This window comes from Carassius auratus, chromosome 15 (genome assembly GCF_003368295.1).
Source record: "Carassius auratus strain Wakin chromosome 15, ASM336829v1, whole genome shotgun sequence".
Classification (NCBI taxonomy): domain Eukaryota; kingdom Metazoa; phylum Chordata; class Actinopteri; order Cypriniformes; family Cyprinidae; genus Carassius; species Carassius auratus.
The window spans coordinates 1,870,226-2,002,724 of NC_039257.1; the positions used below are offsets into that span (position 1 = coordinate 1,870,226).

Sequence of the window (132,499 nt, forward strand, 5' to 3'; positions counted from 1 at the left end):
CCAATGTAAGACAATAACATCTTATGACATGCATTTAGAAAATAGGTTGAATTTTAATTTCATACCAACTAAAATAATTCTGATTACAGAATCTGATTACATAATATATAAGTATTTTTGTTAATCAAGAATAGTGTTAATCTGCATATAATTACTAATTACATTTGTAATAATTTTGTTATTATTTCATTTTGTTTTGATGTAAGATTACAAAAACAAGCATTAATGAATTAAGATATCTACAAATAAATTGTATAGCGCGTTAATTATATAATCAGATTTGCTCAAATTACTAACATTTAGCCATATTCACATCCACAATCTAGAACTCATTTTACACAACTGCTGTTACCTGTGTGTGACTTTTACTGGAGAAACGACTCCATTGTAAATGAAATGGAGCTCTTCATGCTGCCAGTCTGGGTCTGTGTAGCGCTGCATGACAAAATCTGCAAATCCGTGTTGTAATTATTTGTGTGTGTGTGTGTGAGACAATGTCTGAAATGCAACATTAATGAACAATAAAACACTCACATTACAAGAGCTGTGAGGTCACGCCACCGTCACCTGTGACCCTGAGCGATCTGTGAGAGTGCTGTTTAACACCCTCATAAAACATCAGCTCATCTGCTGTTACAGACCGAGTCCTGTTGTCATTCTGACCCCAACACAACAGATGCTCTCACGATGCAATTACATCAAATAACAATCCCGCTTATAGCTGCACGAGCAAAATGACCAATACAGGATTGTCGTTTTTTTAATGAAAACTTGTTTGGTAATAAAAATAAAGTTGAATAAATAATGAATTCTTTATGACAATTCTGATTATCTCTCACAATGGTGAGATTTTTTTCTTCTTCTATAAACTCAAGAGTTGAGATGTTAACTTGCAATCCTTAGATGAAAAGTGTAATGTTAACTCACCACTGCAAGAAAAAGTGCCAGAAGTTTTGAGAAATCTGAATTGAATCTTATTTTGAAATGAATTGTGATATGTAAACAGAATTATGAGAAGAAAAAAAAAATTACATTTGTGGAAATTTTAAGAGCTAAGAAGTTGCAATCACATTTTTTTAATTCCATGGTGGGAACAAAAAACAGAAATGTGGAATGTTAACTCAGAATTGAAAGTAAAAAGTAAAAATTGTGAGATATAAACTCTGAATTGCAAGAGAGAAAAAAGTTTATATGTTGGAATTCTTAGTTTTTTTCTCAAAATTGCACGTTTATGTCTCACAAATGTAATTTTATAACTTGCATTCAATTTTTTTTCAGAACTAAATATTTTTGGGGTGTTTTGTCTTCTATGCTTTTTTGCTTCTATGCTGTGTTTTTTTTAAAGCAGGTTTCTTTAAGAAACTTCATTTGCAACATAACAGTTGAATGTGCGTGTTCCTGAAAAGCAGCACAGCCTAAAATACAGCTATAATAACAAAATTGATTTCTCTTTCTTTCACTAAATTAATGGTAGGGCATAAACAACATCACCCCACAGTGTGCTCAACTGAGTGAACTCAAGGTCAGGTTCACAGGAAGGAGTGAGCGAGCGAGCGAGACGTCATCTAAACATAATCAGATTATAAAGCCAGAGCACATAATCAGCTGAGCAGCTGGAGGTCTTGTAATATTTTATTCAGAGTTTAATTGCTCAGGAAAACATGATTTACATCAACACTGGACGAGAGCAGGTATTATATTTAAGAAAACACCAAATATATTTTTAAAAAGAAGAAGCGTTTACCTAGATATGAAACATGCCAGGTTTAAATGCCTATTTTCGAAACATTTTACTTTAGAACTAGAGCCATTGACACAAGACAAGCCTCTAAAAATTACAATTCAATTATGTAAAAGTCTCGACAGAGTTGTCTAGCTATCGGTTTTAGTGCAGTCAAATTCTTTCCACCACTGAGCGAACATCAGAACTTTTTTACGCTGGTCGTCGAAATTCTCGCGTATGGGTTTCCGCCAGCGTCTCGGTTCCAGGTCCATCATCCCGCCCAGGATTTCCTGATACAGACAGATCAAATCTCCGTCAAAATGCTGATTTGTTATTCTGAAAACTTGACTCAAAGTGTGATTTTAAGGGTTAATGAACTGAGAAATCTAAATTCCCTTGATCTTTTAACATGTATGAGGTCACTGTTCTGTAAAACCACGATATATATATATATCCTGTGAGCCCTGGCCACTTATTCGCGCATGTAGTGTTTATGAGAGAGGAGCAGGTCTACGCAGAAACCAAATGATAAAGATGCTCTGAAGTCAACAAGTTGCTGTGCAGTGCCAAAGTTGTGGAAGAATAGTGTTTGCATTGCCTTCCTTTTGATCCCAACATTGGGAAGGATTACTGTTTACCGATACCGATACTTATCGATACTGTTATCGACACCATTTGGTGCAAAATGATATTAGGTTTTTGAAAATGTCCATTTATTTTATTACTGCGGAATATTAACAACTGTATTAATGTTCTTCAGTCGAGTTTTTTTTCTCTTTGTGTTTTATTTTATTAACATTAAAGGAATAGTTCACAAAAAATGAAAATCATGTCATCATTTACTCACTCTCAAGTTGTTTTAAAGCTGAATGAGTTTCTTCTTCTTTTGAAGTTATTTTGAAGAATCTGGGAAACTAAACAGTGTCTTTTATATATATTTTTTCCTACTATCAAAGTCAGTGGGGTCCAGCAACTGTTTGCTTACACATGTTCTTCAAAATATATTATTTTGTGTTCAGCACGAGAATAAATACAAAATAATACATGTTTGTGCAAAACATAAATTTTGGGGTGAACCAACCCTTTAATGGCAAGCTGCGTTATGTTTAGTACTGTCCCTTTAAGAGATGCACGCACCATTTCTCTCTTGCCTATTTACGTTCACTTTATAAATAATTAGAAACTAGAAATATAAAACTGTGTTAATATGTAAACCTTGTGTATTTTTGACACTATTAGTACAATCAGGGGGTTAAAACAGGACAGAAAATAGCCTATTACTTCTAAACTATGATGTTTTTTGATGTAAAAATAACATTATAAGTGGACCTCCGAGAACACTACAAAATAAAACCGAGGCAGTTCATGACCCCTTTAAAAATCCTGTTTTGCTCGGCTTGTTTGTAAAGCTTCACAATAAGACTACTGTCAGACTTACTTTGCCGAAATAGTGCGGGAACTTCTGCTCGTTCTCGATAACGTGCGCAAATCCACCCTGCAATCCAAAATCCACGGAGAAGTACGGCAACCCGCGAGGAACCTGAGAGAAAACACGAGTGATGTTAAACACTGAGAGAGAGGAGGAAGAATAAACGACATCAGGAGAAAACAGAAAACACTCACAGCTTGTCTGATGTCTCTGGATGACAGATCCACAACCTTTTTATTCATGGCCCATTCCTCGTCCGACTCCATTATGGCTTTCTGACAACAGTCGTACAAACATTTAAAATGTAACGTCTTCATTACAAAATTAACAATTTGTTTTCACAACAATATGTTGATCAAAACGCTCTTCTCAAAATAGGGTTTCTACAAAGATCTAAAGGGCAAATGAAGAGGAAAAGCACTTTCAGAATCAAAGCCGCTGAAGGACTGTTGTGACGCCAGTTTGAGGATTTTTGTTCAGTTACCTTAAAGTAAATGGGTGCCATGTCTCCGAGCTCTCTGGGCAGCGGCACACACTCATACACCATGTGCAGGTGCCTCTTCGGATTCATATGGGTCTCCAAAAACACACAGTCCAACTCCTGAGACTCGAACATGCGGACCAGAGCCCGTCTGAACATCTACGAGAGAGAGAGATAGAGAGAGAGAGAGAGAGAGAGACAGAGAGGGAGAGAGAGAGAGAGAGAGAGAGAGAGACAGAGAGGGAGAGAGAGAGAGAGAGAGAGAGAGAGAGAGAGAGACAAAAACTAAACTCCTGTTCTTCAGCAATGCTTTCTGTAAATATTTACCCTGTATTTACTAATTATTATTTTTTATGTGATTATATATGTACAATATTGGCATGAATAGTTTTTATTTTTTATTTTTTATTATTATTATTATTATTTTTATCTACATATCTGTACATCTATATATCTGTATAACTTGTTCACTGTTTATTGCTTTGGCAACATTGTGCTGTTTCACAGTCATGCCAATAAAGCTCATTTGAATTGAAAATTGAATTGAATTGAATTGAGACAGAGGGAGAGAGAGAGAGAGAGAGAGACAGAGAGAGAGAGAGAGAGGGAGAGAGAGACAGAGAGAGAGAGGGCAAATTAGTAGTGAATGATTTAATCCATTAATCAGCTAATCAAATGTTAATATTGATTTTTCTTAAAGGGATAGTTCACCAAAAATGAAAATGATGTCATTAATGACCCACCCTCATGTCGTTCCAAACCAGTAAGACCTCCATTTATCTTCTGAACACAGTTTAAGATATTTTAGATTTAGTCTGAGAGCTCTCAGTCCCTCCATTGAAGCTGTGTGTACGTATACTGTCTAATCCAGAAAGGTAAGAAAAACATCATCAAAGTAGTTCATGTGACATCAGAGGGTCAGTTAGAATATTTTGAAACATTTTGGTCCAAAAATAGCAAAAACGATGACTTTATTCAGCATCGTCTTTTCGTCCGTGTCTGTTGTGAGTGCGTTCACAACACTACACAACATGAACGGAGGTCTTCATTAATGACATAATTTTAATATTTGGCTGAACTAACCCTTTAAGTAATGGGAGTGGGTTGGAGACAAGACGACAGAAAGCACATCCTAATGGCCTTTTATTTGGGTGGCTGTTAAGGAGTTGCTAAAGTGTTCTGGGTGGTTCCTTACGCATTATTCATCCTGTAGCACAAACAGATGAGTATACATACACCAGCACATGTGTTTACATTGTTTGCACCTGTATTTCGCTCCAGATGTCCTCATCCAGACCCGTGGCCGCAGTGTGATGCTGGATCGGGACGATCAAACAGTGTCCTTCAGTCAGAGACACGCTGTTCGGCAGACACAAGTACACCTGCACAGAAGAAAACACACTCGTCATGTGATCAATGTGAAGAGTGCACTAAAATGCTGACGTGCAATAGTAATATATCGTGCCTTGTTCCCGACAGCAGCGATCAGATGTTTGGGCAGTTCAGGGCTATCAAAGCAGTGTCTGCACTTCTCCATCTGTCCGGCTAACCGCCGCGTCTCCTGCACCGCTTTGTTCCTCTGCCGCTCTTCATCTCGACCCGCTCTTTCCTTCTGAGCCGCGCTGGACACAAACATGTCATCCAGCGTGTAGTTATCGCCGTCTGTCCTCCCCATCATCTGCAAAGCACACAAATCCATTAATAACAGTGAAACAAACACACAGACACAGTTCTGTTTGCATGCAAGCTTTTATCAGTCACTTTATCTTGCATGCCTGCGAGTTTTATCTTGATTTAAGAGCTGAAAGCAGTTCAGGACAGAGGAATGAGAATCTTTTATGAGTCTAATAACTCATGCGCCAAAACAGAGGTAAGTTGATGAAAAGCTAGTGATTAGTTACACTGAAAGTGAAACTAAAATACTTGAATAAATGAGGCTGTGTGATAATCCGCTGTATTCAGTGCCTCGGTTCAAAGAGATCATAGATTTTCACTTCAACGCATTTGGGACACAGTAAGTGGTAATATAACTTTATTTACACATTTGCATTGTTTCCAAAATTGTTCTGGACAAAAGTTTACAGCATTTCACCAATGTTGGGACAAAATTTTGAGGACCTGAAATATAAAAAAAATATAAAAAAATTAAAAACAATTGAGGATTTGAACATTTGAAATTAATTAATTTTAATTTTGTTAATTTTGTAATCTGTAGTTTAATTAAAATAATTATTATAATTATTAAAAACTAAATTTTAATTTAATTTTGTACCACAGTATTATTGTAATAGATATAAAGATTATAAAAAATATATATATATATATATATTATTATTTTTTTAAAATTTTAGTTACTATAAAAATTACTTAATAGTAATGATAATAATAATAATCATCATATAAATACATTTTTATTTAAATATACATTTATTTTTAAATATATATATTTATTATTATTTATTATTAATAATTGTAAAATAAATGAATGTGAATGAATAAGTGAACAGATACATAAATAACCAAAAAAATTTAATAAAAATGTAACACCTGTGTCAATGTGGACTGCAACACTATTACAACTAAAAAGAGGTTCACTCGACTTTAAACCTTAAACTAGAAAGTCAAACCACTAAAACACTATTTAATAAAACATAAATAACCTTATAAAATAAATGTAATTAAAGATTAAGTATTTTATCTATTTACTTGCATGTCATGTGGCCTTGAAAATACATGAAAGATCTGAATTTTGGAAGCTTTACATACTATGACTTAAGGTGCCCTAATTATTAACTCGTATCCTATATAGGAATGATAATACCCAGATTAGGAAGAAACCATGCAGTTCTGCGAGAGAAACAGAGGTCAGGTGATCTGATTGGGTGGCAGGTGGTCATGTGATCTGACTGAGGGTCAGGTGCGGATTCACTGCTGATTGCAGGCAGACCTGCGGGTCATTATCTGAAGCAGAGTCCAGAAAGCAGTAGCAGATGCGACCGGGCCACAGAGATTACAGTAACAGAGCATGTGTGTTTCTCTCCAACACACACTAGAGAGCTTTAACAAGCAGACAAAGAGGCAATGTATCCGTAGCAACGGGTGATCTGTGTGGGAGGCGTGTCTGTTCACACTGGCATGTTTGATTGACAGATGGAGGGGAGCCAGGGTGACAGTGAGGGTGTTGGAGAGTCTGTCTGCACTTTCATTTCTAAGTTTATTCTCTGCTTTTATGCTTTCTGACTCCAGCTAATGCAAATAAAATCCTAGACAGAGCTGAGATTTTAAGGATAGCTTGTGTGCAGGTCTGTGGTTTATCTGACAGCTGTCTGGATTACATATACCAATCTACTAGATCTGCATTTTCGGGTTCATTTAAATGCAGGTTTTGTCAAATCTGGGTTACAGAAGACTTTTTAAGAATCAACACATAACACATGACTGTGTTTGCACAGTAAAAGTGGCTATTAAGCGGTTAAATAGATGCCAAGAATAATATCACACTGTTCAAATAGACCAATCAAAATATTACAATAACATCATGGTGGCTGGGTTTACATTCTATTTATGTCAAATCAAAATTAAAATGTAAATGAATTAATCAAATAAATAATAAATATACAAAGTTGCAAATTTTACAATAAAAATATTGCATTGTATTACTGTGAACCAAAGGAGATTTTCATATTCGAATTATACATTTACATTTTTTTCACATTTGAATTTAAAATAACAAAATTAATTAGTAAAAGAATCAAAAGGAGATTTTTTTTCCCATTTTTATTAAATTAATTTTTTTATAATTATAAAAAAATCACATTAAATAATTCAAATTAAATTAATTAATGCATTAAATTAATAATTAAAAATCAAATGAATTATTTAATTCATTAAATAAATAATAAATAAATAATAAGGTACAAGTTACAATAAGCTTTGATTTGTTAACTTGTTAACATAGTTAACTAAATTAATAATATTGATTAATTTGAACAATCAAAAATTCTCGAAAGAATGTATTAATTTTAGTCAATGTTTTTTTTTTACTTTTATTAGTATATTATTAAAATTCAAGTCACATCTGTTCGTATTATGTAATGGAACTGAATTAACAATGAACATCTGTATTTTTATTAATTAACAGTAAAGAGAAGAATAAATACTGTAACTTGTATTGCTCATTTTAAGTAACTTTTATTTAATTAAACAATTAACAATAACTAATGGAACCTTATTATAAAGAGTTACTATATGTAAAGTAAAATGATGAATCAGGAAACGAATCAGGAAATACCATCATGAAAATGTAATTATGCAAATAAACCCAAGTGAGAAAATCAACTGCATATTTAGCATGCAAATATTACAATAGCATGATTGCTGTTTGTGATATTTCAAATTGTGTATAGTCTATAAATGCTTGACCATGAGAAAGGCACAAACTTTACACTTTACAAATAAAATGTTATAAAACAAAGATGATAATGAGGAAATTAATGCTGAAAAAGACACCAAGCATATTTCAGCATGCAAACAATTTTTACATTCTACTTATTTTAATGTAAATGAATGAAACAAATAAATAATAAATGAATTAACAGTTGTAAATATTACAATAACAAATAATACATTGTATTACTGTGAACCAAAGGATATTTTTATAATTTAATTACATTTTAATTTAAAATAACCAAATAAATTTAAGAATCAAATGGAGATAATAATTTTTTTTCATATTTTAAATGTACATAAATACATAAATGTATTTTTAATAATTAAAATTCAAATAAATTGATTAAATTATTAAAAACAAATAAATTATTTAATTAACTGAATAAATACTTAATAAATAATTAATAAAAAGAAAAGGCAAAAGACACCAAGCATATTTCAGTATGCAAACAATTTTTGGGGAGCAAAGTAAACCAGCAAAATAATTGACTGTCAGTTAGATTTTAAACCGCGAACATTCTATAAATGTGACGTCAACATTCTAAAAATTCTCTACAAAGGTTTGAATGGAGAGGAACGTTCCGTAGTTCAGCTGAAACTGATACAATATACGATGCAGCCTTACACGCAATGCAATTACACAAACACACACAACACCAAACACGGCTACTGGTGAAACTGGTGACATAAATATATTAATAACACTCAGCTGCTATGCCATGGTAACTTGGCAGAGAGAGAGAGAGAGACGGAGAGTTGTGCCGCTAAAATGTGCAAATGTTTGTCACTTTCATATTTCTGTTCTCCATGGTAACCGTGACGTCTTAGTTTATCAGAACAGATTTTAGTAGCCCTGCCCGGGTTTAAAATCAGAGAAACACCAACTCACACGAGAGCCAGAGAGAAGAGGACAGACTGAGAGATTGATCACACCGCCACCATCTGCTGAACATAGACGAGCTCTGATTTATTAAAGTGGACGAACATTTCTATACGTCACACATGTGCTCTAGTGTCTTCAGGCTAAAAATAGCAATTACATTGATGCTCATTTGCATAAAAGCTAAAAAAAATTGATTGCAAAGCAACAGCACTTTTTTTCAGTTGTGGTTTTAGTTATTTTAACACATAAAATTTAACAAAAAAAGTTTAAGCTTTTTTATGTTATTTTATTTCAGTTTATGTTTATACTATTTCAATCAGTGTTATTTAGTATCATTAAGATATTATTATTATAGTTTTTATTAATATTTTCAATCAGTTTTTATTTTACATTTTTTCTTTTTCCTACACGTTTTTGTTTGTTTTAAAAAATTCTTTCTAGTTTTTATTGATTTATTAATATTTCAGTTTTACCTATTTCAGTACATCAAATTAAATTCAACTAAAATGAGAAATGTTACATTGGAAACTTACTGAAATAAAGTTTTTGATATTTAATTTCAGTTAAAGTTTATTTTATGTAAAGAAATTTTTTTTTTTTTTATTATTGAATTCAAGTAATGAAGTATTTAATAGTTTTAGTAAACAGTAATAACCCAACCCTGAATCAGTTTTTTTTTTAATGCATATTAAATCTTTGTGAACACTGTTTAGAAACACTAACAGACTGTTTTCTGCTGCCTGGCTAAACTCCACACAGTCATCGATCAGTGTTTGGTGTGTAAAGAGTCAGTAAAGGCTCACCTTGGCTGCCATGCGTGAATAAAGAGCGTTCTGATCTTCAGCGGAGCTCATCTTCTCCCGTCTGACCATCTCTCTCAGATCCATACCATCGTCATCATCAAAATAGCGCACACGCTCACCGTCCTGGTGCGTCTCGATCTAAAAATCACAGAAGAGGAGAAAATGTGACCTCGTTTGAAGTTTTAGATTACCAGGCTGAAAGTTAATGTTAATTAGAACTCCAATCAAATTCCCATATTTAGCCAAATCACATCATTTCAGGAAAAAGGTTTCAGTTACTACACAGTACAGCTAAACCTTTTAAAAAATATTTTTGTTATTTGAAATAAAGCTGATATAAAATATGAATACTAGCCTCTTAACGGTCACTGACGTTTTTGAAGATAGACTTGAATGTGCATGATACAAGCCTACATTTTTATAATTCATGACTGAAAACATTTTGTAACATGATTTTGATGTACCATTTACATGGTAATGCAATGTCTGATTTTAAAATGGGTTTTAAAGGATGTATTTTGAGATTTTATGTTTTCAGTTGATATATAATTTCTGATGATTCCTAAAATGTGATAGAAAAAAAGGCAACGAGGAAGTCTTTTTTTTTTTAACAAAGGTCAAAACTCCTGTTATAATGTAGATTTCTGAGGGTGCACTCTTGTCATAAATCAATCTATTACTTTTCATCAATTTTAACAAAAAAACATGGGTAAAATATATATTTGGGAGTCTAAGACCTTTCCAACGATATATAGTTTGTCTAGATTAGATTTGATTGTAATATAGTGAAGAAACCGTAGGTTATTATGTCAAGCAGCATTGTTTTTATGGTTTTAGTTCTAGTTAGCTCTAATATCAGTTCAGAGCAGTGTGTCTCACCGCTTTCTGCTTCCTCCGTCCTCCTCTTGGCTCCTGCGGTTGGGACGGGGCTTTGACCGGCCAGGCTCGTCCTGAAGGGTCAGTCCTGAACAGCACCACGTCCTTCTCTGAGTCTGTTGGTGCAGACACCGGCTTGTTCTGGGCTTTTCTTTGAGCTCGGTTCTCTTTGGCTCGCCGGGCCGCTTGCATCTGAGCCTTCAGTTTTTCCACCAACGGCTGTGATTATTCACACACGATCAGAACACACCATCAGTATCTGAGTCTACTTCTAGCACATGAAGACCAAGAGCTTCCCACTAAAGAATCATGTTTAGATCACATGGAGTGTTTTAATGAGCTCACCGTGTTTCCCATGAGTTCTGCTTTGACGAGTTTGGCTCCCAGTTTATTCATCTCTTCATCCGTCAGGATCACCTCTTCCTCTTCCTCTTCCTCTTCCTCGCTCTCTGAACTGGTCGAATGACAAACCAAATCAGTTTTAGCTTAAGTAACATTCACAAAAGCATACATTTTATGAAAAACTTGTATAGAATTTTTTTTTCCCTCACTTGATGACATTTCCAATGAATAAATTGTGATTACTTGATACAAATTTCTAAATGTTTTTGTTTTTATATTTACAATGCAATATTTTATACATTTTAAATGTTAATATGTGACCCTGGACCACAAAACTAGAGATTAATACATCATCTCAAAGTTAATAAATAATCTTTCCATTGATGTGTGGTTTGTAAAGATCAGACAATATTTGTTTGAGATACAACTATTTGAAAATCTAGAATCTGAGGGAGCAAAAAAAATCAAAATATTGAGAAAATCATCTTTAAAGTTGTTCAAATGAAGTTCTTAGCAATGCATATTACAAATCAAAAATTAAGGTTTGATATATTTACACTGGAAAATGTATTAAATATCTTTACTTAATATCCTAATGATTTTTGGCATAAAAGAAAAATCGATAATTTTGACCGATACAATGTTTTTTTGGCTATTGCTACAAATATACCCCAGAGACTTCAGACTGCTTTTGTGCTCCATGGACACATACATTTTAATTGCAAAATAAATATATTATTTTGTAATAACATATACGTACATTTACACACACATATACATACATGCATGCATACACAAATACATACCGAATTTTTCGGACTCTAAGTCACACCTGAGTATAAGTCGCATCAGTCCAAAAATACGTCGTGATGAGCAAAAAAACATATATATGTTGCACTGGACTATATGTCGTATTTATTTAGAACCAAGAACCAAGAGAAAACATTACCATCTACAGCCACGAGAGGGCGCTCTGTGTCTTCAGTGTAGACTACAGAAGAACTGAGCAGCATAGAGCGCCCTCTGGTGGCTGGAGACGGTAATGTTTTCTCTTGGTTCATGTCTCTTAGTTCATTTCTCTCGGTTCATGTCAAATTAATTTTGATAAATAAGTCGCACCTGACTATAAGTCGCAGGACCAGCCAAACTATGAAAAATACGGTACATATATATATATATATATATTAGACAGACACACACAGACACAGACACATATTAGACAGAAATATAAACCATACATTACAAAAAATTATAATAATATTGTATTCAAATAATATAATTAATTTTAATTAACAATAATTATAGTTTAGAGTAGGTAAATAAATATTCATTATAAAATGTATAAATGTACATGACACGATGGAAATCTTAGTTCTTCAAAGAAAAACAGCAGTTAAGGGGGTGAATTAAAGCAAGAAATATCAGAGAAATATCCTATTTTTTTAGTTGTTTTGTCTTATTTTAAACAAGTGAAATGTTGAAAAACTGTCTTCTACTGTGGGTGAAAAGGTCAGAATGACATATAGTGACATCTCTTCTAAAACCACATGATCCTTTATTCTGACCTGCTCACTGTTGTTGTAGTTTTGCTCTCTTCCAGCAGGGCGGCGCTCTTCTCTGTGTGTTTCGATGGGATCGGTGCCTCCTTTGGATCCTGCACAGCACTGCTCTTCCTCCAGGCAGGCACAACACCATCTTCATCATCAACAACAGGTTTCCGGAATCCTGCACTCTGATTGGACGTAGAGCCTTTCGGCCCCGCCTTCCTGAACCCCGCCCCTCCACTCACATCCTCAACAGGTTCTGAGGGTTTGAGGAACTTGAGTCTGGACAGAGAGGAAGTATTGTGTCTGTGCGAATGTCGATCCTCGTCTGGATCCGGCCGGGATCTCGGAGTGCGTTCGTCACGGCCTCGAGATCCTCTCTCATAGTCTCGCTCTCGTTCTCTCTCAGCGTGTGGAGATCGGTCTCTCCGTCTGTCCTCTCGGTCTCCTCTCCTCCATCTCTCCCTCCCTTCCTCTCTGTCGTCTCTCCTCCATCTCTCTCGCTCTCCTCTCCTCTCATCCCTCTCTCCATATGCTGCCTCTTCTGCCTCTCGCAGTTTCTTCTGGAACTCCTCCATCGACTGCAGTGAGAACAGAGAACCATCAGAACACATCATTAAAGCCTGTTTCCACTTGAAGCAGAATAAATTCAGTTTACACTCATTTAAAAAAAAAGTCAGGTTCCAGAGGTATTAACTGATGGTATACGAATCTGATAGTCATCATTCAGCATACATTTAAAAAATTAATTTTATTAATTTTTTTACATTTTTTTTTACAAAAGCATATTTACAAGCTGTACCACCCATGAATCCTGAAGATGAAAACACACACACACACACACACACACACACACACATATATATATATATATATATATATATATATATATACATACAATAACTAATACATAATAATAAGTATATATTATAATCAGTTATTATATATGGTATTTAAAACAATTGTTTTCCTCTCTCTCTCTCTCTTTTATATATATATATAAATAAAAGTACAATATTGCATTACATATCAATGACATTCATATTTTATTCATATACATTTATATACTAATATATGTTATAACATTATATTAAAATATATTTAATAATACACTATTGAAATAAATTATTTTGCAACAAATGTAAATATTTGTACAATTATTTTGGAATAAATGTTAAATATATTAATTTATATATGAATATACAACATATCACAATATATTAAAATAATAAATTCAAATATTATTTTGCAATAAATGTAAAATGTATTGTATTTTATACGTACAATCAATAGCTATGAATCATTCACTTCATATTATGCTTTTTTTTTTTACTATAAGACAAAATCTGTAATGTTTGATTCAAAAGTCTGATGTATTTCAGAGCGTATCTGTATGAAGACAGTGAAGAGCAAAACATTTTTCTACAAAATGCACTGCTACACAATCTGAAGCTGAAGAAAATCAGAAAATTTTCTATTTTAGATGAGTTCAGATCTTGCCGTCTAAACCGATTATCACTAGAGAGTAAAACTGGACAATGTGAAATAATACAACAACAGCGTCATCACATTGCATGTCCTTATTGGTGGCACAACAACAAAGATTTGATCAGTTTCATAAACAAATGACTATTATAAGCTAGTTCTTTAAATATGAATCAAATTAAGAAACATTGCCATAAACAAACAGTGTGTTGAAGTACAGAGAGATGCTATTGTTTACTGCTGTGTGTGTGTGTGTGTGTGTGTTCACCCCGTATCTCTCCGACACCACGCTCTCCAGACTGCGCTGTTCTCTGTCGGCCTGCTCTTTCATCCTCTGATATGACTTCCTGAGCCAGCTCACCCCTCCATCATTCACCACTCCAGCGGAGACAGAGAGAAATCAGTGTAAAACATCTGTCAAATAATCACTTCCCGCTCGGCCTGAACAGAGCTCAGATAAGAGCTGCGCTGTCAGCTTAACCTCAACGCCAAACGTCATGTGACAAGAGGAACACTATATTTAAATGACAAAGAAAATGCATTGAATGAAAATGAAAAACTCGCTCTACAAGAACAGTGGTTAAAAAATTAATAGTTCCACATAGTCCAACTTATGCATAACATCTGCAGCTTATTTTGTCACAAACAGCCAATTTAGCTTAAAAAAACCAACGTGTAAATGCTAATTTGACTTGTTTTTGACATTTAGGGTGAAACACATGAAATTTTACACAGCTCTGAACAGAGAACACAGACTGTGAAGATGGTTTTTATGGTCATGTTAATTTGATCTGACATTACAGATACCTGAATACATTCTAAACATTCTGCACATGAAATATAAATCAACAGGAGACAAAAATTGTTGTTTATCGCAACAAATGTCTGTGAAAGATGCTCACAAATGCAGTTTCTGCACAGGTAAAAATCATTGTGAAATGCTAGAACACTGTGAAATTATTATTATAATATTACAAATACTAAATAGTATATAATATATAGGACAAATGATCATTTTACAGAATATAATTTAAACTTCTTAAAGCAATCATAATAATCTGCAATATTAAACACATATATTAATAAGTGTTCCCATTTCATTTTATTTTTTCATAAGCTCCATGTTTTCTGTTTGAATTTTTCTCGCTTCTGTTTCTAATTTATTTATTTATTTATTTTATCCACTTTCCTAACTCAGCATCAAGGATATTTCATGGCGATCTCAGAATAAATTGCACAAGGTATACAATTAACAAAAAGTAATTCTGTTTCAGAAGGTTTAAGTAAATTTGAATAATCTAAAATGATGTATAATCAATCATACAAAAAAAAGAGGTAAAGAATAGTAAAAAAAACAATGTTGAACTCTTTTACACTGTTTACATTTATGTGTACAATTTCTGCTCAGAAATTGCTAGTAAATAACTACAAGAGTGACAAGTAACTATGAAGCTGAGACCAAGAAAGTAGTTTTGTGTAAAATGCACTCCAATAATCTTAGAAAAATCATTTTTTCCCACAGTGTTTAGGAACTGTATTTTTTCGGAGTCTTCTGGATCATCACACTTGGTTTCGGCATTTACCTTTTTTAACTGCGGTGCTGGAGGTGTCCTCTGGGGGCAGACCACTTCCTCCGTCCTTCCAGTAAGGGTTCAACTCTAACCTGTGAAGACCGGCCTGAGAGAAAGAGAGACACACACATGATAAACAAAAAAACCCACTACAAAGGTGCTTATTTTAACACTTGGTTGCATGGTCTAAACCCAGGTTTAATAGCTGTTTGCATCAAAATAATATATATTAAATAAGAATATTAAATTATGACACACTTGTACTGAACTACACAAATTGCTGTAGACGCTTTGCAAAAGAAAACGCTTAAAAGAGCAATTTCTGCAGAGATGCACAGCAATGAGAAACGCATTACGCTAAAACAGGCCACTTTTGTGTGTTAATAATAAAAGTTCAGTTTCACAAACTCTTTGCTTGTGTATTTTAATGCTATACCAGCATTCAAGGCCAAAAACATGTTAAAACAGGATCAAAAATATTTGTTAAAACAAACAAAAAATTTGCATTTGAATGCATTTGTTATTAGGATAAATTATGAAAATTCTTCATGTGTAATAGATTTTAATAGATATTTTTGAAAGCAGCATGCTCATTAAGAAATAATAAACCTTTTATTTTCTGGATAATTTTTTAAGATGCCCAACTTTGTCTTTTCCCAGTTTAACTACTGCTTTAACACTTATTACAAATGCACTGCCGTCTTCATGGGCCTTCTTGAGACAAAATGTGGCTCACCTGTTCAATAGACTCTGCTTTCTGTCTCTCCGCCTCTTTCTCTGCTTCCTTTTGTGCTCGTCTCTCCGCCTGAGAGGTCGTCTTCATCGCCAGGAAGTCAAAGGTCATCCATTCGTCTCTCTAGGAATGGTCAAATAGACAGAGGTTACAAAAAACAAAAATATTCTTCATCATAGTGGAAAATCTGGTCATAAATGAGAAAAAATAATTAAAAATTCCTATACTATTTTGACCCCACAAGCTATTTTATTGCTGCTAAAAATAACTACTCTAAAGGACAGAAGAGCATTCGTGTGCATCTCGGTTCATTCGTGCAAAGTTGAACCTTTCGTATCTTCGTCACATTGCTAGAAACACACACATGGCTTCAGATTGACTTCTGGTGGCTCTGAAAACAGACGTCAGTGTGAACGTCCTCACGGCTCAGAGAGAGCTCTTCAATTCAACTAATAACAGTATTGAAGTTTCCTCAAGTGGCTTTACTGTGTAGGACAACAATCACCCACTTTGAGACACACACACACACACACACACACACACACTCATGCTCTCTCATACTCTCAATGTCTTTCTGAAGACTGTGATTACGGCTCACAGCAAGGATAGTAATCAGATCGCATTACACTGCTGTATGACAAACCGCCTCCAGTAATTCTGGAGAAGACAGGTACTAGTATGTATAAATCTGTTCTCACTGAAAAGAGATTTTGGGGATATTGGGAGAGAGAGGTGATTTATCTAATATTGGAGCCCATTTCAGATAACCAACAAAACTCACTCTGCAACAATAGTGTCGGTTCTTACTTGGTTAGCACTGGCTGAGCTGACGGTGGGCGTGGCTTCATGCTCCGCCTTCCATGCCTTGTCTCCGCCCCCTGACAGAGCCGGGGCCTCCACCCATTCGTCCACAGAGTCCTGAAAAGAAAATATGATTTCATCCTAAAAAAAAATCACAATTTACTGCAACAAACTGAATAATGCAACCAGAAATACCTGGAGAACAGTTAAGTGTGGATTAAAGGAATGGTTCATGCAGTTGCTCTACAGTGAATGGGTGCCGTCAGAACGAGAGTCCAAACAGCTGATTAAAACATCACAATAATTCACAAGCAATAATCAGTTAACATCTTGAGAAGACAAAAGCTGGAGGAGGTATTATGGGTTTTAGCCAGAAGCGACATGTTGAAGTTAAAACGTTTTAATGCTGGATTTGTTTCATCTTTTGTCTTCTCCAGATGTTAACTGATGGACTGAAGTGGTGTGGATTATTGTGATGTTTTTATCAGACTCGCATTCTGACGGCACCCATTCACTGCAGTGTATCCACTGATGAGACACTGATACAATGTTACATTTCTCCAAATCTGATGAAGAAACAAACTCATCTTGGATGAACTGAGGGTGGGTAATATTTCAGTAAATTTTAATTTTTTTGTGAACTATTTCTTAAATGTGATTAAAAGGGCTAAACATAGCATCCAGGTACATACTTCAGAGCTGTCACAAGATGCACCTTCCTCATCATTTGACTCTTTCTTGGATTTCTTCTTCTTCTCTTTCTTACTCTTTTTGGCTTTCTTCTCTTTTTTCTTTTTCTTGTTTTTCACTGTATGCTCCTGTGTGCAAAAAAAATAAAATAAATAAAAATAATGTGAATCCAGTGTGAAGAGAGACCCAAGACAGGGTTCATCACATCTTGTTAAAAATAACATGAACTAGCTTTCAAGCATTTTAATTTCTACAGTATGATTTCTAAAGCATCGAGTGACACTGAAGACTGGAGTAATGAAGCTGAAAATTCAGCTTTGCATCACAGGAATAAATTACAATTTACACTATATTCAAATAAACAATAGTTGTTTTAAATCACAATAATATTTCACAATATAACTGTATTTTTTTATCAGATAAATGCAGCCTTGGTGAGCGGAAGAGATAAGTTAAATTATGATTAATCTTCAATAAACACATGCACATTTGTTTGGGTTTCTTGTCGTCCTCCGAGTTTGACAGTTTGACCTCTGACCTGGCCTATCTGCTGCAGTCGCAGGTCAACATCCGGAAGCATCCATGTGTCCTCGCCCCTGGCCTTCCTCTCGGCCTTCTTCCGCTCCTCTTTCTCATACTTCTCTTTAGCCTACAGAGAGATACAGAAGCGGGAGAAGTGGGGATTTCTGATTAATTAAGCAGATTAAGTATTTCAGGCTGTTTAAATTCTGATTTCATATTTGTCTGCTGCATCCGTTTGTGCACTGAGGTGATAAAGGTTTGTCAGTGTTATGTATGACTAAGGTAAATGTGTGCACAGAGAAAACCCAACACAGCTGGCAGAGAGATAACAGACAAAGCAAGATCTGGACACGTCAGAGATTACGGCTGGAATAGGAAACCACTTGTAATATTTCTGCAGCTTTTTAATTTTCTATGTGAAAACCACCCAGAATGACATTCTATATTTGCTCAAAATGCAACATCATAAGCATGTTTATTTCTGAGATGATTAAACATGCAGAGAAGTGAGATCGTCTAAAATAAAACATACATTTGTTTGAAATTTGTATCACTGTTTGCTGTTTCACATCGTATGTTTTTTAAATATTTATTATTTAGCATTAATATTCTATTAAAGTATTCATAAAATCTTTACATTAACATTTATTTATACATTTTTTATTTCCTTTTAATTTAATGTAATTTTATTCTTACATTATTTTATATATTTATATTTATCTTTCATTTTATAACAATTGTAATTTTAATATATATATTTTTTTATTTAATTTTAGAAAAATATGTGCTTGTGTCATTTTTAATGTCTTATAAATGTTTCTAATTAACTTAAATTTTATACCATTATTATGGTAAATGAACTTTTACTTTTATATTTATGGTAAAAATGTTGTGTTTTTTATGTGCTCATCATATATATAGTTTTTCCATATTTCTATTTAGCTTAAAAAACAATGCTTTAATACCAGATCATAGGAAAAACTTCAGCCAAAAATTCAAACATATTTGAAGGTCATGGCGCTTTCTTAAATCAGATACCATGAGAGTTTACTGTACAAAGGGAGGAAAAAAAATGTGTTTCACAAATACTCAAAAGCTTTTCTTCTTATTTGTACTTCTTACATAATATAACACATTCTATATAAATTGCAAATGTGAATTAATCATAACCATTATCATCCATGTTTGCACACCACCTTGTTCATCATCTAGAAGTTTTGTCCTAGGATGAATCGTGTTTTGTGGACTGTTAGCGACACCCGGAGGTAGTATGTGGGTATGATTTCATATATAGAAAAAAATCTCTCTTAAACAATTGGTATTTTGGACACGTATTTTTCTCGATTCAATGCTGATATAACATCGCATTTTATAACAGGATATAAAAGATGTTGTAAATTATTTTAATAATACTTTCGCAAGGACAATAACGTTATATTTTATTGATTACTTTTGTAAAATGAAACATATTTACATAGAAATAAACAACAAATATTGACAAACGACATATAAAGAATCTCAAAACACGCTTAAAGAGACAAAAGATTAGAAAATGACATTAATTAAGAGTCGAACTGTAACGTGAATGTAAACAAAACTGTCAAATACAGCATTCGCTTCTTATTCTGCTGGGTTTTAAAGACTTAATATGACTGAACATTAGTTTAAAGCGTTAATTTGTTTTACCTGTTGTAAAACGAGCTCTCTTTCTTCTCTTTTGGACTCTTTTCTTGATTTTATGCTGTTTGCGCTCTCAAAACTCCCTCCGTACGCTGCCATGATGCTGCCGCCAACGCGCCCCAACTGTCGCGAAGATCTACCGTAATGCGTCTGTCGCAGCGGATGCTACTCGCCTGTTTCCCTCCAGGGGGCGATTGATGCTGCTGAGCCCAATTGAGACGCATTGAAGCCTAAGGACGGATACATTTTTACAGCAAAATCATATATTCATGATTTTAAGACGAATCGAGATGTTCGTGCTTCATACACTGTTAAAGCGCATTTATTAAAAAGCATGCGCAGTACGGAAGGTGTTCACGACAGTGATGACGCGTTTGAGACAGCAATATGAAATCGCATGATGTGAGTTTTAATAACAAAAACATTAAATACACAAAAACGGGAGGGGAGAGGAGATAGAGACAGAAGGTAAAACAAATCAACACTCTAAATTGACATTTTCTATGCATGTTGGCTACATAGGTGGGTAACATGCAATGTAACACTTGGCTGTTTAAACTGCTTTAATTAAATGCCACGAGATGAATTTATGAATTATGCAGTTTTATTTATTATGATTAATGTGAAACCACACTGTGTTCGCTGTTGTCCCTTGAACATAAGCATCAGCGTTATAAGTGATGTATCACTTGCATCACGTGTACTGTTGTGTTGAAATATATAAATAAAAATAAATTAAAAGTAATATTATTAATTATTTGGCTTTGAGTCAAGGTGTGTTCTCAAATGCATGGGAGAAGAGAAACTTACAAACTGTGTAATAGAATCAGGCGAAATTAAAAAGACAGGTATAATAATTAGCATAAAACAAATACTAACTTATTATTTTTGTCTTTTAGGACAGAACTAGTCCTTTGGCCCATTCACAGCTCAGGCTGCTATCATATTCACATCATCCTACAAGAGAGGAACAATCTCCAGGTGTAACAAGTGAAATAAATGTAGAATGTATACTACGGTAAAGACAGAGTTTATTAAAGAGGAGATTGAAGACATGAGTGATCCAGAACCATCCAGAATGAAACATGAAGATACTGAGGAACAAACAGGTTGGTGTCCATTCATGATCGATTATTATGATTGCTAAGGAATATTAATAAAGCAAATCTCCAGTTGAAATCTTGTGGCTCTGTTTACAAAATCGTACACATTATAAGAATGTTTTTCCATTAAGTTATTAAAACATTCAAAATCTCCCATATTTAAACTGTTTTAAAAACGTGCTTTTATTAGTCATGTGAACATTCCATTTTAGAATTTTGTAAACATTAAGGGAATGTTACTTTTTGAATGTTCTCTGAATGTTCTGAAACGAGGAGTAACATTTAAAAAAAAACATTAAATGAACGTTCCACCAAAACTTTCCAAGAACAATGAAAGAATAATATTTTGAGAACATTATCAAAGACGTTCTACATTCTATTAACCTTACTAAAATAATTTCCAGAATGAATGTTGCATGAAATACATTTACATTTTTTTTACCCTTGTATAGTGATCAAATGGCATTGATTGAGCATGATAGAATTTAATTCTAGCATATCAAATATAATTTTAATTGACTTTGTGTGTACGTCTGTGTGTGTTCTTTGCAGACTTGACACACTTAAAAGAAGAAAGTGAAGAACTGGTGGAAATGGAGGAGAAACATCACAATCAGGACACTTTCAGAACTGAAGGAATGTGTTCGGAGACTGAGAAGAAATCTCAAAGAAGCGAAGCCAAAAACCCCTTCACATGTCCAAAGTGCGGGAAGAGCTTTACGCGTAGAGACAGCCTTAAGGAGCATCTACGAATTCACACGGGAGAGAAGCCCTTCAGCTGCCATCACTGCGGGAAGAGTTTCACGCGGAAAGAGAGCCTGAAGTATCACCTGCGGATTCACAGCGGAGAGAAACCATACACCTGCCATCAGTGCGGAAAGAGCTTCACCTTCAAAAACAACCTCAAGGTTCACCTGAGAATACACTCCAGGGAGAAGCTGTTCATCTGCCCTCAGTGCGGAAAGGGCTTAACGTGTAAAAAAGGTCTTAAGAATCACATAAGGGTTCACTCGGGAGAGAAGCCTTTCAAATGCCATCACTGCGCAAAGAGTTTTAAATGGGCGCACAGTCTCAATAATCACCTGCATTCTCATTCTGGCGTGAAGCCTTTTAATTGTGTTCACTGCGGAGAAGGTTTCACGTCGTCATCCATCCTGAAAAACCACCTGAAGGTCCACGCGAACGAGAGGCCGTACGTGTGCTCCTTGTGCGGAAAGAGCTTCATATGGCCGGGCAATTTTAAAGAGCACCAGAAAAGACACAGCGGGGAGAGAGACCACGTGTGCTTTGAGTGCGGCAAGACCTTCACCACAGCCAAACGTCTGAAGGAGCACCAGAGGATTCACACCGGAGAGAAACCCTACAAGTGCACGCTCTGTGACAAGAGCTTCACTCAGTCGGGATCGCTGAAGGTTCACGAGCGAGTGCACACTGGAGAGAAACCATATCACTGCCCTTCATGTGGGAGGAGTTTCTCACAGCTAACCAATCTTATTACTCATATTAAAAAACACTGCAAGAAATCATCACGCTCTTAAAGATGAACATGCTTTGAGATGCCGTAGAAGAACCGTTTTGTCTAAATGTTTTTTTGTGGTGGAAGAAGGTTCTTCAGATTCTAAAAAGTATTTTTATAAGGAAGTTTGACTGAATGGTTCTTCTATGGCATCGCTGTGAAGCACATTTATTTTTTAAGAGAGACGGTCAAGTGTTTTTTATGCTCAACCTTGACAAAACAATTCTATTATAATTCGAAATAACAGTTTTCTGTTAATATATTGTTGAATGTAATTTATTGCTGTGATCAAAGCTGAATTTTCAGCATCATTACTGCATTCATTCAATTATTTGGCTCTTGTGTATAATTCGCTGACTGTACATGAGAAATAAAAAAGTCCAATCTTGCACAATATTGTGTCAGGTGACCTGCTACATTTGAATTCATCAAAACATGAAATAAATCAATATCATGACAATCTGAAGATTATGTATCGATTGGAAAAAGCTATTTCATCAATTTGTTTGATAGTGTGAATTATAGGCGCCTATTTATCTGCAGACACTGTTTGGCTAAAAAGCATCTCATTATTATATAGAAAGATAAAGAGTTAAGGGAAATAAATGCAATAATATTTAAATGTAAAAAGAATAAACCCAAAGAAAAGGTTGCAATCAACAAACAGCTTGTTTTCAAAATCCTATAAAAGCTAAGCAAACGTAGACTACCAGTAATTAAACACATTTATTTAAAGTACACAGATTTTAAACGCATGCAATGAATAAAACGTCTTCCAGGATAATATCGGTCGATTGTTTTTAGTGAATTAATAACATAAACATGAGCTGTGTAACTCAGTTCATGACTCCAAAGCTGATTTGTTCAATCAGTCAGATCAAAATCCTATCAAATTTTGCATTTTTTGTTTTATTTAAATATGAATCCTATTGTTTTTTTTTTTATCTGTGGCAGAAAGGGGCTTCCATAGTCAAGTATTTATGTGAAGATAAATATAACTTAGCTATATTAGGTTATCATTATTGAAATTCATTTTTTAACCCATCTTTATATTAAAACAATTCCTATGATTTTATAATTATTATACTTTTTTAATGAATTGTATAATTATTGCATTATATGATTCTATAATTATTAATTACAGCCAGCACAAATGGTGAACGTATGTGTTTGTCACGTGTTTTGAATCATCAATGGACACCAAGCTGGACACCAATCTAAACCAAAACTCATTTGATGCGGATTCAAATCTCAAACTTGACTTTAACTGGAGACGTTTGCAAATATAATAATTTTAAATCATTTATAGTTTTATTACCATTGAGACAAAACAATGAAGATAATTTTAAATCAATGCAGGATTTCAAAGTAGCTATTGTCCTAATTGTGGGATGCAACGTTTTGTTTGACACGTGAAGATCACGAAGAAAGTTTTCTGTCTCTACTTGCGTCCTTACAACTCAATATTATATCTGAGACTCCTTCAGATATCAACCAAACATTAAAATGTTTGTTTACATGTATTTCTATTTAGTTAGTATCATATCTAAAATCCAGACAATATGCAAATTTAGGCATTACACTCAGGGTCACTGCACATATATTGTAGGCTATAGACAAAAGCAACTAAGTTACTAATTAGAAATACATTTCAGAATTTTAACTAACATTCTGGAAAGGTTCATTAACTGTAATTATAAAATATTCTTCTGGTAACAAAAATAAAACGATCAAAGTCTTTAATAACATTCATAACATGAATATTATTTTTCAGAAAGAAAAAAAAATAGTTGTTGATTATTTTTTTATAAAGTCCAAAATTAATAAACATTTAAAAATAATGTACACGTTTGCAAAATGATAAAATGGAACTTATACATATTTTCTCTAACGTTTGCACAACTAAGAAATATGTATAATAATTTTTTTTAATACTTAAAAAATGTAACTTAATGAGATTGTAAGCAAGACATTCTTAGAACCTGTTTTTGTTAGCTGGGTATGTTCCAACAGAGTTATAAACATTTAATTTCTCTGAATATTTAAAAATCTGATTATTAGATGAAGCTGGATGCCTCTACCAATGAAACATCGCTTTACAGAATCAATGCAGTTGGTTAATTAAACAGCTGACAAAATACACAGAAAAAAAATCTTTTTTAAAATAAATCATTTTATTAACATCAAACGCTCAGCAAATTCATCACCTTTGAAAGTGATTTTAAAATGCTCCTGTCTCTGAATTAGAAGAACAGATTAAAACATAAAAAAACTATAATAAGGGATTTATACATTGCATTACATAAGTGTCGAATAAATTTCCTTCTGTACAGAACCCATATACATTTAAAGGAATTAACCAAATTTATTTTAATTTATAAAGTCATATCCATGCATAAAAAAATAAAATGCAATGACAAACTTCATGCATGCATTATCTGAATCTCATATCGTGTAATTGATTTTAAAAGCATTCAATCTGTAGATAAGACCTGCTCACTGTGACAGTGTTTCTCCGTGTGACTCACCAGACTACGCACGCGTTTGAAACTCTCTCCACACCGAATACAGTGATACGGTTTCTCTCCAGTGTGAACTCGCTCGTGTATTCTCAGGTGTTCAGGCCGAATGAAACTCTTGTCACAGTATGAGCACTTGTTAGGTTTTTTTCCGATGTGAATTTTTAAGTGCCTTTTTAAATCACCAGCTGCAATAAAGCACTTTCCACACTCACGACACGCATGATCTCTCTTACCGGTGTGTATTATCTGGTGTTGTTTACAATGACCAAGCTGTCTAAAACTCTTTCCACAGTAAGAGCAGGAATAAGGCTTCTCATTTCTATGCAACTTCATGTGTCGACTGCGACCTGACAATGACTTTAAATCTTTTCCACACTGATCACAGTTATATGACTTTCTTTTAGCGTGCACGTTTAGGTGATTTTTAATACTGCCCGTGTTTTTTTTCTTCGGTTTCTCTTTATTATGTGTTCTCTGATGCCGTTTATAAGTGTCCGGTCGTGAATAACTCTTTCCACACTGAGTGCATGTGTACTGTTTCTCTCCAGCGTGGACTAACATGTGCCTTTTAAGGTATTCTTTGCGCTTGAAACTCTTTTCACACTGTGAGCAGGTGTGTTCAGTTTGTGTTTTCTGAGTGCTGGACTCGCGTTTCTCTTCCTCTTTGTTCGGTTCTTCGGGTTCCATCTGGTCTAAAATAAACAAGTTAGAATCAGTTGACATTCACACTGCATTTATCATCAATATTGGCCTAATACTTCATTTCTCATAGCTTCCAAAAAGTCAATAATGAAGAATCATGAATGAACACCGACCTGTTTGTTTCTCAGTATCTTCGTGTTTTATTCTGGATGGTTCTGGATCACGCGCGTCTTCAATCTCCTCTTTAATAAACTCCATCTTTACCACAGTATGACACAGACTTCAGCTGCTGCACCTGGAGTTTGTTCTTCTCTTGTAGGATGATATGAATATGAATATAAATTATATATATATGAATATATGAACCAATTTGGCTTCACTGATCATTTTCTGACAGGAAGACCCATAAAAAGGGGGGGGGGGGTGTACATTATTAGTATATAACAACAACAAAAAATTACAAAGGGTTAAATTATCAAATTATAAGTTGCATTGCACATAATTTCTTAAGCATCAAACAAAACAAAACAAAACAAAACAAAGAAGTATTCACATATTCAATACTAATATAAAAGCAGTGCGTATTTATTATTAGTTAAATACCTTTTCTATCAAGGTGGTCATGTCAAACTCTGTGAATCGGGAACATCTCTCACATGTTGCTACAAACAGATTAAAAATACACGAATTTATTCTTCCTCCTCTGCTTCTTCGTTTTCCAACAGCTGCTGCCAACCAATGTAAACAGGCGCATTAGCGCCCCCTTCTGCTCCGGAGTGTGGAACAGATTTACAGGCGCTTCTCAATACATTAGAATGTCAGGGAAAAGTTCATTTATTTCAGTGATTCAACTCAAATTGTGAAACTCATGTTTTAAATAAATGCAATGCACACAGACTGAATCACCAACAATTCAACCCTGACAGAGGATACTAATTGCGTCAATGCATAAGTCAACAAAATTCTGATAGGTTCCAAAACCTATAAACTTAGACGGTCTCCACGTATATGGACATAAACATCTCCAGCATATCTTCCAGTGATTGTAGCAGGCGTCAGCACTGGTGAAGAAGACACCTCACCTCATGGCCGGATGTACGCAGAAACTGTTCTTCTCACAGAGCATACGTGCTGACACACACACACACACACACACAGAGAGAGAGAGAGACTTTATCTACAATTCAAGGTTTTCTAGCACTGGCAAGTGTCTTATCATTACGGTTGGATACACACACATAATATGCAGACATTAATCTTGAGGAATAGAAATACAGGATAGAACAGGATTCTTAATGTCTAATAAGTGCACATAAGGTTACCCACATGGAAAGAACCTATATGTGGATATATGTGCATATATGAAACCTATATGTGGTGTATATGCACATATATGTACATATATGATAATATATATGCGTATATATGCCACATATAGGCAAAATTGAGGTGCATATATGTGCATATACAGGAAATATAGGTCTCCTGTATTGCTTCTTCATATCCACATATAAGCCCTATACATACAAGATATGTCTTCTATATAGCTAATGGCAGGATCTGGTCATTTTGTAGCTCATATCTCATTTTTCTTACAATATGCCTATCTCATATTTTCTATTATCAAGGCAAAAACTAAGAATTAACGGGAAAAAAAATATGTAAGAACTTATAAATGTTTGAACATGTGAAATTGATATCACATGTAATGGAATTTAACTATGGCAATATATTAACATGATATACAGAGCCGGACAGTAACAGAGTACGTTTACTCGAGTACAGTACTTTTTTACAATTTTAAGGGATCTGTACTTTACTCGAGTATCATTTTGGGGAGTACTCATGACTTTACTCAAGTACATTTGAGAGGCAATTATTGTACTTTTTACTTTGCTACATTTCTATCCATAACCGTAAGTACCCATTACTTCTTCGGCCCAGTCACACGGAGACAGACCCCCGATCATACAGTAATTTTGGAAAATGTGCTCATTTGGAACTGTGAAGTTCACAGACCGCAGCAGTTTGTAAATCAAGATATATGTGTGTGTGCATCAGAAATACATTTCTGAATCTTGTCCTGTGCATTTGTTGAATCTTGAGTGCATTTGTAAATGTTGTTTGCATTTCTGAATTGTGTGTGTATTTCTGAATTTTGTGTGCATTTCTGAATTTGGTATGCATTTGTGAATTTTATGCGCATTTGTGTATCCTGTGTGTGTATTTATGAATTGTGTGTGTGCATATATGAATCCTATCTGTGTATATGTGAATGTAGTGTGTGCATTTATCTTTATTGAGACTCTTTTGGCTCCATAGATCAGTGGCATAAAAGTAATCATAATGCAGCATAACAGAGCCTATTGATCTAATGGTGTTTTGAGTGCTCCAAATACATGCAACAATCAGGCACCAATTAACAGCGCTCTGATCAAATGTGCATACTACGTCAGAATAACAGTACTCTAGCCCAGTGATTTTGGGGGTGGGGGTCATATTTCAGGGTGGCCGTGCCACTATTTATCACAATCCTGATCACTGATACTGAGACCCACAGGGCCAGACCTGGAGAAATCAAAAACAGATGACTGAATTTGTATATGTTGTTATGCTGAAATTAATTAAACATATTTCCTGTTAGAAATACATAGCATTTTGGTAAATGTGGTATATTAACAGCACATGAAAAAAATTCTATAAGAAGCAATTCACCGTTATCAAACACTAGATTTTAGAGTTGTAAAGAAACATACCTTGAGTAGTTCTACTTTAACATCAGATTAAAATATAAGCATTTATATAAATCAATCATTATATGTACTCTAAATGTTGAAGGAGTTTTCCACAAGTCTGAAATATTATTCATTTGTTTATCATTTTGTTCAAAAACGTAAATAGAAATTATATTATAGTATTACTACTTAAAGAAATTGTGCACATGAAGTGCACCAAACCAAATCTAAGTGCTTTCCTAAGAACCAAAGTGAAAAACTTGCACCAATAATTTATTGCTATTTTATTTTTATTTCTGAAAGGTGGTAGAGAACACTTTTTTGCCCACTTCAGGCACTGCACATAAACAACAGGTGAACAGTCAAATCATTGGGTTACACAGATGATGTGGCATTATGCAATGGAATGATGTTTGGTTATAAGTCAGATAATCATATGCATTTTGATATGTTAGGACAGCCATTCTTTAAGCGAGACTTCTGTTCTCTGAGGAAGGTCAAAAGGTTTTTTGCTCTCTGTCCTCGGGGGGAAAAACCATGACATTCCTCATGAGTTATCTGCCTAAATTTAACGATCATCTTTTGTGTAGGAGATAGCCGGTATGTGGCTCCAGAGTTGTTGTCCATCAGTTTAGCTTTGATTATAGCTTGAACATCCTGCACTCTATTGTTCCTTAATCAGACTGAGAACAAGTCAAAATTCACAAAATCAAACTAAATGTTTGTGGGCTTTTGAGAGAAACTCAATATTTTGTTTATCTCACACTATGACTGTTCTAACATGAAAATGTTGCTCGTGACAACTTAGGACATTTTTTCATGTGAATGTCAAGGCTTCTTACAAATCTAAAGCTCTTCTCACAGGGAGGGCAGTAGTACGGTTTCTCTCCAGTGTGAACTTGCTTGTGTACTTTCAGCTGTCCAGACTGATTGAAACTCTTGTCACAATACGAACACTTGTAAGGTTTTTCTCCAGTGTGAATCCTTTGGTGCTGTTTCAGATTATCAGCTCTAATAAAACTCTTCCCGCACTCATGACACACATGATCTTTCTTACCCGTGTGTGTTTCCTGGTGACGTTTACAATGATCCAGCCGAGCAAAACCCTTTCCACAAAATGAACATGCATAAGGCCTTTCATTTGTGTGAATTCTCATGTGGTTTTTGAGATGAAGTGATGTTTTAAAATCTTTACCACACTGATCACAGGTGAATGGATTTTCTCCGGAGTGAACGAGGAGGTGAATATTGAGATTAGTTCTATATGTGAAACTCTTTCCACACTGAGTACAGTGATACGGTTTCTCTCTAGTGTGAACTCGCTCGTGTATTCTCATGGTTCCCGCCTGAGTGAAACTCTTGTCACAATATGAACACTTGTGAGGTTTTTCTCCAGTGTGAATGCTTTTGTGCTGTTGCAGAGTGTCAGCTCTAGTAAAGCACTTCCCACAATCACGACACACGTGTTCTTTCACTTCATTATGAGTTCTCTGGCGACGTTTACAATGTTCCACCAATGAGCGACTCTTGATGAGAGGTTTCTCTTTCATATGGTCATTCAGGTGTGATGAATCTTTACAAGTCTGCTGTGGCTTTTTGGCTTTTCTTCTTAGTGTTTTGAAGTCACGGTGTTGCTCCTCCTCTTCACTCAGTTCTTGCTCAGTCACTTTCATCTGGTCTAATTGAAAAAGTTAGAAATAGTTAAAAAATTTGAAATGAAAAAAAAAAGATGAACCTCAGCAGTCAGTAATGAAGAATCATGGATGGACACCAACCTTTTTTTATTCTTGATGGTTCTGGATCACTCATGTCTTCAATCTCCTCTTTAACAAACTCTGTCTTTGACAGTCACTGACTTCAGCTGCTGCACCCGGAGTTTGTTCTTCTCTTGTGGGATGATGTGAATGTTTCCCAAGTCTGTTTCAGCACAGAGACCTCAAAGTGGGTGGACCTCAGCGCCGTGTGGGCGGGGCTTGTGTCAGATGCGTAGCCAATCAAATCGTTGTGTTCTAAATAAGGGCGAAACAGGGGAAATTCTTCAACAAACACATAATCTAAACTTAAACTTAATACAGAAAACATAAAAGCATTTCATATACAAGGTAATCTCCGGAAACGAACAGAGTTAATGACTTAGCCTAATTAAATTCACCTAATGCTTTTCCTAAATCATTGCAAAGCAGCTTCACAGAAAATTAAGGTTTCTATATTATATTCAGGAGTAGCTTATCAGTAGTATTATATATTCATACGGCAGTACTTATTTTAGAAACGAACTACAACATAAACCCTACTGTTCATTATCACTCAGCTCTCTGTTAACACATTACTCTCCCACAATATTGAAACCTGTGCACAGAATGTGTAAAATAGCGCTTAAATACCTAAATACTTCCAGCATTTTCACTCATATGGAAACATCTGTATTGTTTGCTGCCACCTACTTGATATTCCTGGTCATTTATAAATGAAAAGACGAGGAAAGATGAACCAACGAGCTAAAAAACTATATTACTGTCTCTGAACATAATAAAATATGACCAATAATGGAAAATCACTCCGTGTTGCTTTTACAATAATGATTGTGCATCCACAAAATATATTCCCTGCTTCACTATTATTGTTTTAAGCTTATTATTGTGCGTTAGAGATTATTTCTGATAATTTATTTTACACTCAGAACAATAATACATTTGTGTGGCTTGTTGTATTCCTCATTTGTAAGTTGCTTTGGGTAAAAGCATCTGCCAAGTTATTAAAAGTAAATGATTAAGCAGATGACATCAATGCATCCTAGACCTCATCAGTGAAATAGTCAGTTATTTTTGTTATTGCACATAGACAGGGGCAGACATCATATATTTTTTTCTGATGCTGTTTATGCGTGTCCAGTCCTGAAAAACACTTTTCACAAAAAGTGAGATAGATCACAGTTAAATGGCTTTTCTCCCGAGTGAATGTGCAGATGATAAAAGCCTCTTTGTCTCATCCAAGTAGTTGACTGTTTTCAGCCCATTCATTATGATGATGAGATCTTTTGTAAATTGGCACATTAAACACATTTCATTGGTGTCAACGTGCTGAGACTTCTGTTTTCATACTGAAACGATACATTTGTTAACGGTTTATCTAATTGTTATCTGATTCCATCTTATTATGATCTCGAATTCAGGTCACCATGCCAGTTATTATTGATCATTCATGGTATAATTCATCTAGACATCTGGTATAAGCACATTTTGAGTTAATAATCTCAGAGTGCATAAGAAAACCAAAACCAAGTGTAACAATTTATCATAAGTCAGGTAAAAAGTAGCATGTTATTAACAGAGATATCAAATCAAATTTCTAAATACAAAGATATCAATTAAAAGTTAAACACTAAGAGCAAAGAATGCATATCTGACTTCAGAAAGATGAAATACGGAGTATTATGCAACATGTCCTTCAAGTAGGCTTTTACTCAGAGAAAGACAAACATCCTCCGAATGGAGATAGAAACTAACAACTTTAATTTGCATTGATTAAAGCCTAGACATTGAGAGTTTACCCAACAGTAAACAAACCAGCTCTAAACTCTTAGGATCCATTCTCTTTTATAAGATTGAGAGTCACACCTGTACATTTTAAATAAAATCAAACACTAATTTTATTCACTTGAATTGTCACAGAACATTTTATATTTATAAAATCATGCTGAGATTCTGAGTCAAGGGAAGAAAGGGTGGAGGGATTGAAGAAACAAAACCAGTTTTAAGTCTCTGGGGTTTATTAATAGCCAAAAACACATTGTATGGGTCAAAAGGATCATTTTAGTAAAGTTCATGTTCCATGAAGATATTTAGTCAATTTCCTACTGTAAATATATAAAAAATAAATTTTTAATTAGTAATGAGCTTTGCTAAGAACTTAATTTTGGACCAAATCTCAAAATTGCTTAGGATAGGTTTAATCGATTACCAGTATTTACCTCAGATATAATGTAAGTTTCATGTATGTTTTATATAACCTGTGGAATTCTTTCTGTGTGTTTAACTTTCATTACAGCCTATTCATAGGGTTTTCTACCGAGTCCGAACAGTGTGGAAGAGCGCAAGAATACGATGTTAATCGGCCCCGCCCCCAGAGCGATTTAGACCACGCCTACAACGCGAGGGTTGGGGCTTTAGGACAATCCTAAACTGTCCATTGACAGCTGCCTCCTTGTCATATCTGACTTATTACAAAAACCAGAGCAATGCCTACGTTTTTTATAAGCTGTTGGAAAAAAAACACACACACACACACACACACACACACACAAAAAACCAGCGTCTAGGACACAAAAGTATAGCAAAACTTGAAACAAATATTTAACAAATATGCTAGGCATGATTGTTGTTTTTGTTGAAATATTGTATAGTATATTAATACAGAAAATAATAGTATATTCATTAATTTTGAAATATAATAAACACAATTGTAGCTATTCATGAGAGAAAATTACTGTGCTAAAATGTCTTTGTGTGTGAGGATATAATGTGCTTTTTACATATTTTTATATAGCGCTTTTTTACAAAGCAGATTGTGTCAAAGCAAGAAAAACTGCAGGCCTGCAGCCTGACACATTTAGCAAATTAAACAGGAAAAAAGACACAAATGATTATTTACATTTTGTGCTGTCTCAGATTGGTAGCTGAAAGAATGGCAGAACATAAATTTCAGCCCTGCCCCGTTGGTATGTGCATAGAAATAACCCAGTGATAAAGTACAATGCTGTTTGTAATATAAACAACAAAAGATCGAAACAACAGAGCCATCATGTTTAACTGAGATGCTGAAAAACCTCTTTGTCTCCATCAAATAGTTCCCTGTTTTCACCTCGTTCATTATGATGATGTCTGAGATCTTGACACATTAAGCACATTTCATTGTATGTCAACAGACTGAGACAAACTACAAGAAATGTCTTTCTGAATTGAAATTGAAAACTTTTTTACAAACGTATTACACAGCTGGAAAGATACAAATTATTATTTATACTGAGAATGATTTTCTGGTGAAACTTCTATAGTTCCTTAAACCGACTACAAACACTAAACTATGTGAGATTGTGCTTTTGGGAGTAACTTCATGTTTTGTTTATCTCACACAATTTACTTGACTATTTGGACAAAATGTTGCTCACTGTGATGATGTGTGACATTTTTTCAAGTGCCTTTTTAGGGCTTTTAAGTATCTAAAGCTCTTGTCACTCTTTCATCTCAATCCGGTCTAAAATAAACAAGTTATAATCAGTTCCTGATCTAACAGCAGAAAACAACAAATATAAAACATCATATCTTAGATGTGCCAAAGATTAGTTAATTATCTTGTGGTTGTCAACAGTGTTATGCATTTCCATATCATTTATCATCCATATACTGTTTATAATTTCACAACGAAGAGAAACAATATATAATTAAGAATCAATAACCAACCTGTTTGTTCCTCAGTATCTTCTTGTTTTATTCTGGCTGGTTCTGGATCAAGCCTGTCTTCAATCTCCTCTTTAATAAACTCTTTAACAGTCACAGACTTCAGCTGCTGCACCTGGAGTTTGTTCTTCTCTTGTGGGATGTTGTGATTATTCACCAGTGTTTATATGTGAATTATGTGAAAAGAATTTTGCAGCTTGTATTTCTGAATTGCTTTGGCTGACAACAAATTAAACACTACTTTACTGTTTGGATTTTCCTATTTTATTAAAATCAAAGAAACGTGGTTTTTAATCGCACAGCCTGTCATGTATCAACGTGCAATACCTATTTTTAACACAGACAAAACATAAATTTGAAACAACCGGTATATAACATGTTTCTTTGTTTTCTCCTCATTCATTATGATGATGCTGAAATTTAATTCCATTCAGTTCTCGCCTTTGCTCTTTCTCTTCTATCTGGTCCAAAATAAACACAGTAAGTAGCTAGAAGCATTTCAAGGTGAGTATTAAGTATCAGGTCTTTGCAGTGTTGGGTGTACAAGCACATATTTTATAGTACAAACAGAGATGTTAAATTTTATAATCTGATGCTAAAGTAAAACTACATGGGGTGCGTTTTCTTTCAACTAAGCAACTCGCTGTTTAATATCCTGCCTTTCATAAATATTTATTGATTTAAGTGCTCATACAGTCTTACCTAAATACTCTGTTTTTCTAACAGCAAATGATGAAACTCAATAAATAAAACATGCACATGCCACCTCTTCCTGATAGCGGCCCCTTGTCTCCCAAAGATTATATAAAATATCCCAGAAATGTGCCTCTTGTTTCTACTTGGTACCTATGTTAAGATTAAGTTGGGCAGTCAGTCAAGATACATTACCATAAAAAGCTGGTATTAAAATGCATTCAAAAAACACATTACGTAAAATCACACATTAACAGATCTCGTCTTTTCATTGAAATGCTAATTTTATTCTAGTTATATATAGAGCCTACTTAAAGGCTATGTTCCAGAGAAATATGTACATTTATAAATAAATGTGCCTGATTTATTTGCAAACTCAAAATTAAAAATTGGCAAACGGAGTGAATTGTTTCTAACTTGTTACAGTTGTTTCCTGTCTGTTTTACTCCTTCAATGGATTTTCAACCAGAGAATAAAAATGCATAAATGCAAAATTAAAGTCACGATTTGCTGTTCCCCAACAAAATTACTTTATTTATTTTTAACTACATATGTGACCCTGGACCACAAAACCAATCTTAAGTGTCAATTTTTCGAAATTGAGATGTATACATCATCTGAAAGCTGAATAAATAAGCTTTCCTTTGATGTGTGTTTTATCTGGAATCTGAAGGTGCAAAAAAATCTAAATATTGAGAAATTCGCCTTTGATGTTGTCCAAATGAATTTCTTAGCAATGCATATTACTAATAAAAAATTAAGTTTTAATATATTCACGGTAGGAAGTTTACAAAATATCTTCATAGAACATGATCTTTAATTAATATCTAATGATTTTTGGCATAAAAGAAAAATCGATAATTTTGACCCACACAGTGTTTTTTTTGGCTATTGCTACAAATATACTCCAGAGACTTAAGACGGGTTTTGTGTGATCCAGGGTCACATATTTACTTTATCTGAATCTCACATACATTATAAAGTATTTGTATCTGAATAAAACATTTGCTCACTCTGACACAGAACAATGCTTTTCCATGTGGATCGCTACAGTCTTTGACTGAGTGAAACTCTTTCCACACTGAGTACAGTGATACGGTTTCTCTCCAGTGTGAACTCGCTCGTGTACTTTCAAATTTCCAGACACAGTGAAACTCTTGTCACAGAATGAACACTTGTGAGGTTTTTCTCCAGTGTGAACTCTTTTGTGCCGTCTCAACTGGCCAACAGCTGTAAAGCTCTTTCCACACTCATAGCACACATGATCTTTTACATCATCATGCATTTTCTGGTGCAGCTTACAACTGTTCAGTCTTGAAAAACTCTTTCCACACAAAGAACACAAGTGAGGCTTTTCATCTGAATGAACATTCATGTGACATTTTAGATTTGATGCGGATTTAAACTTTTTACCACACTGGTCACAGTCAAACGGCCTTTCTCCAGAGTGAACGTGCAGATGATAACTGAGATTTTTGGTACTTATGAAACCCTCTCCACACTGCATACAGTGATACGGTTTCTCTCCAGTGTGAACTCGCTCGTGTACTTTCAGGTTTCCAGAAAGAGTGAAACTCTTGTCACAGTAGGAGCACTTGTAAGGTTTTTCTCCACTGTGAATTCTTCGATGCTGTCTTAGTTGACTCGCTGTAGTAAAGCTCTTCCCGCACTCACAACACACATGATCTCTCACTTCATCGTGTATTTTCTGATGCTGTTTACAACTGTCCAGTCGTGAAAACCTCTTTCCACAGTAAGGACACACATGAGGCCTCTCATCCGAATGAACTTTCTGGTGCGTTTTTAGTTTTGATGACGAAATGAAATGTTTCCCACACTGATCACAGATAAAAGGCTTGACTCCAGAGTGACAGAGCAGATGTTTACTGAGACCTGATGAACGAGTAAAGCTCTTTCCACATTGATCGCATGTGTATGGTTTCTCTCCAGTGTGCATTCTTGCATGTGTGTTAAAATTCCCTTTGTGTGTGAAACCTTTTCCACATTGAGAGCAGGTGTGCAGCTTTTTGGCTGTTGTTCTTTGAGCTTGAAAGGTGCAATGTTCATCCTCCGCTTCATTTAGTTCATTTATTTGCTGATTCACTTCCATCAAGTCTAAAATATAAATATTATGTGGTTGTAATCAGTTCAGCTGAACCTTGATTTAATAACAAGATATATTTGTATACAGTATCAGCTGTCTGATTTGCTAAAGGTTAGTTCTGTCATTCTCATGATAATTAAAATAATTGTGGATGAAAGCTGCTATGCAACAAGGTTTTGATCATTTAAATGCTTTGTATGTATCGTGCATCATCTAAATATTACTAAAAAACAAGAATGGACACCAACCTGTGTGTTCCTCAGTATCTTCATGTTTAATTCTGCATGCATCTGGATCACTAATGTCATCAACCTCCACTTTAACAAACTCCATTTCTCATATTTTCATATTTCAATCGATTTCTCCTGTTATTTATTTTCAGGACGGTCTTCTTCTTTCATATTTTGTGTGGCAGCGTTCAGTAATCCTCTTTAAGGTGCATTTGCGCCATCTACTGTAGTGTAGAGCACTGTGTTTGTGAAAAAGGGAATGAATGATCCAAATCTTGAAGTCATGGTCTTAATTTAGACATGCATTATAAAATCAGACTGTATATAAACATATATAAATTTGTATATTGCAGAAAAAATGCATGGATGCATAGTAATTAAATCTTTATTTGCATAAAAATAATAATATGAAACAAAACATGAACAATATAAGTCAAATTGAGATTAATTGCATGCAGAAAAAAACATTGGTTGTTAGTTATATTCTCTTATATTTATTCTTTAATCAGCTGTTTGTGTTCGTAGTGGTAAGACATTTCCAAAATATTAATAAGAGATTCAGAATAGCATCTCTATCAATCATTAAGAAAAAAAAAAAACATAAATTGTCACTAGTGCCTTTTAGATTTGGCAACATTTCTAGTCCCGTCTATACACAGTCACAACATTGTTTATCGAATCTTCCTACAACCTTTACAGCATAATCTGATTGTTGTCTTATATAGGTAATGCTTTGTAACTCTACATTCGATTGGTTGACAACAAATTGCAAATTAAAAACAGTATTATTTTACCTAATTTTTAATTCCAAAAACTAGTCCGATGGGAATAAATAAAAAAACCCATAAAAGAAAGAAAGTTTGCTATAAATCACTTCTGGGTTTCAAACCCATAAATGTTGAAAGGACACTTTTAGACACAGAAACTGATAGTTAAAACTTGGAAATGGACAATGGTTGTTCATAAGAGCAAGTAAACTCTTCTCACACAGTACAGTGGTAAAGCTTTTCTCCGTTGTGAGCTTGCTTGTGCATATTTAGTGATACTCCATAAGCAAAACTCAGTTTCCAGTGTGAACACTATTACGTTTTTCTCCAATATGAATGTGCATATGACGTAAGAGACCCGATGCCTCCACAAAACTCTTTTCACACTGCGAACACCTGAACGGTTTCTCACCAGTGTGGAGCATTATGTGCCTGTCAAGATGTACCTTTTGCGTGAAACCATTTTCACAATGAGGACACGTGTAAGGTCTCTCTCCAGTATGAATTATTAAGTGTCTCTTAAGATTCCGTCTTTCTGTGAAACTCTTTCCACACTGAGAGCAGCTCAAAGATCTGATCTTTAAAGACCGATGATAAAACTTGATGTGCTTGATAAGATGTGCTTTTTCTGCAAAACTCTTGCCACAATCAGAACAGGTGTTTGGTTTCTCTCCGGTGTGACGTCTTAGGTGTATCTTAAGTCTGTATTCGTTTGGACAAACCTCTCCGCACTCAGTGCAGCTGCAAGACTTTCGTCTGATATGCATTCTTATGTGTTTGGCAAGATGTTGTTTTTCTGTAAAACTCTTTCCACACTGAGGGCAAGTGTACGGTTTCTCTCCTGTATGAGTTTTTAAGTGTCTTTTCAGTCTGTATTTAAATGCATAGCTCTTCTCACAATGAGAGCAGGTGAAACGCAGCTTTTCTCCAGAGTGAGTTTTTGCATGGTTCTTCATGCTCTCTCTACTCGCAAAACCACGTCCACACCGATCACATTCGAAAGGCTTTTCTCCGGTGTGAATTCTTATGTGGCATTTAAGGTGTTTGTTTAGTATGAAACTCTTTCCGCAAACATGGCAGGTGTACGGTTTGTCTCCAGTGTGAGTTTTTAAGTGATACTCCAGGTTCTCTTGACGTGTAAAACTCTTTTGACACCGATGACATTTTAAAGACTTTCTGGCTTTTGTTCTTTGAGTTCTGCTTCGTGAGACACTCTCTTCATTAAAGGTTTCTTCTCCATTTAAAAGACTTTGAGGTTTCTCACAACACTCAACTCTATCCGGTTCTTGGTTTTCCTCTTTCACCTCCATCGAATCTGGAAAAAAAGCTAAATGTATTAAAAGTCAAATGCAATCTTATACAAAAAGTAATAAAAGAAAACAACTGAGATCAAACATCTATTTGTATGTGGTGTTTGATTGGATAAAGTTGATTCTGATGTTAATACACTCTAATCACACTATTACTGTAAACTGTATATTACTGCTTCTTGTTTTCTAATGGAAATAAAATCTGGCCGAACTGCCAGACGCTTTGTTGTCACAATGTTCCTCAGCAGTAAATAATCAAAATAATGAAAAGTGGTGACCAAATCTGCTGAGCAAAACATCAAACATAAGTCACTGAATGGATAGTTTCTATAAAAACATTTTTGTTTTATTTGCTGACAAGACTTTCTTGCCATAAACAGTTACATCTTGAGGAATCTGCAAAATGTTAATTATTTTACCAAAGTAAGAGGGATCATGCAAAATGCATGTTATTTTTATTTAGTACTGAACTGAATAAGATTTCACACGAAAGAGATTTACGTATAGTGCACAAGAGAGAATAATAGTTCAAATTTATAAAATGACTCAAGGGGGAATCAAGGGGAGTGTAAACTTTTGAACATTTTAATAAATCCAGCTATATTTTTTCTCTTGTGGGCTACATGTTAACATCTTTAATGTGAAATATCTTATTCAGGTCAGTACTAAATAACAAATAACATGCATTTTGTATAATTCCTCTTATTTTGCTAAAATAATTTACATTTTGCAGATTCTGCAGTGTGAGTCATAAACTTTCGACTTCAACTGTATGTAGTTTTATTCATATATACCCAATCACATATGAAGACAATAACTAAAAACCGAAAAGAACACAAAATACATCGGATACCCGTTTGTATAAACACTAGAGCACCAAACAATACATTTGATCATTTATTATAACTCAGATTACAGATTCCTCTGAAACACCAAATATATATTCTATGATATTAAAAAAGTAGGCTTATTTGCTGTTGCAAATGATAAAATATACATTCATACAACTGACTTTTAACATCTGAACACTTATTAGTTATATATCACGTATATTCTTATCTTAAAGAAGAGATGTCTTACCAGTTGTTTTCATCCCGCATATGTACAAATACCACACTCTGCCGTAAACGCGCTCTCACTGTCGTAAACATCCACCGTCTGCTGCTGTCACATTGCGCACAACACGCTTATCTTCCTACAGATGGCGCAAGATATATATATACCAATAAACCATTTTTGTCATTTCTAGACAAATTTATTTTCAATTAAAGTGCTCCATTCCTTATTTATAAAAATATTAGACTGCATCTTAATTTAAAACATATCATATATTAACGGATATGATCAGACGAAGGCATTTATCAAGCCCAAAACATACTAAGGTTATGAGTTAAATAAATAATGTCAATCTCAAACCATGTGTGGAATTCCAAAAAACTAAAAGAACATTTTGTGTTGACATTACATTTAATGGAATCTGAATTTTCAGAAATCAGAATATTGACAAAAAAGAACTCTGCAATACATTAAAGATATGACTATAATAACACAAGCAACAATAAATAAGCTAAAAATGATAACTACATCAACATGTTTTTCTGTCAGTGGTCTTAACACTTTAAACAATTGAATTGTGTCCATTTTTAAAGCTTTATATTCTACATTCTTCACCCCACAGACTGAACATGCCTTGTCTTCCTTTCTGTTCTCTCTTTCCTTTCTACCATCTCTGACACTGTCTTTTAAATAAAAGCCATTGTAATGCTTTGAAAGGGTAAACCCTACGAGCACAGTACAGTTAAGCTTAAATGGGCCACTTTAACTGAATTCACCCTATTTAAGAATGATCTGTAATATGTCACAAAATAAGGCTCACTAGCAATATTTTCTCATGAGTGAGGAGGTTTGATGATTGTGTGAAAGATTATAGGAAACAAGCAAGAGCAGAGATCAAATGCAAAGACATCCATTTTTATATACACACGACATAAACACTCAATGAAGGCTGGTAGGAATGAACAAACAAAAAAAACAAAACAAACATTATAAAAGAAACATTAAAGCCATTAAATCAGAAGTGCTCACACTCACTCATTCAGAAAAACTCTCTTCCGACACATTACACTCTAATTAATAATTAATCAAAACATGCAAACTCTGAAAAAACTTTTTTTAGCTTAAAGTCACATAGTGTCCTGATCATATTCTTATGGTAAGAACTGTTTACAGTCTGTTAGTGCCTGATAAAGTGCCTTTGTATCAATATACAGAGACTACAACTTTAATACTTCAGAGAAACAGATCAATAATATCTCAGAAAATCTCTTTGATTTATGCAACAAAATGATCAGAGACTCACTGGTGAGGCATTAAAGGATAAAAACAGAACATAACATTTGCTCACTTTGACACAGGACAATGATTTTTAATACGAGTCACTAGATTTGAATGAAACTCTTTCCACACTGAGTACATCGATTATTTTTCTCTCGAGTGTGAACTCACTCGTGTACTTTCAAATTTCCAGCCACAGCGCAAGTCTTGTCACAGTATGAACACTTGTGAGGTTTTTCTCCAGTGTGAATGTGTAGATGATAAGCAAGATCTATCGCTGCATTAAAACTCTTTCCACACTGAGGGCATGTGTGCAGCTGCTTGGCTTTTTTTAGACAACATTTTGATTTTACAACACACCTCCTCTTCTTTCAGCTTCATTCTTTGCTGTTTTACTTCAGTCGAGTCTAAAATAAACAAAACAAGTGTTGAAAATCAAGTGAACTGATGCTTTGTTACATTAATGTCATGAGTGGACACCAACTTGTTTGTTCCTCAGCATCTTCTTTTATTCTAGATGGTTCTGGATAACTCATGTCTTCAATCTCCTCTTTAATAAACTCCATCTTTGTCTGATACTGAGACCCACAGACCTGGAGAAATCTCAAATAAGTTACTGAATTTATACAGCATGACATTAAACACACGTCTGAGCTTGCTGTGTTTAAAATATAAAGCACACCAGCCACAAGACATTCGTCACACATCCAGCAATACTCACAATGGCAACTTTATTAAAAAGCTGTAAAATGCAAAGAGATACATTTTAGATATACACCATATAAAACACACTGAATACAGTCTGATCAAATCACATTTGCACAATATAAAAAAACACTATTATAGTCTAGTTAACAATCAATCAAAACATGCAAACTCTGTAAACGGTGGACATCTCTCACATGCATACTGAAAATATTCCACGACTGACCTTTATTAAAAATATCCAGCAACTATTCTGCGCATGCTCCATTTGTTCCTTTGCATCTTTAAGTGCATTGCTGCCATCTAACGGAAAACACAGACATTTCTCTCAAAAACAGTCTTGTTAGGTTAGGATGTGTCCAGATGAAGCGTGATTCCTGATCATATTATTGTGGTAAGAATTATATTAATGCCTGATAATACCCTGCTTTTGACTTTATTTTGATGCAAAAAAATATAGCATTTACAAAATACAAATTAGAATCAGATTTTCTAAAATCCAATACTTCAGTAACGCAGAACGATTTCTCCTGATAACAACACAGTGCCAAAACACAATGAGCTGCTGAGAAGCCTTTTCACAGAAAAACTAGTTTGAGCTAATTGCACATTTACTGTATCTGAATCTCACATCATTGACTAGAAATGTACGATCTGTAGAAAACATTTGCTCACTTCGACAGAACAATGATTTTTAATATGAGTCACCAGAGCTGATGACTGAGTGAAGCTCTCTCCTCTTATGAACTCGCTCGTGTCTTTTCAGGACTCCAGACCGAGTGAAACTCTTGTCACAGTATGAGCACTTGTAAGGTCTTTCTCCAGTATGAATTTTTTGGTGACGGTTCAGATTGCTGGCTGTAGTAAAACTCTTTCCACAGAAAGAACACACATAAAGTTTCTCCTGTGAATGAACGGTCAGGTGACTTTTTAGATGTGATGATCTTATAAAGCCTTTACCACACCGATCACAGCTAAATGGCTTTTCACCAGAGTGAACGAGAAGATGATTTTTCAGAACTGATGCATCTGTGAAACTCTCTCCGCACAGAGTACATTGGTTTGGCTTCTCTCCAGTGTGAACTCGCTCGTGCCTTTTCAGGTTTCCAAACTGAGTGAAACTCTTGGAACAATACGAGCACTTGTGAGGTTTTTCCCCAGTGTGAATTATTTGGTGTTTTGTCAAATCTCCAGTTGTAGTAAAGCTCTTCCCACACTCAAAGCACACATGATCTCTCACTACATTATGTGCTTTCTGGTGCAGTTTACAACTTCCCAGCCGTGAAAAACTCTTTCCACAGAAAGTACACATGTAAGGCTTCTCGCCTGAATGAACTCTCTGGTGTTGTTTTAAATTTGACGATGAAATGAAATTTTTATCACACTGATCACAGTTAAAAGGTTTCTCTCCAGAGTGGATTCTCATGTGCTTCTTAAGGTATTGTTTTTTTCTGAAACTCTTTCCACACTGTGTGCAGGATTGCAGCAGATTGGCTTTTTTTCTAGATTTTTTTATTTGACAGTGTTCCTCCTCCTCTTCTTTCAGCTTCACTCTTAACCATTTTACTTCAGCCAAGTCTAAAATAAACAAATGTTGTGGTTATAATCAAGTGACCTGGATCTTTGTCAGATTAATGTTTCTCAGCAGTCAACAATGAAGAATCAAGGATGCACACCAACCTGTTTGTTCGTCAATATCCTCACGTTTTGTTCTGGATGGTTCTGGATCCCTCATGTCGTCAATCTCCTCTTTAATAAACTCAAAAGCAGTGTTTGGAATAACAGGTAACAGCGTTAACATTACTATGCATTGATTGAATAAACATATAATCCGAACGCACCCCTGGCTCACACAGCTAGTGAGGAGGTGGGTTAATAACGAGATAAGCGATTATGATTGGCTAAGGCAGAGTCATGTGTTTCATGGTAGCCAATCAGAGCCAGTGTTTTTACGCCAGCGGCGCAAAACACACACGCGCGAACGTGCGCGCACCCACGCACGCAACAGCTAAACTGAGATTCGCAGTAGCGGCTGAGATGGCAAGTCAGGAGCAATCCGATGAAAAATTGGCATTTTCAAGGTGGAGATATAAGTACTACTTTAAATTCATTGTGGTCAAAGGCTAGAACGTGCATATAATGTGTACATGTAATATGATACACACGCATCTACAAAGCTAGTGGCCAAAACCACTTTTCTTACAAAGATAATACTTGAAGTGCAGGATAAAACTCTTGCTATCTGTGTTTACGTGTAATAAATATCGAAAGTTATGTACGAACACATGTATGTTCTACTCATTTTAACTGACCTGTGAAAACTGCTAAAAAAATTGACATATAGCAATTTTTTTACAGTAACGCAAATAGTTACTTTCCCTGGTAACTAGTTACTTTTATTATAGAATAATTCAGTTACTAACTTAGTTACTTTTTGGAACAAGTATTGAGTAACTATAACTAATTACTTTTTTAAAGTAATGTTCCCAACAGTGCTCAAAAGTATGAATCAGATTTCAAAACTCGACACTCCGCTGCTCTCTTCTTCTTCTTTATATAAAATTTGAGGCAGACTAGGCGCATCAAAGGCGTATTGCTGCCCTCTTCTGTCCATTTGAAGAACTCCGCCAAGAAGTTCATTTCTCTCATAAAGTCCAGTGCTGGTTTATGCTGGTCATGTGTTGGGTTTATGCTGGTCCTTTGCTAGTTTATGCTGGTCATGTGCTGGCAAAGGACCAGCATGAACCAGCATCCCAGCGTCAAAACATACCTAACCAGCATGGGAGCAGGGATGTTTCACAGTTTTGACTTCTCCACATAAGCATGTGCTGTCTGAATGCTCGCCAACCATTGCCAGTCCTAATCACCTCTCTTCTTCTTCTTCTGGTTTAAGCTGATCCTAAACTTGTCTTGAACAGGAGCTAGTTGCTTAAAACCAGTTAAGCACCAGGCTAAACCATTTTAAAACAGCACATGGCCAGCTATGGACCATCTTAAACCAGCAGCCATGCTTCAAAACATACCTAGCCACTAGCCAGCATTTGCAGTTTTTTTTTCAACACATGTAGGGTTTTCATGTTTCATGATGACTTAACATATACATAATGATTTTACGTATACATCATGATTTTATACTACACATACATTATTTTTTTCTTAATCTACGCTGAAAAATCTTTCCTGACAACAAGAATATTATGACGATGTTTGAGATCTTCTGTAAATATATATAGACATTTATAGTGATGAAAGGCAAATTATTCAATGTCATGGATTAATATTTACTGAGTAATCTACTATTTTGTAGAGGGGGTCAAAATGGTAATTTTCATCTGAGATTCGGAGCCAAAATACAAGGGGGTAGAAATAACTTCAGAAAGATGGTAGCATCATAATGGTATGAATGTGGTGAAGCCAAGGACTTCAACAGCTGTGTTTTACATAATGTCCCTAATGTTGGACCACGTCTCCTTAACATTCATGGCACATTGATTGTCCAAGACACTAAGCCTGTCTGAGAGAGTTTGACTAGTTTGAAGTAGAGTTTGAAGTACTGTGGCCTAATGGACTAACACATCACACTTAATTAGAAAAGTCACTGAAATGAAACATTTATTTGCATCATTATACAGCACTTATATACAACTTTTATGTTGCAGGGAAATGCATAAATAGATATCTAAGAAAATATTTATGCAAAAAACCTTGCATCTGTAGAAAATATTTGCTCAATCCAGAAAAAAAATATTTTTAATATGAGTCAGTAGATCTGCTGACTTAGTGAAACGCTTTCCACACTAGGTACAGTATGAACTCGCTCGTGTACTTTCAAATTTCCAGACACAGTGAAACTCTTGTCACAGTATGAGCACTTGTAAGGTTTTTCTCCAGTGTGAATCCTTTGGTGCTGTTTCAGATTATCAGCTCTAGTAAAGCTCTTCCCACACTCACAACACACATGATCTTTCACTCCACTGTGTGTCTTCTGATGCTGTTTACAGTGCTTCAGTTGTGAAAAACTCTTTCCACAGTAAGAACACACATGAGGCTTCTCATCTGAATGCACTGTCAGGTGTTTTTTAAGACTTGATGATGTAATAAAAGTTTTACCACACTGATCACAGTTAAAAGGCTTTTCTCCAGAGTGAATGAGCAGATGATAACTGAGACTTAACGCTGCAGTAAAACCCTTTCCACACTGAATACAGTAGTATGGCTTCTCTCCAGAATGTATTAATTCATGTACTTTCAGGTTTCCAGACTGAGCAAAACTCTTGTCACAATACAAGCACTTGTGAGGTTTTTCTCCAGTGTGAACTCTTTGATGCCGTTTCAAACCCCCAGCTGTGATAAAGCTCTTCCCACACTCACAACACACGTGATCTCTCACTTCATTATGTGTTTTCTGATGATGTTTGTAACTGCTCAGCCATGAAAAACTCTTTCCACAGAACGTACACACATGAAGCTTGTCGTCTGAATGAATTATCATGTGGAGTTTCAGTTGTGATGATGTAATAAACGTTTTACCACACTGGTCACAGTTAAAAGGCTTTTCTCCAGAGTGAATGTGAAGATGATAACGGAGACTTGATGCTCCGGTAAAACGCTTTCCACACTGAGGGCATGTGAATGGTTTCTCTCCAGTGTGGACTCTCATGTGTTTCTTAAGGTATTCTTTGTGTTTGAAACTCTTTTCACACCTTGTGCAGGTGTGCAGCTGTTTGGCTTTTTTTCGTGAAGTTTTGATTTTACAGTGTTCCTCCTTCACTTCATTCACCTCTCGCCTTTGCTGTTTTACTTCTGTCCAGCCTAAAATACACAAATGATGATGTTAAAATCAGTGAACCTGATTTAATAGCAGAAACCAAAAGAGGTCACATATTTATCTGAGTATGAAGGATCAGATCTTTGATGTACCAAGGTTAAGTCTGTCAGTCCTTGTTAATAAAATGTTTGACTGAAACTTTAGTGTTTCTTAGCAGTCAGTAATGAAGAATTAAGAATGAACACCAACCTGTTTGTTCCTCAGTATCTTCTTGTTTTATTCTGGATGGTTCTGGATCACTCATGTCTTCAATCTCCTCTTTAATAAACTCCATCTTTACCACAGTATGACACAGACTCCAGCTGCTGCACCTGGAGTTTGTTCTTCTCTTGTGCGATGATGTGGATATTCCTCACCTTTTTAACCCAGTTAAAGCACAAGCCCCGCCCACCACAGATTCTAAAGATTTCATTGGTTGTATCAATCACAGAGATCTCCAACACAGCACTGAAACAAATCCAGTACAAACTTTAAGGGTTTATTTTCTATCAAATCAACCAAAACATTTTCCCAGCTCAAATATATTTTATTTCTGAAGAAAGACGGGTGACTGAGTGATTGAAACAGGGCTTGCGCTTAACTAGTTCAGGAGAATACAACCAAAATATTTTCTACATTTCTAAAACAATTTAAATTATGTATAATTGGTTTAAACTAAAATGCCAGATAGCCTGGATGAAAATGCTATTTCAATGTAAAAAGGACGAGTGCAGGGATGATTCCTGTAGTCTTTCATAGTATTTTCAATCATGTTTAACCTGAGGGGTAAAAGGTTAAAAACACACATCAATGGGTGATTATCTCTTAAAGTGATGATCCTGTAGTTTGTCTGATTGTCTCACATTGAAATTAATTTAATGTGCCAATTTACAGAAGATCTCAGACATCAATATAAATGAGGTGAAAACAGGGAACTACTGACTTTTCAGCAGTTAAACAATGGTTGCACTAATTGTCAGATACACGGTTTTGTTTTTCTTTGTTGTTTCTTTGCATTTCTATGCAAAAATGCAAATACTTTGACAAAACGAATGTACAATTTCTTATGTCTATCAAAATAACTGATTGAATAGATAGACTTTGTGACCACATTTGGACAACATTATGTATGCATTTGAGAAGAATCACTAGTCTAATGCACAAGCTTCTCTGCAGTATCTATGAACTCACTCAGGTTTCCAGACACAACAAAACTCTTGTCACTAAATGAAGACTTTAAGAGTATTGTTTGATGCTGTTTCAGTTGGCTAACGCTAGTAAAGCCCTTCCCACATGTGATTTCTCACTTCATCATATGCATTTCCGGTTAAAAATATGGGGATTTTTTTATGGTTATACTATAGTAGCATAAAAACAGCTTTACATGGTTTTTCCTTTTTATGTGACCCAGGGTTTTATAAAAATTAATCGTGGCAGAGTTTATATTATTCAATTAAAGGGTTGGTTCACCCAAAAATGAAAATTATGTCATTAAAAACTCACCCTCATGTTGTTCCAAACCGTAAGACCTCCATTTATCTTCTGAACACAGTTTAAGATATTTTAGATTTAGTCCGAGAGCTCTCAGTTCCTCCATTGAAACTGTATGTACGGTCTACTGTCCATGTCCAGAAAGGTAAGAAAAACATCATCAAAGTAGTCCATGTGACATCAGAGGGTCAGTTAGAATTTTTTTAAGCATCGAAAATACATTTTGGTCCAAAAATAGCAAAAACCATGACTTTATTCAGCATTGCCTTCTCCTCCGTGTCTGTTGTGAGAGAGTTCAAAACAAAGCAGTTTGTCATATCCGGTTTGTGAACGAATCATTCGATGTAACCGGATCTTTTTGAACCAGTTCACCAAATCGAACTGAATCGTTTAAAACGGTTCGTGTCTCCAATACGCATTAATCCACAACCTGGTATGTTTTATTCTGGATGGTTCTGGATCACTCATGTCTTCAGTCTCCTCTTTAATAAACTCAATGTTTAATAGCATGAATGATTTTCTTCTTCTTCATAAAGACTAGGTATCAAAGGCGTATTGCTGCTCTCTTCAGTCAATCGAAGATCTCTGCCTAGAAGTTAAATTCTCTCATAAAGTCCAGTGATGTGTACAATTTTTACAAAGAGCCTTTGTTGTTTCATATTCCTTGTTATTAAGAATTTGAGATAAAGATGATATTCCAGATTTCAACAGTTCTTGCAGTTCGATGAATAACACACTCCATCATTACATATTTCACAATGCTAAAATTATAAACCTTTAATTTCAATTTTGCTATGTCTTAACGTTCACCTTGGAGATTGAAAATGTTTCTTTTTTGAGACCCCAGGAGCACAAATTCAGACCCAGAACAATAAAACCCACAGAAGAGGTGGGAGTTCAAATGAGGAATCTTTATTATTACCAAACTGCAGGGAGAGGAAGAGCAGATATAAGTTAGGATCTGCAAGATTAACCGCAACCTGATGTGATCCGACCACCTCAGAGAAAACCAGTGTTGAGCTGTTGCAAGAGCTTTTGAAGCAATGCAGCTGTGGTCAAAGAGTTCTCCTGTGTTTGGAGCGCGATCGCGAATCATTTTACTCAGTTGGGAGTTCGGAGCGGGTTCGCGAATCATTTGAGTCAGTCTGGGGATCGCGAATCATTAGAATCAGTTCGGGAAGAGGGTTCGCGAATCATTTGAGTCAGTTTGGGAGTTCGGAGTGTGAATCATTTGAGTCAGTTCTGGAGTTCGTAGCTGGTTCACGAATCATTTAATTCAGTTCGGGAGTTCGTAGCGGGTTCGCGAATCATTTGAGTCAGTTCGGGAGTTCGGAGCGGTTCGCGAATCATTTGAGTCAGTTCTAGAGTTCAAAGTGGGTTCGCGAATCATATTAGTCAGTTCGGAGTTCGAGCATGAATCATTTGAGTCAGTTCGGGAGTTCGGAGCGTAAATCATTTGAGTCTGTTCGGGAGTTCGGAGCGTAAATCATTTGAGTCTGTTCGGGAGTTTGAAGCGGGTTCGCGAATCATTTGAGTCAGTTTGGGGATCGCGAATCATTTGAGTCAGTTTAGGAGTTCGGAGCGGGATCGCGAATCATTTGAGTCAGTTCGGGAGTTCGGAGATGGTTCGTAAATCATTTGAATCAGTTCGGGAGTTCAGAGCGGATTCGGCCCAAGTGTTAACATACAGTTTTAATTAATATTATTATGTGGAATGGGTCTTCAGCTGACACTGTTTTGTTTTTCTTTGTTGATTTCAACGGTTCTTATAATGCTACAGTAACGCTGCAATAACTTTTTTAAATAAGATATTTTTATTCTTTTTTCCTGGGGGTAAAATTATAATTTAAGTGCATTTTTTCTTATTTTGCATATTGCATATAAAAAAACAAAACAAACTTGCATAAACGTTTGTATTAAGATTACTTTTCTTACCCCACTCGCAGATAATTGTTTTTGGTAAAATGTACTTAAAATAGATTCCAAAATACCCAATTGACATATCTCCCATTCTGAAAAGCACAAACCCTGTTTCCCTCATTTCAGGGTTAACATACTCAGAGTTTTCACTGAACCTCCTTTCTGAAACAGGGTCTCTGATGGTAGTTTGTCTCCTGTAGGATGATGTAAATATTCCTAACATTTATAAACAGTTGAGCCATGAAAAGCTGGACAAACAGGGAAAATCTTTCGCATGCAAACTATAAATATAAGGCATATTACACTTAACATGGGGGTTTTATGTCTGTTTCACACATACTCTGTTTGTGGTGTGTATTTGTTATACACTTATGTTACAAGATCAGAGGCTAATTCTTTATGAAGTAAACTTTGTAAAACTAAGTCTGCTGTGTTTCACATTCAACACGTGGCTTTTTGGCTAGGCTTAAAACATGAAGAAATGCAAAGGCTGTTTTTAAGCAACATGCCAAGTATTTAAGTTCTTCTACGAATGCTTCAATTGTTTGAAACAACATCCTATAAAATGACCATAAAAACAACTTTACAGTCAAGCTTACAGAAAAACAAGTCGTTCTAGAAAATGCTAAGCCTCATTTCAGCTTAAAATATCTGTAGACTGACTGGCTGGATAGAAAATAAAACCTCATTCTCATCTGATAGTAGATGATGCTTACAGAAAAGCAAAAAACTAACAAAACAGCAGTTACTTTTTAGTTAAAGCAACGCATCAGCTCATTCAAATAATAAACGAGCGGAACTGACGTGTAGCATATGACGAGAAGACGGAAGTCACGTGACCTAACTGGGAATTCTGTCATGTGATGGTACCGTTTGCAGCGAAGTGCTTTACAGTCAACAGACGAGAAAACCAAAAAAGCGCTTCAGAGACGAAAAGCTCCCACAGAGAAGAGGTTAAACCTGCTTGACGGCGGTCATGGGGTGCTGTTTCAGCAGCGATAGCGAAACGTCGGAGCAGGTACATCACATTTAATCAATATACACCCAACTAGCTATAAAATACAGCTGAATGTGCGGTTTGTGTTCCTGTAATCAGAATCAACACACGATTAATATTGTTGAATGTGTGTTTAATTTCTCAAGAACAGGCCAGTACTGAGTGTGTTTCAAGACAAACGAACAAACTTACTCTAATGCATAATTTAAGTATTTGTTTCATCAGAATAACAAGTTTAAGGCTGATTTCACATGAGACATGTCATAATGGAGCAGATGTGTCAGATCTGATGTGCAGGGAAATTATACACACACTTAGACCACATTGAAAATCTGTGATTTATGAGTTTGCTCTGTTTAAAACAGAAAAAAGCCAATGCAAATAAATTTAAAATTAAAATTTCTAAACATTCTCACATTGTTATGCTTGCTGTATTATATTTTATTATCTATTGTATATAAGCAGTGTAAAACTTTTATTATTATTATTGTTCTCAGTCCTCAATGTTTTTATTTTTTATTTTACTTGTGCTCTATCTCATAGACTTTAATTAATTTAATCAAATATATATCTCCAACTAAAATCCTTATAGATGAATCACAAAATTGAAATGTGTTCTTCGTATGAATCACTTTTAAACATGGTTCAAGTTTGTTTGTATGATGTAAGAAGTCATTTAGCAGATTTAGTGATTTATTTGGATATTTATGACTGGTTCAGTTCACCTTGGAAACATGTTCCTTTAAAATGTAATAATTTGCAGACTTCACTTAGGACATGTGGCACAGACATATAGCTTTTTAGTAATTGTTTTAGTCCACTTTTGCCTGCTCAAAAAAGTGAACCGCTGGTTTTACAGAATGTGCGATGATCTTGTTTTTGACTGAGCCTCTTTTTGACTCTTTTGTGCAGAACGAAGAGGTGAAGCCATTGATTCCCGACCCAAACTTAGACAGAAAACCCACCAATGGCTCGGAGCGAAACGCAGACAGCCTGCCGTCCAACCGTACGGATGAACAGGCCCTGCTCACAACCATCCTCCAGCGGACTGCTCTGTATGACACACACAATCCCTTTCTTCTGTAGTCTGGGATGTTGGTAGATTAAAACTCCTTTTTCTTTCCTTGTTGATTAGGAATATAATCGATGTGTCGGCTGTTGATTCTCAAGGCATGGAGCAACATGAATACATGGACCGAGCCAGACAGTACAGGTGCGTCACACTGCTGAAACACCATTGATATGAAGCGTAGACACGACTGGATGTATGTTATTGTGACCACGTGTGGGACGTCATAACCATGCATCACCAGAAGTGTGATATGTCAGCTTTTTTGACCTGATGAAGATTGCACATAGGTTGTGTTTATGCTGAATCATCATGTGTGTTTGTTAAAGCTCCAAACTGGAGGTGTTGAGCAGAACGCTGTCTCAAAAGAAGCCTGTTCCTCTCCCGTCACTGACCAGTCAACCTCACCAGGTGCTCGCCGCTGACCTGGTCCCCCACGCAGACGTACAGCAGGTCAGACTCTGTTATTAAATATCCATATCAGTGTAGATTAGACATGCCAAGACCTGGTGTGGAAATTATTAGTGATTGATCACCGAACCGAACAATTCAGTCAACATGCAATATATAAATAAGCTAATGAAGTTTAATTGTAGCAGTTAAAATGTATGCATGTATGCTTTAAACAGCTGTTTTTATTTAAAAACACATTGTTATTAAGTTAGAGGTTCATTGGTATTTTTTTATTTATATTTTGAAAAAGATGGTGTTCACCAAAGATGCATTTAGGGCTGTATAAACAATAATGTTGTGAAGAGTTTAACGTAACCGTTTTCTATTTCAGTGTTCTATATTAGTGTTCTATATATTTATGTTGAATAGAACGTTCAAAAGAACAGCTTTTATTTGAAATAGAAATCTTGTTTAACATTATACATATCTTCACTGTCCCTTTTGATCATTAAAATGCGTCCTTGCTAAATAAAAGTATTAATTTATTTTGACAAGCAGTAGTGTAAAAAATGATAACATAAATTGTGCATTTTCCATTGATCAGGCTGTTGTCAATGTGATGAATATGAGTCATTATATCACTTGATATTATTCTATATTATTTACCGTTTTAATTTATTGCTTTGCTTTCCCCCTCAGGTTTCTAAGATCGCTGCGTACGCCTACAGCGCCATCTCACAAATCAAAGTAGATGCCAAGGAAGAGCTGGTGGTACAGTTTGCTATACCATGATTCAAAAGATGGACCTCCTTCCTCCCCAGTTCCGCTGTTTTTCTCTCTTTCTAGCCCTTTAACTTCTCCCAAACTTCTTGAGATGCAGACGCTCGTGTCTTTATTCTCTGAAGGCCCTGCAGATAAATATAATTCACCCCAAACAGAGCTCCTTGAGTAAATCACGTCGTCCCAGAGGGTAGAAACATCTGATCTACTATCTTTGCTTTGACGAGTTTTTCATGCATTAATCGAATCCGTTTTCACCAAAACTCAGCGGCGTCAAGCTGCTACGATTGCTCGGGTGAGATTTTGTTTAGTTTTATCCGTTCTTATTGATTCTTCTTCTCTTGGCTTTTCAGTTTCCTGATTATTTGGAGATTGTTAAACCAAGTAGCACATCCAGACTTCTCAATTATTGTACTAAAGTGAATTGTATATTTTCTCCGTTTGCCTGGGTCATCTTAACACACAGGTTATGGTGGATTCTCCTGTAGTGTTCTTCAATCACTGTGGTTCGTTATTTCTAATTCATTCTCACAATTGTATGCACTGAGATTGGGATCCAGAGTGGGATGCATAATACTTCTGTCTAACCAGAGTAGCATGCATGTAATATCGCATTAACCTTCTTATTTTATTATTCTCTATATAACTAATTTGCTTTGTGTGGCTGTTTTTCAGCTGTTTCAGATGTGAGTCTATCACTGTAAACCACCCAAGAACGGAAAGCATATGATGTCCTGCAACTTTAGACATAAATTTGTGTAATTTCCCCAAATCGTTTACCTCTATTTGCCAATAAACCATCAGGTTGGATGCCATATTGAATTTTTACGCAGATGATGATAAAGCTACTATGGACGGACTCACCTTACAGTCTTTACAATAGCACTCACTGGATACAAATCATATAAAGTCACAACTCTTCAAGAGTTTCTGTCTCCTGAAAGTTTTCTTGGGACAATCCATTCAATGCACTATGCTTCAGTCCCTCACAGCCTCATTTTCATTCCAGTTAAAAATTAAACATGGCACTCCTCTCACGAAGGTCTACATCACAAGCATACGTAGATCAGTGAGCTGTATGCAGCTTTTATGGTGGATGGTAAATATCCTGGGATGTTTCAGAAGTTTAATTGCTTTTAACGGAAGAGAAAGTGTTTCTCTTACCGTGCACCTTTCCTATAATCCTCAAATGGTCATGCAGTTGTAATGAAAATGGCAAAACCCGGTTAAACCGAGCCAGAACAGCGTGGCCTGTCTAACAAATAAACATAATGTCAACTCCGAATGTTTGGGATGGGGAGCGGCTTCGAATTGGAAGTGATTCGGTTTGTAAATGATGTTTTGTGTCAATGCCTTTAATGTACAGAGTGTAAAATGATTCGAGATGAATGATTAATACGTGTGTAGCGTGAAGTGTAAACGGCTCTAGGGCGCCCCCTGGCTGCATTACGCCTTAGTCGTAAGGCTTTGCGATGTTTTTAGCCAAGCAAACAGGGTTGCATTTACCTTGCCTGTTCCACTTTTAACATAATAAAAAAATATTATTACATTGCTTTAAGTAAGTCCATACATTTTTTTTGCTGTTGTGCAGAAAACAAGGAAAGGACTAGTGAATTAAAACAACTAGCGTTCTTTCCCGAGATGCCACACAGTATGTTTGTGTAATTATTTATTTAGATTTTATGTATTTATGTAAGCTCACAGACCAGTGTGGCACTATTAGCTCTCTAGATCATGGCAAGGCACCTTTGTCTTTCTTTGAGGTTTTAAAAGGGATAAAATGCGCTGCAAATATTTAGTTTTCTGCTGCAGTGTACTAATAGTGTTCAAGTTTGTTTGTTTGTTTGTTACCTAAATGTGGAATACTACCTGATTTAGAGAGAAAACATTTCTTAGCCTAGTACCAAAAAATTAATCTCAATATTCTGTTAAAACGGTTTTTGTTTAATTAAATTATGCATTAAAGACTTTCAAAATTATAAAGTTGTTTTTATTTTAGCAGACATACATTGGTGTACAGTGAGAATGCTACTCTTGATTTGCTTACTGCAATTCTCAAAGAAACTCTATGCCATTTTCTAGTTAAATAAACGTTTCTCTGTTGCTTAAGATGTTTCAGCACTTACTCCTGTGGCTTCATCAACAACTAATGAAGAAACACTGGCTCACTGAAGTAACAGCTCTATAACTGTCTAACTGTTTTGGAGGAGCCTAGTTTATCATTTAAAGTCAGCTCACTGTTGCAGATCAATCCGTAGCTGTAACTCCACATTCATGTTTATTAGACGTATCAGGATGTCGAGTGGAGAAGGTTCAGTCCACTTTGCTGTGACTCATGGATTTGCGTGGGTTTCTGCTCCTCTGCCAAACTGAAGTCAGCTCTCGTTCCTGTTTGGTGACCGCACTGAAATCAATCATCTTCACATGAGGAAGGGTGCTGATCACATGTGTCCTGAGAGAGAGGCAGACAAGCAACTTCGTCAAATAATTTAATTTATTTTGTGGTTCTATAAACAATTCTGAGCAATTCAACATTTCATGACAGAGAAATAGATAATGCTTCACATCAAGGTTCGGTTTGTTAAAGTTAGTGCACTTCTTTTGATAACTTAATTTTATAAAATAATATAAAAATAATATTTGTTTTCTCTCTAATTATAATGGACTTTTGAGATTACAGAATATAAAATAATGTAATAAAAGCTTTTAATGTAAAAAAAAACTGGCATGCATACATTTATAATCAGTTTTACATTTATTTTATTTTGTTTTTATTAAAAGACTGAAAACACTTATTTATAAATTATATTATAGCCTCAGTTGTTTCTTTTTGATTTTCAGAAGCAAGTCTGCCCTGGACATACTCTTGTTAGATTGCAGGGCGTGCACTGAGAATGGTTTTACACATGCACATGTCGTGTGCTTATCAGAACTATATGTGATTACTGTTGCTATGCACATGACAGCAGAGGTCTGTAACAGGATCCTAACCGCAGTTTCAGCACCTGTTGTGTCAGGATCGCCACAGCACAGAGATCCACAGTGGAAAATCACCCACTTTAGACACAGCAGGATGCATTCACTGCATTTGACGTAAAGCATGTTTGTGGTGTACAGAGACAAAAATTAACAATCTGTTATTTTCTCAATTTTCTCTGTTTCTTTTGTGTTGCACGGACGAAAGTCAGTTATACAAGGTTAGAAAGACTAGAATTGTCATTTATGGAAACCCTTCTGCTCCCTGACTTGTTCATCTTCCTGACCTTTGACCTTTGATTGTACCTGTAGTCAGGCTCGGTCACTATGGGGTTGCCATGCAAAGTGATGGTGTGTAGAAACGGCAACACAGCGAGTTTATCCACTTCTGACAACTTACAAATACGGTTTCCATGCAGATACAACAAGCGCAGCTCTTTGAGTTGAGTGAGAACCTGACGGAAAGAGAGAAGGTTGTTTTTTCCCAAATAAGTTCCTCTCGTATTTCAGTAATTGCACCAATTGTGCTCAGTTGAGTGCATACTGGGTGGATGTGTTGAAACTCGTTGAAGGAGAGGTCGAGCCAGGCCAGACGCATGGGGTCAGCGTAAAGAACGGAGAGTGTGTCCATCAGTCCTGTCAAGTCTGAGAGGAAGTTGTTGTTGAGTCTGAGCGTTGTGCTGAGGATCTTCTGCTCGGAGTTACGCTTTAGTGGACGAGCACCTGGATTAGGCTCATCAGACAGCATGTCTACGGAAACACAGATTGTAAACAGCAATGCATTTGTTATGTGTACACATACATTTAAGAGGAAAAACAGGAGGGTAACCTGTAAAGAATGACAAGTTTTTAGAATTGCCTTTCAATAAAAGCAGGCAAAGAATTGCAAACACATTGTTTTTAAGCTTTTTTCTTCTTAGACAGTTGTATTGATTATTTCTTTAATAAAAAAAAGAAAAGAAATTTTGGATCTGTGATTGTGGAATTTGGTTAGCATCATATTTATTAGTCAAATTAAAAATTGTAATAACACACTTATCATTATATATTTCACTCCTGATGAAACCTGAAAATCTTGGACGGAAACAAAATCGTAGATATTAATTCCTTTTTTTTTTCCTGGAAAGCTCTAAATTAAGGTTTGCACCAGGGGGCAAGGAACTCGACCGGAAGTTGAAGTCGGGTGGGGGCTGCCATCTTTTAGCAGAACTTCACTTGCGTTAGCATTCCCATTGACTCCCGTTCATTTTGGCGTCACTTTGACAGCGAATAACTTTACATCTGAGGCGTTTAAAGACTCCGTTTGTCCATTATTTATTTCTAAAGATACACGACAATGTATAAAGGACTCCATTACCTTCTATGTTACATTATGGCCCCGTATAAACAGTTTTTAGTTTTAGCATTTTTTTTTGCTAAAAAACGCTAAAAATGGGCTTCATTTGTCTCAATTGAGTTCCAATGGGGTCGCTGTGTCCATTTCTTTTACTGTCTATGGTTTGCACGCCACCTATCAACTCCGCTCGCTTCTGTGAACCGGGGGAACCGATTCATTTGAACGATCCGAATCAAAAGAACGACTCGTTTACGTATCTGACTATCATGGTTCATTTGAAAATGTGCCTTATTTATTTACGTTTCGATTTTCATTAATGTAAAAAATAAAAGGCAGAAAAATAATTCTGACGTTAAAATGAAGGAGTGGCGCTAATGAGCTAAACTTTTTAAAGCGATAAAAGTATGAACTGTAGAAACACACCTGAAACTGTGTTGAGCTCCCGAAATGAAAAATCCACTGGAGACCCAAACATGTCCCAACCTCCAGAAAGCAAGATTAAAAACTACAAATTGAAATACGATGTAAAATTACAAAAACTAATTAATCTTGAAAATGCAAAAAAAAATGTATTCACATGCAATGACAATTAAAAAGTAAACCCAAAATAAAGTAGTAATTTAAAAAACTTCTCATGTTCAATTTTAATTGTTCTTTACCCACGGCAGGCGGACCTAAACAAAGTTACTATAGAAACAATTGGCATCGCATAGCATTCTGGGAGATGTAGTTCGTTCGGTTTCTTTTTCGTACTACTTCCCTTTCTTTGTCTGTTTCATGATTAGACATGACTATAAGCTTTATCTTTTCAAATCTCTAAAACTATAAGTGGAATACATTACTTTTTTGCGTTTTATAACGATAGCAAAGAGCTTAGACATTTGAAAAACTTCCTACAGGGGCGTTGCGGAAGAAACTGCGTTTCCATTGGCTACTTCAATTTGAGTTAGCCAATGAGAATGGGCCTTTGAGTCATCACGTGACGACCAACATATACAGTCGGCGCTGCGTTTGAATTTGAAAACGTTTCAGTCAGAGTTTCGATGTGTGTCTTTGCCTCATCTCACCCTGAAATCACGGTAAAAAAACAAACATTAAATTCATTATAGTATAATATTATATTCAGCATATATTTTATGAGGGCAGTGTTTATCCCACGATGATATGTAACGTTAACGTAAGTAGTTTAAACTGCGATAAGGTTAAAGGGCAAAATGTTAACTTCCAGAGTAAACAAACAAATCAAAACACACTTGACTTAACTTGCTAAATGTAATTATACTGCAGATATTGTTATATTGCGTTTATCTGAACTTGTTAACACTTTGGGAAGTTTATATAAAAGCTATTGATATGCACAGTATGTTACTATATATATATATATATATATATATATATATATATATATATATATATATAATATTTATGATGGGTGAATATCATATCCATAACTTATTTGTAAATGGAAAAAAATATATAAACCCTCCTTCAATATATTTTTATGTTTGTTAAAATGTTTCAGAGCTTCAAATGCTTCAAAAAAAATCTTTATAATGTCTTCATCGACCACAGCTTTGTTCCTTGTTGTTGTTTTTTCTTTCTTTTTTTTCTTTTCTCTTTAATGTAAACTCTGCTGGTCTCAATGGAAGTGTCTTACATTGTTGGTTCCCTGTTTTGTTATGTAAATTAAGCAATAATATATAAATATATTCGTGATAATATTTGTTACCCTAATGTTATTCTGTATCCTTAGAAATGTTCAATTTGGCCTCTTTTATCCTGAAGTCTAACAATCTGATAATTGTAAACATTTAGCTTGTGTTGTTTTCCAGGTATAATCGTGTCACTGAATATTATACATTGATTTGTTTCTTCTCTCCACTTTATTTGCTGTAGTATAATTTCAAAATATGTTTTTTATAGAGTCCGCCATGAAGTTTAATATGAAAAAGGCGAGACCGCTCTTGGCATGGGTAAGAATGTCCTCCAGTTTTGTTTTATTTTAATGTACTCAAAGAACTGCCAAATATAATATATTATTGTAATATAATAATATATTTATTATTTTTACATGATAGGTAAAAATTGATAGCCTGAATGCACTGTAAGCCGCTTTGGATAAAAGCGTCTGCTAAATGCATAAAATTAATTTAATTTTAATTGAATTGTTGTTCACAGTTATTTAGTCTGTTGACATGTTGGTTTTATAGTTTAAAAAACTGAAGTGTTTCTTCTATAAGATGTCTGACTGTTATTCTCTTGACAGATGAACACCATGTTTCCAGAGAAGCATGTCTGGGAGTTCGTTCCCATGAGAGATGGGCTTCGGCTCCTGAAGATCTGCTTCAAACTGTGAGTTGACATTGGAGACCCTTGGATGGTAAATATGGAAATACCTTTATGACTAGCACTAACACCTGACGAATGCTTTATCTATTACTGTAGAAGGGGATCCGAGAACACTGAGGATTTTAAGACTTTATCACTTTACAAGAAAATGGAGATAATTTTCAGTGTCTTGCATGGTGAGTGTCAAAATGTTGTCTTTTTAGGTCTTACAGTTTGATGCATATGTTCTTCATCTCTTGCTTTGCATCATCTGTCATGGATAATAATGCTAGTTCGGACACTTTTTATGAAATGAATGAGAAAACTTTTAGTAGTGACATTATGCTCTGTTGAAAGTATTTGTTGTATAATGTTGATTAACACAGAATATACTTTATATTTTTTAATCTCATGACCATGTCCTTTAACATTTGCATGATATGCAACATGCAGCAATTTTTTATATATATATGTGTGTGTGTGTGTGTGTGTAGACACTGTTAGCCAGAACAACTTTACAGAGCATTCAAGCTAACATTTATTTTACCTTACGTGTTCTCTGGGAATCGAACCCACAACCTTTTGCGCTGATAATGCAATGTTCTACCACTGAGCCACAGGAACACTCTGTGTTTTTTTGTGTGTGTGTGCTTATATTAACATGTACAAACATAAATGTTCCTATTTAAAGATAATATTTCCTGCTCACAACTTGTGTCTTACATATACAGATGATTTTCACCTCACCAAAAGACAGAGTTCCCTCATCTTACAGAGGATCAGTGGAGGGATTGACCTGGAGCTTCAGCTTGCTAAGGTATAATTTTGTGCTCTTAATCAGGGGTTTTCAAACTAAATGGATAAATAATGTAAGCATTAAAGAGTCAGTTCACCCGAGAATGAAAATGCGTCCATCTACTACTCGCCCTCAAAGCATCCTCTGTGTATGTGACTTTCTCTTTCAGAGTAATCCAATCAGATTTATATTAAATATTGTCCTTGCTCTTCCATAATTTAAGAAACCTTTGGCGAGTTCTCTAAAATTGTGACTGTGTTCACACATACCAAGCGTATTTCATAGATGAATTGTTCCTTTAATGATAATGCAGGTCAAATGTTGTGCACTTATTTGTGTTAATGTATGTGTGCAGGTGGCGCTTTTGCTTTGTTACTGCACTTTTAAGAAGGGCATTCTGCTCCCAATGGATTCAGATGTAGAGGTGAGTGTTTACTAATGCGCGCATTCGGTCACTTACTACATGCTATTCTAAGCTCCCTATCTAGTGTTACTGCATAAAAAATATTGAATTTTGAGATGTTCACCCTCTAACATAGGCTCTTATTCATCTCTCTTTCTCTGTCTGTGTCAGTCGGACGTTACATCCATGTTTCGTTTTGTAAAAGAGGATGCTGATGGTCTGAGTTTAGAGGAAGGCCTAGATCAGTTTCTAGCCCAAGACTGTAAGTAGTCACATTGCATTGTGAATTGGATAATGTTAAATAAAATCTGTGCTCGTCTATTAATCATTTATGTGTCACATGCACGCTCTCTGTAGCTTTTATGAACGTTGTGAACTCTAGCAGTGGAAGCATTAGGAGCTCACCGTTATACACAGATGACGAGTCTCCGATCGTAAACCGGTCCCAACGGCCTCCCAGAGTTCAGTTTCAAGAGCTTTGTACAGTAGCTTCCAGCTCAGACGGGTCAGTGTGTGTTTTTTTTGTTTGTTTGCTAAAGGACAAAGCAGTTTCTTCACTAAAACCATTAAAAAAAGTTAAACGAATCACTGTTTTTAAAAGTTGTAATTGTATTGAAACAAGTATGGCAATGCTAATAGAAAATACATTTATTTACATTAAAATCAGCATTTTGTTGATTAATATAACTGGCTTTTTATATGTTCAAATATTAAGGAATATTCTGGGTTCTTAATATTGCTCATAATATTGAATACCACAAAACTGAGTTCCCACTTTTTTTCTTTTTTTATTTAATTCATGTAAATCAATGAAAATGTATTTGCAAATGTTTGCTTTTGGAAAAATAATGGCTTACAAATTTTTTCTGTGCAATGTTATACACATTTTACAACTTTTTTTGCCGTGAAAATGCAGTGGTGTTAATCTTAATATTACTGTTAAAATTATTTAAATATGGTCAAATATTATGTTTATAAGTTTTAACAACAGAATTTATAATTTTCATAAACTTTTAAATCCTTTAAAATGGGTCCCATTCACTTCCATTATTGCCATAACCTTTTTATTTTCCTTAAATAAACAAAGCATGTTTTTGTGGTAATTAACATAAACTGCACACATGCACAGATTAAGCGCAACTCAATGACAGAATAGTATTTTAACCTTGAAATATTCATTGCTTTTGGGATATTTTGCTTTCATGGAAGACAGAAATGTTGCATATGATAGTTTACTGAATGAAGAATTCCCAAATAATACCCTTACATTTCTTGATCTCCAGCTCTCCAGTGCAGGATGTTATGAGCACGCCGCATTTCCAGCTGAAGAAACTCCGGAAGGAATTGGCACATGAGGGAGACGTGAGAGACGAGCTGGAGAAAGAACTGACCAATCAGATCTGCATCATCTCAGAGAAGGGTACAAAAGATCTACCCATCCATCACCATGTCTCCTTGGATTTAATTATGCTGTCTGGAGTGATTGAGATATAATGCAATGAACTGGTTGAACTTTTCTCTCTCTTCTGCACACAGAGGGTGTGATTTCACAGTTACAGCACCGGGTGGAGCGAATGCTGCGGGAACAAGGAGAGCTGGAGAAGGAGCATAAAGCTGCACTTCTGGAGCTCCAGGAGAAGAACGAGAGGTGAGGTGCACTAAAGGTCAAATTTGGGTTTCCGGTAATTATTAAAAAATAAAATAAATGTTTAATTTATTTTTTTCTCTTGAACAGTCTTCTTCACAGAGTGCATGAGGTTCTAAAGCAATGCCAAGACTTAAAAACAGACAACTCCCAAAAAGAAAGAAAGATTGATGAACTGACAGAGGAGAATGGATCACTCACTGCACAGGTGAAATGCTGTCTCTTTGTTTTGGAGTCCTGCTTAAAACAACGATCAGATCATTTTTACCTGTCTCTGCTCCCATCAGGTGCGCAATGTCTTCGCTCAGCTGGCAAGCGCAGAAGAGGAAGTTGCCAAACTCACGCTGGCTCACGAATCTGCACAGACCGAGTGGAAGAGCAGAAAAGAGTTTCTGGAGAAGGAGCTAAATGAGGCCGTCACACACAAGGTAGATAATTTCGAACATATTGGAACGCAGCCTTTATTCTTGTCATGTTTTAATTCTTTGTACTCTCTGGTATTAATCTGTGTTTTTTGGTTCTCTTCGTGCAGGAGAGTATGAGTGAGCAGGTTCAGATACTTCAGGGAAAGATCTCCGTTCTGGAAGATGAACTACAGAGAGCTCAATCTCAAGAGAAAGGAGAGGTTTTGGGGCCCATCATGGAGGTGAGGTGTCTATCTGTCTGTAAATGTATTTATTTATATATATAATATTATTGACATTTTATTTATAGTTATTTTTTTTCCTGCACTTTAGTTTGATGTTGCAGAAAGAGTGCATTCACAGTGTGTCTGTTTCACAGTCAACAAAGAAGTTATCAGACAACGAATAAGAAATAAGTCACTGGAACTAGCACGATCACAAAACGAACATGATAAAAGCAGCCTTTTGTTTGCAGTCTTCAAGTATTTAAATCCAAAAGCATCAATGTTTTACTATAGTAAGTGATACATTGATCATAATGAATGAATTGATCAGGATTGAAAATTAGTCACCAAAATAAAGCATTATGAACAGAGCCTGCTTATTCAGTCGAGTCTGTGTCTGTTCATTTGTAGTCACAGTAGCCTATATACATCACATTTAGAAAGAATGATCATTTCTATATTTTTATAAAAGCTCTCGAACAAAAAAACATTATTGTATTTTTATGACAGGCTACGCAGAGCAAATATTTAAATAAACTCTCGAGACGAGACTTATGACGGATAAAATGTTACTAAATCAATACAGGATTGGGACAGATAATAAGAAGCTGATTGTGGTCGCATTTACCATGTTTACTATGGTAATGCTAATGCCTAGCGTGCATAGTCTTTTTTTTTTTTTTTTTTTTCCACTTTATTTTGATTTTTTTTTTTTTTACATAAACAGAGTACATCACACAATTACAGATACCATTGTAATATCACATAAATGTAATCAATTCCGTCTCTTTTGTTCATAGAAAGAACCAAATAGCAAATAGAGACAGAATAAAGTTAATTCTAAGTTATAAAAAAAGGAATAATAAAAAGGAAATATACAATTATGGATCCGTCATATGATGCAACTTACGTCCAAACAGCATTCAGCATGAGAGAATAAAACAATGACATAAGTATAAACAATAAGCAAGAACAGCAACATAAACCAAAAAGTAAAAAGTAAAAAAAAAAAAAAAAAAAGGAGAGATGATGAAATAAATAAAAAAATGAGAAGCCATATAAAGCTTGGTCATCCAAAGACATATTCAGGTTAATCTTGCGTGTAAGAAGATTCTTTACTGCCAGAGGGGATATAGACAGGTGTTTAAAACCATTTCACTTCCCTACACAATCTAGAAAAGGGCCCCAAATTTTATAAAAGTTGTCAGAAGATCCCTTTATTGTATGCCTAATTTTTTCTAGTTTGATAAAAAGAAAGATATCATTAATCCATGAAGAATGAGTGGGAGGTGTAGGTGATTTCCAATTTATTAAAATTAGGCGTCTCGCCAGAAGAGTAACAAAAGCTACAAAATCAGTCTTATATTTGGGCATGTCAAGTGAAAGAGAAAGAGTACCAAATAGAGCTGTGACAGGCAAAGGTTGGACATAAATTCCAAGAACTTCAGATAATGTTTTAAAGATCAAAGACCAATATTTGTGTAGAGATGGACAAGACCAAAACATATGCGCAGTAGATGCAGGGGCTTGATGACAGCGATCACACATGGGATCTACCTCAGGATATATTTTAGAAAGTCTAACTTTGGTCCAGTGGCTGCGATGAAGGATTTTACACTGCATCAGACCCTGTCTGGCACAGAATGATGAGGAGTGCACACGACTTAGAATCTTTTCCCATTGTTCTTCTGGAATATTTTCTCCTATGTCTTCCTCCCACTGAGATTTAATAGATGCAAGTGAGCTTTCACGTAAGGAGCAGATTTCTTCATAAAAATGTGAGATCATACCCTTCATAACATGAATAGGTTTGAGGAAGGAGTCAATGGGAGTAACACTAGGGAGACTAGGAAACTGAGGGTGCGTGTCCCGAACAAAACTACGAACTTGCAAATATCTAAAAAAATTGTGTTTGGGCATTGCACAGTTTTCCCGTAATTGCTGGAAAGATGCAAATACATTATCTATATAAAAATCCTTAAATGTTATAATACCTAATGCCGACCACTGAGAAAAAGTCCTATCCATTAATGATGGTAAGAAAGCAAAATTTGCTGCTATAGGTGCAGAAATAGAAGAGGTTTGTAAACCAAAGTGGAGTCTGAATTGCCTCCAGATTCTCAATGTAGTTTTAACGATAATATTTTTGGTGTAGGGAGAAGATGAGCATTTAATGGGAGCATGTACTAAGGCTGCTAGCGAAGTAGGCATACATGAGGTAGCTTCCATGGTAAGCCATACAAATGAATCATGTGAAAAATCTTGATTTAACCAGTATTGCATGACCCTAAGATTTGTAGCCCAGTAATAAAACTGAAAGTTAGGTAAAGCCATTCCCCCAAGTATTTTGGGTCTCTGAAGAAAAGCCTTACGAATTCTGGGGATCTTTTTATTCCAAATAAAACCCAAAATTAGAGAATCAATTTGACGAAAAAAATGTTGAGGAAGGAAAATGGGTATGCACTGAAAATAATAAGAGAATTTTGGAAGAATATTCATTTTAACAGAGTTGATTCTTCCAGCCAAGGACAGAGGAAGCAGTGACCAGCGCTCAAAATCTTTCTCCATCTGTAGAAGCAACTTAGAAAAGTTAAATTTAAAAAGGTCTTTAAATGTATCTGTGATGCAAACTCCAAGATAGGTAAATCTATGATGAGAGATCTTAAATGGAAAATTATGTAAAGGGTAATTTCTAGCAGCAGAGTTCAGTGGAAAAATCTCGCTCTTGCTTAGATTTAATTTATAACCAGAAATTGAACCAAAGGACTTTAAGACACCAAGTGCTGTAGGTATTGACCTATCCAAATCTGAAATGTAGAGAAGAAGGTCATCTGCATACAAAGATACCTTTTGTTCTGTACCCATTCTTTTTATGCCCATTATAGAAGAATCAGATCGCAGTGCAATAGAGAGAGGTTCAATAGCAATGGCAAAGAGTAGCGGACTCAGAGGGCATCCCTGGCGAGTGGACCGATGGAGGGGAAAATAACCTGAACGAGTATTATTGGTCCTGACAGAAGCTTGTGGGCCAGAATACAGTAACCTCACCCAAGAGATAAACTTATAACCGAAACCAAATTTTTCTAAAGTGTAAAAAAGATACCTCCACTCCACCCGGTCAAATGCTTTCTCTGCATCTAATGAAATGACAGCCTCTGGGACAACAGAAGAAGAGGGATTGTATACGATATTAAACAGTCTCCTAATATTAAAAAAAGAGTGTCTATTTTTTATAAACCCGGTCTGATCCGGGGAGATAATGGATGGTAAAATGGACTCTAAACGTATTGCCAACAACTTTGATAATATCTTAAAGTCAACATTAAGAAGACTGATCGGTCGGTAAGAAGTGCAATGTAAGGGGTCTTTATTCTTCTTTAATATCAAAGAGATGGAAGCCTGATTAAGTGTCTGGGGGAGCTTGAGTGAATCAAATGATTCAAAATACATGTCAATCATCATGGGGGCCAATTTGTCTAGAAATTTTTTATAAAACTCTACTGGATACCCATCTGGCCCTGGACATTTACCATTTTGCATAGAGGTAATAGCTTGAGTGAGTTCTTCTATAGTGATTGGTTCTTCCAAATGGGCGTGCATAGTCTTTTGCATCGCTTATAAATATTTCTGCCTTGAATGCTGATTATAATCCACATCGGATTGGATTTTTCCCCGACATTGGAAATGCGACTCATGATGATCAGAGACCAATGGGTGAACATGGTCCAACTCTTTTCGAATATCATTTTGGGATTATTAATTACTACAGAGATTCAGGACCTCGGTTTATCGTCTCACCTGAAATACTTAGCTTTTTGAAAGTATAGTGTCCCCTTCACTATATTAGGGTTTGTTAAAAAATACAAGCTTGTTTAATCAGAGTCTGAAGTTAACATCATGATCTAGCAATACCTGTACATGGATTAACTGTGAAATGAGAAATATTATAAGACATATGTTTAATTATGAGCTGAAAATATTTTACTGTAGTTGTCTAATTTTAAGATAACTTTTTTTTTATCTCTTGATTTTCTCAGTGGGAGAAGCTTAAACAGGAGTTGTCAGATCTGACTCTTAAACTCGCTCAGCTTCAGGATACGATTTCCCATCTTGAGAAGGAGAAGGCAGAAGTTAAGGCTTTGTTGGCTGAGGAGAGAGGCTCTTTTGAAAAGGAAACCAAAAGACTCCAAATGGTGGTGTTCGATCTGGAGCAGTCCATCAATAGCATCCGTTTGGAGAGAGAAACATTGCAGGAGGCTTTTCGGACACAGAAGGAAATGCTTACCACACAGATATCAGCTCTGGAAAGTGATGTTTCTCGCCTGCAACAGGTGGAAGTGGAGTTGACAGCAGAGATCAAAATCTCTGCAGACCTTCGCCAACAGAGAGAGGAGCTGGAGGGGAAGGTAGCCTCTTTAGATAAGATGGTTCATGCTTTGCATACTGAGATCCAGGGTTTGGAAATGGAAAGGGCATCACAGCAGGATGCTCTGAATGCCCTTATTGTTGACTTGCAAAGTGCAAGAGCCACAATTCAAGATCATGAGAAGAAGCTGGAAGAGCATCAGAAAGTGGTGCAAGAAAATGAATCTCTGAAAAAGGAAACATGCACATTGCAGCAAGGTCTTGATGAGCATCTGCAGTCCATTGGAGACCTTCAGGAGCAAATAAATATTCTCAGACAGGAGAAAACAGAGGAGGAGAACAAAGTTAGTCAGGCTTCGACCAAAATCAAGAGCCTCCAAACACAAATTCTGGATCTGTCCCAACAGATTTCCCTAAAAGATGAGGAAATCAGAAATCTGAGGAGCGAGTATGACAATGTAGGGCACGAGCTGAGGCTTGTTAAGGAACAAAATATTGAAATAAATGAAATGATCAAATCAAATCGCAAAGAGCATGAGGACACCGTTAAGAAACTTCAGCAAGAGCTTGACTCTGCTTCTTCACTTGCTTCAGAAAAACAAGAAGAAATGCTGGTTTTGTCAGTGGAGGTAACAACTCTTAAAGAGCAGATCTGTCGTTACAGTGAAAATGAAGTGAAGAAACAGCAAGAATTGTCTGTTTTAGAGGCTCAACACAATGTGTTGAAGGGAAACATGACTTCTATTCAGAACCAGTTGGCTGAGGTGACAGCTACAGCTTCACAGAAGGAATCTGAACTCCTCTTGCTTCAACAGGAGCTTTCCCATCAAGCGACCCTGAAAGAAAAAGCTCTGGAGCTTGAGGCAGTCAAGGGTGAAGAGTTTGAGAAAAAGTTGAGTGAGCTTCAGGCCAAAATTGTTGAAGTCTCCACTCTTGCCTCTCAGAGAGAGGCTCAAATAATTTCCCTTCAAAATGAGATGAAAGATCAACAATTGTGTGCCAAACAGTCTGAAGAGGATCTTCGCAGAGAATTGGAGCAGAAGGTTGGCACACTACAAGGAGAACTGGATACAGTCAATCGTTGTGTTGTGGATAAAGACAAACTGCTGGGCTCTTTGGATCAAAAGCTCAAAGAGATGGAAGGGCTTTTCCATCAAAAAGAGAAAGATGTCCTTGAAATGCATCAGGCAAAGGAGGAACTGGAGAAGAGGATCGTTGAGCTAAATGTTGAGACGCAACAGCTTTCTGAGTGCCAGCATAATCTGGAAATATTAAGCAAGGAAAGAGACCACTTGTCAACTGAAGTGATTTCTCTTAAAGCGGAAATTCGTGGCTACCAGGACACTGAAGTGCAGAAGCAACAGGTGATATCCGTTTTAGAAGTTGAACGCAACACGTTAAAGGAGAACATGGCTGTCCTTGAGAAGAAGTTGGTGGAGGAAACAACTGCAGCTTCACAGAAACATTCTGAACTTCACCAGCAAGAGAGTCTTAGAGAAAAGGCTCAGGAGCTTGAGACTGCCAAGCGTGAGGAACTTGAGATAACGGTTAATGAACTTCAAGCTAAAATCCTAGAGCTCTCCACACTAGCCTCTGAGAGGGAGGCTTGTGTTAATTCTCTTCAAGATCAGTTGAATGCTAAACAGTCTGAAGATGATATCCGTAAGGTGTTAGAAGAGAAAGTTGCATCCCTTCAGGGACAACTGGAAACTGCCAGTCGAGACGTCTCGGACAAAGACCAGCTTCTGAAGACTTTAGATCAGAAGCTGAAGCAAATGGATCTGCTGTGCCAGCAAAAGGAGAAAGATGTCCATCAGGTGAAGGAGGACTTGGAGAAGAAGATTGGCGAGCTTGTTGTTGAGAAACATCAACTGGTAGAGTGCCAGCAGAATTTGGAAACTGTGAGAAAGGAAAGAGATAACCTGTCAACTGAAGTAACCTCACTCAAAGATGAAATCCGACATTATCAGGAAAAAGAAGTGCAGAAGCAACAGGAGATTTCTGTTTTAGAGGTTGAACGTAACACACTAAAGGAGAACCTGGCTACTTTCAAGACACAAGTGGCAGAGTTGACAACCACAGCTTCTCAGAAGGAATCTGAGCTTCTGTTGCTTCGAAAGGAAGTTTGCGAACAAGATAACCTTAAAGAAAAGTCTCAGAAGCTTGAGAAAGATGTAAGAGAACTTCAAGCTAAAATACTACAGGCCTCCACTCTTGCCTCCGAGAGGGAAGCTCAATTAAATTCTCTTAAAGATGAAATAAATGATAAGCAGTTAAGGGAAAAACAGTCTGAAGATGAACTCTGCAGAGTGCTTGAAGAAAAGATTGCAACCCTACAGAAACGACTAGAAACTTCCAGTTGTGACGTCTTAGACAAAGACCATCTTTTGCAGTCCTTGGAGCTGAAGCTGAAACAAGTGGAACTGCTCTGCCAACAAAAGAAGAAAGAAGTCCTTGAGACCCAACACTCAAAGGAAGACCTGGAGAAGAAGATTGGTGAGCTACTTGATGAGAAACAACAAAAACTGGAGGAGTACCAGCAGAATTTGGAAATGGTGAGAAAGGAAAGAGAAACCCTCTCAACTGAAGTCCTTGAGATCAAACACTCAAAGGAAGACCTGGTGAAGAGAATTGGTGAGCTTCTTGTTGAAAAAAGGGGGTTCCAGGAGGATTTGGAAATCATGAGAAGAGAAAAGGACAACCTATCAACACAAGTAACCTCTCTTAAAGATGAAATCCAAAGTTACCAAAATGAAGTGCAGAAGATTTCTGTTTTAGAGGAGGAGAATCAGGAACTCCTGGAGCAGCTGAAGACAAAGTCAGAAGTAGTAGAGCACTACAAAGCACAGGTCTGTTTTGAATGAGATCTTTCTGTGTTTCTTTCATGAGAAATTGTTTTGGACAACCTCCGGTCTGACATGACTTGCTATACTTCTTCAGGTGGAGAAGGCTGTGAGTCACTACAACAGTAAAAAGCAACTGCTGGTGGAGGCCCAGGAGTTGAATAAAACTCTCGAGCACTCGTTGGAGGCCAGCAAGAGTGAAGTCAAAGTTCTGGAGACGAAACTGACACAGGCTTGTATGGAACTCAACCAGGCGAGCACCAAGGAGAAAAACCTGTCGACCAAAGTGAAAAGCTTGGAAGCACAAGTTAGTTTACAGTTTAATATTTAAAGACTGGAAATAAGACTTGAGAATTTAGAGTTTCCTGTCCAGTTTCCTATCTAATTGTGTGCTTGTCGTAGGTGGACTTTGCTGACAGGCAACTGCAAGAGCAGAAGATGATGACTAATGACAAAGAGAACATGAGACACCGAGACAGTCTGTACACCCGAGTCCAGGAGAAACAGCAGGACATCAGTACAGACAGCTTGGAGTTTGAGCCAAACGATTCGTTCAACGCTAACAGGTAATTCAATGAACCCAATCATAAAAGCCTCTCACAGTGTATTCCAGGTAATTCATGCAGTGTCATTGTAAAAAAAAATTCCCAATTTGGCAGTCATTCGTCTATCCTGGGTGAATCCAGCACTCCACTGGTACGTAGTTCTGAGCGTTTGGCTGCTAAACGTCGTGCCTTGGGGACTGAATCCCTGGAGACTCTCTATTTCACACCTATGGGTCAACAAGACAACAAGCGTAAAGGGTACCAGAACAACGACTTTGAGCACAAACTAGCGTCCAGCATCACTTCCATTGGCGATCTTGTGGTTGACTCTGCAAAGAAGCCCACTGCTTCGGCTCGCAGGCGTCGTACTACACAGGCTATCAACATCACCATGGCTAAGGTAGGAAATGCACTGCCTCTTTCTTGCCTTCTGCACTTTATTGGGTAAAAAAAAAAAAGTTATTTGTAAAATAAGTCCCACCTTCCAAATTAAAGCCAATCAACAAAATCACTGTCTGGTCTTCATGTGAAACTTTGGTTGGACCAACCTGAAATATACGCTATTTTTAGCTATTTGAGCGCAAGAAACAACATTTATAAGACCGTTCTTATCAGGTGCTATTGGAGATAAGACAATTTTCTTTTTAATATGATTTTGGCTTTTGGATTTTATGAAATTTAGCTTTTTCCTCATTGACGTTGATTGAAGTTGTATTTGCATGACTATGTATTGCTTCCTAAAGGGGAACGGTAAGTAAACTGTAGGGATGTGATAATGCATTCCAAACCAGTTGAAAATCAATAATTATGTGATGATTCAAGTCAGTTGAGACGAATCGTGATGTGGTTGGGGTTTATATTAATGTCTGTTTTAGGGGAACTAACTGATTTGAGAAAAGTTTATGTGGTGTTTTCTTTTATTCTTGCCTCTGTATAATACACATTAAAGTAGTTATGAGTGCCACCTGCAGTCAGAGAGTGAATCTGTGCTCTCATTCAGATTTAAAAAATATACAATTCAAGGTCTTCTCCACCTTTTATTCAGAATTTGCCGTAAAACTGTTAAAAAACTACATTATATCAATTGTGAGTTGAGTGAATAGTTACATTCCTAGTAAACTGATTTGTCTTGAAATGCTTCTTGAATGCTTCTTCTTTTCTTCTCTCTGCTACTGTGTCGCAAAGACTCTAAACTAAAGTGTTTTTGTTCTTTTGTTTTTGCTTGTTTAGAAAACATCAGGATGTGCCGAAGGCGAGGAGTCATTTTATAGTCTGCACTCTGCCCAATCTCAGCCCAACTTGGCAGGCCAACATTCACGGCTGTTCTCCATGGACCTCTCAGAGGAAAATGCTACAGCAACTTTATCAAGAGCAGACACCCTTCAGCGTCTTCCCGGTTATCGCAGAAGCACCGTGCACAATGCTGGCCTGCCAGGAGGTGAAATGTTGTCATTAGACTTCATGGATTATAGTTCATAGATGCAAACCTATTTTTGAGATCAAAATAGATCACCTATGAGATTTGTGTAGATACAATGAGAAGGTGTTTTATCGGGGATTGTGGGGTGGGGGGGTTTTACAAGGGTACTTGTGATCTTACAAGGGTAAATAAAAAACTGGGGCCAGTTGCACACTGGTCATAACGTTTTATATTCAGTAATGAAAAGGTTAACTGGTCTTATTTGTATTGGAAAAGTAAGATTGATGACCACTTGAGAACTGTTAGTAAGTTTAGTGTAGTATTTTCTTTACTCTTTATTAAACTAAAAACTAAATTATTGTATGAACTGTCCTTTTAATATAATAACTTATTTTGTGTGTTTTGTAGCCACCAGTACGTTCTGTATTGGAGCAGAGAATGAACCTGAACATGCTGCGGAGGACTGGATGCGCATCGCCGAGCTACAGTGGCGAAACCAAGCCTGTCTGCCTCACCTGAAGAGCAGCTACCCGCTGGAGTCCAGGGTAAGCTGGGAATAGTTCGCTTTTGTTGCATTGTTTGTAGAAGGCCAGAGTCAAACTATAGTTCTTCCTCGACAGCCCAGCCTGGGACCCTCATTCACTATAACGGATGAGGACTTACGAATGGGTGACCCGAGTGAGACGATCCGACGTGCGTCCATGATGCCAGGTCAGATCCAGGAGTCCCTGAACAATCGCCGCTTCTCCCTTGTGCCAAGTTCGAGCCAGAGCTCTGCCAACTCCAGGCCCCAGCGTGCCACCATGCTGCCGGGTCAGATCCAGTCCAGCACTGCTGCTCACCGGCTCAAAAAAACAAGCTCAAACCTACGTGCTTCGGAAAATAAACGCAGCCCACTGGCTCCCAAACGCCCCGGCTCTCAACTACAAGCCCCAGACACACCTGAGGTATGAGAGAACAAATACTCCTGTTTAGACGAAATAAATGTTTAAGGAAATCTGAAGGGGCAAGTATTGATTCCAGTTGATTGGTTTTTCTCCACAACCTTTAAAATAAAACGAAGGAAATGTGACACAAATATGACTGTTGTGCAATAATGTAAAACTTCTTGTAGTCTCTTAAATTTTTTTTGAATAATCTTAATGACACACATTTTCTTCATTGTTTTGATTCGTTTGTAAAACAAACAAACTAAACCAAAGCAATTGTTGTTAATTTTTTAATTATTAATGGTTATATTCATTTGATGAAATTGGGAAATTCTAAATTGTTAAAATTTTAATTTGACTAAATTTTAAAAGATTAATCAGTTGTAAAACCAGAAAAATTTTAATTGACAAATAAAAAATTTCATAGGGCCCTATTATCATAAAATATATAATATAAAATAAAAAATTATAATCCAATGAATTACATTTTTTTGAAATGCTTTGTTTATTAAAGTTTATTGAAACTGAATCCAGAAAAATGTAAATGAGGGGGAAAAAAATCTGAATTTGGGAGAAATAAAAAAGGTACTTGGGAACAAATTGAACCATTAAAACTAAGCCAAAAATAAAACTGAATTTGGGGGGAAAAAAAAGCTCAATTTAAAGGACCAGAATTTCCGAATTGGTTCTGAATGTCTTTGAACCAATCTAATAAACTGAATGTTACAAAATTGTAAAACTGTTGTTCACAAGTAATGGTGTTTTGACAGATGAAGAAGATGACAAGTTGCTTTCCGCGACAAATGACCCCTAAAAGCATGTTCGGCAGCAGTCAAAACAAGCCTCCGAAGTCGCCGGTAAGATACTTTTATTAGACGTCTGTGATTGTTGATAACCTAGACTTTAATTGAGAGTAAACTTGCGTACTCTATTAAAATTGCTCATGCACAATTTACTAAAATGTAATTTTATGAGTGCATTTCACAGAGTGATAATAATTGTTTTCTCTTACTTCCTTTCATCTGTAGGCCGAACGAAGGCAATCTGTGATGTTCACGGTTGTAAATACTCCAAAGAACAGCGGTCGTGGTGACAGCAGGCTGCAGCGTGGCCTCAACAAGCTACGAAACAGCGCTCGTAAATCTCCCGCCGTGGCCAGTCGTGCCCTGCGTTCAGCTGCGGGCGCCAAGTCTCCTCTGGACTCCACTCTGAGAAAGTCTCCCCGAAACAAATCCCCCAAATCCTCCAATGCCAAAAAGGTAAATAAACACACTCTCTGTAATCTTTAACCTAAACCATGTGACTTAACTGCATCTGATATGCAGTCCCAGATGGTAGAACATGCCATAGTAAATATAGCCCAATCCCTTTACTTTATTAATTTAAATTCAAATATTTGTGGTTAGAATTCGCAGGTGTATTAAAAGCATTTGGTGTGTGTTTAGGAAACACAGTGACTCGCTCCGCTGAAGTATTTAACTGTATGTATCTTCTGTTATGTGAGGCAGTAACACTCAACACTGCGGGTGTCTTTACACTTGTGTGGGATTATTTGACTCACTCTCTGGTGTTAAAGGAACAACAGTTCACCCAAACGTGAAAATTTGCTGAAGATTTACTCATCCCATGGCTTCCAAGACGTAGATGAGTTTATTTCTTCATCAGATTTGGAGAAATGTAGCATTGAATCAGTGTCTCACCAATGGATGCTCTGCAGTGAATGGGTGCCGTCAGAATGAGACTCAAAACATCTAATGAAAACATCACAATAATCCACAGCACTACAGTCCATCAGTTAATGTCTACAGAAGCCAAAAGCTGTTTTTAAAAAGAAATCCATGTCCATATAATCCATAATAACGCTTCCTCCAGTGGAAAAAAAAAATCACCTGTTGTCCTCGCACTATAATTTACCAAAATATTTATTTGGAAATGTTTTGAATCACTTTTATTTGAAATCAGTGAGACTCTCTAGAGTCAGTGAGACTTTTTCATTAGTGAACAATGTTATGGATAAAGGAAAAAAAAAAAAACTCCTTTGGCTTCTGTAGACATTAATTGATGGACTGGGGTGGTGTGGAGTACTTGTGGATTATTGTGATGTTTTTATCAGCTGTTCGGACTCTCATTCTGACGGCACCCATTCACTGCAGAGCATTCATTGATGAGACACTGATGCAATGCTACATTTCTCCAAATCTGATGAAGAAACAAACTCATCCTGATCTTGGATGGCATGAAAGGGAATACATTTCCAGCAAATATTTGGGTGAACTAATGTTCACTAAAATGAACTGTGGCTTTGTGAGTTTGATGGCTGGTGTGACCTAATTTTTATTTAATGGAATTCTACTAAAATATATTTTTTATGGTAAAAATATGGTAATTTTTGGATATTACATCCATTGCAAAACCTTATCAATTAAATGTACTTAATTAAGAAAATATATTTATATATGTCTTGTTTTTAAGTATTTGCATAAAAAATAAAATAGTATAAATATTAGATCAGTTCTAACCATATGAACCACATCTGAAGTTGTCACATGGCTGGTAATTTATATAGATAATGTATAAAATAATCAGTTCATTTCTGTAAAGGATTGCTGGTGGTCTCACTTCATTTCTGATCATTTCACCTGATGTTGGTGTAACTCCAGATCTATTCTTGAGTAACATTTAGTGTGTCACTTTCAAAATTAGATTTTTTTAGCCCATTTCTGTTTTAATTTCTAATTTCATTCTCAAATGTATTTTAATGCATTGAATTAATCTCCTGACTCCTCTTTTTCTCTCTCCTCAGACGAAGATCAGGATTAAGCTGTAAATTTGAGGATTTTTAAATCCAAAACCACCCGTGTCCTTTTCTTTATTTTTATTTGCTTTGCTTTTCTCTTTTCAAATAAATTATTTTTTATTATGGGATGCAGTGGTCTTAATTACTGTCTTGTTTATGCAACTGGCTGTATAATATTTAAGTGTATTCCTTGTTCTGTAATAAAGTCTATTATATTAAGTCTTTGACAGTTTTTTCAGCTGTTGCTAAATCGAAGCAGTTTATTAATGTAGATAAGTGTCTGCTGAAAGTGTTTGCAGAATTGGGAAACAGTGATTTTTGCAGTTCTGTTTAATGTTCAGTGCTTTAGAAATTTATTGTTTTTTTTTTATTAAATTAAAGCTATTTGATTTCAATAAAGAATAAATTAGCTATATAATGAGATATATAATGTTTTACCTTTTTAAAACGTGTAATTTAAATTTACAGCTGCAAGATGTATATTTTGGATGTGTAAGTACACGGCTTGTATATTAAAATGTGAACAATTAAAGATTTTTTTTTTCTTACATAATTTTCAGTTTTTGCCAGGAAATTTGAGATAATGCATGAACAAGTCAGAAAAATCTTATATTAATACAATTTACATGAAATGTATCAGTATCAGTTGATAATACAAGATGATCAGATTATGAGAGACTGTAAAAGCCTTCAATAATAGAAATTTAATGATATTAAATTTCTGATTGTGTGAAATCTTCAGACAACCAGGTGTTCAATGAAAAGGATTTCTACTGGGATTCATAATCTGAATTCATGAAGTCTGATTTGTCCTTTTAACAGTCAAGCTCTTGATTATCAGAGGATTGCATTCAGACTTAAGTGTATAGTCAGGTAACAAATTATTGTACATGAACAAGATGACTAAACATATATGGCAGTTTTATTATTATTAAAGGAATTATAATATTATTCATATTTGCATAGTTTAAAAAAGTAAAATTCTAATAAGGTCATCGGATGATGAATTGTGTGTATTCAAGCTTTCGAATGATAACCTTGTCTAATTTACGATTATTAAAATATATGATAGAAAAGCATTGAAACTCCCAAGGATAAGGATGTTGTCTGTGATTTATGTTTCTTGATTTATACGGATTTATTTATTTATAGACACATTTATTCTAAGAAGTTATAAGCGTATTATTTTTTTTTTAATGACGTTTCGGGAAAAAGAGTGTTTCCATTGGTCACGTAATATATAATAGCCAATGGACGCAGAGGAAAAAGTTTTTTTTGTTGTTGTTTTTTTTAAATGACGTCATCCTATATATAAATGACTAATAAACGCCAGCTGCGTCGTTTGTTATCATTATTGATTATGTTTTGTAGGTGACAAGAATACAGCACAGGGCTGTTGTTTAATCATAAAATTACGGTAAACATCTCTCTTTCTTTAATGTATATTATACCTGCCGTATATTATATCGAAGATGAACCAAACTTGAATTGTTTGAAACGATTTATGTTTGAAACTGTCATAATTTCGTGTTTCATGTTTTAAAATGGTAAAGAGTCTTTAAATACCTAAAGTTGTGCCGGTTAATTATAGAGTTTCAATTTTTTTTTTATTTTACAATCGCTGTTATGATTATTCAGTATTTGCTTGTGTCTACGGGTTGCCAACAAAACTAACCCTATCGCGTTTTGACAGGGGTTCGCCGTGTTCCGAGGAATAAAATAAATGATTTTATTCCGGGGATCCGCTCCTACAATTTAATTCACACTCCAGGGTATAAATATCAAGTTATTGGGGTCTTTTGCTTAAACCCGCGGCAACAGTTTTAAAGGAGCCCAATTCGGCGGGAAAACAGCGGACTTGGCAACACTGACTGACATGTAATATTAATGGCTCTTGTGCGTTAGCATGTGTTTTATAGTTGATGTGTCTGTAGGCTCTGTATTTCTGCCAGCTGTGGATTTGAATCAGATCTTGAGTATGTGATCTACTGTTATTTTGTTATAAAATTATAAAGTAGCTGTCATAAGTAGCAAGGAAACACGTATTTGAAATACATTTGTATGGGTAAAATTTATTGATTTTTCTTTTATGCCATAAATCATGATATTAAGATAAGATCATGTATCCATGAAGATATATAGTACATTTCCTGCCGTAAATATTTTAAGACTTAATTATGCACTGCGAAAAACTTAATTTGAACAACTTTTTAAAGGCGATTTTCTCATTATTTTATTGATTTATGTATTTAATTTTTTTGCACCCTCAGATTCCATATTTTCAAATTGTTGTATCTCGGCCACATATTGTCCTCCTAACAAACCATACATCAATGGAAAGCTTGCTTATTCGAATCTCTATTTAATAAATGTACCCTGAGTGGTTTTGTGGTCAAGGCTCATAAATGTATGTATCATCTAAACTCTCTGTTTTAAGTGACCATCATGCAGTTGAATGAGGTGAAAGAAGCAGCGCTGTTGTCGTGGGTAAGTCGACTCTGTCTACTTTTAATGCTTTGTAGCATGCCATTACATATAAACAGATGTTTACAGACACTTATGTTCTTCTGACAGATCAACAGTGTTTATCCTGAGGAGCCCTTGACCAAAATCATCCAGATGATTGATGGCCATCGACTCCTTCAGTTTGCCTACAGAGTGTGAGTGTGACGGTTATGATAGAAATGCCGTTTCGTAACCTAATTTTTGTGTTTCTGACATTTGAATCACAATGCATCACATTCAGATTGGTCAGGTCAGTTCTTTAATTGCACTTTAAATGTAATGGTTAACGTGTGTCTTTGTTTGTAGGCAGGGGAAAGATTTCTGTGATGGTTTGCTGGTGTCACCGTCTCCTAATGTGATGGAAATGATCTTCAGTATGCTACAGGGTGAGTATTAACGCCTACTGTTACCAGTCCTGGATCACAGCGGGTCAGTGGATAATGCAGGTTGGATTCTGGGTCACAGTGGGTTTACCTTTACCTTTATTTCCTTCTACATGCAGCTGACTTCCAGTTCAGCTCGAGACAGGCCTTCCTCATGTTATGGAAAATCAGTCAGGGAGTGGATCTGGAGCTTCAGCTTGCCAAGGTGCGCTCAGTGATGGGACACCGTTTATCCTGATGTGAATAGTTCAAATAGTCTTCTGAAACTCATGCTCACAATCTACTACAAACTTTCTGTCCTACAAGTTTTTTTGGTTCATGTCTCTTTCTGCTGTGAATTATTTACAGATTTTTATGAAGTAAGCGTTAGAATAACTTTGTATTGGTACTGATATTTCAAGATGGACACTAGGTTTACATGATTATCCATATGCTTTGTTTTTTTGAGAAAAGTATGAGCTCCATATTCTCACAATATCATATTACATCACATGAGTTTGTATCACGTATCATTCCCAACAAAAAACACACATGCAAGCATTTAAGATATTGTCTAATAGTTGTATAAACAGTTGAAAATTACTTTTATTATTATTAATTTACTCTTTTAAAAAGAACTTTCAAAAACTAAATAGTTTCATGTTTTTGAAAAATTAATCTTGAGTCTTGAATACATGCAAGTAAGTCTTATTTTGAAAATGTTTCCAAATAAAGGTAAATTAATTTAATATCAAAAAGCTTAGTGCGATTCAACAATAAACAGTTTATTTTTAATTTTTTCCATATTAGAAAATACATTTGAATGCACTTTTAGTGTTGTATTGGTGTGTGTGTTTGTGTGTGTGTGTTTACAGGTGATCCTTGTTCTTTGTTATTGTGGTTTTAAAACATACAACATGGTGCCTTTGGACACAAAGACAGGGGTGAGTGTTCAGTACTGACCGACCGCTCTGTGACGTCTGTGCATTTACAAATCACTCTCTCTCTGTGTTTCTGTCTCAGTTGATGATCGCATCCATGTTTCACTTCGTAGAAGATGATGCTGATGGTCTGTCCTTAGACGAAGGCCTAGATCGATTCCTCACCAAAGCATGTAAGCAGCCACATGATCACATTTAGTAATCCACTGCCTGTAAAACAACTTTTGAGTCGATGCAAGTCTTCTGAAGAAATCTTGTTTCTCGGCTCATACACTAAAGTAGAAGTAGTTTTTAATAAAAGCAGTCTATATTCAGTTTTATAAACCGGGAAAGCTTTGCATGCTGATGTGGAGTTAAAGTAAAGGAATAAACGAGTGATGTTAATGTTTATTGATCTTCTGTCGGTCTCGTTCTCTAGCTGTCATGACTTTCTCCACTTCCAGCAGCGAGAACAGCTGCTGCTCGCCTTCGTACACCGATGACGAGTCCCTGATCTTCAGCCAAGGCCGAAACCCTCGCAGAGTTCAGTTTCAAGAGCATTTCACCGTGTCCTGCAGCTCCGTCAGGTGGGTCCTGGTAGATTGTACACACTATCACTCAACAGCCCGGGGTCAGAAAGAAAGAAACGGATACTTCTATTTATCAAGGATGCATTAAATTAATCAAAAGTGGCAGGAAAGAGAAGACTTTAAGTTCAAATGAATGCAGTTCTCTTGAACTTTTCTATTAATCAGTGAATCTTGAAAAATAAAAAGCATCAGTGTCATCTAAAATGTTAACAGTTTTCAACATTGATAATAATCAGAAATGTTTCTTAAGCAGCGAATTAGCATAGTATCATGATTTCTGAAGATCATGTGACACTGAAGACTGGAGGAATGATGCTGGAAATACAGCTGTGCATCACAGAAATACATTACATTTTAAAATGCATTCACACAGAAAACAGTTTTTAAATTGTTAAAGATTTCACTGCATTACTGATCCGATTGTATTTTTGGTAAAAAAAATATTTAAAAAGTGAATGTAAGATAATTATTTCTATATTTGAGTTGCATTATAGCTATATAATATCCAGCTCATTGTACATTTTCAAATATTGTAACTTTTTATTCATTTGGTTTTCATTATAGAAGAAACAAACAAAAATGACACCTTTACATCCACACATAAAGATGCATAGCTAATTAAAATGAAAATGCATCATTCTTTTGTGGTTCCAGAGAAAAACATACTTGCCTGGCCATCAGATAAAACATATATTTTTTGTCAAATCTTTGAGTCCTATTCTTAACCCATTACCAGTTAACTTTTCCCTTACACTTTTCTGCCCTACGATTTTAACAGATTATAACAGAATGATCTGGTCAGTTCATGGAAATGATCGGTGTGTTCACACACTGACTGTGACTGCAGTATAACACGCTCTCATCTTGATCTCCAGCTCTCCAGTGCAGGAGGTTATCAGCACGCCTCAGTTGTTAAAGAGACTCCGGAAAGAACTGGCACGTGAAGGGGATTTGAGAGACGAGCTCAAGAAAGAGCTGAACAATCAGATCGGCATCAATTTGGAGAAAGGTTTCCTGTATTCTGTCTTGAGTGAATGAGAGAAGCTGTCGTACTCTGATATGATGCCGGTTGAACTTTTCTCTCTCTTCTGCACACAGAGGGTGTGATTTCACAGTTTCAGCACCGGGTGGAGCGAATGCTGCGGGAACAAGGAGAGCTGGAGGAGGAGCATAAAGCTGCACTTCTGGAGCTCCAGGAGAAGAACGAGAGGTGAGGTGCACTAAAGGTCAAATTTGGGTTTCCGGTAATTATTTAAAAACGAATTCTTCCATACACCCTTATCCACAGAGTGCATCAGGTTGTAAAGCAATGCCAAGACTTGAAAACTGAAAACACTGAGAAAAAGAAAATGATTGATGTATTAACAAAGGAGAACCAAACTTTTGCTTCTCAGGTGAGATGCAATGTTTTTTTTTTTCTCCTTTCTGTTTTGCTAACCTGTAAAGCCAGTTTTGAGGTGAGTAGGGATGACTAGTGATGCTTAATTAAAACAAAGCAATCAGTTTTCAATGAAATAATGCAAAATAAACATTTTATTAAAAGAAAAAATGTTTTTAAATGGCCAATGGATTTGAAATTGATTAATGTATTAAAAACTTTTTTAATTCATGCTTTAATATTTAGTTAAATTAAAAAGTACAGTTTTTTTATTGTAAACAATTTCAATGTAATCCTTTTTATTTCATGTTTTAAATTGTTGTTAAAGCCTTTTTTGTTTCTATTTTAACTACATTTTATAACGTGAATTAAATAAACATTTTTAAATCTCTATTCATTATTCAATTTAAAAACATTTGTTTAATAGTATAAAATAGTTTAGTTTTAACAGATTAAAGCTTTTGAAGTGTCTTAATTTTCAAATGCATTTAAACGGTTTGTTTACTTTGTTTTAAACATGATATTGAATTTCTGTCCTTGTCTTTATGACTGTATGAATTGCTAATATGCAATAAATCAAAAGCTTCCTAACTCAAATCTGGATTTGTCTGAACAGATTTCCCTAAAAGGTGAAGAAATCTCAAATTTGAGGAACAAGTATGACACTCTAGACCATGAGCTGAAGCTTGTGAGGGAACAAAATATTGATTTAAAAGAAGTGATCAAATCAAATTGCCGAGAGCATGAGGACACGGTTAATAAACTTCAGCAAGAGCTTGACTCTGCTTCAGTTGCTTCAGAAAAAGAAGAAATGCTGGGTCTGTCAGCGGAGCTAACGTCTCTTAAAGAGCAGATCTGTCGTTACAGTGAAAATGAAGTGAAGAAACAACAAGAACGGTCTGTTTTAGAGGCTCAAAACAGTGTGTTGAAGGAAAAATGTACGTCTCTTCAGAATCAGATGGCCGAAGTGAAGGAATCGGAGCTTAAACTGGAGCTTTGCCATCAAACAATGCTAAGAGTAAAAGCTCAGGAGCTCGAGAGGACTGTGAGGGAACATCACATCGAAATCTCCGCTCTTGCCTCCGAGAGAGACACTCAAATAAATTCTCTTAAAGCTGAAATGAAGAACCAACATCTGAGATCCGAGAGGCTTCGAGCTCAGCTGGAGCTGAAGGTGGAAAAGCAAAACGGCTCCATTCTTGCTCTTAAAAACATGGCTCGACAATGGGAGCAGCAGAATGAGGAGCTCCTGGAGAAGCTGAAGATCATGTTCACACAATTACAGCATTACAGCGGTAAAAACAAGGAGGCATGGGAGATGAACAAGTCTCTCGTGAACTCCCTTCAGGCCAACAGGAGAGAAGTCGAAGATCTTCAGATGGAACGAGAGCAGGCCGAGGCCAAAGTCAAAAGCTTGGAGGCTCGGGTTGGTTTACCACAAATCCTTCTGTCTTTTTGAAGTTTCGGTGTTGTTTCATGTGCAGCTGTGTTTTGTTTTAGTTGGACTCTGCTGAAAGGCATCTGCAGGAGCTTAGGAAGATGACCGATGACACTGAGGATGTGAGATGCAGGGAAACACCGCAGGACACCAGCAGTGACCGCTTGAACTTTGAGCTGAACGATTCGTTTAATGCTAATGCACAAGATGTGTCTGGTATCGGAGTGGAGGATAAACCAGAGCATGCTGCTGACGACTGGATGCGTGTCGCAGAACTACAGGCTCGAAACAAAGCCTGTCTGCCTCACATGAAGAGCAGCTACCCGCTGGAGTCCAGGGTAAGCGTACCTTTTTCTCCAGACCCTGGACCTCATCACTCCCATTTTACATTTAACACTTACAGGGATAGTTTAGTCAAAAATGAAAATACTGTCGTTAATTGCTCACCCTTCATGTCGTTCCAAACCCATAAGACCTTCGTTCTTCTTCAGAACACAAATTAAGATATTTTTGATGAAATCCCAGAGCTTTCTGACCCTCAGTAGACCGCAAAGGTACCACCACGATCAAGGCACAGAAACGTAGGAAGGACATTGTTAAAATATTCTATGTGGCATCAGTTGTTCAACCGTAATTTTAATGAAGCAAGAATACTTTTTGTGTGCAAAGAAAACAAAAACGGTTTTATTCAATAATTCTATAGAGATCTGAGGGTTAACTAAATTTTAGAAAATGTGAAAAGGGAAAAATTGCTTTAAACCTAGTTTTTATAAAAAAAATTGAATTTGCTTGAACATTGTTTATAACAAATAGTTATATTTTTTGAGAAATGGGGGGGGGGTATTTATTAAAAAAATATTTTAAATTACTATTGTTTTTTTTTTTCAGACTGAGTTCTGTGGGTCCACTGAATCTTGTAATTAATTTATTGGTCATTTATTTGTAGTGCTTTAAAAACGCAATTTTTCTTTTTCCACACAGTATAAATGAGTTTTAAAAATGGTTAGCTGTTAATTTGATGGAAAAGTAATATTATGCAAACTATACCCATATATATATATATATATATATATATATATATATATATATATATATATATACTACAAATATAATTACAAAACCAGTCATAAGGGTAAATTTTTCGAAATTGAGATTTATACATAATCTGAAAGCTGAATAAATAATCTTTCCAGTGATGTATGGTTTATTAGGATCGGACAATGTTTGGTCGAGATAGAACTATTTGAAAATGTAGAATCTGAGGGTGCAAAAAAATCTAAATACTGAGAAAATCGCCTTTAAAGTTGTCCAAATGAAGTTCTTAGCAATGCTTATTAGTAATCAAAAATTTAGTTTTGATCTATTTATGGTAGGAAATTTACAAAATGCCTCCATGGAACCGGATCTTTACTTAATTCCCTTTATGATTTTTGGCATAAAATAAAAATGAATAATTTTGACCCATACAAAGTTTTTTTGGCTATTGCTATATTTCCAATATACATGTACTTACAGTACATGTAACTCTTTTCATCTACTCCTGTAGCCCACTGTGGGGCTTCCCTCATTCACATTAACGGATGAGGACCTACGGATGGGAGACCCGAAAGAGAGCATGCGGCGTGCAGCTTTACACCTGCATGAATCCCAGACTCTCAGACCACCAGGATCCCTGCTGCATGACCTGAACACACCTGAGGTACGACTCAACCAGGACAGAAAACACCCTGATCGACCAAATATGATCCTCCACAACAACAACAACAAAAAACACATGCAGACTTATTTCTCAATATGTGTTTTGTGATTCAATAAATTGTTCCTTTTTAAGAAATCTAGATTTTGAGTTAAGTGTAATATTGCAATCATTTAGCAGCAGTACATTGGCACAGGTGAGGCAAAGAAGTTGGCAAGCTGCATCTCTCGGACCATGATGCTTAAGAGCAGGCATGCTAACAGACTTACAAATGCTGAGGTAAGGTATTATTATAGTTTATATATGTTTTTGTCTGTCTATACAGTGGCATGCGAAAGTTTGGGAAGAACTGTTCTCAGTTTAACGGTTCAGAACAAACAAGGGACTCATGCACAACCATCACAAAACAGAAAGACAGTCGCGGATCATCCAGCTAACCACACACAGAATTAAGACACAAACTTTTGAATGGGGTTATTTTAATAATTTCAGCAATTTTTTTGTCTTGTGCACTAAATGTAAACATCTTTTATGTACAATATCTTACTCAGTACTAAATAAAAAATAACATGCATTTAGTATGATCTCTTATTTTTTGAAAATTATTCACATTTTCACAGATTCTGCAAGGGGTTCCCAAACTTTTGCATGCCACTGTATACATGCATGCATATAATTTTTCTGCCTTACTCTTTTCATCTGTAGCTTAAGGGAAGGCAGTCTGTTATGTTCACCATTGTTAACACACCAAAACACCAAAGAGGTAGCTTGCTGCAGCGAGGCCTGAAGCGTCGTAAGGAAGCCTGTAAGTCTCCCACAGCGGCCAGTCGTGCCCTGCAGCCTGCGAAGAGCACTGCTAACAGCAGATCGCCACTATCACTGAGAAAATGTCCTCGCAACAAGTCTCAGAAAAAGGTACAAAGAGCATGACCCACCATTGGAGTTGATAACAAATTGCTGTAATCATGAACCAAACTTCACTTGAGCTGGGAGTTTATGTGAGAGGTATAAGACTAATGCATGGTGCACAATTTCTGTTAAAATTGTGTTATGTGTGTGTTTAGGGAGAGCAGGAGAACTAACTCAGCTGATCGTCTTTCCTGACTGGATGTATCTGCTGTTATGTGGCAATACACTTTAGTATTGTTTAATTCTGATTTCTTTCTCCACACGTGATTTCTTACTTGTCCAGGATCGTTTAAGTTTCTTTTCTGTTCACTTTGTAAATTGATTGAATGTGTTTTTTGAATAATGTATTTAAATAAAAGATTTTTGTGATGAACTTTGTGGTGGTGTTTTTGAACGTTTCGTTTTTACTGTTGATCATCTCAAATAAAATAAATTAAAGCAGAGGTTATTTACTTTCTATGGGAATAATGTTTTACAGACGAATTCCTATTTCTTTCTTTCCTAACGTCCTTCCTTTAATGATATATATTTTTATTTACTTTTTCCTTTATTTTTCTTATTACTTTATCGTGCATTATAGACGTACTGTATACATTACGATTAATATTTATGCAATGCTTTATTACCATAAGTAAACCAGGAATGTATAAAATTTTCTACTTATTTGCTAATCTTTTGTTTAGAAGAAAAAAAACATTGGAGAACTGAAATGCGTTGCAATTTAAATTTAATAAATTTAATTTTGCGCCGTCTTTTCCCATTCGCTACTGAAACGGAAAGTAAAAGTGACGTCATCTGAATGATCGGAGACGACTCTCCTGTCGTTTAGCGAGGAAGCACAGTCTGTCAAGGCCTTGGCTTTAACGGAACTCCTTTCTTTTTTTTCTTTTTTTTTTACTAAATTCATCGAATTGACTTTTAAATAACGTCAGTTTAACATTAGAACGCTGTTTTGGGTAAGTTTTTGTCGCCTTAGTTCACGCTTAAGATTGATATCGCTCAAATATTGTTTTCAGGCGACGAGTTTCCTCATCATGCGATTATAATCGATATTTTTTCCACTTTCTTCGGTAGAAGCTGTGTTGTAATCGGTTTGTAAGGAGTCTATAACCGTCATCATGAGTAATTTCGGGGACGATAGTGATTCTGAGGTGGATCGGTAAGTGTCTCGAGGTTTTGACGGTTGGTTCTTGCACAACCGGCCTGTTTACCTTCGTTTAGCTAAACCGGGTTAGCGTTAGCTTGTCTGCAAAGACAAAGAACCTAAGGATGTCCTAAAATCAAAATAATTAAATCCAAAACAACAATTAGATAGACTAAACACGCTGTAAATAGTGACTGTGGCAGGTATTAAGTGACACATTACGTTATATTAATAAATCCTCGTCTAACCTTGGTGTAATAGTTCAGGTTTGTATCTGAAAACACCGTAAAGTATACCTTTTTGTTTGTTTCCGTATTACTGAAATATATCGTTCTCACATTCTAGAATCATTTTTCGTTCCAATTCTGTTTATCATTTCATTAAAAACCAGCAAATCGTGCATCTTCCTCAGTTTTTGGGAAGATCAGCAGGGTTACAAGGGTTATTGTGAGGAGACACATAATCTGACTGATCAAATATCAAGCCACTTTATCAAAAAACAACATTTCTGTCAGTGAAATCATTGGGATTGAAATACAATATGCATTTAAAGAAGCATAGACTTTGCTAGTTTAGATATTTGAGGAACTGCTCAGGCTTGCATGAACACTAGTGGTATGAATATGAAGATTTCGCTTTGATTTTGAAGCGTATTAGATTCCAGCCAAGCATTTTGAGTTCAATTGGCCTCAGAATTACAGGTGTTAGTTTTTGAGTTTTGTGCAGGGACTGAGTTTCCATTTCTTGAAAGGATTTCAAAGCAGACACATGCTTGTTTCCTCTGCTGGTTCTATGTTTTAATGTTGCTGTTAACTGTATTTTAAGGATCATGACGGACCGGCCACCCAGCAGTTATGGCTCCATGGAAAGTGATCATGAAGATGAAGAGGAGGATGAATTTGAAGAACCTCCGCAAAAACTACCTGCAACAAGGTGTGGTAATATACAACAACACACACACTAAAAAAAGAATTGGTGTCTCATTCTGTTAATAATAATAATAATAATGATTCAGATTAGAACTGTTTGGATATGACATCCTTGACAAATTGTCAATCATGACAAAACCACAAATGACTTCCTTTTAAGTGAGAATCATACCTGTTTTTAAACTTAACTCAAATGATGTCCTTTCCTTTTTATTTATTTTGTTCAAATTGATTCATTTATTGTTTTGAAGTAAATGAATGAGATAATTTTTATGTAATTTATTAGTTTGTTTTTGTTGAAATAAGTATTTTATGCTCACCAAGCCTGCTTTTATTTAATCGAAAATATACTTAAAGCAAAATTATAAAATGCTTTGAAATGAATTTCAATAAGTTTTCTTCTGGATATAAGTAAAAAGGTATTTTTTCCTGTAATGCACAGCTAAAATTTGGTCACAATTTATTGTAAGGTCCAATTCCCACCATTAACTAACCATTAACTATGCCTTTTGCTTCAGTTAACTCCTAATTTGCTGCTTATTAATAGTTTATAAGGTAGTTGTTGAGTTTAGGGTATTGTGTAAGATTATGGATGTCATGCATTATATGTACTTTATAAGCACTAATAAACAGCCAATATGTTAATAATAGGCATGCTAATAAGCAACTAGGTATTAGTAAGAATTGGACCTTATTCTAAAGTGTTACCTATTTTTTTATTTTTTTTCTGCATAATTCCAGTCTTGGTTCATTTATGTATTTACATCATGCATGTGTATTTTCAGGGTCAGGCTTTACCGCTCCGATTCGCCTGAGACTGCGATTACTGAACGTACGAACACAAACCAGTCCAGTATATACAACGATGGACCGGTCCTCAAACCACAGTACTCAGTGCACGGAGCAGATTCTTATGGCCAACACAGGTAACCACATCCACAACACACACACACACACGAATCTTAATGTTTCCAATTAAGCTATGAGGATGATTTTCACAATTCTTGTCATTCAGCATTTACAGAGAGCCGTCGATCGCGGAGCCGCCTGAGCTTCAGAGTGACGTAAGGACAGAAGCAGCGATGGATGGAGAGCAGAACGACAGAGACTCGGAGATGAATGAGAGAGAGCCGCAGGAGCAGCAGAATGAAAGCGCTGAGATGGAGCAGGAGGAGCAGGCAGAGGCCACAAAAGACGACGATGATTTTGATGAAATTGTTGTAGATTTCGAAGAACCCAAAGATCCTCCTCCTCCTTCAGCAGAAGGCTCCGGGCTACAGTTTCAACACACGCACAGCTCCCTCGCCATGCCCCATGTGATGAGGGTCAGTAGATGTTTTTTTTCTGTTCGTGATGAGATTCTAAGAGAAGGAAACTTTGAGAAACTTAAAGCCTGACGTGAAATAATAGTCTGAAAAATCCTTTTGAAATGTATAGATCTTTTAATGGCTCCTGTAGTATGATAGTGAGAATACAGTGCTTATAATTGAGAATGAAAAACAGCTCTATTTTAATAATTTTATTTAATTTTTTATAAATTATTTTAATTATTTTGGTGCAGATGTTGATATTTATGTGGGGAAAAAAATAAGATTTGCTCTCAGAATTAGAATTTTATATCTGCTAGACTATTTACAAAAAAGATCTATTAATTTCAGTTATGACTATTTCCCAAAAATATGACATGATATTTAAATCCGCAAAAAGACGAGCTGGAAGTGGACATTTGTACCGTCAAACTAAAGGTTATTGCTACGGATTTAAAATTGCAGAAAATGTAACCTGATTTGAATTTTATGATGGATAAAAGTTTCGGAGGCAGTGTGTAAATGTGAGGTTATGCATTATTTTTTAGCATGCAAAAATGTCAAATTGACCTTTTGAGAGATTTCTCAATGACCTTAAGACTTGAACTTGCTAATTGTCTAAACTTTCACTAGAAAAGGCATGTAGTAGATTGTGCTCAACAGGTTTTTCAATTTGGGGCCATTAACATGTAATTTTAGAGAGCGATGTGAACAAAGGTTTGTTTCTATAAACCTGTTTGATTCAGGATCCTTCTTGTGTTTTTTTTTGTCTTTCTGTCTCCTTCAGCAAATGGTGAGGTGTCTTAACCAGCTCCATCCGTCAGATATCACCTATTTAAAGCGCTCTCTGAGTACTAACTGCAGATTCAAGAAGTATTCCTCAAAGATTGCTGATTTTAATGACCCGCTGGATCTGGCCGATAAAATGATCGAGGTCTGCGGGCTGGGAGAAGCTCTGCATATGACCATACGAGGCATACAAAATGTCGGAAACGACGTTCTGGCGGAATACCTGAGGAAGACCTGCAGAAGAGGTACAGCAGATTCAACTTTTTTTTTTTTTTTTTGGGAGGAGCTTGACAGACTTGGCAGACTCCTAAAATGCTTACTGAGTTTCATGCACAAAAAAAAGGAAAATGTCAATTGTCTCATAATAAAATCATTATGTTGCCAAGATAATTTACATGTTGCCTGTCATAGACAGTGGTTAAGAAAATGTCTTTTGTAAGAAAAAATTGGGAGGCGTATTCTGAAACGCATTTAAATAGGTTATTAATGATAAGTAATGGGATAAATGTGTGTTTTATGTAGTAAAAAATTATTATTATTATTTTTTTATCCTTTGAATGTTAGTTTAGAAATGTTGATGACAGTATTTAGAAGATTTAAAGTCTTTTTTTTCTTTTTTTTTAATGTTTAAAATGTTTGTATTATGTTATAAAAGCTTAGTCACTTTCAGCAACAATAAAATATCTTCTAGTCTTTTTTTGCTCATCCAAACTGGAATAAAATATAATTTATAATGATGCGCAGCTGTATTTTCATCATTCCTCCAGTCTTCAGTGTCATTCCTCCAGTCTTCATTCTAATATGACGATTTGCTGCTCAAGAAACATTTCTGATTATTATCAATGTTGAAAACAGTTGTGCTGCTTCATATTGTTGTGGAAATACATTAGATTCTTTCAGCATTAATTGGAAATGGAAATCTCTTGTAACATTGAAATTGTATTTTACATCACATATGGAAGGAACAACATCCAACATTATGCATTAGAATCTTTTTTTATTTTATTTTTTTATTTAATATAAATCTAGCAAAGTTCATTTAAGTATAGAATGTGGTGTAAAATAAACCTGGTAATGTGTAAAAACTTCTTTTTTATTTATATTCAGTCCCTGATTTTCTTTTGTTTTGTTTCCTTCCAGCCGTGTTACAGCATGACCTGAAATTAGCCCACGACCGACGCTATTACTACCTCTACGAAGGCCGATGTCGTCCAGGACGGCAGCGCTACATCAGCGACGTCTACGTCGAGCCCGTAACAGTCATCAGAGGCATTAGGGAGCCCATCAACCTCGAGAATGAGGTCTACAAGATACCATATACCATCGAGGAGACCCAAATCAGAGCCGCCGATATATTTCGACCCCTTCCTAATGAACAGAAACCCATCCGTACGGTCATGATGACGGGAATTCCCGCCTGTGGTCTAACGGTGGCCGTGAATAAGTTCATCATTGATTGGAAGGAGGGAAAAAACAATCAGGATTTTCAATTAGTCTTCCCTTTGCCAGCAAAAGAGCTGCACCTTGGGAAAGATGGAAATCCGAGCTTCCTAGAGCTCCTCGGTAGCTTTTTTGCAGAAGCCGATGACATTAAATTCATCGAGAAGCCCGATTGCTTGAGTCTCTTCATCATTGACGCTCTAGAACTTTGCAAACACAACCTGGACTTTAAAAACAATGAAGTTATCACAAGCGCCAGGGAGAAAGCACCATTAGATGCCCTTCTCACAAGCCTAATAAAAGGCACTTTGCTTCCTAACGCTCGAGTTTGGATCACCAGCCATGTCACTGCCTCCCACCGAATTCCTTCAGAGCTAATCGACAGGTATGTAGAGTTAAGAGGATTCACGGATGAGAAGAAGAAAGAGTATTTCACCAAAAGAACCACTGACCCTGAGCTCGGGAGGAAGGTTTATAACCACATGAAGCGCTCCAAAGCCCTTGAGGTCATCTGCCACCTTCCTCTCTTCAGCTGGATGGTGGCGTTCATCTTCGAACGAGGGTTTCTAGATCCCGATTACGGCAAACAGCCACCTGGCATCACGACGTTTTATGCCCAGTTGATCGTCGTGCAGATGAACCGATCCTTCGAGAAGTACCGCGGCTGTAACGTTGAGGCACAGAAGTGGAGGGATGAAGATAAGTCGTTTATTGAGATGATGGGGAAAATGTCCTTTCAGTTGATAAAAGAAGGTCGGGATTGGTTTACAGTAAAAGATTTGGAGTCTGTCGGCCTGACCTATGAAGATTTGCGCAGTCGCGATGAATTAACCACTGAGGTCAAGCGAAAGAGCGAAGACATTCGTACTTGGATCTTCAAGTTTGTTCACCTTACCGTTCAAGAGTATATGGCCGCCATGTACGTCTATGTAGCGTTTAGGAAACATGATAAAAACGAGATCGAACAAAGCAAAATGTCCTGGTTTCAAGGTCAAAGTAAGGATCGGCCTGTGATTGAACTGTACCGTCCTGCCATCGACCGCGCGCTAGCGTCTCCCAATGGTCATCTGGACATGTTCCTGCGCTTCCTGATCGGATTGGTGACTCCAGGGACTGAGGAGAACCTGCACGGATACCTGCTGAGTCACTACCACCCCAAAGCCAAAGGCACAGAAGAGGTGGGCAAATACATCAACAAAAAAATTAGCGATAAAAACACCGATCCTGACAGGAGAAGAAATCTGGAGTTGTGTCTGGTGGAGCTGGAGGAAGGCAAACAGGGAAGATGAGAAGAAATAAGAGAGCGTTGATCTGTTAAGCGGGACTGTGAAACACTAAACTAAACGCAGTGTCCCACAGGAACGATTCAGTTAAAGGGATGGTTCACCCGCTCATTATTTATAATTCTGGTCAAAAGTTTAGGATTCATTTGGATTTTTTATGTTTTTGAAAAGTCTCTTCCGAGGCTGCATAGATTTGATCAGAAACGGTGATTTTGTGAAATGTTATTTTGGTTTAAAATAGCTGTTTTCATTTTGTGTGCATGTTAAAACTTAAGTAGTAATGCAATCACTACTCCAGTCTTCAGTGTGATACTTCAGAAATCATTCTAATATGCCGATTAGTTATTGTCAATATGTTTTCTTTTCTCCAAGTTTAATTGACGAATACAACATTTGAAACTATCTTTAATGTAGCATTAGAAATGTTTCTTGCAAAGCAAATCATCATATAAGAATGATTTCTGAAGATCATGTGATTCTGAAGACTGGAGGAATGATGCTGAAAAAACAGCTGCACATCAGAATTAAATTATATCTTAACATGTATTCAAATAGAAATGCTTTAAATTCTAATATTTCGTTTCACTTGGTTTTACTGCATTTTAGATCAAAAACAGAAGAGATTTTCAGAAAGATGAGACAAAAATCCTAGAGATACCAAACTTTTGATTAGTAGTGTACATCAATAACATCTTTGGTCACTGCAGATTTTATTGATTGGGAGAATACTTTTTTCTTTTTGTTTTTTGTTCTGATAAAATCCACTGATTTGAGAGAGACAGTGGTGTGTAAATGATAAATTCAGTTGGGTTAATGGGGTGAGCTGTTCCTTTAACTCTTTTTGGTGTTGTGAGCCGAGAACATCAGTTTGCTTGTTTGAGTCGGTATGATGATGTGCTTGCTTTAGACTTTCTTCAACTTGAGCCAATGAGAAAAGCTAATTATAGCACTAATAAATGTTTAAGTTACACCGTGCTTCAAAGGGATGTGCACTTTAACAACAATCCCTGCTTTCCAGAATCACAAGTATCTTAAGAAGAAAACATTCATTAAACAGTAACGTGAATAATTATAGACTATTATCCTGACACAGCAGCATGATATTATGTTTTTATTCATTTTTCTTTGCTTAAATAAGCAGTTGTTGTTTTTCAGATTTTAAGAAATCGAGAGAAATAAGATATTGATAGATTTTACTTTCATCATTTGCTTCAGATTTACACTGTTAAAAATGTTCTGTTAGTCCGGTCCGTGGATATATACTGACAATTGATGAATTTGAGAGAAAGTAGTATTTAATTAGCTGTTTCTTTTTTTTTTTTTTTTTTTATAAGAAGAGTGTGGGTTGCAAAGCCAAAGGTTTGCCGATTCATGCATGATCATCACCACTGTGTCCATGACAAACATTTATAATAAAAGTGTCTTGTGGTGGAGTCATGTTTCTTTCCATATAGAATTTATAAAAAAAAAAAATTAGCATGTCATGTACCTCTAAATAAAATGTATATGCATTCTTTATAGCAAAGGTGTTTATATATTTCTATAAACATTTGCAGTTATTTGGAACTTTCATGCATTTTTTAAAATCCAATTATTATTTTTTATGAAATATTTTTTCTAGGCTTATTGACTCGTAACTAAAAACAATTAATACTGTAAGTAAGTTTAGTGGCCAAATGTTGCCCCATGATTAAAATAAAAATGCAATTAAATGTGTAATTTATTCATATATTTTATTGCAAATATCATAAGTTGTTTAAATAACACAGTGCAGTTATTGGTGTTGGTTGGATAGAGCCCCCAGGCTAAAATCTAGTACAGAATAAAAATCGGGTTTTCCGATTGCCGATGTTGCCCGAGTCCCCGCCATGTGCTGCATCGGATATATGGTGGAGAACGTTTCGGCTGAAAACGTTTATACGGTTCTTCCTCTAGGAGGCGCTTTGAGGTCCGGAAGCCTACAGTAGTCTTCCATCTCCGCCATTTTTTTTTCTTTCTGTTTTTGGAGACACTTGTACGATACAAATCTTAAACCATTAAATTATTTTAATATCACAGTTGCATGTGTCAGTAATGTAAATCTGTCTTAAGTATTTTTTTAGAAGATTATCCAGCGTCATCTGTTAATCGTAAGTGATTGTGATTGGTCCATCCTGTCTTAAGGTGAGAAAAGTATCATGTATCAAGTGATCTACTAAAAAAAAAAAAACTGCAGACAGTAATTTATATTACATTTAATGATCACAAATATAAACTTTAACGGCCGTCACATACACAAAAAAAACCTGACTTGTCAAAATAAAAAAGCACCCAATTTGTAACACCTACTTCCGTTCTACTCACTCACCATTTCTGTTCCTGCGGCGCGTGTCGGAAAAGTTCGCGAATTTTCCCGAACGCCTCGCGTGAGTTTCCGGCAGAGAAGCAATCCAGCGTCTAACGCAGCGCAATATAATAAAAACGGCGTTTTTAAAGGTTGTGAATACTTGATTTGTGTCGTGAAGTGTCCGTGATGTCCGTGCTGTGTTATAATAAAGGCTGCGGCCAGAGGTTTGATCCAGAAAGCAACCCTGAAGGTGAGTGTTTATCATGAACTTTACTAATCATCTAAAGTCTGCGCATTCATTTGTAAGTTATACAGCGCTATTAAATATTTACCTTTTCTGTTTGAGTGGGCTTCCATGGTTTTCTGTTTGTGCTTAATGCATAAATATAAATAACCCTGCTTTGTTCATTGTTTATGATTTAGCACATGCGTTTATGTTCATTTGAACTGCATTGAACAGTATGATGGCTCTTACATGACAAAGCACTGCTATATAAGTTACATTTGAAAGTCATACACAATCATAATACATGATAGTTAATGGAAATGTCACACAACTTTGCGTTATAATTTGCTTTATTTTTTTTAAAAGAAGAATACACTAAAGAGAAACTAAGTAAATATCTAAATTAATAATAAAGAAGTAGTATATAGAATAAATAATATTATTAATAATAATTATAATCAGAAATGTTAAAACGGGAGATTGAATGAATTTGCATGCATAGATGTTTGATTATCATGTATTGTTTATTAGTTTTAAGTGTAAAATCATGTTTTGCAGATGCATGCACGTACCATCCGGGAGTTCCTGTGTTCCATGATGCTCTGAAGGTGAGTGTTTGAATATCCCAGGTATAGAAATATTCATTCTTCACATAATTGTCTATATTGCCATATCATTGAAAACAATGTTATCTCATACTATTCCTTTGCACAGTTGCAAATAAAATGCATATTGATTTTATTTTGTACTATTTACTGGCTGTTATTGGTGTCAGTGTTGAGAAAATATTTATTTAGTTGTTTTTTTAATGTTATTTCTCTCTGGTTTCTTCAGGGTTGGTCGTGTTGTAAGAGACGCACGACAGACTTCTCAGATTTTCTTAGTATTGTGGTAAGTGGCTCAGATCCCAGATCTTTTAAAGTTTAGTGAAACCTTTTATACTTAAATACATGTGTCATTCTGGTCTAAATGCATGCTTTGCATTTGATTCTCAAACAGTTCCTTTTGAAAAAAGTTCAATTATTTTCTAACCAGAAATCAGAACCGAGTCAAATTCTTTCCGAATCTTAGTCTCAGATTTATCGCAGAATTCTAGCATTAAAATAAAGCTATAAAATCCCCGTTCTAGCAGATTCGTCCATGCATGTCTCATCATCTCATCTCTGAAATACCTCCACTTGCTTGTTTTTGTCAGGGCTGCACTAAAGGTCCTCATAACAGTGTGAAGCCTCTGGAGCCTGTGAAACCAGACGTGAAGGTCTCTGGAGAGAAGAAAGAGCTGGAGGATCTCAAACCCAGGTTTAACGAGTACGTCATCCAGGCGCCCAAACCGCTGGAGTTCATACAGAGACCCAGGTGACTCCTCATCTTCATCTTCATCATTATTAGACACTCGTCTTCTGTAGAGCTGCTTTAGAGCTGAAATAGAATCGTTTTCCTGGTTTCTGAGTTGTGCAACATTAGCAGGTTTGTATTTTCTAGTCTGAGATGTTTTGTCTCTGATAAATGTGCTGCTGTGTCCAGCTCTGATGAGCCGCTGGTGGAGATTCAGAGGAAAGTGGCTCCGTCTCTCAGTCAGGCGCTCGAGAAGCTCAGACTCGCCGGCGATGAGCAACCTGAAGAAAAAGGTAACGCTGCACCAAAACGAAGCTTGTCCAAGGTTTTTGATTCATTCTCATTTTATTTAAACCCATAAGTTGTGCATTTCGAAAAAAGTGGTGAATGGAATCAATATATTTATAGCAAATTAAATCAAGTGAATCCAGTTCTGTGTTCTGAAAATAGAAATGAACAGACTATATACAAAAAAAGATAAAACTCCTTAAATATTATAATTTTACAAATATCAAACTGAAAGATTTAATGTAATTATTTATTTATCCTTTTTTCTTTGTTTATAAAAAATAATTTTGTTCAATTATAGTATACAGTTCATTTGATTATTATTGTTATTAAGATGTTATTAAGTGTTTAGATCTTGTACTCTTAAGTTTGCCTTGAATATTGGTTTGGATGCCGAAATGGCATTAATTAAAATGAAATAAACAAAAAAATAAGTAGTTTATATTATCTAAATATCATTAAAATAAATGATATAAAATATATTAATCCAAAATATATATTACTTATTTAACTAATATACTTTTAAATAAATATAAATAGTTTCTCATTGTATTTTGATGGCTGTTATGGCTGTTGCATGCAAAACCTGAACCGAATGTATTTGTGATTTCCAGACGAGGACGGAGGTGAGGTCAAAACGGGGACGACTTGTAAAAATGGAGGCTGCTCGAAGGTTAAAAAAACATTTGTTATAGATTTATTGTGCACAAAAAAGAAGAAGAAAAAATTGTACCACTGTACAATAAGGTCTTATTAGCTAACATTAGTGAATGTGTTAATAAAGAGCAATGCATTTGTTACATCTTTGTTTAATGATAATTAATTACATGCATATTAACATTAATTAGTTACATTTATACATGAGTTTATTTGCAAAAACAGATAACTATAAATAACGATAAATCATGTTTTTATTGTGTTAGGTAGCTGTATAACTGCAGTTTGACTGATATTTATTAAATGCACAATAAAAAAAACATGATTTTTGTTATCTGTTTTTGCAAATGAACTCTCTCATTTATATATGTATTAATATATCCAATGTTAGCAAGTGAAACCTTATTGTAAACCCATTTTTATAATTAAATAAGCATGCTTATATTATGTGATCCTAAATTATCAGACATACAATGGACCGAAGACTGATGAGGAGATGTGTTCATATCATCCCGGGGTGCCCATCTTCCACGAGGGGTGAGGAGCATTTACAGTATAAACAACGCTGGTCGGCGTTTTGTGACAGTGTTTTTAATAAGCATGCATATAAATTCCCATTTCAGGATGAAGTACTGGAGCTGCTGTAAGAGGAAGACATCAGATTTTAACTCCTTCCTGTCTCAGGAGGGCTGTAATAAAGGATCACACCAGTGGAGGAAAGACACGGTGAGCTGCGGCATCACACACACACGCACGCACACACACACACATCAGGTCAGGATGATGCAATGTACGGTGGTTCTCACATGCATGATGTTTCTTGTCCTCCAGGGAAAGAAAGTGGCTCCATGTAGATTTGATTGGCACCAGACAGGAAGTCAGGTGACCATGTCCATCTATGCCAAGAACTCGAACCCTGAGCTCTGTTCTGTGGAAGCCAACAGCGTCTCCGTGAGTGTGTGTGTGTGTTATATCACACATGTGTTTATTTTAAAGTTAACTGTAGCATTTTCCGTCACTGTGTTGTTTGATGAATGATGTGTAATTTATCTGCAGCTCAAAATACATCTAAACTTTGAGGGAGATAAAGAGTTTGAGCTGAAGATGAATCTGTGGGGCGTGAGTATCATGAGCCATCATTTATCTGCTGTATATCAATAGAGATTTTCTGAAAGGAGTTATTTCTGTGCATCATAGGTGATTGACATCAGTAAGAGTGTCGTTAACATGATGGCTGCTAAAGTGGAGGTAGTCATGAAGAAGGCGGAGCCTATGACCTGGGCCCGGCTGGACCTGCCGCCTCCGAAGCCTGAACCGACCAATGAGAAGACAGAGAATCAAGACGGAGAGCGAGTGATTGCTTGACGAGCCGGACGGAAACCTGCAGTCACCTTACAGTCACCACACACTGTTCAACTAAGAAACGCGAAGAGATTATTTATTCAATTCATTAGAAAATGATAATATCGGATGAGCACGACAACAGTAGACTATTTAATTTGACGTGAATGAAAAGCTGTGAGTGATGGAAGTACATTTAAACAATCCCTCATTATAATTATCAATGGTAAAAATGTTGTATATTAGTTGTCTTTAACTGTTGATGACGTTTATATAACATCAACTTTTACAATTTGTTTTCACCCATCAGAAGTTAAAAGTTTTCTGGATATTTTTGTCCATTGTAAATTTGCAATTACATATTTCATTGGGTGAACAACTAATAAGCATAACCATCTCTCACAGCCTTGTTTTCATTGGCGTCAGATTTAATATGTCATCAATTTCTACTCAAGTCTTTCTTGAACGGTTTCAGATATCATTTGTTTTTTTACTTGAAGTACCATCATTATTAGCTGAGGATTTGGTTTAGACTTGTTTTCACGGTCTCTGTCTGTAATGTGGTCGATTCTTCTAATACGTGAGTGTTGTCAGCATTTACACAGGCAGATAAACTTCTTTTTGTTTGATTTTTCCATTTCACGTTGTTGTCTGATTCACAGCCTTCTGAATTCTCATAATTTCCTCTCATGCACTTTCACCTACTCTTTTGCTCCTGTGAACACATGCCGTGTAGACTTACTCAGGTTTGGTTTAAATCCAACTAGAAAAAGCGCAGTAAATCATGAAAAACCATGCATTTGCATCTGAATTGATCTTTTATGGCACTGTCTCATGTTACTGTAAACATTAAATCATTGTACCGTACTCTCATATTTGTCTTTCTGTCTCTTTTAATCTAATTTCAGGTAATGCTTTAATTAATCTTTGATAAAAAAAAGCATGCATTTGACATGAACATTTACATGGTTTTACAAATTCATAGTTAATGAAAATGATTTGTGCAATCAGTTTATTGATTTTAAAGATTTTTCTATTAAGACAATATATGCAAAAATGGTTTTGCAAACAATTCACTCATATGCAACAATTTGTGCAAGATTTGCAAGCAACGTATCAAACAGTTGCTTCCATGATTGACCGCTTTTCAATCTGATTGTTTATCATGGAGCTCAAATGGTCACAATTTTAGGAACTACTTTATGACATCTCAGAATTATTTTTATCCAATCATATGTGTGAAATGTGCTTAGGGTTGTAACACTGCAGTCATTCATATGTTCTGTACTAAATCAAGACAATTAATGCCATCCCTGCATTTTGTCCAGTACAAATATCTTTGGATGAAAGACATCTTCAATGAATAGTTCAGCCAAAAATGCAATTTTGCTGCAATTGTGTCTGCCCTCGGGTCATTCTGGATGTAGGTGAGTTTTTTGGTCATGATAACATTTGGAGAAATGTTGTGTTACATCACTCGCTCATCAATGGATCCTCTGCAGTGAATGGGTGCCGTCAGAATGAGAGTCTGATAATGAGCTGATAAAAATATCACAGTAATCCACAGCACTCCAGTACATCTGGATAAGCCAAAAGCTGTGCGTTTCTAAGAAACAAAACCAGCACTAAGACGATTTAACTTAAAAGCGTTGCTTCTGGCTAAAATACGAGTCCATAATAACACTTCCTTCAGTGAAAAAGTCTTCTCGTCTGAATCAGGAGAGAAATCTGCCCAGATCAAGCACCGTTTACAAGCCAATGCAGTTTAGTATTTAGTATAGTATAACATGCTTCTGTACAAGAAGAGATGGATTTTGATGTGAGAGACAACAGGAGATGGACTTTTCCACTGGAAGAGGTGTATTATGATGTATTATGAAGTCATATTATGTCCAGAAGTAAACGTTTAAAGTTAAAAACTCTCATTCTGACGGCACCCATTCACTGCAGAGCATCCATTGCTGAGACACTGATGCAATGCTACATTTCTCTAAATCTGATGAAGAAACAAGCTCTACATCTCGGTTGGCCTGAAGCTGAAAATGTACTCGAAAAAATGTTATTTTTAGGTGAACTATTTCATTAATATTTGACAGTTTATCTGCTTTCTTCTGAGAGTCAGATCTGCATGTGAAGGATGAAACACTGACATCTGAACGGTTTGGCTGACATGTTATAGTCCCGCATCCACAGCATGTTTTGATATCAAGAAGTGAAGGAAGACGTCTAGCTGACGACAGGCTCTAGCGTCTCTGCAGCTGCGCTGACAGTGAATGAGGCGATGCTGATTTGGTGTTTGACCTCGTCCCAGGCCTTCTGCGGGTCCACTGCGTTCTCAATGTCAAACAAAGCGTCATAAATCCCTGGGAAAGACTCACCCGCATATTTATTGTGACTGCTGGGCGCAAATATGATATGCCTGGAAGAGACGAGAGAGAGAAAAACAACAACAACATGTAATCAGACAGAGGTAATACTTAAACTGATCTGAAAACAGCCAAGTGGTTATTACTGTCACAATGGAAGCACAGGTCAAGTACATTTGGGATTTAACAGGAGCAGACCAGTCCTAGAAGAGGTGTACTTTTGAGCTCTAAAACTACAAAACATGTGCTTTATGCATGCGTAAAAACAACCCACTAATCACAAGCATTCAACTTGAGTGCATTACTCATCTGGGACAAGCAAGATTTTCCCTGACAAATGTTACAATTAGTAAACAAAAACCCATAGATAGTAAATAAAATAATACTTCATTTATCAAAGATGCATCAAAAATAACAGTAAAGATATTTATATTACAAAATACTTTTTTATTAATGTGTGACTCTTAAAAGATAATATGTATCATGTTTCCAGAAAAATATAAACCAGGAGAATTATTTTCAAAATTTATAATAAATGAGAAATGTTTATTTATTTCTATTTATTTGTTTGAATTTTGATTCAAATTTTTGTTACGTTTTGAATTTTGTTGCATTTTTTTATGTTTAATGTCTATATAGTTTCTATTCATTTTTATTTCATTTTTAGTTGTTTTAGTACATCAGGTTAAACTAAACAAATGAAAATCAATGCTTTGGTATCGTTTTTTTTTTAATAATTTTTTTTTTTTACGTTTTATTCTTTTTTATTATTATATTTATTTATTATTATAATTTTTGTAACAAGTAGTAAAAGTAAACATATTGTGGTTTCAGTTTTAGTTAACTACAAGCGGTCATAAATGATTCTCTGAACTTCAGGTCGTGATGACAGATAGTGGTCACCTGTAAAACGGTCTCCCAGGCAAACCCAGCGGATCAGTGAAAGCTCTCTCTAGATACATCAGCTGATCGTTGAGCATCCGCACGGCCAGAGCACTGACAGACACAAGACAACAGGTGTAAGAAACAGACATCAGGAGCAATGAGACACGATGAGCACGTCATCAGCGCTAGAATACAATAATAAAAAATGTTTTTGTCATTCGTACTTGGAGGTGTCGAGCTGCTCAAGACGCTGATGAAAGTCTCGTGCCGCGACTGTGAAGTTCTCAACAGCAGAGAAGAGAGAATCTAGAACATAATCCAGAAAGAAAGATGCTGACCGACAGGAAACAAGACGCATCAAGAGCTCTGCATCTGAACAGAAGATCAACGCAGGGTACAGTCTCATGAGAAGAAATGTGGCCCAGGACCACAAAACCATACGGGTCAATTTTTTGAAATTGAGATTTTTACTTCACCTGAAAGCTGAATAATTAAGCTTTCTATTGATGTATATAAACCACTATTTAAAAATCTGAAATCTGAAGGTGCAAAAAAATCGAAACCCTGAGAAAATCACTTTTATAGCTGTTCAAATGAAGTTCTTAGCAATGCATATTACTAATAAAAAATTAAGTTTTGATATATTTAAAGTAGGAAATATACAAATTATTTTCATAGAACATGATCTTTAAATAATATCCTAATGATTTTTGGCATTAAAGAAAAATCAATAATTTTGACCCATACAGTGTTTAATTTTGCATATTGCTACAAATATACTCCAGAGACTTAACACTGATTTCGGCTCCAGGGTTACAAACGAGCTACGTCCTACGTCTCATACTTATACCCTACTCTCTTAAAAATAAAGGCTCTTAATTTGGCATCTATGGTTCCACAAAGAAACTTTAAAATCCATGAAACCCTTTCAAAGAACAAAAGGAAACCTGAACTGTTTCTTCTACTGAATCACTCACTCACAGGTTATGGGACACTGTTTTTATGTGAACGTATTAATTCTGCACACTAGATGGCTGGATATGATGAGTACCGAAGGAGACGCTGTACTTCTGCATGGCAGCAGGGTGCTTCAGTGCCAGCTGGTGGATGCTGTTGGCGTATTTGGTGAGAGACGTGGCGTACTCCACACAGTCCAGAGGTAGCACCAGAGAATCAGCCAAACTGAAGATCAGTCCTCCCCGAACACGAGCCACGGCCTCCAGACGGCGGAAACTCGGGTCGTAGAAGCGCTCCACGATCTCATAGGTCTCATACACGCTGTGGTACACGGGGTAACTGCTGTAGTGCTCGGTTTTCTGGAGACGGAGGGTGGGAGATAGTTTAAATGCTAAATGTGTAACTTCTGTTTTTAGTACGCATGGATGCTGAAGTTTAAAACAAATACACTCACTCGGTTTTTGGTGTATCTCGCTCTTCCAGATGCAATGCCTAATCTGATGAAATACGCTTCAAAATCACTGCCAGAGCCCAGTTTACTGATCCTACAGAGTGAACACACACAGGTCACGCATCCCTCATCAGCCAGATGTTCTTCTAGAGGGTTATGATCATCATCATAGCTGCTCTTCATTACCACGGTGCATCTCTTTCTGTGGAGTTGTCACGTTTGTGCCAGCTCTGATATAAAGTCATGCCCTCCTCGCCCTCCTCAGGACTCGAAACCTTCAGAAACACACTATTAACTTCACTTGCATTTATACAGATAGACAGACAGATGGACTGAATCTCACCTTCTTGGTGATGTCATAAACCAGAGTGTGTAGGGAGGGGGTGCAGTCGACTCGCAGTGTGTACATACCTACACACACACACAGTATCAGAAAAAGAGACTTCAACGCTTGGCAGATGAGATCAGCACTGCTTTTACAGCACAGAGAAAGTGTGTGTGTGTGTGTGTGTGTGTGTGTCTGACCCTCAATAGCGGAGTCTGCATTGATGTAAGCCACGGCTCGCTCCTGCAGGACTCTGGCGTGATCCTGCAAACACACACTTTAAATAAGCATTTTTGAATTCAAACGTTTATTTTGGTCGATTCATTTGCTTAGTTATTGGTCATTAATTTGTTTATTCAGTCACTCATTTATTTGTTCATTAATGCATTTATTGAATTGTTCATTCATGCATTTTTTTTATTAATTCGATCAATGATTTATTTATTTATTAATGCATTTTTAGTTAATTCAGTTAATGAATCATACATTCGTTCATCAATTAATTAAATCAATAATTCATTTGTTTCTTATCTGGCATTAGTCTTGCACTAATTCATTTGTTCATTAATGCATGCATTCATTCAGTCATTCAAGTGTTTTTAATTCATTTTTCATGCCTTTTTTTCATGCATTCAGATTTATTCCTTCAGTGCATTTTTAATTCATCAATTCAAGCATTTTTTCACTTATTCAATCAATAATTAATTCAGTGTTTAATTCGGTTCATTCAAAGCCTAATTAATTATTTTGTTCAATCAAGAGTTAAATTTTGCATTCATCTGTTCATTCATTTATTCATTGTCTTCATTCAGTGTCTATTAATTTGGTTTATTAATCTGTAATTTGTTCATTTAGTCAAACATTCGTTCATTTGTTCTTTGACTCAGTGGTTCATTCATTCACTCAATCAATGAATCATTGCTTCCTTTTTTCATTTTCTCTGCACTCATTCAATCAATAGATAATCCATTAATGCATTCAAACATTTATTCGATCGTATTTATTTCTTCTTTCATTCATTCGTACCTCTGCCCATTCTGTGGATCCCAGCAGACCAAACTCTTCTGCGTCCCAACTGGCAAAGATCAGCGTTCTCCTCGGCCTCCAACCTAAACCACACACACACAGAAGGTGTTCATCTGAATTGGCACAGTTATGCATGAATCTAGAAGACACACACCTTTCTTCATGAGCTTCCCAGCCGCTCTCACGCTCTCGTGCACCACAGCCGCTCCTGACACTGGATCGATCCCTCCGAACACCCAAGCGTCCCGATGACCGCCCAGAATCACGTATCTGTCTGAACACACAGAGCCAAGAACAAAATAAACCTTCACAAACTCTCAAACGGAGTAACACATCTCTAAACTAAAACTAGATAAGCAGACGTCACCTGGCTCCACCGCTCCTCTGATCCAGCCAATCACGTTGTAGATACGAGTCACCTGATTATTGGTGTGGATGTTCATACGCACTTTACTAAAATTTCACAAAGATAAAATACAATGAGGAATCGGTACTTTCTAGTCTTTTACTTTAAACTGCATGCATGCATGGATGGCTAAAAACTTCTGCTAAATGCATTCATGTTAATACAGCCTTCATTTACAGCCTGCTAGATGTGTGTGTGTGTGTGTGTGTGTGTGTGTGTGTGCGTGTGTTTAAAAATGGCCTCCCCAAACACAAGGCCTTTGTTTCAAGCTGGCTGACATCCAGGGTTCATGACAGAACAGCAACAAAGCCACAGAAATGTGTGAGATGTTGTGTGAATCTGTGTGTGCGCTGTGGGAAAGAAATGTGTGTCGTCTCACTTTGTGAACGCCGAGTGCACAAACCTCTCAGTCCTGCTGACATCACGCATAAAAATGAGTTAACCATTACCAGAAGTGCACGAATATGCGTGTGTAAGCTGATTATATATTGTGTAAAGCTGAAGTAACACTTCACAACAGCAGGTTTTGGGGTTAAAGGTCAGGACTGGACTGTGTTTAATGTTCAGACTGAGGTTTAGAACGGTTAACTGTCTGACTGAACATGAAATCACTCTTTAATAAACGCCTATGTGTGATTCATACGAGCACATCATTCAAAATACATTATTTTGTAATCTTCAACATTTTATTATCGTATCCAACACACCATATTAATTTGACAGCTAAATATTCTCTTTTACTCAGAAGTCAAAGGCTTATCGTTTACACTATTTCATGCGGGCATAAGGCAAGACACCATATTTCTGAACTATTAAAATGTAAATATACTAACGACACTATATCTAATTAAATATGATATGCAGATATGATATGTCTAATTAAATACAGATGTGTATTGTGTTTTAAATCTACAGACGCAAATAGACAAAGTAGAATAGAATAATAACACTTAAATGTGTCTTTTGTGTTCTTTCCACTAGTCTGAATGAAGACTTATGGAAGCAAAATTAACCAGTGCATGCCTGGAGTGTGCTGCCTTAAAAGATAGAAGAGAGGATAAAAAAAAAAAAAAAGTCTCTTACTTCTGATTTAAACCGTCTTTGAATCCCGGTCCGATTCTGTACGAGATGTTCAGGGCGCCTTTCCAGTTTTCCGGAGGAAGAGGTCCTCCCATATGCCTACAGGAAGATATATATATATATATACAGTATGTATATACTATTTTTGTCTTGTTTATCTGTTTAGCAGTGGCTGACTCACTGCAGCAGGTGAACTGCATCATGATATCCGATGGGATGCACAGGGATCTTGGGAAGCCCCACTGCGTCCTCCAGACTCGACCTGTAGGTGTATTCTACAAGACAGTGATGATACACAGTCATCAAGACTCAATTTCATTGAGAATCTAATTTCATTAAACTGCACTTGCTCATCAATGGATGCTCTGCAGTGAATGGGTGCCGTGAGAATGGGAAAGCAAACACATAAAAACATCACAATAATCAAGTCCAAACTGTTCATTATAAATAAAATCGCTTCCTTCAGTGAAAAAGTCCATCTTCTAAAATTAAAATCCACAAATGCATTTGTTTAGGACTGTTTTAGGTTGTAAACAGAGCTTGATTTGTGCATATGTCTCCCCTGATTCAGACGAAAAGCCTTTTTTACTGAAGAAAGCAATATTATGGATAGAGGACATGTAATTCTGAAGCAATGGTTTGCAGTTAAAAACGTTCTAACTGATGGACTCGGGTGGTGTGTATTACTTGTGGATTATTGTGATGGTTTTTTTAATCATTTTCTACATTACTTATACAATCAGTTGAGAGTCCTTCTGTGGCACAGGTGCAGACCTTTGGCAGGGTATCCCGGTGTGAGCGGGTCTCCCGCCCCGTTCAGATTCAGCACGTTTCCTCTCTGAGCGCCTCCTCCTGGCAGGTTCCAGCCGTCGGGATACGGCTCCACGCCGTCCGCACAGTAATCCGCCGGGTCAGAGAACAGCACGATCCCTTTAGCTCCCGCTAACATCGCGTTCTTCACCTGCAAACACGTTCACTCAAATGTCATTCTGAGCCTTTCTTATGTGAAACATAAAACTCCTCTTTAAACATCACGTCCAAACCTCACCTTGTTCCCACGGAAGATTTTGCCATATCTAGCGATGACGATTTTTCCTGAACAGTTTATTCCCAACTCTCTCTCCAGCTTAAAGAAATCCTCCGTCCGACCGTAATTCACATAAACCAGCTCTTCCTACAGTTCACAAACAGCAGGGTCATTTTACTTCTGTAAAGTTAAAGCATGTTACTGTTCAAAAGAAGACTTATGCTCACTAAGGCTGCATTTATTTGATCAAAAAATGAAGTAAAAAATTGTAAATATTATTACCATTTAAAATGGCTGTTCTCTATGTGAATATAGTGTAAAATGTAATTTATTCCTGTGATCAAAGCTGTATTTTCAGCATCATTCCTCCAGTCTTCAGTGTCACATGATCTTCAGAAATCATGAAAATATACTGATTTGCAACTCAAGAAACATTTCGGATTAATATCAAAATTGAAACAGTTGCACCACTCAATATTTTTCTAATGATTTATTTGATATAGAAATCTTTTTTTTTTTTTTTAATTGTTACAAATTAAAAAAAATTGTAACATTCTAAATGTCTTAACTGTCACTTCAGATCAATTAAATGCATGAATAAAAGAATCAATTTCTTAGAAAATTTGAATAGCAGTTATAAATTTGATGAAAACAACCCTTTATTTTCAATAAGATAGACTGATTAATCAAGCACAATAAGACCGGGACCATGCATTGAGACAATAAACAGGTTTGGTTTTGATTTCATGTTGACTGTAAATTAGCACGAGTCAGTGTTTGCCTATTTAAGCATCACCTCTGGTTGTCCTTTCGCAGAGAAAGCACTATAAGGAGGAACGATATCGGTAACATCTTCATAACCTTCAGGGACCGGCTCAGCCAGAGAGGTGTTAAAGATCTGAGAGAAGGAAAGTGACCTCTATTATTCACTGCATTATGCACCGCAATCACTATAAAACATCCTCAGATACAGTCATGGACTTTAACCTGTCACCACGAGCTACTCGCAGCTTTACTGGTGACAAGATAAATGGCCTTTAAAACACACACAGACACACAGCCAATCTTCTGATGTCACGAGAGAAAGAAGAGTCTCATGCTCTACACTTTTCACTTCATGAAATATTTCTGTCTGTTTAAGGATCTGGAGTTGATTTGGGGATAAAAATAATAAAAAATATGTTCTTCAGGCTTCTTTAAGACACATGAAGTACATAAATGGTTTTCTAAAGAACTAGTGAATATAAAGTTAATTCTTTGCGCAACTTAAAAAGGTTTTCCTATGACAAAATCAGGCCTTTTTGTTCTAAATATCTATATATTTTTAATATTTGAATTTTGTTCGAAAAGAGTGCAGATGTGTCTGTTTTAAGAAGAAGTGCATGTGTGCTTGCAACCTAAGCGCGCTTCGTAGTATAATGAAACTTTGTGTATGCAAACTACTGTTTGACTGATATGTGTTTCTAGAATGAGCGGTGTCCTTTATATCTACACAAGAACAGTTCGATTTAACACTTCATTTACATTTTATGCAATAGCACTGATCGATCCTGAAAGAGTAGATCCAAAAAGGTGGCTTGTTTGAGCTGTGGGTGTGAGTATGCACCTCATTGCCCAGGTGGTCCACTATGGAGATGTAATTGGGCTTAGTTTTGTTTGGGTAAGACAGCAGCACGTCGTACGGCTCGAGCTCCACTGAGTCCAGCCCAAACTCCATCCACTCGTCCCGGATCTGTTTTGCCAGATCCAGATTCTGCTGCGATCCAGCCAGGTGGGGCAGCCTTGTGAACTTCCTGTTTAGGTGACAGACGTGAATTGCGAGAGACATAATCTAGATATTAATATCAGTTCTGTATAGAAAGGACAACTAGGTTAGCAGTAAACTTAACTTAAAGGGATACTTCATCCAAAAATGAACATTTCAGGCCATCTAAGTTTGTTTCTTAATCAAGAGCAGATTTGGAGAAATATAGCATTAAACTGTACTTACTCATAGTCATACGGTTGCAAAACAATTGAACATTTCCAGTAAATTTCAGAAACATAGAAAAAATTTTGAATTGGATTTTTGGAAAGTTTCTGGAAATTTACTACTTCTTTGCAACCCTACCTTCTCACCTCTGCAGTGAATGGGTGCCGTCAGAATGAAAGTCCAAACAGCTGATAAAAGCATCTCAATAATCCACTCCAAACTGTTCATAATCCATAATAACGCTTCCTTCAGTGAAAGTCCATCTCCTGTTGTCCTCTCACATCAAAATCCACCATCATATTTGTGAACCAGTCTCAAAATCTAATTATGAGATAACAAGCATCGAAATTTGATTTCAGCCATTGATTTCACTATAAGTTCAATCTTTGACTAGCCTTTTTCAGTCAATATTAAAGAAATAAAGGTTATATTTTCACAGAATGTTGTATATCTTTATGAAGGATGATTTTATGTAGAAAACAGTAAATCACACACACACAAAAAAGACTTTAACTGTGTTTTCACAGGCAGGGTCACGTTTGTTTAGGACTTGTAAATGGTGCTAGATTTGTGCATATTTACCCCCTGATTCAGATGACAATATTATGGATGGAGGACTCGTAAGTTTTGCCTGAAGCATTGATTTGATGTTAAAAACATCTTAATTGATGGACTAGAGCGCTGTGGATTTTTGTGAGTTTTTTTTATCAGCTGTTTGGACTCTCATTCTGACGGCACCCATTCACTGCAAATGATCCACTGGTGAGGAAGTGATGCGATTCTACATTTCTCCAAATATGTTCTGATGAAGAAACTTCATCTTGGATGGCCTGAGGGTGAGTAAATATTTGGCAAATGTACATTTTTTGGGTGAACTATTCCTTTTATTATATTATTCAACAACATGAGGACTAGTTTATTTAGGGCATGTGGACGGACAGGCATCATTCTCCCACCTGAGATGGTGTTTAATATTCTTTGCCTGCATCTCATCCAGAAACTCCTGCAGGAAGCTTTTTGATGCATGTCCGTGATTGACAGTAGTAGGTCGAGCAAACCAACCTGAGAACAGCATTTAGAGAAACAGACACCTGTTACACCAAACATTAATGAAAAATCGGCACAGGAGGAAAGAATAATAAATTACGACAAGCAACTGCCTAAATGTGTCAGTAAAAAAATCCAGTACTACAAAAGCAACAGAGTATTTTTTAAAGCATGCAACAATAAACAAAGTGATCAAAACATTTAGTTTCCCACACATGCAAATTTGGTTAAGCAATATTTTGCATTCTATGCAATATTCAAGAGTCACACATTAATAGAAAAAATGACATTGCCATAGTCCATTTCCAGCACTCTTAATGTTAAAATTCTCTAATATTTCCAGATTTTCCATAATTGCGTAAAACAAGAACATCTCTTCTTCAAAGACTGTAAACAATCATTTCCAAAATAAAAATATAAATGCGTTCAATCACTTGTTTTTGTTTAGAAGTGAATGCGGTCTCTGTCTCAGTATAGTCACACCTGCCCTAAAGGCGTTCAACACCTGCCCTAACGCAGCGCGTGAGATCTGGACAGGTGAGACCAAAGTTATCTCACACCGTAACTAGTTTTTTGCCAAAATCCACGAGTTATGCTGCATCTGAAGGGTCCCTGTGTGTAACCACTTTATTTTTGTTGAAGTGTGACCTTCTTGCATAATGCGCAGTGGGAAGCCTAGAACAACTTGACTCTGCATAAATCAAGCATTGCAGATACTTCTAAACACTTCTATAAAAGTAGAAAAACTCACCAATAATAAAGCCAATAAAGAAGAAAGCCGTAATAACCGTTAGCCGGCATAGACAGCTGATTGTTTTATCCTCTGATGCCATTTGAATAAGCGCCTCGCGTGAACGCGTCGGAGTGTTGGAAGTTTGTGAGATGTAGTAGGTGGGTCTTGGCTAGCTTTTGTTGTTCATTCAATGCAGCGAGCGAATCGGTTCGTTTGAATGAAAATGATTCACCGATGCACTTGCTTTATCAAGGAAAATAAAAGTTCATTTTACGCGTTTCTTCTAATATTTGGTTTTCACTGCCACTGAAAGCAAACCATTTAAACTCGTTTAAGGAGCCAAAACCAGTTTAACCGGTTTGTTCTCAAACTGACCAGCTGAAAAGGTGCCAAACCCCTCTAAGCTATCAAATCACCCCGACCACTTGAAACCAGTTTGGTGAGCAGAGTAGACCACTTTAAGTCACCAAAAATAAAAAAAAGGATTTCAGACCTAAAACCGTGTTCTGTCTAATCAGGTCCTTATTAAGCTGGAAGTCTGTTGTTGTTTTCAGTATAGACGTCTATTTTCACTCTTAATCACATCGATTCAATTCAATATTTTGTGTGATTTCTAACACATTGCCGAACACATAGCTATACGAGTCTAACAGAAATGTTAAAAAGTGACTTGCAAATTCTTTAATTGATTCTACCGAATCATGGCACTGAAACGATTCCGAAGATTGATTCTTTGGCGAATCGAACGTTCGAATCGAACATCGAACATCGAACGTTCAGGGTTCAGTTTTCTGTGGTTAGTTCACACATCGGTAGTGACGCCTAAATACAGTTGTTCTAGTTTCGTAGTTTAGTTTATGGGTATAATGGATTTGAGAAATGAAAATAGACCAAACCTCTCGACGCTGGCACGTGCTCGGCAGTAGATGTCCCTGTTGGCTCATGTTTGAGTCTTTTGATCCAAGGTGCTCAACCGACGGGGTCCTTGTCAACAGTGTATGGTCCTTAAACACACATTTCGTAGAACGTTTCAGTAACAAAAGTTAAAGAGAATAGGTTAAAAAGGAGTCGTGAATAGATGTAATCATAGCAATCGCAAGTTGTTTGTGCTCTTGGAGTTTGAGATGTTGTCATTTAGATTATTGTTTTGGGCAGATGGTTTGGATTGCAGGATTGCAATCAATGTCTTCCTGTTCTTTATTAGTATTATTATCTACACAGGATGGAAAACCATCAGTGGCTGTTGCAATATTCTGATTGGTGGGTTGGTTGTGAGACATGTTTGTAAAAGCGTACTTCTTTTAGCCTACTAATATTTCAGTAGCTATGTATACTGTGCATAATATGCTAAATACAGTATCGTATAATGTAATGCAAAAAAATAAATAAATAAATAATTATTGCGATTTGACTGGCCCACAAAGGCAGTTTACATAAAATTGCATTAAGAATGTAAAATAACCATGTATAATTTTACATGCTTCAAAAAATAAAACATAAGCAGGTAACATTCTAAGAACATTCACAACAGAGGAGCCTTATGGATTTGTTTCTTGGATGTGTTTTTTTTACAAACACGCAGATTTTGGCTTCACAATGCAAACTGATGGACTGGAGTGCTGTGGGCTACTTGTGGATCATTGTGATGTTTTTATCAGCTGTTTGGACTCTCATTCTGACGGCACCCATTCACTGCAGAGCATCCTTTTGTGAGCAAGTGATGCAATCATACATTTCTCCAAATCCATTCTGATGGAGAAGCAAACTCATTTGTATCTTGAAAGGCCTGAAGGTGGGTAAATGTTAAATTTTTGGTTTAACTATTACTATAAAAACGGGTTTAAATAACACAAGTGCACCCAAAAATGAATTCATGAATCATTTCATGTGTTGTCTTGGTCATTAATAGTATCTTTTGGCTTATACCGTTATGAACACAAACATACACAGCCATATTTAAAGTATAACTTTCTTTCATTCTTTTCAAGTATTTATTTTGTTTATATTCTGTACAGCACAACAGTTGTATATTTTTCATATCAGAACAGAAACCTGGGTCCTAAATGAACTGCACTGATATTAAATAACCACTGCTAATGATTTCATTTAATTACTAATCAGTGTCACATGATCTCCAGAAATCATTCTAATATGCTGATTTGCTGCTCAAGAAACATTTCTGATTATTATCAATGTTGAAAACAGTTTTGCTGCCCAATATTTTGTGATATTTTTTATTTTTTCCAAATTCTTTGATGAATAGGAAGTTCAAATGAGAAGCATTTATTTATAATACAAAAGTCTTTACTGTCACTTTTGATGAATTTAATGCATCCTAGCTGAGTAAACTCTTACTGACTCCAAACATTTGAACAGTAGTGTATGTAGTGTGCATTATGAATACAGTAGCATGATTCTGAACACAGCCCTTGTTGCATGACTCTGGTTTAAAGGCGAGGTCATTTGTCACATGACCTGGTTTAACTGGCTGTTGTATGGTATTGTGTATCTGTCCTCGCTGACGTGTGTCTGTAAGGTCACAGTGTAGTCTGATATGAAGTCGATCCCTCTTCTTCGCTGCTGTTCAGAAGCGGCTGTCTCTCCTCATATAACTTTCTCCTCTTCGTCCGTCTGCGACACATCACAGCGATTAAAGCTGCAATAATTCCCACCACGGCCGCCCCGAGGATCCCCGCGGCCAGCAGCCAGCGCCAGATCTGCCGAACTCGCTCTAGATACGGCGTCAGAAACTCCTGCACAAACCGCTGACCTGACAGAAAGAAAAGTGCTTGAGAACAGAGAGAGACTGAAGAAGCGAGAAGGTCTCTGAATCCATGCAAACGACTCACTTGGGTCCTGTAAATATGCATATTCATAACCCAGAGCTTTAGAGGAGAGAAAATAATCTCCGTTTCTGTAGAGAGGGATGAAGGGGACCATGTAATAGCCGTCGTTGTGTCCGATCGGGGCGTTGGCGGTCGGGTATTGTGTGCGGGGGGGCTGGTGTCTCCTCAGCCATTGCTCAAAGATGCTGAAACACAAACGCAGAATTCATGTTTCTGTGTAACAATTAAAAATTGCAAAACTACATTCATTCTAGATTCACATTTTAAAGTTTAGAAGCTAAAGTTGTCATAAAAAATAAAAAAAACCTGTTGTTGTTTATCGAACATTAAAATTAAAATGCACTGAACTTATCTTTGGGATCTCCCAAACTGGGGTTCGCAAATCCCTGCAGGTTTGTGAGTAGATGAAATTATAATGATTAAATCTTTAAAAAAAATTAACATAAATAATCTTGAAATCAAATAATTAAAATAAAAACCATAAAAAAAAGAGAAAATATGTATATATTTTTATTAATGCAAACCCCTGCAGGTTTTGTCAGTTTATGAAAAGCTAAGCTATATATATATATTTACCTGCATGCCATTTGAGCATTAACTGACATCATAAAACCATGCAAAATTATAGTAAAGTCATGACTAGTATAGTAAAAAGTTACATTATTGTTCAAGTAAATATTTTAGGTCAAATGTGTTTTGCTGTATTAATGTGTGTAATATTTAAATAATATTGCATGATTTGAACAAGTCTCATTCATGACTATTGCACAGTTTTATTGGGGAAATATGCATCGAAATGCTCAGGGTTAGTAGTTTGCTATGTGTGCATGCATTTCACCTGTCGACAAAGGCATGATGCAGAAGGAAGATGGGGTCGTTGGCGGATCCCTGCACTGAAGACATGGATCCGTTCATGTAGGCGTGTATAGAGTTGTGCATCAAGCTCTGACCCGTTACAGCCAGCCCCGACTCAGGACTCGCAAATCCTGAGGACAAGGTGAGACGCGCTCAGTGTTTAGAGCCTGAGGTGTTAAAGAAGTGTTGATTCTGTCTCTCTCACCTTCCAAAGTGTTCCTGAAGCTCATGTTGGCGCGTCTGTCCATCAGGTCCGTCTCGTAGTCGGTCAGGCTCAGCACTGACTCCACGTCTGCTGAGGTGGGCAGCCGTGGGACACGCTTTCGGTCGTGGTTCCCTGGATTACGCTGTAACGGTCCCTCTGGAGAACCGTCACACAAAACCTCACGCTGGTTGTAGACTTCAGCTTGAGAACATATCACCTGCACAGGTATAACAGACACTCATTAACACACAAGCAGACAGTCCAACATAATAAAAGGGGTCAGCAAAAAAATTTTGACTGTAAAAGACGTTTATAATGTTACAAAATATTTATATTTGAAATAAACGCTGTTCTTTTGAACTTTCTATTCATGAAAGAATCCTGAAAAATAAAATTTTCTACAAAAATACTAAGCAGCACAACATTGATATTAATCAGAAATGTTTCTCGAGCAGAAAATCAATGTATTTTCATGATTTGTGAAGATCATGTGACACTGAAGACTGGAGGAATGATGCTGAAAATACAGCGGAGCATCACAGAGGAATAAATTACAGTCTACAACATATTCACATAGAAAACAGCTGTTTTAAATCATAAAAATATCTCTCAATTTGACTGTTTTTACTATATAATTAATTAAATAAATGAAGCTTTGGTGAGCATATCTATATTAACAAATCTCACTGGCCCCAAACATTTGAATGTTAGTTTATCTATTTTTTGTTTTATTATTATTTATTATTAAATTACCATTTTATTTAGTTTTAATTAATGTACTGAAAACTAAGACTGAAATAAAAATTAAGACTATAAAGACAAAAAAAAAAAAAACACTAATAAACTAATACAATTGGAAATAACAAAATTACTATTATTTTAAACTATTATTTTACATTTTAAATGTTTTTCAAAATATTATTGTTTTTATTTATTTTTGTTTTAAATCAAATTAATACACCACTGGTGAGAAAAAGAGACTGTTTTCAAAAACATAAAAGAAACCCAGGACTGACAGACCCACACTTGAAATAAAATACATGTTTTAATAAAATAAAACATAAAATACTTTTAAAACAATTTTTATTTCAGCTAGTTGCCAAGAAAAACATAAAAACACAACAAAATGACTTAAGAGTTGAAAAAATTAAATAAAACAATGGTAAAAAAATATAAAAAAACTTCAGAATATTAATAATAACAATTCGCTATTTTAAGCTGTAATAATGTTTCACAATATAACTGTCTGCACATTTTATTCTTATGATTTAAACACATTAATTAAAAAAGTTAATTCTAATAAATACAATATTAAAAAATAAACTCTTTAATTTCACCTATAGCTGCCAAGGAAACATTTTATCATTTTGATTTAGTTTAACTTGACATGCTTAGCTAAAAATAAAAATGAAATAAATATGAATAAAAATAAATAAATAAATAAACTATTAAGAAAAAAGATACTGTTGTCTCAAACTATTAAACAACGAGTCAAAGTCTGTCTGTACTGCTCAGAAGCTGCTTTGTGCTGAAGTTAATGGGGGTTTAGGGGTCAGACAGACACCCTTGTGACCCTCGAGGCCACGTCACACATCACACCTTCATGAACACACAGACACACGCTGAGGAATGTGACATCATCACCCCTCTAGATAGATCAGCTGCTATTGGACCAAATCCCAGTCACATGTCTAAAACAGCTACAGCTGAAGAGTCACATGGCCACACTCTTTGATATCCTGTATTTAAAACATTGGATTTTCTTTTTAAGCTACATTTTTATTTGGAAAACTGACATATACAGCTATCACAATGCTTTTAAAAGGTACTCCAAAAATCAGGCCAATTCTAAAAACTGAAAATATTTTAGAAAAGATGCATTTATTTATTTATCTATGTATCTTTTTTTGGCAATAGTTTCTTTAACATAGCAGTTATATTTCCTGTGATACAGTTTTAGTTTTTAATTTTTAATTATTAGAAGGATAAGTAAACATACTTGAAAATCATGTCAAATGGACTTATAAAACTCAATGACTTTAATTAACTTTAAGTAAAAATTAAAAACAGTTATTTTAGGTTTATTGCCATTTTAATCCCTATTTTGATAGATATTTTGATTTTAATTATTTTAATAACTTTTTTGTTTTAGTTAATTAAATCTAAAACTATAATAACATGAATTTAAATTAAATAAACTAACTGAAATAATATAAAAAAAGTTTTTTATTTTATTTCAGCTAGTTGCAAAGGAAACATTTCTAATTTTGGTTTACAGTAAAATAACTAGAACAAAGTCAACTAAAAATGATTTCTTTATTTTAATTTTTTTACTTTTTTTGTGACTTTAGAATGAACAATAATAATAGTTTGCAAATAATATACCAGGCTATTATCTACCTCGATTGCATAATTTAACCTTATGTTATGCTATGTTAGTTGCATTGTGTTCACTTGTTTGCCCAAGAGCTACTGCGAAAATATGATGATATTGGGATTTTAGTTTGCTTTTTGTGTCTGCAGAAGAAAACAAGCATTTAATTGGAATTTTGACTTTTCCTGAAATGCAATTTTAAATGAAAAGAGCAAACATTACTGGAGGGGTAAATGAGTAAACCACACTGTATTACTGGCATGTGTTCATGTTTACCTTCCAGGAGGAGAACAGCGAGGACGGGCTGATGAGGTTGGGGTTGAGAGGACTGCGTGCCCCCATCAGCTCATCCGTACACACCTGACAGTCCTGTGCATCACGCCAGTCCCAGTACGGGATGGTGAAGTTAAAGTCACCGGTCAGCTTCCGGATCTCGTGCTCCCAGAACAGCAGGTAAACGCGATGCCAGGGCAGAAACGCGGCCGATTGGTGAGCAAAGTCAATGTCGGCCCACACGTTCCCGGGACCCCCGAGCTGCGCGTCATGAGACACGTAATAGTGCATCCAGACGAACAGATCGTAGACGCTGATGTCGGCGAACATGGGCACCGAGCCGTTGTTCATCTGTGCATACGTGCCCGTCACAATCACATAATCGGGGCTGATGGTAGTTTTGGCCAGATTGAGGTACGAGATGAACCTTTGCCTTTCAGACACGGATAATTGGAAGATGTTTCTGCGCACAGATTCCCGTCGTTCCCCGCAGTTTGCACCGAAGTAACCGAACTTGCACTCGCCGCAGTCGAAGCCCATGTAGTTTCCAGCACACTGGCAGGTTTGGTTGTAAAACACCAGAGGCCAGCGCTCGCGGTCGTCCAGGCCTGAGTGTGGGTACTGCGGCCCGTTGGGAAGATCGGAGACCGTGACGTCCTGGCACAAGCCTCGACCCGACAGGGAACCACACACCGAACCATCGCCCGGCCAAACCGGACAGCAGCGCTTGCTCCGCAGGACGTCCGGTGTAGTGCACGGCCGAGGAAACTGCTGGAGAGACAGACTCAAGAACTGAATGAAGAACAGAAGCAGAGAGAGAGACATGATGCATTAGAGAACTTCAGCTAGCTTTCTCTTTACACACGGCTCTGTGTCCCTCCTTTCATCACACACACACACACACCCTCATATCACATGCTAGGGATGACAGCGGTGACCCCCGCTTGTGTTCGGTCTTAGGACTCTCAGGAATCCTTGTGAGATCATTTAGAGTTTGGGAAGGAGCTCCCTTCATTTTAACCCAATAACACAACAGAGTCAACACATAATAGAGTTGAGAATTGTGGTCAATTCAATACATTTGTTTGTTTTATGCATTATAACCCTTAAACGCTCTCGTTTCTCTTTTTCTCATAATTGATGTTGGGGTAATAATAAGCTGTATTTATATAATCAAAAAACGGTAAAAACTTTACAATTATGAAATATTATTACAATTTCAAATAAGTGATTTCTATTTGAATATATTGTTTATTGCTGTGATGCAAAGCTGAATTTTCTGCATTTATTTGAGAATGTCTTTACTGTCACTTCTCATCAATTTAATATATTCTCTCGAATAAAAGTATTCATTTCTTTGAAGCAGAAACAGACCCCAAACTTTTGCACAGTAATGTGTTAGTGGCAACAATAATGAAAAGTTGGCAATTTTATTTGACTTATTCTCGTTTTTTTCTGTTCCATAGTTCTGCAAATTTGTCAAATCCCATCCATATTTAGTCCAGGGATGTTACTATATTAATGAACCTTGTTTTCATGTTTATTAGAGACTTTTATGAGCAAGTTGCAAAGTTTAATTTATTTTAATGCACTGCTGAAAATGTTTCAAAAGCATTTGTATAAATATATATATTTTTACAGAGCATATTAATGGCTAATTTGCATTGAACCTCAAACTTCTCCAAGCACACCATGCTTCAGGTCCAAAATATATTGTTTTCATTTGACATTATCCAAACTAGCATGGCTCTTTTCTGATGCTCTTGTTATTAATGATGTTTGTTCTGCTCTATACGTGTGTCATGCGGTGTTTGGTGAACATTCACGTATAGTGCTCAAATCATAAGCTCGTCACATGTTAGCGTTGTGATAATCCAGCAATGGCATGGACGTCACAGGATTACTACAGCCGTGGGGTTTCTGTCTCTCTGCAGTCAGGGGTCATCTGCACAATCAAGCGGTTTGTGAGTGAAGAGTGGCCCATAAAAGAATTAAGCTACTTTCAAATGTCAAAATGCTGTTGCATTGGATGAGAAAATAATAGCATGAAGGCACATTTTATTGTTAGAAAAGAATATTGTTAGGTTTAATAAAACAAAATGTTGGTAGAGCATTTTTTAAGTTAATGTAAGATAAAAATGAATGAATTAAAATTATGTAAATGACATTTGTAAGAATGTTCTACATTAGGAACATGATTATATTTTACTAAAACAGAACGTAAAACATTTTCATTACTAGAAATAAAATAAACATTAACTAAAACAAAAATATTTAAAATATTTTATTTTCTAACAAAACTTAAACTGATATAAAACTTGATAGAAATTCTACACACACACACACACACACACACACACACACACACACACACACTATTAAAAAAAAATTACAACAAAATTAATAAAACTTGAAAAAAAAAGATTTCAAATATTAATAAAACTATAACAGTATATAAAATAACACATGGGAATTTCTTTAAGCAGTTGAAACTGCTCATTTCTATTGCTAATGCCCAAAAAGTAATTTTTATCATTCTTAATATTCATGAATACTGGTTTGAGATTCAGTGAAAGCTATGGTTTATGTTCATACACTAACATTTTCTAAAGAAATTAATACTTTTAATTAGCAAGGACATATTATATTGATCAAAAGTTTCAGTAAAGAAATGTTTTATGTAACAAAAGGTTTGTTATAAATAAATGCTGTTCTTTCAAGCTTTCTATTCATCAAAGAATTCTGAAAAAAAAAAAAATGGGTCACGGTTTCCACAAAAATATTGGGCGGCATATCTGTTTTCAACATTGATAATAATCAGAAATATTTCTTGAGCAGCAAAACATCATATTTTCATGATTTCTGAAGATCATGTGACACTGGAGACTGGAGGAATGATGCTGAAAATACAGCGGAGCATCACAGAAATAAATTACATTTTACATTATATTTACACAGAAAACAGCTATTTTAAATCAAATAATAATTTAATGATTCAATTAATATTTCACAATATTTACAGTTTTTTTTGCACATTTTTGTAGTTTGTATTTTATACATTATTACTAAAAAGAACCGTTCCCTTTCAGTCGGTCACTCTCGACGCCACGTCGGATGACCGACGAATATGGGATATCGCTTCGATAGACCAATCTACTTCGAGTGTAAACTAAACGAGCCAATGCACATTGGCATGCAATTATTGCATCCAGCTGCCGCTGATCACTGCGTGAGTATAAGAGGGCAGCAGGTGCAATGCATACCAGCTTTTCGCTTCGGAGCCGAGCGTCAGTATCGCTCTGCTCAACTGTGTCTGCTGTGAACTACGAGTTCAGCACGCTCTCGGAAGCTTCGTGTGTTGGCGAGACGGCGCTTCAGCGGCGGTCGTTCCTGTGTCGAGTGGATCTGCACACTTCAGGTTGCACTACCCCTGTCGTGTTGCAAGCGGCCATCCCCCCTGTGCGCCTCAGCACTGAAAGAGCATTTCCTAAAAGAGCAAATTCTCTCTAAAAGAGCTTCACGGGTGCGTCTTTGTAAAGACGACGGATCGTCCTTATAAGGATGCCGTTTCACCCGTGCGTTTCTGGGTGCGGTCGTTACCTGGCACCGGGTGATGGTCACGATCGCTGCCTCACGTGTCTGGGCGTCGAGCACGCTGAGGTGGCTTTCGTGGATGAGTCATGTTCTCACTGCGGGAATATGACCATCTCGGAGCTGCAAACCAGGCTCCGCTACCTTCAGGGGGGCGGAGTCCCGTTGCCGCGGCCGCGATCTGGGGCTCGTTCTGGCGGCCGACAGACGAGAACCACTTCCGGCAGTAGCGCGAGTGGTTTGAGGATCACAGTGGTGGCAAACCCCGCAGGGAACCAACCCTCTGGGGACCATCACTCCTCTAGCACCTCCGATCCAGTGGAGCAACCCACGGAACGCGCTGGGCCCTCTTCAAAGAGCGTACCAGCGGATCCAGTGGGACTCCCCCCGACCAGATGTCGATCTCAGCATCGGAGGGAGAGCTGTCGGATCACGGTTCGGTTGCGCTACCGTCCTCTGGGATGGTGACAAAGCCTGATTCGGATCCCGAAGTGGCAGCTATGCTTTCCCGGGCCGCCGAGAGGGTAGGGCTCGAGTGGAATCCCCCACCGCGTCCCGAGCCCTCACGGCTGGATGATTGGTTTCTCGGGGTGGTGCGCGCTGGTTCTCAGCGCCCCACCCCAGTGCCTTTCTTTCCGGAAGTGCATGACGAGCTCACCAAGTCGTGGATGGCACCTTTTACTGCCAGAAACCAGCCGGTGGGCTCCTCCTCCCTCACCACCCTCGAGGGCGGTGCAGCGAAGAGGTATTCAGGAATCCCGTCGGTGGAGCGGGCGGTAGCGATGCAATTGTGTCCTAAGTCCGCCGCCTCCTGGCGTGGAGACCCGGTGCTCCCTTCCCGGGCCTGTAGGCACTCGTCTGGTCTGACCGGCAGTGCCTATGTGGCTTGCGGGGAAGCTGCTTCCGCCTTACACGCTATGGCGTTACTGCAGGTGCACAAGGCTAAGGCACTGAAAGACCTGCACGAGGGTGGTCACGATCCAGCGCTTCTGGAAGAGCTCCGAACCGCCACTGACCTTGCGCTTCGAGCGACGAAGGTCACCGCGAGTTCGCTGGGTCGTGCGATGTCCACATTAGTGGTCCAGGAGCGCCATCTGTGGCTGGGTCTGGCAGACATGAGGGACACCGACAAGGTCCGGTTTCTCAATGCCCCTGTGTCCCAGACCGGCCTCTTCGGCGACGCAGTCGAGATTTTGGCCCAGCAATTCTCGGCTGCCCAGAAGCAGACTGAGGCGATCCGACACATCCTGCCCCGGCGGGCAGCTGCTGCTATCTCCACCCACCCGCCGGCTGCAGTGCCCCAGCCTGCTCGTCGCCGAGGGCAGCCCCCTGCATCCGCCCCTGCTCACGCGTCGCATCTGCAGCAGCCTCCAAGTGGTGCCGTTGAGCTGGGCACAGGCAGGCTGCCCCTCCCGTCCTGGCCCCCGTCAAACCTGACGGTAAGCAGAAGAGCAAGAGGCCCTGGGACGGGTGACCCAGAGAGAGGTAGCTGCTTTCTGGGGGATGGTGTAGGCACCTCTCCCTCCCCTGGAGGAGGGCCAGGCGGAGAATTTGGAAATCTCGACAGGAGAGTAGTTTCCTCCCTCTCTGGGTCCCAGGAGGGCACGGAGAGTTGCGGACGGCCAAGCACCGGACCTCACTCATCCTCCTCCTTCGCCAGATGGCAGCTGCGGGCGGTTCGAGAGCGTCAACAAAGGCCCTACTCACGCACCCTCTGCCAACCCGTGGAACCAGGTGAGCCCTGCACCCCACACTCGCACCACACTCCGGCCTGCTCACAAGCCGCCCGAGTTGGGCCCCTGTGTTCCACCTCGCTGCCCCACTGTGGGTACGGCTGTGGTTCTGCTGGTCCCGCTTGTACGGTTCTTAGGCGCCTGGTCAGCGCTACCCAGCCCGTCTCGCTGGCTTCTGCGAACCATCAGCCTCGGCTATGCGATTCAGATCGCCCGGCTTCCCCCCAAGCTCTGCGGTGTCCGCTTCACTACAGTGGAAGCGTCCGATGCCCCTGTCTTGCGGAAAGAGATCGCAGTCCTACTGGCGAAGGCCGCGATAGAGCCGGTCCCTCCAGCCGATATGAGGAAGGGGCTTTACAGCCCGTACCTCATTGTACCCAAGAAAAGCGGTGGGTTACGACCGGTCTTGGATCTGCGAGTTTTGAATCGGGCCCTCTATCGGCTACAGTTCAAAATGTTGACACAGAAACGCATTTTCAGGTGCGTCCGTCCCCAAGATTGGTTTGCAGCGATCGACCTGAAGGACGTGTACTTTCATGTGTCCATACTTCCGCGCCACAGACCTTTTCTGCGGCTTGCGTTCGAAGGACTAGCATATCAGTACAAGGTCCTGCCCTTCCGGCTGTCCCAGTCTCCCTGTGTCTTCACGGAAGTCACGGAGGCAGCTCTCGTCCCTCTCAGAGAGCAGAGTGTTCGCATTCTCAATTGGCTGATACTAGCACAGTCTCGAGATCAGTTGTGCGAGCACAGGGATGTGGTGCTCCGGCACCTGAGCCTGTTGGGCCTTCAGGTCAGCTGGGAAAAGAGCAAACTCTCACCATTGCAGAGGATCTCTTTTCTCGGTATGGAGTTGGATTCGGTCGAACAGACAGCACGCCTCACAGAGGAACGTGCGCGGTCGGTGCTAGCCTGCTTGAATACGTCCAAGAGCAGGACGGCGGTCCCACTGAAACTCTTTCAGAGGCTCCTGGGGCATATGGTGGCCACAGCGGCACTTACACCGCTCGGCCTATTACATATGAGACCGCTCCGGCACTGGCTTTATGGCCGAGTCCTGAGGTGGGCGTGGAAGCGCGGCACTCACCGGGTCCAAGTTACACCGGCCTGTCGCCAAACCCTCACTCCGTGGTCAGATCTGACATTCCTTTGGGCAGGGGTGCCCCTAGAGCAGATCTCCAGGCATGCTGTGGTTTACACGCATGCCTCCACCACCGCCGGGGGGGCCACGTACAACGGGCATGCAGTCTCAGGGGTTTGGACGGGCCCGCAGCTGCAGTGGCACATCAATTGCCTAGAGTTGTTAGCAACGCACCTTGCCTTGAACCGTCTCAAAGGTCTCTTACGAGGCAAGCCTGTGCTGGTCCGATTGGACAACACTGCGACTGTTGCGTACATCAACCACCAAGGTGGTCTGCGCTCTCGTCGCATCTTGCAACTCGCCCGCCACCTCCTCCTTTGGAGTCAGAAGGTTCTGAGGTCACTTCGTGCTGTTCACATTCCAGGCCTGCTCAGTCGTACAGCCGACGAGCTGTCTTGAGCAATGCTCCCGGGAGAATGGCGACTCCATCCCCTGACGGTCCAGCTGATTTGGAGGCGGTTCAGAGCCGCTCAGGTAGACCTGTTTGCTGCTCCAGAGACCCCTCACTGCCAGGCTTTCTACTCCCTGACCGAGGGAACTCTCGGCACGGATGCACTGGCACACAGCTGGCCGCGGGACCTACGCAAGTATGCGTTTCCCCCAGTGAGCCTTCTCGCACAGACGTTGTGCAAAGTCCAGGAGGACGAGGAGCAAGTCTTACTAGTAGCGCCATATTGGCCTACTCGGACCTGGTTCCCCGAACTAGTGCTCCTCTCGACAGCCCCTCCTTGGCTGGTTCCTCTGAGGAGGGATTTACTGACTCAGAGACGGGGCACCATTTGGCACCCGCGTCCAGACCTTTGGAAACTCCATGTTTGGTCCCTGGACGGGACGCGGAGGTTCTAGGTGACCTACCCCAAGAGGTAGTTAACACCATCACTTCGGCAAGAGCACAGTCTACGAGACACGCCTATGCCTTGAAGTGGAACCTGTTCGTTGAGTGGTGTTCTTCTCGCCGAGAAGACCCCCGAAGATGCCCGATTGCGGCCGTGCTATCCTTTTTGCAGCAAGGGTTGGAGCGAAGGCTGTCTCCCTCCACCCTCAAAGTCCAGGTTGCCGCTATTGCTGCGTACCATGACCCTGTGAATGGGAAGTCTTTGGGTAAGCATGACCTCATCATCAGGTTCCTTAGAGGGGCCAGGAGGTTAAATCCATCCCGGCCCCCCTGTATACCCTCTTGGGACCTGTCTCTAGTGCTTAAATCACTACAGCAGGGCCCATTCGAGCCTTTGCATTCAGTTGAGCTAAAGTTTCTTTCATTGAAAACTGTGCTCCTGCTTGCACTGGCCTCCATCAAGAGGGTAGGGGACCTGCATGCATTTTCGGTCAACGATTCGTGCCTAGAGTTCGGGCCGGCTGACTCCCAGGTAATCCTGAGGCCCCGGCCTGGCTACGTGCCCAAGGTTCCCACTACACCCTTCAAAGACCAAGTGGTGAACCTGCAAGCGCTGCCCCTGGAGGAGGCAGACCCAGCCCTGGCTTTGCTTTGTCCTGTTCGAGCATTAAGGTGCTACGTGGACCGGACGCAAAGCTTCAGGACCTCAGACCAGCTCTTTGTCTGTTACGGAGGCCGGCAGAAGGGGAATGCCGTCTCTAAGCAGAGGATGGCCCACTGGATTGTGGATGCCATAACCCTGGCTTATCAGGCTCAGGATGTGCCCTGCCCGTTCAGGCTTCGAGCTCACTCAACTAGAAGTGTTGCATCCTCCTGGGCGCTGGCTCGTGGCGCCTCGCTGACAGATATTTGTAGAGCTGCGGGCTGGGCGACCCCTAACACGTTCGCTAGGTTCTATAGCCTTCGTGTAGAGCCGGTATCCTCCTGTGTTCTCACCTCAAACGGGTAGTGGCACTGAGAGGCCCCGGTTAGTGTCGGCTTGCTGAAACTGCTCCAGAGTGTCCGAACTGTAGACCCTGTTGAGTTCCTCCATCACCCTAGGCAGCTGGACGCGGCGGAACGTCCGGCGCCAGGCCTTCATGATGAATCCGTGAGAACCATGGAAGGCTGGGCTCCATATTGAGACCTAAGCGGTACTCGTATGTGTATAGTCCACGGTATAGCCTTAGAGCCCGTGTTTCCCCGGCAGACTTCTGCCTTCCCAAGAGGGTTTTAATCACCTCAAATTTCTCCGTATACTCCTAAGCGGATGCTATATGTGTATTTGCCTCCGAGACCTCCTTCGGGAAGGATGGGGCTTCCGCAGCGTCCCGGCTCCAAGCGGACCGGGTACGTTTTCCCAGTGTTATCCAATCTCACCCAGTGAGGTGGTGCTTTGACAATGGTGAGTGGAGCTACTTGTTCTGAGCCCCGGCCTACACCTAATAGGGGCGCAGGCGGCTCGCACAGGGCACTGGAAGGGGCAGCACCCATGGCGCTTTGATAGGGATCCCATATTCGTCGGTCATCCGACGTGGCGTCGAGAGTGACCGACTGAAAGGGAACGTCTCGGTTACGTATGGTAACCCTCGTTCCCTGAAGGAGGGAACGGAGACGCCACGTCCCGTCGCCATGGTTGCTGTACCGCCGCTGAGCTGCCGGGTTCCCGGCTCGGCTCCTCAGCGAAAAACTGGTATGCATTGCACCTGCTGCCCTCTTATACTCACGCAGTGATCAGCGGCAGCTGGATGCAATAATTGCATGCCAATGTGCATTGGCTCGTTTAGTTTACACTCGAAGTAGATTGGTCTATCGAAGCGATATCCCATATTCGTCGGTCATCCGACGTGGCGTCTCCGTTCCCTCCTTCAGGGAACGAGGGTTACCATACGTAACCGAGACGTTTTTCTTTTAGAAAAACTAAAAAGAGATCAGAAAATATATAAAAACATTATAAAAAATATAATTTTTGTTATTTTAACATTATTAATAATACTGATCAGAAATAATAATAAATGATACTGATTGGTAATTTTTGAACTTTTATTAGAAGTTGAAATTGCTAATTTCTACTGAAAATGTCTTAAAAACTACACAGAAACTATCGTTTTGTTTCCCTGAAAGCTGGAGATATATGATAAAAACTCACACACCTCAGAGTGTTTTGACAGAACTGCATGTTTCTACAAATGGAGAAATAGTTTCTCTCATGTCTCTTTAACCGTCTCTTATTGGTAGCAGCTTTTCAGATGCAGGAATCTTTATATATCATCTATGTTTCTATGGCAACAGAGATTATGTCAATGTCATTTAGAGACACCATCAAATAATTGATCTACTGTCATTTTTATGGGTTTTGTCATGGTTATAGAATAATAATCTCAGCACATATAATGTCAACTCATAACCTCACCGCCGCATTCAGTTCAGGTTCAGTCTGGTCATACTTCTGTGATCTGACAGATTCACAAGCGACACAGGATAGAAGACAGGAGCAGATGCAGGGAATTGATTTTATCCATCATTGATTGGATTGTGGAAATCTGCCGTTTCATTAACAAAATAGAGTTGGAGGGGAGGGATTACAAAGTAAGAGGGATTTGGGACGTCATCTTATCCTATATATATATATATATATATCGTGTGACTACAATTTTCATAGTCATGAAAATAAAGAAAACTAAAGAGAAGGTGTGCCCAAACTTTTGGTCTGTACTGTATATATGTATATATATATATAATTTTAGCAATTTTGTAAGTAGTTTTAGTTTTTATACTTTTGTTTAGCTTTGATTTATTTTTACTTGTAATATAAATAGTTTTATTAATTTAGTACTAGTAGTAAATACTATACTAAATATTGTTTTTAAATAACAAAAATGTTTTAAACTGTTACTTTTAGTTAACAATAACAATACTTATTACTAATTATGTTTGTTTTAGTAAACTTGTAACTCAAGTATATATATATACATACAGTACAGACCAAAAGTTTGGAAACATTACTATTTTTAATGTTTTTGAAATAAGTTTCTTCTGCTCATCAAGCCTGCATTTATTTGATCAAAAATACAGAAAAAACATTAATATTGTGATATATTATTAAAACTTAAAATAATAGTTTTCTATTTGAATATACTTAAAAAAAAATTTATTCCTGTGATGCAATGCTGAATTTTCAGCATCATTCCTCCAGCCTTCAGTGTCACATGTAACATCAGTCGATCACATGATCATTTAGAAATCATTCTAATATTCTGATTTATTATGAGTGTTGGAAACAGTTCTGCTGTCTAATATATTTGATCAATAAAAGGTTAAAAAGAACTGCATTTATTCAAAAAAAAAAAAATTCTAATAATATATATTCTTTACTATCACTTTTTATCAATTTAACAAATCCTTGCTGAATAAAAATATTGATTTTATTTAAAAAGAAGAAAAAAAATTACTGACCCCAAATTACTGACCAGTAGTGTATATTGTTATTACAAAATATTTATATTTTAAAAATAGCGTCTTCTTTTTTTTTTTTTTTACTTTTTATTCATCAAAGTATCCTAAAAAAGTATCACATGTTCTGAAAAAATATTAAGCAGCAGAACTGTTTCCAACTTTGATAATGAATCATCATATTAGAATGATTTCTAAAGGATCATGTGATAATGATCCTAAAAATTCAGCTTTGCATCACAGAAATAAATGAAAATTTAAAGTATAATACATTTAAAAACAATTATTTTAAATTGTAATAATATATCACAATATAAATTTTTTTTCTGTATTTTTGATCAAATAAATGCAGGCTTGATGAGCAGAAGAAACTTCTTTCAAAAACATAAAATATAGTAATGTTTCCAAACGTTTGGTCTGTACTGTGTGTATTGTGTGTGTGTGTGTGTTTGTGTTTATCAAATGTAAATATATAAAAAAGTGATAAATAATAACAATACTTATCTTGTTTTGTCGTGGGTACCATCAGTATTCAGATTAGTTAGTAGTTGATTCCCAACTTGTCTGTCTTGGCTCCTCCTTGTCCTCAATATTTGATTACATCCTAGGTTCAGTTGCCACTTCAGAACGTGACTATATTTAGCAGCAAGTTTGAGTTTTGTCATTACTAAAACTTTGCCATTGAAAAGTAAAAAATGAATATTTGCGTTTAAATAAATAATCTGTACTTCTTAGCGGGTGTCAAGCCTTAATTACAGGTTTCAGACCCTCCCTAAAGCCTCTGTAATTCACAGCCAGTGTGTGCCGCGAGAACAGCCTTTAATGTGACTCCATGAAGCTGAATGCGCAGCAGACCGTGAGTCACTCTCACACCTGCTCTTCCCACGCACACGTCCAGCTTCTGAGTGTGTGTGAGTGTGTTAAAGAGTCACTCAGGAAGCTGACAAGTCCTTCATGAATGATTTCTGTTTCATTTACAAGTGTGTGTATACATGTGTGTTCAGGACTGGTTTGAAATTTGAATGTTGTACTGTTTTGGAGTTTGCTTGACTTGTATGTGTGTGTGTGAGTGAGTGAGTGTTCTTGCATGTGCATGAGGACTCAATTGCACACTTGAACCTCTGATTACTCGTCATTACCCCTTTAAGAGTGGTTGGGAGGGGTTGCCATAGTAACTTGACCCCAGAAGCCATTGAACAATTACTCTTGTACTTTCTAAGAAGCGTTTAGGAAGCTTTCCAGCATCTGAGTGTAATTTATCACAAGCCTACACTCTGTGGTCTCAATCATGCTAATTCTCTAATTAACAATCATAATGCTCTAAGCAGCATTCCAGCGCTGGCTGCTGCGTCTCTGAGCGTTTGGATGCACATCCAGCGGTCAAGTCAACAGGGATTAGATGGGTCACATGATTTCGGTGGGAAGTGCTGTTGCTCTAGTATTGATAGTAATGGTTCTAAAATATTGTACCATTCCAAAAGAATCTGTTTTGAGTGAATAATGTGTAATGTTTTTGGAAAAAAAAAGATAATTTAACATATACTTAGCTTTATGACAGACTTGCTCCAATAGTAGGTTGCCATTAAAGAAACAGTTCATGCTTTCTCCAGTGAAAAAGTGGTCTGGTCTGAATCAAGAGCGAAATATGCACAGATCAAGCACCATTTAAAAGCCAAAAGAGTGCAAAACAGCCCTAAACGGATATCTCGGTGGAATTTAATGTGAGAGACAACAGTAGATGGACTTTGTTTTAAAGGGGGAAGCGTTATTATGGATTATGGATTAAATTGCTATTTTAGCCGGAAGCAATGGTTTAAAGTTAAAACGCCTTAATCTTGGATTTATTTCTCACAAACACACAGCTTCTCACTGTTCAAGACATTAACTGATGGACTTGAGTGGTGTGTGGAGTATTTGTGGATTATTGTGATGTTTTTATCAGCTGTTTGGACTCTCATTCTGACGGCACCCATTCACTGCAGAGCATCCATTGATGAGAAAGTGATGTGATGCTACATTTCTCCAAATCTGATGAAGAAACAAACTCACCTACACCTTGGATGACCTGAGGGCGAGTAAATATTCAGCAAATTGCCATTTTTGGGTGAACTTTTAAATATATTATAAGCAGTTTAATATATTTTTCGGTAAATTTAGCAGTAAGTTTAACCTGAATTTATACCAAATCAGTCCATTGTTTGGCTGACAGACGATGCAATTAATATATGTATTCTAAAAAGCATGTGACAACCTGCCCTAATCTGACAATTATGAAGAATACTCTTGTCCTGAGAGCACATTTTGTCCTTTCTGCTAAAATCATTAGTAAACATTTATATTCCATTTATATGTCTTCATTTGTTTACCTATAGAACTAAATTGGGATTTTGGAAAAATAGTCCATATTTGACCCAAAGTTTTTTTTTCTGACAGCTCCATAATACACATAATACGTAAGAAAACAATCAATAAATAAATAAATAAATAAATAAATATAAATATATATATATATATATATATATATATATATATATATATATATATATATATATATATATATATATAATTTTTTTTTTTTTTTTTGCAGTATGTGTTTGCTTTTGTTGGGGTAGACCTGAAAGCTGGCTGGGTTTAGCGTGGGCTTAATGTTCAGCATATTGTTTACGCTTTTTTCAATGTTTGCATGTGAATATGGAAGCAGATTTTACGCTGTAATCCTTCTTGTGGTGGGCGGCTCACTAAACACCACCCCAGTCAGACATTCAAGAGAAATACGGGAATTTGTGAGATTAAGAAGATTACCTGGTTTGTTTGGATTTGAACCAGTAGTTGGTCTTTTCCCAAGAATAGCGACTGAGACTAGTTGTCCTAGTTTATGGTCTTCTCTGTAAAGCAGTGGGCAAAAACGAAAAGGTATAAATTACGACTTTTAGTGAGTAATGTTAAATTTAGAGAGATAGCCTATATAGAGAGATTTAAGAGGAAGGCTATCCATATTGTGGTAAACATCACAGGAAGCTGCTGGAGTGGCTTTGCCCTTTTAATGGTCGTTAATCCCGCGCGCAGTTGGCGGGAACATTAATCCCGCGCGAAGCAGAGGCCACTTTGACTAAAAAGCCCCATCCTGTAAAGCAGCCACCGCTTTATCCACTCGTTCTCGCACATAATGATGACGCACGGTTAGGTTACGAGAGGTGTTACACACGAGATTTCTAGCGGCGAGCCGCGCAGTTTTGTGTTTTAAACTGTTAGCGTGAAAACCAGCGGGAAAATGAAACCACTGTTGCGCGACTAAGATTCTGCCGTTGCCATGGTAAAAAAGTGGATTAGATCGGGTTTAAACTTTAGCGACGTCATGCTGGTTCGAAATAAACCCAGAAAATAAAGTTAGCTGATAAGGTGAGTAACTTAACTTTGCTCTA

General features: G+C 36.9%; 15 protein-coding genes and 1 long non-coding RNA gene across 21 annotated transcripts; 6 read left to right on the plus strand and 10 right to left on the minus strand.

Annotated features, from left to right (window-relative positions):
- Window positions 1-1,614: 1,614 nt before the first annotated feature.
- cwf19l2 (CWF19 like cell cycle control factor 2) lies at window positions 1,615-20,169 on the minus strand. The gene is made up of 17 exons (XM_026281623.1): window positions 20,019-20,169; window positions 18,349-18,459; window positions 17,813-17,938; window positions 17,127-17,237; window positions 16,323-16,442; window positions 15,599-15,692; window positions 14,284-14,393; window positions 12,552-13,111; window positions 10,990-11,098; window positions 10,648-10,863; window positions 9,769-9,906; window positions 5,099-5,311; window positions 4,899-5,015; window positions 3,637-3,792; window positions 3,347-3,427; window positions 3,162-3,263; window positions 1,615-2,013 (listed from the first exon to the last, which is right to left on the minus strand). Exons 1-17 carry the CDS (start codon window positions 20,109-20,111, stop codon window positions 1,873-1,875), a joined length of 2,598 nt encoding a protein of 865 aa, XP_026137408.1. The 5' UTR covers window positions 20,112-20,169; the 3' UTR covers window positions 1,615-1,872.
- Window positions 20,170-20,202: 33 nt separating this feature from the next.
- Window positions 20,203-23,119, plus strand: LOC113114698 (gastrula zinc finger protein XlCGF8.2DB). 2 transcript variants are annotated; one of them, XM_026281624.1, is made up of 3 exons: window positions 20,203-20,480; window positions 20,912-21,121; window positions 21,668-23,119. In XM_026281624.1, exons 2-3 carry the CDS (start codon window positions 21,019-21,021, stop codon window positions 22,651-22,653), a joined length of 1,089 nt encoding a protein of 362 aa, XP_026137409.1. In that variant the 5' UTR covers window positions 20,203-20,480; window positions 20,912-21,018; the 3' UTR covers window positions 22,654-23,119. The 2 variants fall into 2 exon arrangements, with proteins under 2 accessions (XP_026137409.1, XP_026137410.1); XM_026281625.1 differs by having other exon boundaries at window positions 20,203-20,414.
- Window positions 23,120-24,824: 1,705 nt separating this feature from the next.
- On the minus strand, window positions 24,825-26,517 carry LOC113114700 (zinc finger protein 135). Of its 2 annotated transcripts, none has more exons than XM_026281628.1 (3): window positions 26,399-26,517; window positions 25,969-26,102; window positions 24,825-25,845 (listed from the first exon to the last, which is right to left on the minus strand). In XM_026281628.1, exons 2-3 carry the CDS (start codon window positions 26,051-26,053, stop codon window positions 25,106-25,108), a joined length of 825 nt encoding a protein of 274 aa, XP_026137413.1. In that variant the 5' UTR covers window positions 26,054-26,102; window positions 26,399-26,517; the 3' UTR covers window positions 24,825-25,105. The 2 variants fall into 2 exon arrangements, with proteins under 2 accessions (XP_026137413.1, XP_026137412.1); XM_026281627.1 differs by having other exon boundaries at window positions 25,969-26,107.
- Window positions 26,518-28,812: 2,295 nt separating this feature from the next.
- Window positions 28,813-30,930, minus strand: LOC113114699 (zinc finger protein 239-like). The gene is made up of 3 exons (XM_026281626.1): window positions 30,915-30,930; window positions 30,306-30,539; window positions 28,813-30,208 (listed from the first exon to the last, which is right to left on the minus strand). The coding sequence occupies exons 2-3, from the start codon at window positions 30,337-30,339 to the stop codon at window positions 29,307-29,309; spliced, it is 936 nt and encodes a 311-aa protein (XP_026137411.1). The 5' UTR covers window positions 30,340-30,539; window positions 30,915-30,930; the 3' UTR covers window positions 28,813-29,306.
- A 4,539-nt stretch (window positions 30,931-35,469) lies between these two features.
- Window positions 35,470-37,216, minus strand: LOC113114701 (zinc finger protein 239-like). The gene is made up of 2 exons (XM_026281629.1): window positions 37,032-37,216; window positions 35,470-36,794 (listed from the first exon to the last, which is right to left on the minus strand). The coding sequence occupies exons 1-2, from the start codon at window positions 37,114-37,116 to the stop codon at window positions 35,689-35,691; spliced, it is 1,191 nt and encodes a 396-aa protein (XP_026137414.1). The 5' UTR covers window positions 37,117-37,216; the 3' UTR covers window positions 35,470-35,688.
- Window positions 37,217-37,382: 166 nt separating this feature from the next.
- On the minus strand, window positions 37,383-40,245 carry LOC113114702 (gastrula zinc finger protein XlCGF8.2DB-like). Of its 2 annotated transcripts, none has more exons than XM_026281632.1 (2): window positions 40,171-40,245; window positions 37,383-39,095 (listed from the first exon to the last, which is right to left on the minus strand). In XM_026281632.1, exons 1-2 carry the CDS (start codon window positions 40,181-40,183, stop codon window positions 38,074-38,076), a joined length of 1,035 nt encoding a protein of 344 aa, XP_026137417.1. In that variant the 5' UTR covers window positions 40,184-40,245; the 3' UTR covers window positions 37,383-38,073. The 2 variants fall into 2 exon arrangements, with proteins under 2 accessions (XP_026137417.1, XP_026137416.1); XM_026281631.1 differs by having other exon boundaries at window positions 37,383-39,107; window positions 40,171-40,208.
- Window positions 40,246-41,040: 795 nt separating this feature from the next.
- LOC113114563 (zinc finger protein 271-like) lies at window positions 41,041-48,257 on the minus strand. The gene is made up of 10 exons (XM_026281452.1): window positions 48,244-48,257; window positions 47,147-47,268; window positions 46,747-46,941; window positions 45,935-46,605; window positions 43,810-43,969; window positions 42,838-43,707; window positions 42,356-42,432; window positions 42,146-42,166; window positions 41,909-42,017; window positions 41,041-41,831 (listed from the first exon to the last, which is right to left on the minus strand). Exons 1-10 carry the CDS (start codon window positions 48,255-48,257, stop codon window positions 41,707-41,709), a joined length of 2,364 nt encoding a protein of 787 aa, XP_026137237.1. The 3' UTR covers window positions 41,041-41,706.
- Window positions 48,258-51,178: 2,921 nt separating this feature from the next.
- lamtor1 (late endosomal/lysosomal adaptor, MAPK and MTOR activator 1) lies at window positions 51,179-55,144 on the plus strand. The gene is made up of 5 exons (XM_026281635.1): window positions 51,179-51,365; window positions 52,257-52,399; window positions 52,480-52,557; window positions 52,743-52,866; window positions 53,506-55,144. Exons 1-5 carry the CDS (start codon window positions 51,324-51,326, stop codon window positions 53,596-53,598), a joined length of 480 nt encoding a protein of 159 aa, XP_026137420.1. The 5' UTR covers window positions 51,179-51,323; the 3' UTR covers window positions 53,599-55,144.
- Window positions 55,145-55,370: 226 nt separating this feature from the next.
- On the minus strand, window positions 55,371-58,587 carry lrrc51 (leucine rich repeat containing 51). Of its 2 annotated transcripts, XM_026281634.1 has the most exons (5): window positions 58,558-58,587; window positions 58,322-58,403; window positions 57,107-57,312; window positions 56,869-57,017; window positions 55,371-56,038 (listed from the first exon to the last, which is right to left on the minus strand). In XM_026281634.1, the coding sequence occupies exons 2-5, from the start codon at window positions 58,371-58,373 to the stop codon at window positions 55,900-55,902; spliced, it is 546 nt and encodes a 181-aa protein (XP_026137419.1). In that variant the 5' UTR covers window positions 58,374-58,403; window positions 58,558-58,587; the 3' UTR covers window positions 55,371-55,899. The 2 variants fall into 2 exon arrangements, with proteins under 2 accessions (XP_026137419.1, XP_026137418.1); XM_026281633.1 differs by lacking the exon at window positions 58,558-58,587 and having other exon boundaries at window positions 58,322-58,509.
- Window positions 58,588-58,868: 281 nt separating this feature from the next.
- LOC113114705 (nuclear mitotic apparatus protein 1) lies at window positions 58,869-76,816 on the plus strand. 2 transcript variants are annotated; one of them, XM_026281637.1, is made up of 24 exons: window positions 58,869-58,977; window positions 59,822-59,871; window positions 60,165-60,250; window positions 60,344-60,423; window positions 60,958-61,043; window positions 61,378-61,446; window positions 61,597-61,687; window positions 61,783-61,930; window positions 62,709-62,845; window positions 62,962-63,073; window positions 63,161-63,278; window positions 63,358-63,498; window positions 63,603-63,716; window positions 67,736-70,912; window positions 71,004-71,213; window positions 71,309-71,472; window positions 71,566-71,851; window positions 72,682-72,889; window positions 73,280-73,416; window positions 73,492-73,818; window positions 74,571-74,657; window positions 74,829-75,059; window positions 75,246-75,281; window positions 76,604-76,816. In XM_026281637.1, the coding sequence occupies exons 2-23, from the start codon at window positions 59,830-59,832 to the stop codon at window positions 75,255-75,257; spliced, it is 6,063 nt and encodes a 2,020-aa protein (XP_026137422.1). In that variant the 5' UTR covers window positions 58,869-58,977; window positions 59,822-59,829; the 3' UTR covers window positions 75,258-75,281; window positions 76,604-76,816. The 2 variants fall into 2 exon arrangements, with proteins under 2 accessions (XP_026137422.1, XP_026137421.1); XM_026281636.1 differs by lacking the exon at window positions 75,246-75,281.
- Window positions 76,817-78,504: 1,688 nt separating this feature from the next.
- LOC113114706 (nuclear mitotic apparatus protein 1) lies at window positions 78,505-86,768 on the plus strand. Its single transcript, XM_026281638.1, has 17 exons — window positions 78,505-78,573; window positions 79,035-79,084; window positions 79,172-79,257; window positions 79,409-79,488; window positions 79,605-79,690; window positions 80,340-80,408; window positions 80,488-80,578; window positions 80,824-80,971; window positions 81,850-81,983; window positions 82,073-82,184; window positions 82,263-82,368; window positions 82,969-83,778; window positions 83,853-84,128; window positions 85,337-85,489; window positions 85,664-85,765; window positions 86,192-86,401; window positions 86,551-86,768. Coding segments are annotated over exons 1-17 (2,532 nt in total). The 5' UTR covers window positions 78,505-78,572; the 3' UTR covers window positions 86,569-86,768.
- Window positions 86,769-87,196: 428 nt separating this feature from the next.
- LOC113114708 (NLR family CARD domain-containing protein 3-like) lies at window positions 87,197-94,722 on the plus strand. The gene is made up of 7 exons (XM_026281639.1): window positions 87,197-87,351; window positions 87,470-87,554; window positions 88,365-88,472; window positions 89,254-89,394; window positions 89,484-89,793; window positions 90,563-90,809; window positions 91,705-94,722. The coding sequence occupies exons 2-7, from the start codon at window positions 87,514-87,516 to the stop codon at window positions 93,291-93,293; spliced, it is 2,436 nt and encodes an 811-aa protein (XP_026137424.1). The 5' UTR covers window positions 87,197-87,351; window positions 87,470-87,513; the 3' UTR covers window positions 93,294-94,722.
- Window positions 94,598-95,761, minus strand: LOC113114711 (uncharacterized). Its single transcript, XR_003293775.1, has 2 exons — window positions 95,635-95,761; window positions 94,598-95,283 (listed from the first exon to the last, which is right to left on the minus strand). It is a non-coding gene; the product is annotated as an uncharacterized LOC113114711 (long non-coding RNA).
- chordc1a (cysteine and histidine-rich domain (CHORD) containing 1a) lies at window positions 95,652-100,333 on the plus strand. The gene is made up of 11 exons (XM_026281641.1): window positions 95,652-95,863; window positions 96,398-96,447; window positions 96,674-96,730; window positions 97,035-97,195; window positions 97,364-97,467; window positions 98,077-98,135; window positions 98,586-98,656; window positions 98,743-98,845; window positions 98,951-99,070; window positions 99,176-99,238; window positions 99,317-100,333. Exons 1-11 carry the CDS (start codon window positions 95,800-95,802, stop codon window positions 99,482-99,484), a joined length of 1,020 nt encoding a protein of 339 aa, XP_026137426.1. The 5' UTR covers window positions 95,652-95,799; the 3' UTR covers window positions 99,485-100,333.
- Window positions 100,334-100,456: 123 nt separating this feature from the next.
- Window positions 100,457-112,073, minus strand: naalad2 (N-acetylated alpha-linked acidic dipeptidase 2). The gene is made up of 19 exons (XM_026281640.1): window positions 111,754-112,073; window positions 110,912-111,017; window positions 109,590-109,776; window positions 108,780-108,881; window positions 108,005-108,130; window positions 107,731-107,917; window positions 107,138-107,231; window positions 106,960-107,055; window positions 105,838-105,923; window positions 105,625-105,744; window positions 105,471-105,553; window positions 104,645-104,708; window positions 104,463-104,530; window positions 104,306-104,394; window positions 104,123-104,213; window positions 103,763-104,027; window positions 102,936-103,017; window positions 102,730-102,822; window positions 100,457-101,879 (listed from the first exon to the last, which is right to left on the minus strand). The coding sequence occupies exons 1-19, from the start codon at window positions 111,833-111,835 to the stop codon at window positions 101,687-101,689; spliced, it is 2,214 nt and encodes a 737-aa protein (XP_026137425.1). The 5' UTR covers window positions 111,836-112,073; the 3' UTR covers window positions 100,457-101,686.
- Window positions 112,074-113,998: 1,925 nt separating this feature from the next.
- Window positions 113,999-119,113, minus strand: tyr (tyrosinase). Its single transcript, XM_026281643.1, has 5 exons — window positions 118,292-119,113; window positions 115,642-115,858; window positions 115,420-115,567; window positions 114,585-114,766; window positions 113,999-114,505 (listed from the first exon to the last, which is right to left on the minus strand). The coding sequence occupies exons 1-5, from the start codon at window positions 119,111-119,113 to the stop codon at window positions 114,273-114,275; spliced, it is 1,602 nt and encodes a 533-aa protein (XP_026137428.1). The 3' UTR covers window positions 113,999-114,272.
- Between the last annotated feature and the right edge of the window lie 13,386 nt (window positions 119,114-132,499).

What these genes read in the sequence shown, in the direction of transcription:
- lamtor1 (XM_026281635.1), top strand. Translation starts at nt 51,324, where the DNA reads ATGGGGTGCTGTTTCAGCAGCGATAGCGAAACGTCGGAGCAG. An exon ending in ATAGCGAAACGTCGGAGCAG is followed by an intron (nt 51,366 to 52,256) that starts GTACATCACATT and finishes TCTTTTGTGCAG; the next exon opens with AACGAAGAGGTGAAGCCATT. An exon ending in GACCGAGCCAGACAGTACAG is followed by an intron (nt 52,558 to 52,742) that starts GTGCGTCACACT and finishes TGTTTGTTAAAG; the next exon opens with CTCCAAACTGGAGGTGTTGA.
- LOC113114700 (XM_026281628.1), bottom strand. Translation starts at nt 26,053, where the DNA reads ATGGAGTTTATTAAAGAGGAGATTGAAGACGCGCGTGATCCAGAACCA. An exon ending in AGATACTGAGAAACAAACAG is followed by an intron (nt 25,846 to 25,968) that starts GTCGGTGTTCAT and finishes TGTTTATTTTAG; the next exon opens with ACCAGATGGAACCCGAAGAA.
- LOC113114699 (XM_026281626.1), bottom strand. Translation starts at nt 30,339, where the DNA reads ATGAGTGATCCAGAACCATCAAGAATAAAAAAAG. An exon ending in ACCATCAAGAATAAAAAAAG is followed by an intron (nt 30,209 to 30,305) that starts GTTGGTGTCCAT and finishes TTTTTCAATTAG; the next exon opens with ACCAGATGAAAGTGACTGAG.
- lrrc51 (XM_026281634.1), bottom strand. Translation starts at nt 58,373, where the DNA reads ATGTTTGGGTCTCCAGTGGATTTTTCATTTCGGGAGCTCAACACAGTT. An exon ending in GGAGCTCAACACAGTTTCAG is followed by an intron (nt 57,313 to 58,321) that starts GTGTGTTTCTAC and finishes GTGTTTCCGTAG; the next exon opens with ACATGCTGTCTGATGAGCCT. An exon ending in GTGACCGAGCCTGACTACAG is followed by an intron (nt 56,039 to 56,868) that starts GTACAATCAAAG and finishes CCTCTCTCTCAG; the next exon opens with GACACATGTGATCAGCACCC.
- LOC113114706 (XM_026281638.1), top strand. An exon ending in GATCTTCAGTATGCTACAGG is followed by an intron (nt 79,489 to 79,604) that starts GTGAGTATTAAC and finishes TTCTACATGCAG; the next exon opens with CTGACTTCCAGTTCAGCTCG. An exon ending in CGGCATCAATTTGGAGAAAG is followed by an intron (nt 81,984 to 82,072) that starts GTTTCCTGTATT and finishes TTCTGCACACAG; the next exon opens with AGGGTGTGATTTCACAGTTT.
- naalad2 (XM_026281640.1), bottom strand. Translation starts at nt 111,835, where the DNA reads ATGGCATCAGAGGATAAAACAATCAGCTGTCTATGCCGGCTAACGGTT. An exon ending in GATGCAGTTCACCTGCTGCA is followed by an intron (nt 107,056 to 107,137) that starts GTGAGTCAGCCA and finishes ATCTTCCTGTAG; the next exon opens with GCATATGGGAGGACCTCTTC. An exon ending in ACAGAAAGAGATGCACCGTG is followed by an intron (nt 104,214 to 104,305) that starts GTAATGAAGAGC and finishes TTCACTCTGTAG; the next exon opens with GATCAGTAAACTGGGCTCTG.
- LOC113114701 (XM_026281629.1), bottom strand. Translation starts at nt 37,116, where the DNA reads ATGGAGTTTGTTAAAGTGGAGGTTGATGACATTAGTGATCCAGATGCA. An exon ending in AGATACTGAGGAACACACAG is followed by an intron (nt 36,795 to 37,031) that starts GTTGGTGTCCAT and finishes TTTATATTTTAG; the next exon opens with ACTTGATGGAAGTGAATCAG.
- cwf19l2 (XM_026281623.1), bottom strand. Translation starts at nt 20,111, where the DNA reads ATGGCAGCGTACGGAGGGAGTTTTGAGAGCGCAAACAGCATAAAATCA. An exon ending in CATCTTGTGACAGCTCTGAA is followed by an intron (nt 17,238 to 17,812) that starts GTATGTACCTGG and finishes TTTTCTTTTCAG; the next exon opens with GACTCTGTGGACGAATGGGT. An exon ending in ACTACAACAACAGTGAGCAG is followed by an intron (nt 11,099 to 12,551) that starts GTCAGAATAAAG and finishes TCATTCGACCAG; the next exon opens with TTCAGAGAGCGAGGAAGAGG.
- LOC113114708 (XM_026281639.1), top strand. Translation starts at nt 87,514, where the DNA reads ATGAGTAATTTCGGGGACGATAGTGATTCTGAGGTGGATCG. An exon ending in CAAAAACTACCTGCAACAAG is followed by an intron (nt 88,473 to 89,253) that starts GTGTGGTAATAT and finishes GTGTATTTTCAG; the next exon opens with GGTCAGGCTTTACCGCTCCG. An exon ending in GAGGAAGACCTGCAGAAGAG is followed by an intron (nt 90,810 to 91,704) that starts GTACAGCAGATT and finishes GTTTCCTTCCAG; the next exon opens with CCGTGTTACAGCATGACCTG.
- chordc1a (XM_026281641.1), top strand. Translation starts at nt 95,800, where the DNA reads ATGTCCGTGCTGTGTTATAATAAAGGCTGCGGCCAGAGGTTTGATCCA. An exon ending in GAGTTCATACAGAGACCCAG is followed by an intron (nt 97,196 to 97,363) that starts GTGACTCCTCAT and finishes TGCTGTGTCCAG; the next exon opens with CTCTGATGAGCCGCTGGTGG. An exon ending in GTGCCCATCTTCCACGAGGG is followed by an intron (nt 98,657 to 98,742) that starts GTGAGGAGCATT and finishes TTCCCATTTCAG; the next exon opens with GATGAAGTACTGGAGCTGCT.
- LOC113114705 (XM_026281636.1), top strand. Translation starts at nt 59,830, where the DNA reads ATGAAGTTTAATATGAAAAAGGCGAGACCGCTCTTGGCATGG. An exon ending in CGAGACCGCTCTTGGCATGG is followed by an intron (nt 59,872 to 60,164) that starts GTAAGAATGTCC and finishes TTCTCTTGACAG; the next exon opens with ATGAACACCATGTTTCCAGA. An exon ending in GATTCGTTCAACGCTAACAG is followed by an intron (nt 71,473 to 71,565) that starts GTAATTCAATGA and finishes CCAATTTGGCAG; the next exon opens with TCATTCGTCTATCCTGGGTG.
- LOC113114563 (XM_026281452.1), bottom strand. An exon ending in GCTGGATATTTTTAATAAAG is followed by an intron (nt 42,167 to 42,355) that starts GTCAGTCGTGGA and finishes TGCATTTTACAG; the next exon opens with CTTTTTAATAAAGTTGCCAT. An exon ending in AGATGCTGAGGAACAAACAA is followed by an intron (nt 41,832 to 41,908) that starts GTTGGTGTCCAC and finishes TGTTTATTTTAG; the next exon opens with ACTCGACTGAAGTAAAACAG.
- LOC113114698 (XM_026281624.1), top strand. Translation starts at nt 21,019, where the DNA reads ATGTATACTACGGTAAAGACAGAGTTTATTAAAGAGGAGATTGAAGAC. An exon ending in AGATACTGAGGAACAAACAG is followed by an intron (nt 21,122 to 21,667) that starts GTTGGTGTCCAT and finishes TGTTCTTTGCAG; the next exon opens with ACTTGACACACTTAAAAGAA.
- tyr (XM_026281643.1), bottom strand. Translation starts at nt 119,113, where the DNA reads ATGTCTCTCTCTCTGCTTCTGTTCTTCATTCAGTTCTTGAGTCTGTCT. An exon ending in CGCTGTTCTCCTCCTGGAAG is followed by an intron (nt 115,859 to 118,291) that starts GTAAACATGAAC and finishes ATACCTGTGCAG; the next exon opens with GTGATATGTTCTCAAGCTGA. An exon ending in CATCATGCCTTTGTCGACAG is followed by an intron (nt 114,767 to 115,419) that starts GTGAAATGCATG and finishes TTTGTGTTTCAG; the next exon opens with CATCTTTGAGCAATGGCTGA.